This window comes from Anser brachyrhynchus, assembly GCF_964034855.1.
Source record: "Anser brachyrhynchus genome assembly, chromosome: 14".
Classification (NCBI taxonomy): domain Eukaryota; kingdom Metazoa; phylum Chordata; class Aves; order Anseriformes; family Anatidae; genus Anser; species Anser brachyrhynchus.
In genome coordinates, this window is record NC_137709.1 from 968509 (window position 1) to 1078932 (window position 110424).

The window sequence follows — 110424 nt, forward strand, 5'->3', positions numbered from 1 at the left end:
GCCCCATGGGTGTCTGTCCTGCAGCTGCGTGCCCTGTGGGTGTCTGTCCTGCAGCTGCATGCCCCATGGGTGTCTGTCCTGCAGCTGCGTGCCCCATGGGTGTCTGTCCTGCAGCTGCGTGCCGGGCCTGCTGCCCTCGGGCTGGGGCAGCGCACGCAGCGGGTGCGAGGCTCAGTTTGCTGGGCTGCTGGAGCACTTTATGTCAAGGCCATTGCCTGGAGGTTATTTTTCAGTTTGTAGAACTTAATTCAATTAATGGAAAGTCTGCGAAAGTGGAAACATTCTTTTTGTGATGCTTCTTCAAATGAATTAATTTTGGCAATAGATAGCTTTAATACTGTCGTTTATTTTTCTCAATTTGCAGAAGACTCAGAGGGATGCCTGTATAGGAGACAGACATCTAGACAAAACAGTTTAAAATATTGCTTTTTTTTTTTTTTAAATAAAAGAATAATCTCAAATCTACCACCCCATCTTTCTGAGAGTTTGCTGTGTGATACATGAAAACTGGGGTGCCAGTAGGAGTACGTTTGTATGGAATCAGGTTAAAGACGAGCCTGAAAAGAAGAGCTGCCTGGGAACGAAGGCTGTTGCTGGAAAATGTTTATGAGGACGTTTTAATGCATTGAATAGGTACAACTGGAAAAGCTGAAATAAAGAAAATGAGTATTGTTATTGTTCCATCATCCAGTTTAACAACTTCTCCCCACATTTTTTGTAAAACCTGGATCATATTAAAGAATTCACTAAAACAGCAGAAAGGAGAATTGCTCACTGATAATGAGCACTCCCCAGTTACACTTCCTGGGCAAGGCACACATTTGGACAAAGGCAACCACCTTCACGGAAATGGTCAGAGAAGTGAATAAAGGTGTGGCTTTAGCTAAACTGGCACTAAATCTTCTTTTGACACCCCAAATGAAGGTAAATTGAACCAAAGTCCCTTTGATTCTGAAACCATTTGAGAGATTTAATGACTAAGCTAATTGTTTTTCCTAACTGATGATGCATAATTCATTGCGAATTTTAATTCTGCAGTGTTCGGGTGGGTTCTGGTGCAACATTTTCCTTTACTTTGTATGGAGGCAATCATCTCTTGGATGCAGGGAGGTAGAGAGCCAGAGGGAAATCAGCCTGCTGGAGGATTTGCTGCAGACCTGGAGTCAGAAGGCTTTTCAAACCTGTACTGGTGCAATACTTTCCTGTTGCCCTGAACTGTGGGGAATATTGAAGGCAGCTGGCAGCTGGAAGGGTATCACGCTGCCAGTGGTGACTGCAGAGCTGGGATGGGTCGGGTTCATCCTGAGCCCAGCCTGTAGCACTGGGGAGAGGACCCCTGTGCTGGGTGCACCCTGGGGCCCCGACATGCAGTGTGAACCCGCTGTGCCCCGGCACGGCACGCTGGCACTGCTCGCAGCACGCTGGAGGTGCCACCAAGAAGGGAGCTGCTGCTGCTGAGCAGCCTCTGCTTAGCACCAGGACAAGGCAAGGGCTCATGCTGCTGAAGAACTCACTCTGTTATGCTCAGATAGTTGTATCTTGGAAATACTAGCTCTCTGTCCACCTTAGGTTTTTACCTCGGAGCATTAATTGCTATCAGTGAGGAGCATTGTGCTTAAGGGAGCGTGAATTTTGTTTCCACTTGGTTTGCTCTTCTAGGCTTTTACCTGGTTCTGGTATGTGTGGTAGTGTGTGCTGTTACTGGCTCGGATCAAATATACAAGAGCAGGCTGGGACACAAGTGCACTTTTCTCCCAGAGATGCCTACTGGCAGCGACAGTAAGAAAGATTTCTCCCTGCATAAAACAAAAGTGGAGGTGAGGAGATTAACTGAGCAAGAGACCGAGCTAAGCGGATCTCCGCAAGCTTCACATCCGAAGCAGAGGCCGGCAGCGCTGCTGCACGATGTGGGCAGGAAGGAGACAGGGATACGTTTCCCGGCATGGAGAGAACAATTCTAGTCCTTTCTCAGGCAATTTTTTAAGTATTAGCAACCATGGTAACTGAATAGAAATGTAACCCGTGTGCTGTGCATTCAGCTTGACACAATTATCTCTGCAGAACAGTCACGTTAAAAATAAACATGGCTTGCACCAGATTCCTCAGCCACCTCGCTCCGTGCTGTGTGGGAGACCTGCCTGATGCCGGGTTCAGGCTGGGCAAATGCATCGCACGCCGAGGCCTGTGCAGTGGCCTCTTGCTCTTTGAATGGCATCTGGGGCAGTGGGGGCCTTTGTGGGTCCCCCTCGCCCAGGAGCGTGGGGGCGGCAGCAGGGGCAGCGCATGGCTGGGGAGGGGGCCCCGGGGACCTGCCCTTCCCCACTCTGCGGACGGACGATGAGGGCAGCGGGCAGCTCCAGGTGCCCGGGGAGCTGTGGAGCTCTGCAGGCATGGGGGGGCTGCCCCTGGGGGGCTGCCCCTGGGGGGGATTCGTGGCACTGCAGCCTTGGTCTAAGCCAGGCCCGGTGTAACAGCGGGGGCAGGCATGGTCTCTTCAGTATTGGCACCGCAGCCTGAGCTCTGTGCTCCCGCGCTGGAGCAGGGGTCCTTGCTGGTAACCTCTGTGCAGGCAGAAACACGCCACGGTCTTCCTTTTAAGGGCTGTTACTGGTTTTATTTCATTCTTACGTCATTTAGAGACATCCTTAACGTTCTCTGGATTTACTGGTATGTCAGCGCATTTGCCTACTAAGCACAGCTATTGTTCCACTCCAGACAGCTTTTGAAGAAAGTAGCTGGTGTTTTAGCAGTACTTACTGCATCTAACGTGGCACATGTGCAGCCATGCAAAAACAGCTAGAATCAATGTTTGCTCTCATAACCATTGGCCTAGATCAGTAATAATTCAGATTTGATTGATAACAGTGCATCATCCATTTACAGTAGGGCAAACCTTGGATAGCAAATCTCTTGCTTTTAGCAATCCTACATAAGATCAGTCGAGGGTGCACTTAGCCCAAATACAGATTGCAAGCTGTGACTTAATATAATTGCTAGAAATAAGTTTAGGAAGAAAAAGGGATATGGGTCTTTCATTTTGTCAACAAACATACTGTGATTTAAAATTCGGAATAGTTTGGATCTGACATTTCTGCCTCACATCAGTATAGCAGCTACAAGACAGAGCAGCATGTGAGGAAAAATTGTTATCGAGTTGGTCTTGTTTGAAACCAGCTGTTCTTCGTTGGTCTGTGCATTTCAAACCGCATTCACACTCAGTGGTGGGCATGCAATACAAGCCTGACATGCTTTTCTCATTTGTAAACTTGTGATGAATTCTTCCACCAGCTTCAGCAGATGAGTAGGATTGAAAAGAGATGTGTCAAATACTCCTCCGTTTTTTTGGTGAGCAGATTGCCCAGCACCTTGGGCTCCTGTGTTTGCTTAGGAATAGGTCACCGATAAATCCACAGAGGCAAATATTTCAGAACACAGACTAATGCAGCCTAAATCACTGCTAAGCTGTGTGGTCTTATTTCTAAGCTTGTGGGAGAGGTTCCCTGCACTTGCACCAGAGTGGGTGCGGGCGTGCAGGTTCACTGCAGAGGGGTGGAGGGAAGCGTACCTTGTGCACCACATGGCTCTGGATCAGAGCAGCAGCTAAATCATCAAGAAAAAGCATGTCAAAGTGGAGCAGAGAGTTTGAGCATAAGGAAGCACGAAAATGATCTTTTTTTTTTTTCTTTTTCTTTTTCTTCTCCTTTTTTTTTTTTTTTTTTTAATAGTAAATGCTGTGGAAATCAAGGGAAAGGCTTAGACTGCAAGCTCTTAACCACTAAAGATTTTTGCAAGAGTCATTTCCGCAAATGTCTTACCTTCCATATATAGATCTTGAGTCTATGCTGTTAATGGACTGACAAATGTACAATAACCCCAGATGACTGTTGCTTCATTGCTTGGCTATACAGATAAGAGGAATGCTTCCTTTTGATTGAGATCTTAAATCAATTGTTCCCTTACCAAATGTCTAGTGGTTATTATCCAAGCAGAAGATAAAGTTCAGATGGTAAATTGTTAATATTGTAAGAAAAATGTCTGTTGTGTCCTACTTAAAGTTTCCTGTCTAGATGAAATACATTCTCCTATAATATTTAAGATTGCGTGTAATCCATCAGAGCGCATGTTTGATCAGCGGCCATACTCGCCCTGCCACTGCCGCCCGGTTTAAAGCACGGCTCTGCAGAGTCTGCAGGGGCAGCGAACGCGGCCTCGCCCCCCGGCTGCCCGGCGCTCCTGCTCCTGGGCGAGGAGCAAACGGCTGGGGAGCTGCCTGGGAAGGGCGCAATGCACGCCACCACGCATCTCCACACCCGCACCGAGCTGCTGGGACAGAGCTGCTGCCAGCACGGGGCCCGGGCAGAGCCCAGAAGGGACAGCAGCACAGAGCCACTGCCCCGTCCGCTTCCCCTCAGCGGGGTGCAGGAGGGCAGGAGCTGTCGGTGAGCCTTCAGACAAGGCCACGGGATGGGGCAGGGGGCGTTTGGCCGAGGCCGTGCCTAACCAGCGCTTGTGAGGACAGTGCTTGTTGTCAGACCCTGTCATTGCCTCTTCAAGTTCTGGGACTATAGTAATAAATGGCAACCATTCGGATGATCTTCCTTTGTATCTCTGTATCTGTGTTACCAAAGATACCAAATTTCCTCTCAAGCACTCAAAATACATCGTCTCGCATTTGCTTCCCAAATGAGCAACTACTGTAATTCTTCATCTACTCATCTCTGATTTAGCAGAGGTCATTATATTTCCTACCAATTTGTTACTGGATTTTCACCCTGTGTCACCGAGAGAAATAGTTCTGTTATTTTCTAATGGTGACTCATGTTGCACCTTATGAACTTAACTAGTCCCAGGGTCATTTTCATTGACAAATTGCTGTAGGCTGCTCAAGTAATTATTTGTCCTTGGGAAGATGTATGTCCTTTATTGAAGTTATCCTACGAGTAAAACAATCTTAACTATTAAAATGTCTGCTCTATCATTGGAAGATTAAATGCTTATCCTTTTGACCAGCTCAGGCTAGTCCTTGAGAAGCAGAAATCTTGCAAGAAGTGCTAAAATCTACCGCAAGAAAGGCTAGCTGTTAGAGAAGGCATATAACTAATCCGAAAGCATAGAACTAATTCTGATACATTTCTGCTTTCACTTCATTGTGATGTTTTAGGTCTGACGGCGATCACCAAGGATCACACAACGCCGGTGGCTCCCCGTGTCTCCAGCGGCCGGGCTGGCGGCAGTGTGCTGTGCCGGGCCCAGGCCGAGAGGCGCCCAGCGCTGCCAGGCCGCGGCGCTCCCTCCGCTTTCTCTCTGGGGTTCGAAGGCAAGAAGAGGCCTCTCCGCGGCCAGCTGGGCTCTGCAGGAGGCAGAGCGGCTCCCATGAGCTGCCCCCGGCCTGGGGCGCTGGTGGAGACGCAAGCCCTTTCACCGCTGTGCTCTCACGTTTGTGTGGCTTCTTCAGCAACGTGCTCTGAATGATCCTTTCCAAGATGCCACTGAATAATCCAGGAGATATGCACAGGTACAGAGTGCGTACAGAATTGGGGGCGCACCTTGAACCTGAAAGGCGTCAGCTAAGAGTCTGGTAAATCAAAGCAAACCCTAGTTCCATTGAAACCAAAGGGAAAGCTGCAGGAAAGTTGGCACAATGGGCTTTGCTCCCGAATTTGGTAAGGAAGAAGCAGAGGGTGAAGAAGCTCTGCCCCTGCAGAGCCCGGTTACCACAGCCCCAGAGGCCAATGCTGCAGCAAGCTCTGAGACCTGTGTACACGGGCTGGATCCTCCCCCCCTCCCTGCTGGGTCTGCGTGATGTTCAAGGACCTGACATAAAAGAGAAACCCAGTTCCCACATTGCCCTCTCAGACACTTTTATATTGCTTGTCTCCTTAACCCAGAATTTGTGGTAGTGGTGGCGGCTGCTGCTGTGACAGATGCTGGAAGAGGCTGGCAATATTTCTGGTGCTAAAAACAGCACTTCTTTGTTGACAAACTGTTAAAAAAAAAGATTTACTGTTATGGGGCTGTTTCCCCTCAGGGTCATTTTCTGCAGGGAATGACTTTGGCTCTGTCAGCTAAGGACATGGGAGCACAGCACCGGGGACGTGCAGATAGCAGCCCCTGGGGAAGGGACAGTGATGTCCCGCGTTGTTGCACAAGCCATTCGGAGCAGCGGTTTGCCCAGCGGTGGATGTTCATGCCAAGTTCCTTTGCAGTTGCTTTGGGGTCAGGTGAGAGGCGAGCTGGCTGGGCTGTGTGGTTGCTGCTGCTGCCATGGGCTCGGTGCCCAGCCCGAGCAAGGGGGCAGCCCCACACGGCCCCCGTACAGCCAGGGTGGGAAGGGACCGGCCACCGGAGCCCTCCTTGGAGCTGTGGTGCTCCTTTGGGCAAGGCCTCTGCTCCAGAGAGGGTTTGAACGCACACCAGGAACGCTTCACATCTTCAAAGGCTCTGGAGCACATCCATGAGCCCAAAGGTGTTTTCTGCATGGGTTCTGGCATGGTTTCACACCTCTGCTCCAGCTGCACGACCCCAGCACTGCCCCATGCCATGCCTGCCCACCAAGGTGCGAGGGCTCCGCGTTGGGCTTCCCAGAAGCAAGCAGTGACTTCTGCCACCGGTCTGCCTGACGTGCTCGTGATGACCTGCAGATGGTTCATGTGCAGCCAGTGTAAACTTCAAAGTTAATGCAACTTTATGGGCATCAGTCTGTGGTATCCTATCCCCTGCGCCCTCCCCCAGATAGTCTCTCTCTCTTTTTTTTTTTTTTTTTCCCCCAGTTCATTGCTTGGAGAGCTTGCACTGAGCAGTTTGTGCTTTTCTTGCCGTGGGAATAAACAGAAGACAGTTGTCAATCTAGGACATTTCACCAACATTGAATGCAATGCCTTTTTTTTTTCTTCAAAGACACTTTGGGGATTTTAAATGATCTTTTTGACTGTTAACAGCAACCATGTAGCTGTGCATCTCCATTAACGTCTTTGCAAATATTCATCTACAGTAAGTGCCTCCCGGCTCTATTGCATTCCTGATTTTTTTTCTATTGACAGGAATCAATAGCGGCATATATGAGGAAACAGATAAATATATATCTAGCTAATGAGGGGTAAATGGCTCTTCAGAGCACGTTGGTCTCACAGATTTCCATTTGTCTCTGCCTTTTTCTATTTTTTGGCTAAATACTCCGCTATGCATGTTATCTCACTCACCTTGAATGTGTCTGAAATCTCCAGTCTCTCTCCAACATGTTTTCAGCATTTTGCAATGTCAGATGTTGCTTCCAGCTGTAAGAGAAATTATCTTTTATATTTCTTTAAAGGAAAAGCAATTTAGAGCATTTACATCTGCGGAAACAGTAGCTCCTTGTGGAGTCCAACACCCAAGAGGTGCTTGTTTTTTATACGCTATCGGACTATATCAAAGGCAGCATTGTAGAGTAGTTAATGATTGCCTTTTCATGTCAGTTTTTAAATTCTTGTGTAGTGTCTTTATTATTCACACCAATCTGTCTTTTAGATCATCTTCCATAGACACTCCAGATTAAATTTTCTTCATTATCATTATAGAACAAGATGAATAAGTGGCACATCTGTTCATGAAGTAGTTTATTATCTGTTCTGATGAGGTTTTGGATGAATAACGGAATGACTTAAATATGGAACAGACAAATGCGTACAGGTTTATGCATAATCTTAAATTTGTAACCAGTAATGCTAACTTGAGGAATCTGATTTTATACTGAAGAGTTAATTATTAACTAATGATCTGGGTCAACTTATTATGAGGGCAAGCTTAATGAAGGGACAAGATGAGGCAGAAAACAAACCTGCATGTGAAATAGCACTAATGAAGACCCACACATTGTTTAATTGGTTCTCATTCCATCACTGCAGAGGAAAACTCTATAAATATTTTATAAACACACCATTCTAGCCATGTAAAACCAAATTGCACCAATAAATCTATTTATCCAGAAGTTATTTCCTAATTTCTTACAGCTGCATCATTTACAAAGGCGGACGCTGATTGTTTGTCTTTCACGGAGACAAAAAGGCTACGTTTTCAGCACCCGCGTGGCAGTGGTGGTTTCCACAAGCACCCCCAGACCGCCACATGCACCCCGTCCCGCTCGCCCGGGCTGTGGTGGTCCCACGGGGACACGAGCCCAGGAGCTGGCTCAGGATGGACGTGGGCAGCTGAGGTTTCCCAGCTGCGGGTCAGGCTCCTTTTTGAAGGGCCCGTTCTTCTCTTCTGTGCCTCAAGGTTTTCCTGACTTCCCCAGGGTGCCTCAGTCCCAGCCGGGTGCCAGGGTGGGGAAGGAGCAGAGGGAGCAGTGGGGAGCAGGGTGACGGCCTCCTGCTGCCCGTGCGGCAGGGGCACTGCTCGGTGCCCTTATTGACCCGCCGCAGATGTGGTAAAATGAAGCGTCAGAGTTCTGTGTGATCTTTACATTTTTATTTTGGGGAAGGGAAATGTCAGTGGTTTATATGTAAAATATGAGCCCGCGTAAGACAGAAGAGTTGAATCTTGAGATCCAAGTGACAAATCACTCGAGCTACGGGAGCTGTCACAGTATACAAGGTTGCCAGGAACAATCAATGAAATTATAGCCTTGTACTACATGGTTGTTTATCTGCTGTTATGGAAATAAGGTACCATCAAAACTGTTGAAAAAACTTGAAGATTACAGTAGGCACAATTTTGGGATATGACAGCAGCATTTAATCATGTTATTCTGACAGGTCCTGTTAAAAAAAATTGCAAACTTCTACTGTCATTGCCTGCATATGGCTGAAAGTAAAACAATTAAGGTTATTTGTCAGCTGTTGTGCAATAACAAATTTGGAATACTGTACGGTGTCTCAGGAGGCCAAAATCCCTTGAGTAGAACAGGTAATACAACAAGCAGAAGGGTGTGCATTGCTAGGAGTGCTTTTCTTCTACCAAGCCAAAGCAACAGTGCCCTGCATGCCTCAACTCCCGGCATGTGCTGATGTATTTCTCAACCATAAACTGTATTTACATATACATGAACCAGCACAGGATCTTCTGAAATAACCAAGAGAACTTTTAGTACTCAAAACAGAAAATGATAAAATTATGAATCTACACCTCATTTTGTCATATGTTTGGAGCTGCAGCTAATGGAGTTATTTCAGGAGCTAAACACGAAATGGGTATTGACAATATCTTCAGAGTAAAATTTCATGCTTCTTCTGTAATGGAAAAGAGCTCCTTCAGGAGGACATTGGGATCTCAGCTTTGCCACTACTCTGAAGTGCTTTCTAAAAGATCCTGGCGCTCCTGGTGCCACAGGGAGAACCAGCTGCACCAAGGCTGGCGGAACAGGGCCAAGTGCTGGCCCCTTCCTGCCTTCCCCCGCCGCGAGCAGCATTTACCGGGAGGGAAGGAAGAGCCCAAACCAGGCCCGGCCCTGCGGTGCCCCTTTGTCCACACGTCGGGCTGCACCTGCTCCCCTGCCAAGTTCTCGTTTCCCCGGCTCATCTCTGGCTCAGAGGACCCCACGTGCCCCTCGGACGAGCGGTTCTCCCGGGCGCCAATGGAGCTGCGAGGTGGAAGCGAAGGGCGGTGGATGAGGAGGGCAGAGCCCAGCGCGGGGCAGCACCGGGGCCTGGGGTGCTGCTGCGAGGCTCCGGCACCACTCGCGCCCTGGGCTTCTTCACTCGGTGAAGAAAAAGTTGTTCAGCTAATCCTACCAGACAGTCATCGGCTGTCTAGAGTTATGCAGAAATATTTAACTTCCACATGAAACTACAGAAGGAAAGTTAATTTAATATATCATTTGAAGACTAGAGCGTTTTGCAGTCAACTCTCTGTTGGTAATAAGGCATTATGAGCTTAACTTCAGGCTTGAGCTTGCATGTGGGACGGAAGAGGCATCCCCAGTCTCCAGGCTCAGCATGAGGGGATCTCTCAATTAAAACGTTAGCATTTTCAGTAAATAGCAGTAACTGTATATTGACATTTTCAAAAGCAATGCAGAAAAGTTGTTTGCCCCAAGACTGTATTCACACCATAATTTTGCCTACACACTTTGAGATATTTTTGCTTGTTTTCTTTATTTTCCAGATTTTATGAGTTAAAAGTCTTTACTATGGCTTTCATGAAGAGTTATGATTTACACCTGAATTGCTGCTGTAGGAATTTTAAATATATAAAAAAAAAGTTTAGTCCAGATTAGCTTTACGCCATTATTCATACTTGGAGATGCTGTACTGAACATTTTTGTCTACTTCTGAGCACAGTATCAATCACCTCTGTTCTTGACAAGCCCTAAGGAAAAGAACATTTATCAGTCTCTATTAGAATGGTCAAAAAAAATAATAATTCTAGAAATGACATTTTATAAGAGAACATGCTCTGGTTGGAAAATATCAGTAGCTCAATGTTTTTCCTCAAAAGTTCCTCCTCATATATATATATAAATATATATATATATATCCTCCCTATATACTTGCTGTCATCACAGCATCCATACCCCTCACTATTCTTATTTTAGTAGATGCTTTTTATATATTTTCCTGTCAGCCCCATGGGGGAAGATTCCAAAAAAGGACAGCAGGAAACCAGAGCATATTCGGCTAGCGTGAAACCCACCCAGAACCCCGAGCCCACAATTTTCTGTTGGCTCTGCTCCACGCCCACGGTCCCCAGAGCCAAGCGTTAAGCAGCCCCGGCCGCAGGGAGGGGGGATCGCAGTACTGGGGCAGGCCACCCCCCCTCCGGGACAAAACAGGCTGACTTTCTTTCCAGCAGGCACAGTATTTGTCCAAGAACTGTCCAGAACTTTAGATGATTAACTTTGACACCACATACATTTAGCTATAATAGTAAAATCAGTGGGACTATTAAAGTAGATTATGCACTAATAATTATGCAAATATTCCTTCAGTGAAACTATAAAAATCTCATGAAGATTTAGCACATGGCTATTATAAGGAGAGAAACGTGGAAAATGAAAATGAAGATCATTACCTTTAAGGAGTTAGGGGAATTTTTTTGCTATCATTTAAATACACGGTTTGGGATGCCTTTGAAGGTTTAACCTGGAGGAGGATATTTGTTATAATACTGCTAAGTACGGCTGCAGGATGAAAATCTGGTCTGCCTGGAGAAATGATCACTGGAAAACAACTCACCTGTTCCGTCATTTCGGGAAGGACTTAACTGCAGCATTACAGCATTATAAAAAGCAGAATAACATTTGTATCCCTAGCAGGTAGGTTTAAAGTGAATATCCATTTTCCTGTTTCAGGGCATAGATGAGTAACTGGAAGAAATTAGAAGGTGCTTTGGCTGCCCCCCGCCCAATTTGCTTGTTTGCAGCCGCAGCTCTGGGTGCAGAGCAAAGCCAGGAACTTGTTGCCCCACAAGCTGTAACAGCTTGATATTTCGCTGTGTTTGATGTTATGAAATGATTTAATATTTGATAAAGAGGCCACTCAAAGGAGCAAATTCAGTTTAATTTATTGAAACTGGGTTCAGCATCCAGGTCCTGATGTAGCATTTAATACCTAATTAACTTTAAAAATACAGGAACCTCTGGAAGTGTAGATACCAAACTGATAGGTGATGCTTTAAGGCTGATGGCATTATACTGTTAAAAAAAATAAAAAATAAAAAAGCTTTTTTAATGCTTAAATGTCAGCTTGTGCACGCTGAAGTCAGAAACCTGAAGTGCATTTTACTATTTGGCCCTGGCGTGGTATCCAGCACAGATCCAGCTCCTGCCAGCCGTGCTGGTCTAAGTGGTTTGCTTCTCCAGGGTGCTTGGGGCGTCTGCTTAGTCAGAGATCAGCAGGAGGGGCAACAACAGCTGCTGTCCGGTTGTTTAATTCTGAGCGCGTCAGGGACTTTGGCACCACGAGCGCTCAGTGCGGGAGGCTCAGGAAGGGCGAGCCTTAGCTCTGCAGGACCCCCCCGACCCAGAGCAGCCCGCGAGCTGTGCCTGAGCACAAAGAGCCTGGTCCAGAGCTGGGGACATCCTCGCCCCTCCTGCTGACGCGAGGACACGCTGTAGTAAACCTAGGCCAGAGTTACTGATGAAGGGAAAGTAATGCTGTTTATAAGCTTTATTCATTCATTAATAACTAGAAAATGCACAGGCAGTTCCTGAGGCGGAATCAGAGACCAGAAATAATGCTTCTACTTGCTCACTTAGTTGGACTCTTTTTGAATATTTAAACTTTCTGGCCCAGTGAGTCTCATTTCCCTGCAGAGCTCCAGTGCATAACGAAACCTCCCCGTTCCTGCTGTAACATCTCGGGGAGTCTGCGCCCGCGGCGAGCTGGGCGCTGGGGTTGAGCCCTGAAGGCTGCTGAGCTTCCCCTTTCTAACTGCACGCGCCTCTACTTCAGATGTGGATTTTTAGCTGAATACAGCCCATCGCAGGGATTTCAGCACACTTGGTCTGTGCTTTAGGATCTGGGCCTTGCCATGGACTTCAACATTAGGATAGCTGCCACCAGTGCTAGCAAGGCGGTGGGCTCCTGCCCGTCTGCTCGGCCAAGAACATCTTTGCCATACCCAGGCTCTGCACAGGCTTACAGAAAACCAAATTCTCCAAAACAGATTCAGTTGGGGGTTTTTAAAGCATCTCTGGTACTCGAGAGCTGTCCTCTGAGACTTAGACGTCCAAATGCCAGCTTATATTGTCTTTAGGAAAAAATGAAAGCAAAGCTCCAACTCTGCTGGAGCTCTTCCAGATAGCACTGAAAATGGCTTATGAAGAAAGCATGCAAACTGCAGCTCTCACCAGAAAAAAAAAAAAAAAAAAAAAGAAGGCTGGGGGAAGCCTTGAGAAATCTCTGAATAATTGAAATTAGCAACAAGCTGCATGGTAAAATTGTCCTTAGTGCTCAGTGTAGGTATTAGCTCTATATTCCAGCACAGTAAACTGATGTTAGACAGCAGGGATGTTCTCCTGGTGAGGTGTTAGCCCAGTGATATTGGTTTACTAAACTGCTAAATATCCCTCTCTGGAAATACCTAAAACCAGGCTATTCAGACCTCAGCAGGGCTGGGTGCAGCTGTCCGGTGGCAGGAGGCCAGGCCAGGTACCTTTCAAGATCACTTCCAACACTGTTCCATTCTTCTCTTTGATATACCCAGTCAGTTATCTCCAGCTGGTGACCAAGCTATCTGTTCTTCATTGTAGGTAAGCAAAGTAAGTAAGAGCTTGGAGCAGGCGGGGAGCTGGCAGCAGCCTGTGCTTCGGGTCTCTGCGGCACAGGGGAAGCAGTCGCAGTGACAAGTACCTGCTGCACCAGGGAGGTGGAGAAAGATATGTTCTCACTCGTATTTTCCTTGCTGGGGAGGCATACTGAACAACCGCAATTAAACTGCCAGGTTTTAGTTCTGCATTGTTAGCTGGATTTACTTCTCATCCCTACTGCTGAAAAAATAAACCTGCTTGTGACTGAGAGATAAGTATGAATACTGCAGCGCAACATCGGGCATGACAAGCAGCTTGAAGCAGTAGCAGAGGTAAAGAGGTGAAGAATTTTCTGTGTTCAGGGAAGCTTGCCCTAGACAAAAAGAAAGGTATTAGATATGACATGAAGGTGTGAGTGATTAAAAATATATGACATTATGAGGGAAAATCTTCAGTCTTCTGTTTTGGCTAAAAGCTGCACAAGTGCATGAAGAGGCTGGCACAGGATGGAATGATTTCTGTAGATAATTAGGTCAATATATTAGATCTGTGGACATCTTGAAAAGCTAAGCTGTCATGTAGTGACAAATGTGGCAGTAACTGTGTGGGGGATAAGTCAGGTAAGAAGACCAGTCCTAAGCAGGATACAAAGCTGCAGGGCAAAGTGAAGACCTCAGGGCAGAGGGAGAAGTGTGGCTGAAGGCATCCAGACTTCTGGAGTGTAGGGGGCTAAGTCTTGCTGCCACTGCAGTCAGGGACAATTTTTCAAACAATGCCTTTACCAAAAAAGAAAGGAAGGATTTTTATTTTTTTATTTTTTTTATTTTTTTTTCCTTCCTGCAACCACAGACAACAATGACAACTCGAGGAGAATCCTGCAGGGGCCGGGGGACCTGCTGGATGGTGTCAGGCTGCCCATGGTGATGGCTGGGGACTGCCGTGGCTCTCCTGCAGGAGCTGCAAGCACCCAGGAGACGCAGGACCCAGTTCTGGCCCCTGCTGTCCGAGCCAGCGGCTGTGCGGCCTCGGGGGCTCCTCCCAGGGGCACCCCCCCAGCTGCCTTTCCCCTTCAGCTGGAGAGTAAAAGTCTGTGGGTGTTGACGGCACTCACAGTAGGACAGAGTGTCTAATAGAAGAGGTAAGAAGGGCTCAGATGTAATGTCCTAATAAATAACTATAAACAGATCAAGACCAGTTATTTCAGCTAATGGTGAAAATTAAAGTGCACATCTACATGAGTAGCACCATTTATTTTAGCACTGCTAATATCACTAAACTACATACTATTCCCAATACTTTATATTAACGTTGCACATATTAGATGTCTTTATTGGATTTTTAAAAATAATTAGAGTAGCTTAATAATGACTTCGACTAACATGGACAGGATCACAGAGAAAGCAGAAATTACATTTCAGATAATACATGTCTTTCAGCCAGCCTGGGAAGGGACGGTGCCAGAGCAGGCTGCCAGTGTGCCTGGGGCTAACGTGGCAGCCTTCCTCCTCTGGAAGAAACCTCCCGGGGATGCTGCCTTGTAGCACAGGGCAGCGGGTACCTGATGCGCTAATATCTGGGTTCCAGGATTTTAGATGAGGTCTAAGATGACAGAGCAAACATGGAAATAATCTCGTCATTTGATGTTCAGAAGGTCAACAAACTGATATGCAAAAATATGTTTATATTAAAATATGCTAAATAATTTTTGACACTGCAACAGTGCCTACAGAGAGAAGACCTCTGTAAATGCTCCCCAGGTGCTTAAAGGGGTTAAATCTGAAACAGGATTTCTTGCTGCACTCTTTCTATGTGCCCAGCTCTATTTCATGGGTAAATGGACAGTCGCAGGATCCCAGGTATTGGCTTCCCGGCACCGTCAGCACTAAATCTTGAAGCTGGTGAATGTTTTGCTTCAGTAAAGACTAAATAAAATCTGATAAAGGGTTTAGATTTGGCAGCCTGGTGCGGCACAGGCACACCTGACTGGGAGTTAGACAAGATGAGATGCTTTTAGTACCTCTGGCTAGTGCTTGCTGTGATCTCTAAGGCAAAATAATTCTAACAGCCGTGCCTCAGTTTCCCCTCACAAAATATGGGCATAATAATAAAACTACATCTGCAAAGGTGCAAAGTTTATGTCACATGAAGCATGTTTGTATTGCTAATATTTTTAGTGATTTTAATGAGCCTCTGATGAAACCATTACTCTCAAGCTTTTCTTTGGGATGCAGCTAATTTATATGCGGTTACATCGCTTCAAGTTTTGTGTGTCTTGATGTGCCTTAAAATCCTGAACATTTGGGGATAATTTGTCAGCCATTAGCGATATTTTTGTCGTCACAGTCCCGCTCCGTGACTCAGTATTGCACCAACAATCCCGCACCATCCTGCTGTGGTGGCACTGACGTCCATCCACCATGTGCTCAGCCTGCCCGCCAGGTGCTGGTTACACATTGTGTGCCAGCAAAGACCCGTGCAGAGTTACCGGCAAGGGTCTCATGGCCCCATGCCAGAGCCGGGGCAGCGCTCAGCCCGCAGACAAACTGCCCTCCGGCCGAGCGAGCTTTGTCCTTCCCCTTGGAGGACCTTCCATGGGGCTTCCATGTCCAACAACACGGAGCAAATAACACGATTCCAAGGTTAGAAAGCCTGTGCCAAGGCGTTTGCAGGAGCTGGCCACGAGGCTGATGGTTCTGGTGTCGTTCACAATGGGGCTCGCTCCCCCGACACCTCTCGGGCCCCAGGGAGCCCCCCCTGCTCCCCTGCCACCACCCCGCACCCCGGCTCACCCCGCCGCAGGGCCGCTCTTGTCGCCCCCTTCCCCGTGCTCCTGCTCCGGTTCCCTCCCACCTCGTAGCGACTGACCTGCTCTGCCTTCCTCTGCTCCCCGTCCCACGCGGCATGTCGGGTTGGAAGATGCCTCTGGAGGTCATCAGCTCCAGCCTGCCGCCCGCAGCATCTGATCCCCCCGCTTCACACCCACCTCCACAAGCATCTGAGCTGCCGCTTTGTCATTCTCCCGTCAGGCACGCAAATGTTGCTCTGCGGAGACGAGGCAGCAGCAGCAGGCTATTTTTCAGTACAAATGATGCAGTGTTCCTCTCAGGTTGGGAATGGACGTGATCAAAACTGCACTTTGATTCTTCCTCTCCAAATTTTGAGGGACTAAACTGCTAATTCCAGGTATTTTCTTCCCTTGTCAAAATTCTGCTAAGCAGCAGGATCAGGCCCGTGTCCTGCTTTTCTCTCGTTTTTGCATGGGAAGCTGCGTGGGGCTGACCATGCTGGCTCCGCGTCAGGCCCATGAGGAGCAGCAGCCGCACCGCCTGGTTGCAGCGCTCTCAGCAGCACCCTTGGGACCACCGCCGCCCCCCAGGGTGCCGCCAGCAGCCGAGGAGGGGCCCCCATGGCCACCCCCGCCCCGGTCCCGCAGCAGGGGCTGGCGCTGCGCAGCTGCTCGGGCGGCACCGGGCGGCCCCTCGCCACGAGCGGGTCCAGGCGAGCAGCTTGGCCCAGGTCACACACACAATGCCAAATGCCTTTTTGTCTTTGGTCGATTTTTATTTATCAATAAAACGATACTACAAAACATGGGAAACATCTGCTTTAAATACAGATCCGCAGTTACTTTGCCAGTTTTTAACCTGCTGTATTTACAGATTTCTCCCCTACACTCTTTCTGACTGGAGGAGCCTAAGGGGCGGCTGCTGCCAGCACCGGTCCCTCAGCTCTCAGGAGCAGGAGAAGCAGTGCAAGCAGCGAGGATCTGCTGCTCCCTGCTCGGCCTGGCGGCAGCCCCGCCGCCCCAGCTCCCTGCAGGAGGGCTCGTCTTTGCCCTGCGGCCCCCCAGGCTCTGCCTGCCTGTGGGGAGGCTCTTCCTCCTCCACCAGGCACGCTGCTGAGCTCAATTCACTCTGGTTTTGGGGCACAGCCATAATTCATCCCCATTTCTGCCAAGCCCATGGCCTGCTCGGTTACTCCCTGCCCAGCCTGCCCGCTGGTCTGGTGGAACTGCTGAGGTCAGCGGGCAGAAAGGAAGCAGACGGGCAGCGGAGCCCTCCCCGAGACCTTCCTCCCCATATGAGAACTGCTTGGATGGCATGTCATGTTGGGTGACGGTCCATCCAGGAGAGGTGTCGTCCCCTCCAAAGTGTGTGCACAGGGGGGCTGGTGCCGGTCTCCCCACGGCACCCAGCACCGTGCAGAGCCAGCCGCGCCTGGCCTGCTGCTGCCGGCCCTGCTGGCTCTCACAGGCCCGAACCGCTGTGAATCGATCAGCAAGAAACAGAAATATATACGTGTGTGTGTGTATATATATATATTTCTCTATATAAGATCCTTTAATTATATAGTTGTAAGGCAGATTAAAATTATTTTCTGATACCACCTGGTATCAAAACGTATCACTCCTACTTTCCATGCACACTGCGCAGTGTGCAGGGGAGGTAATTAAACCTGCAGTAATTATCATACAGGTACTCTAATTTGAATATCCACTGCTCTTTCACACCCTCTCTTACAGAAGAAGAAGACAAGACAGTACTCAGAAGTGCTAGGAATAGCAAAAATTCAGCTTCCTGCCCTAGAAACCTGTGGGCACCTGAGGAGCTGAGCGCCCCGCTGCTCGGGCGCGGGGCAGCACAGAGCTGTGCCCTGCGGGCAGGAGGCCTCCACCAGCTGTGGCGGCTGCATCGGTGCCTTCTCCTCCTTTGCAGACGGAAAGGGCTGGGCAAGATGAAAAGGGAGATGAGACACCACAGCGCTCCTTCTGCGTGCTGGAGAGGGGCAAGCAGGGGAGGCCTGGGCTGAGCCGTGACAGACGCCTCTGAACAGGGCCTTTTCCTCGTGACTGCTGGAATTTGGCTGCACCTCAGCTATCAGTAAAGAGCAAGCTTTTTGATTTCTTTGCACATGAAAAGAAATGAAGACAATAATATATTCCAGAACAGTTCAGCTTCTCTTAAGATTTATTACCAGGGAGATGGAGCCTTGCTAATTGGCTTTTGTTATGCAGCACGAAGCATGCTGGTGCTGAAGAGCTGTCTGCTGGCACCTGGTACCTGAGGCATGCTCTTAGAGCTCAGCTTCCCCGTGGCTACCCCCAGCACTGCCTTGACATAATGAAGTATTAGCATAATTAAATGAAGTTGAAAGAAGTGAAAGAACAGGTAGAGTGCTACTGCTCTGCTTGTGATCTCTTGAGCCAGCAAAGGAAAGCAAATAATTTTTACAAAACAAACTTTGATCTTGAATTGATTTCTTTCTTCTTTTCCTTGTGTCTTTCTGGGCAATGGAAACAGTCCAGAACACCTCACTATTGCTCCCAGAAGCTTGGGCAGTTTTACAGGACTTTTTCCTGGGACAAATGAGTATGCTCCGCCTGCGGCATCGCAGGCAAGATGTCTGTGTGCATCCCTGATACGCGAAACCTCAGAGCATGGCTTACATTGGCACAGGCAAACAAGTAGAGCTGCTTAAAATATTTTCAGAAAAATGGGCTGTTTCGAAAAAGCCACAGTGCATTATGAAGAGACACAGTTGTTGGAAGGCGCAGAGCTGTCATGGTTGCTGGTGAGGGGCATCTAGCAGAAGTGGCTGTGGGTGCAGGGGAGCCAGCCCCCAGGAGCGCTGCCCTGCTCTGGGAGCAGCAGTGGTGCTCGCTAGGGGCTCGCAGCCAGAGGGCACGAGGCGGTGGCCAGGCTGGGGGGGCAAAGGCCAACCCCTCCAGGGAATGCACAGTGGGTCTGGGAGGAAGCTCAGTCTGGGAAAAAGGGCCCAAGGGGACATGGTGTAATGTGCAAAAAATGAGTAACTTGTCATTTTAGAAGTGAAAGATTTCAACTTCTGTACTCAGAAGACCAACAGTTCAAAACTGGTCTAACTAAAACAAAACAAAACAAAAGAACAAAGAGGGGTGTAACAAATTGTTATTAATTTTTTTGTCATTTGAAGTGAAACATTGCTGTCATTTCAGGTCAGCCAAAATGAGATTTGTAGTTTCACATTAAAAAAAAAAGGAACAAAAAAAAAATACTTTTTTGTTTATTCCAAACTGTCTGTAAAAAAAAAAAAAATTGTTCTGCAAAGTCAAAGTCCATTAGTCACAAAGATCTCATCCATACCACACGCTGGTGCAGCACCTCCACAGATACTTGGAGCCCAGCTATTTGCTGTTACTGGTTGCTGTTACCAGCTCTGAACACTTGCAATAATTTGGATATATGTCAGTAGGACAGAAAAGCCTACCTGGAAAAGTAATGTGCATCTGCAGGCTGCTGGCGGCTGTGGCTGCTCACACACGCCTTGCCATCCGAGGAGATGAGCTTCCAGAAGGGCTTTGCCTCCCATATGCTTGTGCAGACACTGCAGCACCCAAATCCCTGCTCAGCAAGGCACCAGATGGGACGAGCTCCGCAAATCCAGGGTCTGCTCGCCTGCTCCCAGGAAGAGGCCGATAGAAAGGGCTCCACTGGAGATCAGCCAAGTACCAAAGATTAAAAATAATTAAAAAAAAAAATCATCCGAGGATATTCAGCCACACAAGTGAGCAATTGCCTGCTTTTCTGGCTCTTCCAGCCCCAGCTTGCCTACAGCTATGCTTCCCTATTTGAGTCGTGTTAACGTGGAGGAGCGATGAGAGTGCAGAGACCAGCAGCGCCATGCCGCAACTACCCCAAGAAGGGTGGAAGGAAACGTGACAGTGAACCCAAGTTACAAGTCTGTCATTCCGAGAATGCACAATTGCATTCCTTCCCTTCATGGGGCATCCTTAAAAGCACAATAAAGTATTTCAAAGTATTCTTGGAAATACTCCGGTAGGTAACCCCTGATGCAACGATGGCTCTTCCAGAGGTATTGCTGCTGGTGACAGTACTTTCCAATCACAGCATCAGAAAATCCCTGTTCAAGGTGGGGAGGAAGAAGGATGCCAGCCTGCGATCACTGAACTGGTGCTTTCAGCCTCTCACAGACATAAATGAGGAAAATAAAAACCCCAAAATTTCATCGGAGAATTATCCCCAATCTGTAAGGAACTGGTTAACATGAAGCAATGCTAAATCACAGTGGGCAAGAAAGCATGTATGTATCTCTATATATATCTGTGTGTGTGTATATATGACAGGCAAAGGATACCAACTTATTTATTCTTGTCTGTGCCCTTGCAGTGTATACTCACAGATCTGGATGGCAGACACAAATTAGCTGCGGATTTCAGCCACCCAGCACCACAGTGCTGATGGCTGTACATTTCCGCAGCATATCGTGTAACACCTGACCTACTTATGAGAGCCATGAATATATAATTCCTCTCTTCATTTACCGGGATCCTAAACAAAAGGTCGGCTCTTCTGCCAGCAGTGACGCTGGAGCAGAAGGGCAACAGCAACACGTGGTTTACCACCTCAGAGCCTCTGCATGCAGGCTTTTTTGGCAGCGGGACCAAAGCCACCTGGCAGGAGCCACGGGGCAAGTGACTCTGCCCAGGTCACGGATGTGACTGCTTTGGTTTTTCCCAGCTTGTCTCTTTCTGTCTCGGTGTTATTTCTACCAGGGAAATACAGCAGGCTAAAAGCTACAGGTTGATTTTTTTTTTTTTCACATACCACAGTAGAAACAGTTACTGAGTTATATTTGTCAGAGTCACAGTAGTTTATGCATATTTGCTATTCACAGACTGCAGAATATTGCCAATAACCTCACTGGTGGGGACTGACAACACGGAGATACATGCATTCATGTGAGACCATAATCAATGATGTCTATACTGTATTAAGCACATTCATTTTTTTTTAACACCTTCCAGTAAAATCAATTCCTTTAAATTTGTAGTTAAAATTTTTGTTTCCACAATTACGCACAAAATAACCTGTAAACAATTTGACATTACAGTTATGTACAAGTGAACCACGTCGGAAAGTAGAAGAGGTAATTCAGTGGGTGCCACTTAATCTACATCAATGTGCAACAGACTGACTCAGCCTCGGCAAAGTCATTAAGTGCTTGTATGAGGTCCGAAAATGTAACATGAGCAAGGCCCCGTAGAGATCACAAAGTCACAAGTCACCAAACCCCCATCTACATCCTGCGTTGGCCGTGAGAGTATTGCACTGGCGGCATTTGCTCCCCGAGTGCACGTGTGGCTGCGCGACCTGGGCGGGAGGGGAGCCGCCGGCGGGCCCCGTGCTCCCGCTGCCTCGCGCCGGGAGGTTTGGCCTCTGCTCAGTTCTGAACTCCGCTTTTTCGTGTTTGCTTTATCATTGCTATAGTTTAAAATCTGTAATAGCATTCTTATAAACTGATTTTTAGCTAAGTGATATCGATGCCAAGAAAAATAATGTCTTTTTATAATATAAATAATTTAAAAGTGCTTTTTTGTTCTTTTACTATTAATCTACAAAACCCCGCTGGGGCATAAACTATCCATAAGACTGGACAATTATTTTGTACCATGATATACATGGGGCCTTATGCATAAAGTACTCTGAATGTCAAGTCCACGTGCATACTTGCAACGATGGAAAGGGCTTCACGGCCGGGTAGGAAGTTGGAAAGGTTTCTTCAGCCTTCCTAGGGCTAGGAGAGCAATGGGAGATGGCTGAAGCTCTCGCTTACATGGAGGTCTCTGCCAATAGAGACCTAGTTTTCTCCTTCAGCCCACAGCTTTGCAGAGAGAAGAAACAAACTACCTCACAAAATTAGAATTAACCCAGAACATTTCCATCAGAGTACTGTGAAGCATCTATATGGGGCATGCGTGACCTAGGGGAAAGAAATAATTTGGTCCACATGGGTCTATGTAAACTCACACGTTCTGCCTCTGTCTCCCTCTGATGTCTGAGTCCTCGAGGTGGCTGGGTTTGCAGCAGCGGCCCTGCAAACACCGCTAATTGTGGCGGAGAGCGGCCCGACCTGCCGTGGCTGGCGGGGCTGCGTGGGGCTGCACCAGGAGTGGCCCAAGCCGGGGGTGCCGCCACGCACCGGCCCCATGCCCCCCCGGCCACACGCAGCTGCCCCCTGCCAGCGTCCTCAGCAGGCCCCCCGGGCACACCGAGGCAGCCAAAAATTGGCTCCACAACCCCTCCGCTGAACGGCAAGGCCTGCTTGCTGCACGTAGATGTAGTGAACGGTGAGTGGATGTGAATGTTATTACAGTTTAATGGCTTTCTCTCATCTTCACCGACACAATTGCCTGTTTTTTGTGAGAAAAGGCATTTTAGGAGTCTCAGTCCCACTGAAGTCAATGTATGTTTTCAAATTAATTTCAACAGAATTCATATTTGGTCTTAGTTATGCATGGGAAGTAGCTCAAAGACCACTTTGCTCCCCAGATGTTTAAGAAAGAATAAAGTCCTCTGTTAACTGAGTGTCATTTTGGCTTGCTACCAGTAAGTGACCAAAAATGTCCTACGGATCAGCAGAGGTTCTTCCACTGAAACAAATTAGAATTGAGCCGAATATTTTTACAGTCAAAAGCCAGCTATGTTTTAGACAATTTTGTTATTCCAGTCCCATTTCCCCACTGCATCACCTCCGTCTCCCCTCTCGCCCTCATCGCCTTGGCTCAGCCACAAGCGGGAGCAGGGCCGCATCCTGCCCGCTGCCACCCGCCTGCGCAGACCCCGGGAGGAGCCCAGCGGGAGGACGGTGCCCCGGGGGCTGAGCAGTGACCCCACCTCACTGCTGCGTCCCGGCGGGGGCTCAGCAAGCCGCTCGGTACCCCTGCTGCAGGTGCCTCGCGCCCCCACGGTCGGTGAGCAGTGCCAGCTCCTGCAGGCGGAGAACGAACCTTGCCACCGAGGCAGGAATTCACGCCTTGCATCCCAAGGTGCACGTACAAATCTCTCCAGCTTTATATACGTGTATATGTTTGTATATATGTGTATATGCATGTGTACGTATGTATGAGGTTATTTTAGGGAAGAGGTCTTCCCAAGTAATGCTCCATGCCTGGGGGGACCCTGCAGCTGGTGACAGTGCAGAGGGACGTGCCCAAAGCCTGGCTCTGGAAAAGCAGCTGTGGCAGGGGGACAGGGAAGGGGACATCTGGGACAAGGGCGGGCGGCAGGAGCGGATGCTCTGCAGCATCCCACGTGTCGCCTAACTCCCATCCAGGGCAGGCAGACGGCTCCTGCCATCTGCACAAGGGCTCGGGTGAGCTTGCCAGTCAGCCTGAAACAAAAAGCCTCGAAGCACAACCCCCATTGCTAAACTACCCTGTACTACTACTGCAACCTAAGTTACAGTGGGGTTAGAGCCCTGCAGAAACGCAGACGTGTGTAGGGACGCACACACATACACGTGTGCACCCACGTGTGCCCAGGCACCCCCCGCTCCTCGCACACCCATCCAACGGGTGACACAGCTCTGTGCTTCCTTGCGGGCTGGGCCTGCCCATGGTTACTGAGGTTTAAGACCTTTATTTCTGTAGTGCTGGAGAGTAATAACCATTTCATCTAAAACTGAAGACATGAAGGTCACATAAATCAAGCCCATTTGGGTGTATTTCATTGGGTCTAATTTTTCCACGGTTATTAATCATCCTGCAGCCCTGTGCACCCCCAGCGTCTCTCTGGGAAGGCACACACGTTCACACCCAGCACCATTCTTTCACCCTGTCACTTGTATTTTATAGCCCAAATACTTATGATGTGAAAAGCAGCCAGGGAATGCCCTGGAGTGAGAGAAGCTGCAAGGTTTCAGCTGCATGATCCACCCTGAACTGCGCACATGCCTGGAAATCCTGTGGGAGAGCCCCATTTGCTCCCCAGTCCTGTTAAAACTGTGCCTTGGTGCCTGGGCAGGGGGGAAATGTTATAAACCAACAAACTGCTAAGAGGAGGCAGATATGAGCATCTCACACGTCAAATCTTGGTAAAAACCACAGCAGAGATGATGCCAAGCTGCCACTTCCAAACTGTGCTCTCCAATGACTTGGAGAGGTATTGCTGGGAGGTTTTGTTCCCCTCCTTGCAGCCAGCTTGTGCTTCAGGATCGCTCTGGACACGTATTGCTTCCTTTATTTGCTGGTAAAATTTGCATCCTCACCAATAAACTCCTGCTTGACATCTGCAGCCAAGCGATGAGTATGAAGCTCTGCTCATGTGGACCTTAGGACTCTTCTGGCAAAACAAAAACTCCCTTGCCCGTTGTGTGGCAACAACAGAGCCTTACGAGCACAAAAGAACCACCTCACTGAAACTGCATTAAGATCAGCAGAAATAATTTGTGCACACTTGACATCATCTCCCATAGCAGTCTGAAATTCAAGAGCTCTGGAACCTGGAGGATGCTAAATAAGTCAGAACCAAAGTGGTGTGTTACCAGCACTATCAGTTCCCATATATATGTATCCTTCCTTTTCTGCCTTTAGAAAATGAATAATTTCTCTCAAGTACTCTAACGGCTCGTTCCCAGCCAAAGCCAGTTGTCTGGAGCAGTTCACTCTTCCGCAGCCCCCCGGCCAGCCCCAGCACCCTGGGCTCCCCATGGAGCTCAGACCCCGGTCGCAGGGCTCTCTGCTCCCCAGCCCCTGCTGCTGGCGCCCTGCACATGCACCCACTGCCCTTCCGTGGGCTCCCACGTCCCTGTGGGCCCTGGGGCATGCTCAGCGCACTTGCTGGCTCATGCCACGGGCCATGAACAGGACCCGAATGCAGACAGCACCTCTGTCACGGAATATGGCTACGTCCTTCTTGATTTTCAATTTTCTCTTGAAATGCACGTAGCTGCAACAGCGCTGCTCCTGTCCTCTAGCAATTGATTCCCTGCCAGTCAAAGCATTAAACGTATCTTGTTAGGCTGATAATTTCTTGTATTTGCTTCTGTGCTGGATGGGACCGAGCGTCTGCTCGCCCTGCAGGCTCGAGCCAAGCACTGCTGGCAAACGTGCCTGGCAGGCGGGCAGAGACCCGCCATCCTCACCGCGCTGCTGCTTCACCTGCCCTCGCTCCGCCTGGAAACGTTCCTCTGTCTTTCCAGTGGAATCATTACAGGTTCAGCCCACTGTCACCAGAAAGCCTTGAGGAACACAACAAGAGGCGTGGGGAGGACACAGATGGAATGAGCTCACCAGAAACAAATGGGATATTTTGCTGATGGCAACAAAGACCCACACGCTTGTCCCTGGTCTCCACTGAAATGCATTTACAGTGTCTCAGAGAAGGGGAAAAAGAAAAAGAGAGTGAGAGGCAGCGTGATGGAGTTTCTCCTGGGGTTTCTTTACTATTCAACCCTCAAAGACCTGAAGAAGAACTGGAACATCTACAGCTGCTAAAAAAATGCTCTTTTCTGAGAAAGTGCAGTTACAAGGAGAGAGCCAGAAAATCTTTAAGCAATATATATTGATATATATATATACATATATATATACACAGAGATATATATACACACATATATATATATGCACATATATATATACACACGTGCTTAAGGTAAACTGCCATGGCATAACTTGCTTCTTTGAGCAGTGCACATCCCTCTAAACCACCGAGCTAGCAGGAGGATGCAGAAGGCATGCAGCCACGTGCCGCCCGGCCGCTGCCTGCTAGGTTCCCACTGGCACCAGCAGCATCTGCACACGAGCATCTTGTGTTGTCGGTATTGTTGTGCCCTTAAGGTATTCAGCTTGTGTAAGACTCAGAGTTTGCAAATAAAAGCGTTTGTCATTGTGCTTCCACGACTGGAAAAATATCGTTACCCTATGACTATAAATGTTAAGGTGAAATAGGCAAATTAGGCAGTACTAGAGATGGATTTCTTTTTTTTTTTGTGACCTAACAAATAATTATTGTTGGGAATTATTTTTGTATCACTTAGTATCTCGCTCTAATGGCAATAAGGCTCCACGCCTTCCTGCCCAGAGCCTATAGGTGGTACTTCCGCAGCAGTTCCGATTGCCAGGGATGCTTTCTTTCCGGAAACCTGTCTGGGATTTTGATTTTGAGGAAATCCTGGATGCATTTCTCTAGCTCCTCCTCGATGGAGAGCTTCTCCTTCACCGCCTTCTTCTTGCTGGAGTTGGACTCCCTGGAGCCCGAGGTGAGAGTCCGCAGCAGGTCGCTCTTCCGCCGGCTCTCGGACTGCTGCAGCAGCTGCACCGGGCCCTTCTTGGCCGGCCGGTCCAGAGTCTGTATGTTGGGCTGGCGCGTGACAGGGCCGCAGATGACGGTCTCCTGCGGGGAGCTGGCCTCCGACTGGCTGTCACAGCTGGATGTCGACAGCTCGTTGCAGGACGTGCCGCTCTCGCCCTCCTTGTCGCCTTTGCCGTTCTTGCAGCAGCAGTCGCAGTGGGACGAGGACCAGCGGGATGGCTCACCTGCGAGATGGATAGAGAGCGGGGTTAGACTGCTGCGAGCCCTGCCAGCTGCCAGCCTCACCCCCCGCTCCCCACAGCCACGTTCACCCACGGCGGGCTGCTCGACTGGACCAGAGCAAAGCCCTCGGGGCCCCACCGTCACCAGGGCTCGAGCTCCTGCAGCCGTCCCAGCCTCCTGGCAGTAACATTCAGGAAATTTACTCTTCAATTACTGTCAATAAAAAAAATTAGCAGCGCTAATTTCTCCAGACATCTTTTCTTCACTGGGGCTCAATAATACCTTTGCCCACAGGACTGTGCAACCGGAGCAGCCCCTGTCCTGCGGGCACCGGGCCAGCAGAGCCCCCCGGCCCCTGCCCTCGCTGCTCCTGCTGCCGCCCGCGCGGGAGGGCTCGTCCCGCTCAGAAGGGAGGCTTCTGGGAACCTTGCTCCTTCGTTTGCATAATCCATCGGTGATGGGAACCCCTGAACAGAATTTAATTTATTTCCTGATTCATATAGCACACGGCTCGATTTTTTTTTCAGCTGGAGACTTGCCTGAATGCAATAATCCAGGGTAAAGGGAAGAGCTGGCATTGATAAAAACAGTTCCCTGACCAAACTGCTGTGATAATGATGGATTTAAACGTCATTTGGAAGCATCCATCTTCCCACTAAAATGTAATTATCATTTCCAGCTCGTGCAGATTGGTAATATTATCCAGATCAAGAAAAGCATAATGTAGCCGAGCAACTTCCCACGAGCCACACAGGCCCTGCTCTCTCCCATAAAGTGGAAACGTGGGTGCTGCGGCCGGTCCTGCTCACCTAGAACTCCACTGCTTTCATGAGCCCCGGCAGCTCTCTGTCAGCCACGGCACCGTGACCAGGCCGGGGGGATGCACAGCACCGGGACCACGAGGCGGCTCTGTCCTCGGCCCCCTGAGACCCCAGGAACAGGGGGAAGTGTCGCTGCCACCCCCAAAACCCCGCGCCTTGGGAGAGCAGACCCTGGGGAGAGGGGTTCTGCATGCCCATGGAGGCACGTTGTTACAAAGCTGCCCTGCTCTCCCGTTTCTCCAACTTTTTTGTAGCCGTGAATACAATGCACATAATTTACAGAAACAGGGGAAAGCCCCTCCCCAACTGTTCCTTGCTCTTCTTCCACAACGATGACGGAGTCTTTCAGTCTGCGAGCTGTGTGGCTAAATTAAATTTAAGACCTGTTCTGTATGTTGTCTGAAAAAAAAAAAGTCAATAATGGCTAAATTGAAATTACTTATAATTTGCTTTGCCTTGACAAAGGCATTATGCACCGAGCCTTTCTAAAAACCTGAGGCGTGTGCTTCGGACACGCGCCTGCCAGCCGTGCCGCACGGCAGCTTGGCCAGGGTTTCCTGCAAAAGCCGCCGGAGGGCCTGGCCCCACCGGGCGCTGCCGCTTCTGCTCCTGCACAGAGCTGGCTCCCTCCGGCCAGGCTCTGTCGGCATCCCCGCTGCTGTCTCCTGCTCTCCCGAAAAGCCAGACGTTTTCCCCTGATGCTTGCGTGTGCTTAAGGACAGCAGCGGATCCCGGAGGAGACGCATCTGGTGAGCACCACCGCTGCCACCGCCCAGCCGAGGAGCACATCTCCCGCGTGCACCTGGAGCGTCAACGCTGCCCGGACAGCGAACACCAGACACCAACCACCAGGCCGCTGCCGTGGCACAGGACATCGCTACAGCCACCTGATGAAATTGTCTAGTTAATTAGTAGCTATTGTACCCAATGCCGAGGCTCAAGAAAAGAGAGGAACCATGGGCAATAGTTGAGTGTGAACAAGAGGCAGACCTCACCAACAAGCTGGGTTACACAGCCCAGGTGCTTTGCCACCGCTTCCACTGAGGGCTGATCCCCAGGTTCCCCTCAGGCCTAAGGCGCAGGACGGGCGCTCGCCCACACCAGCCGCACGGGCAGCGCGGCCGGGGCAGCCTCTGCCGACCAGAAGCGGCTGGGCTGGCCCCGCGTGGGCCCGAGGCACGCTCCTTGCAGCTCTGCAGCATGAAACATGACGAGCTCCCGGCCACGCTGCCCACGTCTCCCCAGGAAGCGCGTTTCACACCCGCGAATCGCGGGGATTTCTGCACGACGTGCTTCACTCTTCTGGTTGTGGTCCTGTGGGGACCCTGGGGCCCGCAGCGCGCTCGGCAGCCCCGCCAGGCTCGGCCCCCAGCCGCCTCCCCCCGCAGCAGTGGGGAGGAGATGGGGTGCGGGCAGGGACCCACCTGCTGCCATTCGGCACCTCTGGAGTGCACGCTTCATTACCACAGAATAAACCTCTTATAACTTAATTAAGGCCTAATAAATGCTAATTTCACTTAATGAATATTCAGCAACTGTGGGCATACTGCATGCGAGCTGGGAGGCAGAAAAGCATCTCTTCGTGAGGCAAACCAGCAAAAACTAGGCCAGACCCAGGTGCTGGAAACAGATCTCTTCTCCATATATACATTTTGACACCTTTTTAAAGGTGGGGAAGTCTGCAGACGCAGATAAAGGACCTCCAAAACCATCCGGCCACTCCTGAGCACGGCCGCACCGCAGCCTTCACACCAGCACCGCTGCAGCCAGCACTGCTGCCCAGCCCATGCTGCTCCTGGCCTTTAGCTACCGAAGGGGCAGAGCTTTTGTTGTGTGCAGAAAAGGCCTACATATTTTCATCACCAGAACAACATACCAGGCTAGCCAGAGCAGTCCGTCAGGAAATCCTAAAGACAGTGTGAATGCTATGGAGAAAATTGAATTGCCCTTTAGCTCTTACAAAGTCGGGAGAAAAAAAATCATTAGGCTATCTTCAGATTACAGGGGAAGAAAAAAAATAAATGTTCCAGTATTAAGCAACAATACATGAAAAATGCATCTGTGCCAACCCGGATCAAAGTAATTGCTACACCAGTAAGTTGTTTCTGTTAGTTAAAGCTCAAATTATCTGATCACAAGTCAAGCAAGCTGGGCTCCGCCATGCTGCAGGTGTACAATGCAAATCACAGGCATAGCTGTCGAGTTTCCTGCTTCGCCAACTCCCTTTGCCTAATTTTGCCTTAGCCAGACCCAGGCTGTGAAAGCCTTTGCTCCCGCCACGCTCTGACAAAACAACTGCAGGCACAGGCTCAGCGAAGCAGCGGTTTCCCCTCTCAGGAGCCAGGGGACGCGGGGCGTTTCAGAGGCAGTCTTGCCAAAACAAATTTGAGAGCCTAAATCCAAAGCCAGCTATCAGTCAAACGAATTCACCAGCTAAATGAACTCACTGAAGGATGCATTTGTGCTGCCAAAAGAGTTTCAGAGACTATGAAGCAAGGAAATAAAACAGAGAAATTCTGACAAGGAAAGGAAGTTTGAGATTTTAGACATATCACACAAGACACAATTTTATAATTTTAAATAACTAAATTACCCTCGGTGTTACATCAAGTAGTTGACATCAAAGCTAGGGAGAACGATCGGTCAGCCTGACAGAGATGCGGACCAGAGCTGTGGATAACCGCGTGCATGGTCGTAACGCAGTCTGCTAGGAACAGCCCCTCAACACGATCATTAGCAAGGGCCTGGGGACTTGGCGTGGTGAGTTGGTTGCAGACCAGCAGCACAGCACGCTCAGTCCCACTCACTGGTTCTGCGGAGGGACTTGGTGCTCCCCGAGAATTAGTACAAAATGAAACAGAAGGCATTTCTGCTGAACCCAAATGGAGAGGCAAAAAGGGGGGAGAAAAAGAGCAGAGATGGACTTCAGCAGGGAACAAGAGACAAATTATAAGGATTTTGTATAGAGGGCATCAGTCAAGAAAATAATCTTGTTCCAAGAATCGCCTCCTAGAAATGAGTAAAAGGAATGAAAAACTGCACTATCTGTATGCTCAAAGGTAAGAAGAAGCTGATGTGCATCAGTGAGTAAGCCAGGTCAGTCACTGCACGGGCAGGTCACATGGCAAAGGGGAATGCAAAAGATCTCAGGATGTGAGAAAACAAAAAATCAGTGCTGTTGGCCTCCCCCTGGAAATCTTCTATTGGAAGAGTTCAGCCACCCCTCTACCAAAGGAATAAAAAAAAAAAAAAAAAAAAGAAGTCACTTTTTAGGACATATTGGAGCATGGCCAGGGGAATGGAAGGCAAAGGGCTCCTGACTCTAGGCTGTGCCCTGTGTCACCACCAGGTAGCCCCCCGCACCTGGGCACACCCGAAGCTGGACAAACCTCGGCTGGCTCCTTGCACCGCGCTGTGCTGAGTGGAGCAGTGCACTGCACGCCTTCCACGTGCCTCTGCATGTGCTGGAGCAGCCAGGAGAAAGGAAATGTGTACCTGTGTACAGCCCCACAACGCAGACTGATGCTAGAGAACCGACCTGAAATCAGCTAAAAAGTGAGAGGCACCACAGGCTCGGACAAGGACTAAGACAAGTGATTGTCCCCTGTGCAAGGACAGCACGGGTGGTTTTCATGTGCTTTGCCAAACATTTTCCAGATTACTCTTACAGGGTGTTGCACCCACCTATTCGCTTCTTGGAGTGGGATTTTGGGCCCCAGCGGTGTGAACCTGCCCAGCCACAATGCTGTGGGGGGGACAGGTCTCCTCATCCTGGCTTTGGGAGTTGTCAGGATGACAGGGATAGAAGAGAGGAAAAAAAATATTTCTCTGCATTTTGCAGCAACACCATTCTGCACAGGACTCACGGCCAAGCAGGGCAGTCACTGAGCCCCCAGACCGTGCATTGCACTGATGTAACCACAGGCTTCATTAATTAATGTCTAAATGCTTTGAGATTCTTGGATAAAAGGGGCTAATTAATTCTGGCCCGGCTCTCCTGCCTTTCTCCCTGATCTCAGCACATTTCTCTTCCACTACCCTAGTTGTAATTATTATTATTAGAAGCTTCTGAAGAAGCAGTAAAGCTTCTGATGTATAATTGACACACACACCATCAGCCACTGGTTTTCTCTTCTCCGCTCCAGCTTTTACAACAAATACACTGCAAGCAGGGAATGGGAAATCCTGTGAAGTGGGACAGCAAGCGTGCAAAAACCCCATGAGGAGAGAGAGGTTATGGCATAAAATAAGCTTAGCATGGGACCTTCAGACCAAAATTAATGAAAGGGCTGGTTTGTTTGTTTTTTGTTGTTGGAAGTGGTGCATAGACCCTAACACTAGCTGTCATTAAGTCCATCTCAGACGCAAAGGTGCACCAAAGTGCTGACCATGGGGAAAGTGACCTCAGGTGCCGCAGGGCAGCACTGCCCTTCCTCCCTTTCCCTCAGCAAGCTCCAACGCCAGCCGTGATGCTCCAACAGTGGAGATTTCGCAGAAACACTCTGAAGTGCCTAAAACTGCCCCAAAACCCACTGCTGCAGCAGGTCGGACATCCCCCGCTCCCCTACTTCCAGCCACATTGCGAAGTAGGTTTTGGCATTAGCTCACCCAGTAACTTCGAACAAGAGCTTTCTCCACGCAGGGGCATCCCCTGCTGGGGCTGGCGTGGGGCATTTCAGCCCGGGGCTCGGGCAGCCACGGATGTAATTCCTGCACCGGTACCCGGCTGCTGCTCTGGGAGCCAACCTTCACCCCGGCTCTCCGAGCCCGCCTGGGAGAGGCAGAGGGAGCAGAATCAGATGTGTGGAAACCTCTGACAGATCCCTGGAGAACCAGATGAACACTTTTCAGGTAATTATTCACAGATAAATGCTGTTTTCTTGAAATTGAAATATTCTAAAAGCAGTTGGTGAGTTTGATGACATTTGCACTGGGAAAGCGCTCAGCTAGATCACTTCAACACCTCCTTTCATTTTGACATCCATATTATAATGATTTTAATATCACACTGCATACAGCTAATTTTCTTTTATAACGTATCAGATTTATAAAAAACACAATGTTGTGATATTTCAGAACAAGACTCTCACAAATTACTGTTCTACAAGAAATTTCAATATATTTTTTTTCCTTCCAAAATAGCGAAGGCACTCTCTCTGCTCTCCCTTTCTGCTGCCTTCTCCCCACTCTCTCTTCAGCTGGGGATCACCGCAGCGGCCAGCCCCCCTCGAGCAGAAATCAGCAGCGCAGCCCCGGAGCCACCCCACGCCCAGCTCCCACCACCTCCGTCACCTCCGTCCCACCGGGGTCCCATCGCCTGAGCATCCGAGGGGCCCGTGCCCTCTCCTCCACCCTCACTTTCGTTCCAACCTCATGAAGCAAGTGTTCTCCTTTCAACACCACAAAAACAGAGTGTTGAGGCATTTAAATATATCACACATTATTCATTGGGTAAATAAAAAATTGATTGCCGCTACGTCTGCAGATAAGGTAATGCCGGTGAAGTGACAATTTGATTTAGATCACTCATTCATGCGTGCACAACGCCTCAAACAGTTTTTTCATCCATGCATGAATTAAAGGTGTTGTGATTGATGAGAGACTAAGGTCTAATTGGTGTTTTAATAAATACACTCTGACTTGGTAATCTAGCCAGATTTATCAGCAGAAAATGCCCCTGTCTAAATAAAATTACCAAGGTAAAGCTTAGGAACAATGACAAATGCCATGCAAGTAATTGGCTCTGGTACCAGCGCTGGCAGCAGGATGGACATGCAATAGGTTTATTTGCTTTCAGGATCAAGGATCTCGAGTAAAATTTCAGCAGGCAAACAAACCCAGGGAAGGACTTGACAGTAACGTTATTGGTTTGAACTCTCCCATGTGTGCAAAGACAGCAGTGACGGGGGAGGACGGGACTCAGCCGAGGGCACGGCTGCTGCCAGGCCCTGCCCAAAGGCAACACCATTTTTTACCCTTCTGGGAGCAGCTGCAGACACCTGGTGCTGCTGTGGCTGCGCCAGCAGCCCAGGAGCCCCTCCATTTGCTCCTCTCTGCATCTTGCTCTGGGCTGAGCTCACTGCCAGGATTTGAGCTGCTCTCTGCAGACACCTGGTTCCTTCCCAGTCCCCTTTTTTTTTTTTTTTAAACCATCTAAAATTTCTGAACCAGTGTAAAAACCAGCAATGTCTGTCCGAGGAAGTCTACCATTTGTGCAAGACAATTTCAGCCAGTCCCTAGCCAGCACGTACAATTTTATCAGGAGTCTCCCAGCATTTTGTCATTTTATCAGTACTGCTGTGATCTTTCCTAAGACACTCAGTTCTTGAAATGGACTTCTCTAAGAATATAAGGTTTGTTTGAAAAAAAAAAAAGTTCCCCAAATGGTGGAGAAAACATATAAGAGATGATGTTAAAATTGCAGAGGGCCTATAAAGGAGACAAAATATTTTTCTATGGATCTTTTTCAAATTCATATGTGATGAAGTTAAAATTCGGAGTGGAAAGTTGTGAAAAATATGAGCAACAATATGGTGAGAAGCAGAAAAAGCGTTTGGAGGACTCGGTCCCATGTGGTCACTGACGTCAAGCTGTTTCTGAAAGTTGTGACATACCTCAAGACTCCTTGCACTTCACAGCCAAAGCCTTTTTGTCAGAGGAAAACTGCCTCCATGGTCAATTTATTCTTTGGTGCACCCCTGGGCCGTGCGATGAACGTTTCGGCCTCCTCCCGGAGCCCCCGCGCTGGCTTCCCGGAGACGCAGTGCAGCTGCTCTCACCTCAGCCAGCAAGCACAGTCAGGTCAGCTGGCTGCCTTTAGCTGTTTCTCTTCAAATCAACCCCTTTTTAAAACCTCCTTATCAGCCTAACCGCGCTGCCTGCTTAACCCACCCCTTCTCTGGCAGCACTGGAGAAATCATTCAGGCTGGTGCAACTCAGATTTATCTGCTTCTACCTTTTATTTCTCATCCACAACATAAAGTCTTTGGCCAGACCACGGCAAGAGCACACCTAAGCAATACTCTTTCAAGACTCGCCTGTATTTTTCATCGACAGTTTAGCAAGCAGTCGGCTTGAAAAAGAAAAGTACAACGAACCGTCTGGGGGGAAGAGCTGCAGAGGCCTGACTGTTCAGCATTTCCAGTACGGCAAGGGGTAGGTTAGCGCTGCTGGCTTCTATGCTCTGTATTTTCCTTTCCAAATACTGGGATTGAAAACAATATTTGGCCATCAGGACTATGGCATTTATCTTCCTCTAGGAAAATTACATTGAAATGAAAAAAATGATGCAAAAGTCTTCCGCCAATAGTATTTGCTCTTTCTGTCCTTTGTCAAACATCTCCAGCTTGTTTAAGTTTGGTGCACCTAGAATTAATAGCTGCCACTACCAACATCACCTTCCTTCATCGAGTCCAGCCTTAACTCCTCAAATTTAAGACTGTTCTGTGTCTTTATTACTGCTGTTTTAATACTTAATCTTTATATAATCTTTCCTTTTACCTTCTGTGACTTTAAATTCATACTCAAGTTCTTGAAAATGAAGTTCGATTGCATGGCGGCTCAGAAGATGTGAACTCCCCCGGCAGCACATGAGCTGACCAGGCCGGACACCAGCGAAGTAATGCAGACGGGTCATGGGTTCAACCCTCACAGGCATTTGGCACCGACATACTCAAGATATTAATGAAGAAAGAAGTTCAAACCCTCCTTTAATTAAAGCACAGGTACAACAGGACTAGGCTGAGTAATCGGAAAGCACGTCCCCTTCCAGCACCCTAATTTTGGAGTTACCCACCTGAGGGTGACTGCTGACTCCTCAGGTGCCAACGCAAAGACTTCAGGATTAGACCGGTGTCACCAAGCCTTAACGCCAGCGGCAGGGCCCCAGAGCAGCACTGCGTGCCCTCTGCTTGCCTCGCAGCCATGGCAGCACCCGGCTCGGAGCCAGCACAAAACACCTTGGGGTGCATGCATATAAAACCACACGTCTTTACATACATATAGGTAAAACCCACCACTATTAGGTTTTACTTTGTTAAACCCTTCACAGTTTACATTCAAACCTGAGCTGCCTTTTGGAAACCTGTTTTAATTAGCAAAGACAAAGTGTGCAGTACTCCTGCTTCTTCAAAATATACATTATAAATTGCCGACAGATGGTTATGATAATACGGGAGCCACAGTTTTTGAGTTTTTAAAAATTAGGACTCGTGAACTGATGAATGCTCTAGAGATATGAAAACATCATGTCAGTCTATGTTGTTCCAATTAATTGCAATCAATTGCTAATTGAGAGCTATTTTAAGACTTGCCATTACTCTGAACATAATGTGGAATAATTTGCGTGGTCCTCTTTACCCCCACCACAAATGACATGGGTGCAAAGAACTCCCGGGAAACAGAATCAAAAAGAGCCACAGGAGCCTGCTTTTCGGTTTCCTCCTGCTTTTTTTTTTTGGCAGACAGGGCAAAAATTTGGAGCTCAGGATTTAAAAACCTAGGAGACAAGGGATCTCAGGCACTTGCTGGACCTCTCCCTTCAAAACTTCCCAAAATGTCGGCTCTGATATTACTGAATAAATACATTCACCCACTCTTTGGATTTCCAGGCAGCACAAGTATCTCGGACGGAGCTCGGACGGAGACCAGACCCGCGGCGGCACCGCGCGGGCAGGAGGACGCTGGGCGGGCATTTGGCAGCAGGAACGCAGGCACAGGCTTCCTCCTGCTGCCCGTGCTGGCAACAAGAAAGGCACATTTCTGGGCAACCAACGTATTCAACAAGTGCGTTATTAACCATTTTGTGATTTCCCAGCGCAAAGGTGAAGCAGAGCGTGGGAGCTGTGAGCGGTGCCGCCGTAGGGCCGGCAGCGGAGGAGACGCGTCAGCCCCGTGGTGCTCCCCAAAAGCAGGTGCATGGAGGAAGGGGCCCCACAGCCCTGCCCTGGGCCTGCCCGAGCTGCACACAGGCTCTGCGTTGCTTTCACAGCCAAGTGCACGTACCCAGAAAAGGAAGGAAAGGAAGTACCGCTTGGAGTCGGGTCCTGGGCAACACAGCGGTTTGGTTTACGTCTTTAACTTGCCTGGCTTTGCACCAAAGGCAGGAAAATCCTGACAGAGTTATTTTGACATAAAAATCAAATGACCTAAATAGCTGTACAGCGCTGAGCAACAGGCTGGATGCTTCCTGCAGCAGCTGGTGGCGCGGGCAGGTCCAGCAGGACACAACTCCTGGAGGCAAGAGGCAGCTACAGCAGGAGCAGCGTGCTGCAGTCCGGTGTGCCCGCCGCCCGCTCGGGCTGGACAGGCCGAGCACTGCCAGGCCAGGCACGGGGTCGGCTGCAGCAGCAGCATGCAGTTATCACCCCAGAGCGAGCGCATGAACGGCATTTCTTTCCTGCCCAGTTCAGCCCCATTTGCTGGAGCTGCGCCCCGAGCCCAGGCGGCCCTGGCAGAGCGGGGAGGAACAACGAGCGCCCTGCGAGCTGAGCAGCGCTGCGGTGCACGGCCCTGCTGCGGAGCGGGACGCACCGCGGCTCCTGCGCCAGGTGGCAGGGCGAGGGCAGGGGAGCAGCTCCGTGGCCAGAAATGGTTCTCCTCCAGCGAGATACCGCTGAAAAAGTTGCTTATTGAAAACAACTATTTTGGAAAACACTTTTTTCTTCCCTGCTCAAAGTCATGGCTAATCTCCTAATTGCCATGAGACGGTTTTCTCACCCTAGACTTATTTTAAGCAATCTAGCATCCTTTACTCATTGTTCAGCGCTTCACAAAGGAAGGAGCTGGCCCCGCGGGACACCGGCTGCATGGGCAGGGGCTGCCCAGTGGCTGTGGCACCTCCTGACCGAGCAGGCTGCACCCGGGCTGGTGGCACCGGCTGATGCCAGCACCGTTCTTGCCCTGTAAGGATGCATCCCTAATTGAAGTCACAAATTACGTTTCTAGTTACCAGGAATCAATGTTACAAGAGGAGCAGAGCGTGACCAGGGGTGTTTGCAATGCACTCCCTGCTTATTTATTGCTTAGAATCACAGAAAACTCTTTGTGGTATTTCACTCTGACAACGGGCGCTAATAAATAACTCATGTTCTTTGCTGTAGCAGTGCATTTTCGATAGCATCGAACCAAGCCTCATTTTTCATAAATGGCTTCTCAAGAACAACATCGTGTGGCTCTGGCACATCTGCCCATCGATCGCCGGGGCGGGCAGGGGCTGTCACCCCCGAGCTGGCCCCGCAGCTCAGCCCTTGCTTCAAGGCAAGCGTTGCGGCTACGGGGAAAATCAGAGTGTGAGAGGATGCTAGGCAAGGAAGTAGCCCTGCAGGGCTGTTGTTTATTAATTATTTGGAGCATGACTCTGACAAATGCATTCAAAGGCCGGCAGAACAAAGGAGAAAAGCCTGAATCCACAGCCAGGGGATGGTGGTACCCAGCGCCTGGCTGCTGTGTTTGTAGGAGAATCAGAGAGCCCTTTCCAGAGGGGCAGATGCTAGGTTTTTATGAGCTATTTAAGAAACTCTCTCTGGAAGCTTTTATTTTTTTTTTCTTGTCTGAACCTCATAAAATAGCCTTCTGCTCTATAGAGATAAATTTGGTTTATGTGAGAGAAACATTCCTAGCCACAGTGGGCTTTGCCTTAAATCCCATATCTTGCAGTTTAATCTTGCTGTGGGTTAGCTTGGTTTATTTTCTATCCTGTAAGTGGTGAATTGAACTTTAAGAAATGAATGGTTTGGTTTATCAGTTTTAGCATCTAGACCAAAGCACTTTTGCATCAAATAAATGCATGCAGTGGGAGATCCTCCAGATACTGCTTTAAAAAATCCAGCAGTTTACTCAAAACATTTTCAGCACCAGCTTCAAGACCAATTAAATTACCCACGTCTGGGCAATCCTACCTGCTCCGAAATCCAGAGCTCTTCTCTTGCGTGAGGCAGGGGCCTGAGGGGCGAGGAGATGCTGAGCCCCGGCAGCAGCCCAGCAGGGGCTCGCCTCGCCCCGCACGCCAGGTCTCTGTGTAGGTCACTGACACTCCCCAGCGCGCAGCACGGACACGACTGAAACACCTGGCTGGCTCTACGTCTCCAGCGTGTGAAAAATAAAGGTAGAAACCAGCCAAAGCCTAAACTGACCCATTGCTTCTGACTTAAAGGAAGGCGCGGCACGGAAGAGAAGGGGGCCTTCAGACCGGTATTTCCACAAAATGAATCAGTACCATTTGGGAACCTGCTCCGTGGGAGTAAATCCACGTGAAATCTGGAGTAAGTGACATTTAGAGATGGAAAACAACAGAAAACAGAGCACCCGTGCGCAGGTGACGGAGGTGCTGGAACAAAGTGAACCAGAGAAATTTCTTACCGGGAAGGGAGGCAGAGACAGGCACAAAGAGAAGGTGCGGGGGTACAGCATCCTCTGGAGCTGCCCCACCGATCCTGTAGCAGCGATTCCACGTTGGGTGCACATGGGCAGCCAGGTATGCATCCAAGGGAGAGGTTTTTCTAATGGATGCTGTAGGGTTTTTCTTTAATTTGTGCAGAGGAAGTTTTTATTGTTTTGAGGTGGCACACTGGGCTGGATCAGTTTTGGGATACTAAACTAGTTTGGTTAACTACTATACCACCTCTGCTCTGCATTTGTAGAAGAAAATAATATATATATATATATATTTTTCTCCTGCAGAATCTAACAGATTCTTTCTTCCATATATTTCTACAGGAGTATGCAAGAACTCTTTAGGGATGCCATTGGTTCCTATTAAATTCTGTAGGGTTTTTAGTGCCATTTACAGATAGTCTACCGCCATCAGCATTATTAAATTCCATATAAATTCTCCATAAGAAAGCAGAAAATCTCAATGATTATGAGTCCAGTATCTCTGTGGATGAAAAATGTATTCACAGGAAATCTCAGAGCATTACAAATGTATTCAAAATAATTATACTGGAAGGATTTTTCTACAAGCTGTAATGTGGAAATGCATCAAACATGGGAAAATTGGACTAACTGTCCTTTGACCTAGAAGAAATGTTGAAAATTTAAGTAAGTTCTCAGCTATGTAAGGGCCTGATCCTAATCCCTCTGGAAATAATGTGAGCATTTCTACTGACTGAAAGACTTCAAAAGAGCACAGCAGCTGCACTTGCAGCACCGCGATGTACTTCTGTGCCTCATAGTCACTAGTTCTTTAGGAATCACTACGCCTCGCAGCTATCCTAAAGCTAGTAAGGGAGATCGTGAAGGCAGGCAGAGTCTAAAAAAATCTTCAGAGGAAATCAAAAATACATACAGAGTGAAGGTCAGGGCCGCTATGCCAGGCCCCCCAGGCTTAGTACCGGCACCTCAGAGCGGCACCAAGTAGGTTGGCCACGGAGCAGGAGCAGGTCCCGGGGAGCAGCAACCTGGCTACGGCCAGGGGGACACTGCTCTGCTTGCACAAGGAGACCTGCAGATGCTGCAAAGGAAACTTCCCCGGGCAGGAAGCGAGACCTAGACAGCAATATACACCAGCCAGGTTTGCTGTCGTCGTGTTAAAGGACAGAGGTGTTGAAGAAGCCCTGGAATCAGCCAGCGTCACCTCCATCTGCTCCCAGTGGTGGAGCTGAGGGGCGGCTGAAGATGCAGCTTGTGTTTTCTTCATTTCCATCGTTCTTTTTAGGTTTGGTCAGAAGTGCCTGTGAGGCATCTCTGGAGCGACTGCAAGCTGCGCTTCCAGCAGGCTGGATGGGCAAACAGCAAGGCCAAGAACCCTTCCCATGCCGGGAGCACAGCCCCGTGGGGCACGGCATGGCACAGCCCCAGCACAGCCTAACCCCGGTACAGCCCGACCCCGGTACGGTCCCAGACTGGCCGCACCTGCCCACACCCAGCACCATTCGTGGAGGGGACTGCGTGCGCTGCAGCACTCAGACACCTCACGCGGGTTGAGGGGAGCAGCCCTCCCTCCTGCCAGCACCCAAAGCCACATCCTCCCAATGCGATGCCAGGGCAGGGACGCACGGGTGACCCCCCCGTCCCCAAGGACCACGGCTGAGAGGAGCCCCAGCTCCCCCCTGTCCCCGCACTGCCACCCCGTCCGTGCTGCCCGCAGGATGCGGCCTGGCAGCCGGTGTGACGACGGCACGGACCAGGTCGCTGTCAGCCCGCAGGAGCCATCGGAAACAGGATGGCCGGCGGTGCTCGCCCCCGGGGCTGGCTGCACTTACCCGTGCCACAGCTGTCACCGCCCTGGTGGAAAGCTGCACAGGAGTTTGCAGGTCAGTCTGTAACCTACGTGCTGGCACCCAGAGCTGCTGCCTGAGCAGCAGGGAGTGGAGTGTCCGTGGAACAGATAACTGAAAACTGAATACGGAATGCGGCTTTACTTAGCATTTACACGGGAGTCACTTGCTCAGCATTGCTGACATCTCCCAGAGCCTGCCCGGAGAGGTGCCCTGCCGCGGTCACGGGGGCTGTCACCCCTCTGCCCAGCACCCTGCTGGGCCCTGGGCACGGGGAAGTCCCGCTCCCCCTGGCACGAGCTGTGCCACCGGCCACGGCACGTCTGTGACCTGCATCAGCCACTGGTGCCAGCACACAAAACCAGACGCTGCGGTCTACAGGCTTTCTTCAGGAAAGATAAATTATATTCTAAAGGCATCCGTGACCCGCTGTTCAAGATACTTGTTTGGGCGTTTTATGGTCTTTACTGATTGATCGGCTGGGAGACTCAGATCTGGTTCTCCGAGCGATCCGAGCCGGGTTCAGAGCTGACGGGAGCTGCGGCAGCGCCCTGCGTGGCCGGGGACGTGCAGCTCTGCTCCCCAGGGCACGGCTCCAGCCTCACCCTGTGCTGCTCGGCCAAAATCAGGATGAGGCAAGCAGTGAGCCCAGTTTTTGAGTGCTGCAGAGGAATAGAAATATCACGGGTATATTGGAAAAAAAAAAAAAGCCTAAACTGCAGTTTAAAGACTCTAACTGTTTCAGCTTGATCTCAGCATGTCACAGTGTAAGGAAAGCTGCTTCTCACACCGTTCTCATCTTCCCCGCGAGCTGCTGGGGCCTGACTCAGCCCAGCTCCACTCTTACCCATCTCTGGAAGCCGGTGGCCTTGCCCCCTCGTAAAGCTGCTGTCAGCCAGATGCGAATCCAGCCAAAAGCACCTCCTGCTTCCAGGGGACTCTGTTTCTGACAGCTCTGCAGCGATCACAAGAAGCTGCAAACCCAGCGAGTAACCTCTAAATGGAGGTGTTGGACCCACGTAACGCGGCACAGGGCACACACATCGCGGTGCACCGCTCGCACAGCTCCTCCCAGCCCTCAGCCACAGGCCAGAAATAGAGCAAGCTAGTATTTACCATGGGAGATTAATGCCTAATGCAAAATATTTAATTAATACAGTGAAGTTTTATTTCATGGGTACTTGCGTTTGTGCTATGACAAGCACTGGAGATATACGGGTCCGCAACTAAATGCTGCCCAAGATAAAGCAATTGTTCATCTGTGCTAGTCAAGCATAACAAATAGCCGACTTGTATTTTGGCGTAGCTCCGTAATGTTTTCTGCATTAGCCCTTTGCATGAATAATTTACTGCCAAAGGTCTGCTCCATCGCCGTGACCAGATCCCAAGCCATTCGCGCTAGTTACGATATCCCAGTGACACCATGGGTGAAAGAGTTCTCACTTCGCCCACCCGCCAAATCTTGCTGGATTTCTCTCACCCATTAAATGAAAATAAGATTAGAACAAATGCTACCTGCATTTGGGAAAGACGCACGCGTTTCGTTACAGTCATTTAGCCTTACAAAGGACGGGCTGTATGTGAAGGGAAGGAGCCTCCCGGCGTACACCATGAGGCAGAGGGGCAGGGGCAGCAGGGCCCAGCCCCGCAGCAGGGCATGGAGCACATGAGATGGAGCACGGCGTCTTTGGGATGAAGAGCGGCCCTGGGGCAGCGTTTGGCTTGTTTGAGCCTGTTCTATACAGCAGATGCTTGGTCCTCAAGAAGGGGGTGAAAAGGGCTCTAAGGAGCGCAGGCTAATGACTTGCCAAGCCTAAAAAATACTCCAGGTTTGACACACATCGAAGACAAGGTCTGAGGACTGCAGATGAGCTGCCCCGAGCCATCGCAGCCCTGCGAGAGCTGCCCCAGCCCCAGCCTGGCCCCTGGAGCGGGGTCACCCTGTGCTGCTGGGACCCGCGGGGAGCCAGAGCTATGGGGCAGGCGCTGAGCCCCATGCCGGCCCCGCTGCCCACGTGCACGGCACAGCCCCGTGTTGCCGCGGGGAGCCTGCCATTTGGGAAGCTCCACCGAGCCCAAAACAGCCCAGCCAGGTTCTCGCGCACGCATTATGCCTTTTTATGCCTCTCTTACTGCGTATGAGGGCCATAAAATAAGCACCAAAGTAATTTACTTCTGCTTCAAGGCCTCTTTTATAGAGTCAAAATGATTTATGGGGCCTCAGTGCACATGACCGACAGGCCCTTAATATTTAACAGCCGTAAAAGAAATATTGAACAAACACTATGTATTACTGAGTCGCTTTTGGTCTACAAACATATTAAGATAACTCTGCATACATTGCAACTGGTCAAATATTAATCACTGAATAATTTAGCCTGTGAATTTACTTTGTTTAAAAAAATAATTCAGCAGATGTATTTGTCCACTCCAGTGCAAATACATATTTATGATATGGCTATTGGTCTAATATATGTTTTCTGGTATCCTCATTTCAGGACATACATACAAAGAGCCAAATCCAGCCCTGGAAAAAGAAAGGGAGGAGGGCCCAGCACAAGTTTTATGTGCAGGGCGGCAGCATATGCTTGGCAAAATGCTGCTGCCTGCGTACAGGGAGCTCTGGAAATGAGCAGTTGCAGCCTCCTTAAATATTGATGGCTTCGCTGGAGCAGTTATGAAAGCGCTGGAGACAGCGCCGGGGCTGAGGCAAGGAACTCGGTGCGTGAAGCAGCGCACACAGGACTGCCCCGCGCTCCCGTCCTGTCCCCAGGCGCAGCCCGGCGCTCAGGGTGGCAGCGGGCGGCCCCCCTGCCCCTCACCTCCGCCCCAGCACGGGCCCAGAGCAGTGGAGCGGGACCACACCAGGGAGGAGGTGCACGCAGAAGCAGCAGCAGGCATTTCTCTCCCAGCGCCTTCCGGTCTCCAAAGCGCGCGCCTCTGCACAGGATGTGCCCCTGTGGGCACCGGGGGCTCCTGGGGTGGACAGCACGTCCCAGACTGCGGCCGAACCAGCCTTGGGATCGTCCCCAGCCTCTGCTCGGGGACAACTGCTCCGAGGTGCTATCAGGCACTTCTCCTCCGGGCACCATGTAGGGCTCGAGGGTGCCTTCGGCCAGCACAGCCAGCACAAGCTTAGCGCCTGGCGAGCTCCAGCCCCAGAGCGATTTTCAGCCCGCACATTTGCACGGCACAGCTCAGAGCTCCCGGGGGCTGCAGGGAGCACAGCTCGCAGCAGGAGCCCACCACCAGCCGTTAGCCCACGCCTGGCAGCCCCCTGCCTGAAACGTTCTGACTGAGGGCGCAAGGAAAAGCTGCGTGCTGCAGGCAGCCGTTAACGCCCAGGGAAGAGCCAGCAGAGCTGAGCCGCTGTCCTGGTGATGCTCTCAGAGCCTGCGTGGCGCTAGCAGAACTCGTGGCACGACTGATCTGTCACGTAGACGGGACCAAAGGGACCAGCGTCCAGCCCTGTGCTGGTGACAGGTTGTGCAAGCAGCTGAACACGGGCAACGTCCCTGTGCCTACCATTACACGTGTGTACCTCCATACCGGAAAGCACACAGTGGGAACCCCCCAGGGAAACAAAGCTCCTATGGGAGGCAAGCCCTCGGCTCAGGCTGGGCACCCTCCTCCTCCCGTCCCAGCACCACCACCCGCCCTGCAGTCAGCAGCTGCGGAGCCACGCTTGGCAGCTTCGTGAGAGGCAGAAAAGAGGATTCGGAGGCAGCCACCCCGCTGACATTGCCCAATTAACCTGAGCCTGGAGTTGAATCCGGGTCATCAGAAGCACCGTGCTAACGAGCAGGCGGGCTGCGTTACCGGCCCTCCCTCTGAAGCCTACCGCTAACGGCTTAACTGAAGGCTCCGGCACGCGAAGGCAGGGCGGGCAGGGCAGCCCTGCTGCGTGCTCTCTGCCGCTGCTATGCTCACAAATCCTGTAGTTTACCCCTCATGCGCTGGGTCTAACGCCATCAGTAATGAACCTCGGAGCAGGATGGCTGAGCGCCGCCTGCTCCCCTGGAGCAGAACTGAAGGGCCATCCGAGCAGCCCTCCAGGCGCGCACCTTGGCTACGCGCCCGCTCGAAGCCGGCTGGCACGGCCACGCTGCACCCATCTCCCGAAAATCTGTCCGAATTCTGACGCCTTGTCTATGCACTATCACGTTTTGAGGCGATCACAGCCAACAGGCAACTTCCAAACAAATCGAAGCACTGTGATTATTGAATTGAAAGCCACCAGGCCCGGTTGTTGTGGCTGACCCGCTCTCTCGCGGTACGTGGCAGCCTGCAGCACGACGCACCAGCCTCCTGGGGCCGCCGCTCCGCTCCGTCCCCGCTGTGCCCGGCCCTGGCACTGCTACCAGGCAGCAGCTGGGCGCTGCCTTCACCTGCACCGCTCTGCACACCACGAAGCTGAGTTCAACAAAATGAAAACCAGCAAGAACTGCCTCGCCGCGGTCCCACGGCACCAAAACGCTCGCAGGAGTGTTTATTTCATTTATTTTTATTTCTTCATTATGAATCTGCTAAGAGCATTGAGATTTTCACTCGGAGTGAGATTTTTCTCTCTCAGGTTCGCATGTTAATGATCGAACATGTTTCTAAAACCACCCCAAAGACTCTTCAGAAGACAACCGAAGTACTGCTGACATTCTGCACATCGCTGCTCTGCGGGAACAGGAGATGTCAGCCATGTTCCAACTCGACGGGTCAAAGGAGAGATCTCTCCCCAGAGCAAAAACTACCCTGCAAGTGGGTCCTAACTCTGCACTAGCACTCTGTGCTGCTTTGAAATGCAAATCGGGGACGATCTGAGCAGGGAGCATCACGAGCTGGCCACAGGCACCGGCCACCAGCACCGCACATAGCTTGGCAAGACCTGGCCCGGCCCCACGCCAAAACGCTCAGCAGGAGCTGGGCTGGGGGCTGCAGGGAGGAGCCTGAACTGCTGGGAAAGCGTGAGGGGTCCTCGAGCCCCCTCCCATCACAGCAGCGAGACTGGCAATCTTTTAGGAAAATACAAACTTAATTTTAAGCCATCTGGGAAATTCTGCTAAATGATTTATCATGCAACTGATGAAACTGCAATTTAACTTCAAAGCCCTAAACAGCATTAAAGAAAGCCTTGTGCTCAAATTAACAGTAAAATATTTGACACTGAAAATTATTGTAACAGCAAATAGCATTGTTCTCCAATTAGCCTAATGCAATAGATCACTGTATGGGCAAGCATCCCAGCAGGCGCTCATTGGGATGTGCATATTCAGGTTAATTTATATTGCCTTTATGCAGACAGCAGAGCGCTACACGTGCGGCTGGGGGCCCAGGTGACCCAGCCCTGCCGGGCTGCATTCAGCCAGCTCTCACCTCTCCGCAGCTGTCCACAGGCAAGGATCTAAATGCAGCACCCGGCAGGCTGCAGCCCGACCACCTCCCGCATCTCACCGCTGCAGCACCGCAGGCAGCACGAGCATTTCGCAGGAATTGAGCTTGCAGAAAGCAACCACCCTCCTGCAGAAAGTGGCCTGTGCTGCCAGCCAAGCCTGCAGCAACCCGGGGCAACTCTTGCACACAGGAGATGCAGGGGCCCGAGAGGAAGCACGTCTGCTCAGCGAGTGCATCCTAATTAGTTTACAACCGTCTCTCTCAATAACTGGTGAATAAGATCCCTATTGATCTAATTAGCAGTAAGAGAAGAAAATTCTGTGTTTTTTTTTTTCTTTTTCCTGTGGCTGTTGGCAGCTTCCTGGTTACAGACAGAGAGCCCTGCCAGCCCCACGCCGCCGTGCACAGGCAGTGGGAGAGCCGGCCCCGGGGGCTGAGCGTCGGCACCCTGGGGACCAGGCGACTTGGGGAGCGCAGGGCCTCACTCTGCCAGGGGCCCTGGAAGAGCACACGCTGGTGTGCCCAGGGAGGGCAGCTTTAAGCCGGGTTCACAGGAGTCTGCAAGCTGGCTCCTCTGGGGTCTGCCTTTTTTAATGACCTTGACCCTGATTTCAGGCTGTAACTGGGCTGAGCGCAGCCAGCAGAGGAGCCAGAAGTGTTCATGCCCACAGCCGTGTTTCTTCACAGAGCACATCCTCTGATAACACCTCGGTGCTGTGGTTCAGCCGCTAGGAGCAATGCCCCACAGAGCCCAGCAGCGGCCCCGAGGAAGGCGAGTCCCAGCCCTGCGCCCTCCGGAGCTGCCGGGCCCCCAGCGCCCCCAGTCCCTGTGCCACCGACCCACGGCCACCGGGCACGGCCAGCAGGGAGCGTGGAACAACTGCCTGCGTGTCCTGAGCGTTATAGGGATGAAGGGAAGGGGAGCGGTGGTAGTGGGGATTTATCTTCTGAAAAGGAAAAGGTGACTTCCCAGGACTGCATAGCTCAATTAAGCATTTGCTGGAAAGCCAACACTCACTGCTCGCTCAACAGCTACCTTTCAAAGCAGAAGTAAAACTAGAAGGAGGAAATTAACTGGGAGATAAGGGGAGCATCAGATAACACAGGTGAGAACCCACCAGGCCAGCCTGGTCTTCTCAGCGCTCTCTGTCCCTCGGGGCAGGAAGGGCCCCAAGTCGGGGCTGCCCCAGTCCCTGTCCCACTGGGCGGCCACGAGGTTTGCTCTGCCGAATTAACAGCTCGGCTCTGTCTCCAGCTGCTCTTGTCGAGACAGCTGTTTCCACAAATAATTACGGAGCAGTTACCTGCTGGTTTTCTTTTCCTGGTGGCTGCCGTTACTCGAGGCACGCAGCGCACGGTGCCACGGGCACCCCGACCTGCTGCGCCCAACGCCCCGCGCCCGCCGGCGGCACTCCCGCTGCGTGCCGGGCACAACACAGCCCCGCTGCAGCTCCTGCCTGTGCACCGATAAACACCCCGGCATTTACTGAAACCGCAAAAATTAGGCGCAAGTCCTTCAATTTAATCCTGTCTCCGCTGGGGTCACAGGGAGTGCTGCGTTTCGTGCCTCTCCGGGAGCAGCAAGAAGCGTACTTTTTGTTACGCGTACTCTGCTGAATAACAATTTCCAGCTCCATTGAAGAGATTTTTGATTAAAGCAGACAGAGGATAGCCTAAATTAGTTAAGGTAAAACTGTTTACAGCCAAGCTATCTGGCAAGCATTTTTTATTTTAGCAAACCAGCAGCGATGGCAGGAATTCAAGATTTGCAGGTGCCCAGATAGAAGCTCAAATCCTCCTATTGCTAAACCTCCATGCAATTATGGCATACAAATTGCTATCCTTTCCTCATCACTCAGATTTAGAAAGGATTCATGTTTTTTCCATTTCGGGCAGATTTTGAAAGACACAAAAGACTGTTGTGTGTAAAACTCCCAGTGATAATCAATGACATTTGGGTCCTTGTGAATCATTATGTCCTTCAGAATCTTCACCTTTATGATTAATATGTTGTTTCTTTGGCTCTTCTCTTGATTAACAAGAATCAGAGGAACAATTATGCATCCTATCATTACTTTCTAAGGAAGCTCCACAATTACAGATTTTAATTAATATTCTTGTTCGTTTCAGAGAAACTATGGTTTTAAAACTGCTTTTTTGGCAATCAAATGGCATCCATACCACAGTTTGAGAGCTTTCCTGCTACAGCTTGGGAAGAAGTACAAATGACAAAGTCCATCATTTAAGAATTATTTTTTCCCCCACGTTAAAATTTTGAATTTAAGCCAAGACAAGCAGCAATCTACTTTTCACACCCGTGTTTGTGAAAGGCTCCCTCTTGGCAGCCTAAGGCCAGGCCCCCGTTGTGCCACCAAGCTCCCGCATCTGCAAGGGGGCTTCAGCTGTGACCAGTTCCCTCCATTCGTACGGCACGAACAGCACGGCTGCACGGCACCCCTGCGAGTCAGACACGCTCCGGAGGGAGCCCTGCGTGTGCTACAAGCGGGGGCAATGCTCCCTGAGCGCCCCGGGGGCAGCTCAGCACCTGGGCTCCGACGGGGCAGGAACCAGGGACGAGCAGAGCTCTCTCGCCCCCACCACCCCCGTTCAGACCACGCCATTTCCTTCTTATCCTTTCTTTCCATCTCTCCTCCCGCAGCTCGTGGTTCTCCTTGCCTCACGAGGGCAGGCAGGGACACGCGGGATGGATCCCCTGGCACCCCGCCTCGGCTCCCCCAGCACCCCGAGGGCACCAGCAGTGCCGGGAAGGAGCAGTGGCACCAAGTCTGTCAAATACCATCACATGAGTCGGAAATAGGAACTTTCCCTAAAATGAGAAACAAGCTGGTGCTCTAACTTGCCTTGAGAGAGGGCCACACATTGAGGAGCAAGGCAAGAAGGGAACAAATTTATTTTTAAAATACGGGAACATTTCAGTGGGGAAATATAAAATGCTTTCAATTCTGAAATGACTTTTTTCTTTTTGCACGAGGTCTTCCTATGTGAAGGGTTATGGTCAGTCTTATCTCTGCTCAGCCTCCTTTTCCTAGTAAAAGTGACCCAGTGCCCATTGCCGAATTCCAACCTGAGGGTCCCTAATGCTTGGATTTAGGATCCAGTTTGCCCTGCTGGAAAGCAGGAGCCATGGAAGTTGCATTTCAGACACCCCAAGATTCAGAGGCTTTGTGCTAAACGAGAAGAGAGCGAAGCAGCTGAGCCGCGAGAGACTTCCCGCAGGAGCATCCCCTTACCTGCAGCCCTCGGGCGTTTTCCCCTAGCTCTACGCTTCCATCTCTGAACACAAGGCCTGCTGCAGAGGGCAGCCCCGTTCGCCCTCCGGCTCCTGCGCACCCAGCGAGCCCATCCCAGGCCCTGGGGAGCTGCTCGGCGTGACGGCCGCGTCCCCGGCAGTGGTGTGAGCACTGCGTGCTGCCACTCAGAGCCCCAGCCAAAATGCCAAGAGCAATTACTTAATTGCTTTGATCTGTGCTCTTGTGAGATCTGCAGAGCATAATTATATTCTTGCTTTAAGAAGAGCGAAGGAGAAAAAAGCTTTATTTTGATGTTTTAGTGTTTGCTTCTCAGCAATATGTGCTTAAAGGGAACTACAGTGATTTATCTTTCCAAAGCCTGCTCTCTACATCTGAAAAAAACAGGAATAGCTGCTATGCGTTTGCATCTCAATTTTAGCTCAAGCAACTTGACAAGGATTCAGCTAAATGAATCGGCACAGTTTGCAAAGAAAGCAGCTGAAGTAAATAAAACCTCCAGGGATGCTGATAAAAAAAGGCATTAAAATCAAGATCTGTTCTTCCATAGTGAAAGAAACCCGGCACCTGGGGCAGGATCCCACGTTCACTGAAGTCCTCCACCAGCACCTGCAGGCTTTGCACTGCACCCTGAGGCTTGGTGATCACTGCCCGTGGGGCTGACGCCTGCTCGGGCTGAGCTCAAGAGACCCAAGACCTGCTCTGACTCCTCCCTGCCATGGCGAGGGGAGGAGGGGAGCACGAGGCCCTGCCCGACAGTTTGGGGTAAATGGTTCAAAGAACAGGAAAAGCCGAGGGAATCCCACAACCAGCACCAGTGCAGCCAAGCTTGCGCAGAGCCCCAAGGTTTTATTTCAAGATGTTCTCTTTCAAAGTTTCACATGAGAGTGAGAAAAATGCCCTCATTTGCAATTCATGCAAGTAAAAAATATTGTCCATCTGCAATTTTTATGGGAAAGCTATGAGCACTGATCTTCGAGAGCTGAAAAATATTGGACCACTTCTGCATAACAATTAACATTTATGTTTTTCAGGAGGGCTGTTCCCTTTACTGCCTCCTCACCCCGGGCCAGGTTCCCTCCTGGTCTGAACTGCCACAGCTCTGCTGCTACTGCAAATCGCCCAAACCAGGGCTTTCACCCTTTGTTTTAACCCTGCCATTGCGTGATGCTCCGGACTGCTCAGAGGGAGACTTTTCTAAGGCACCAAGGACTTGGCTCGCTCTAATCCCTGCCTTCAAGGGAAGCAGCGCAAGTTAATGCAGCATGCTTTCAAAAACCCTTCCCGGAGCCTGTATTATCTTGTGGTGCAGCCTGGCAGAGAGGCTAAAGGCAGAGGCTGGGCTGATCCAGCTGCCGCTCTGGGAGCTGCAGACCAGTTTAATTAGTAAGCCTGAACGGAGACAGGAGGCTTTCATCTTTTGATGCAGCAGAGGACACAGAAGAGACACGATTTAAGAGGTGCCCACAGCCTCCGGCTGCCTTTCGCTGGGTACCGCTCCCCTTTGTTATGCCGTTCCTTTTGCTCCACTGAATTCAGTCACTTGCAATGGTTTGCTTATTTTAGTTGAAAGAGTGGGAGGAAAAACTACTCTGCGTACACATCTGTGGTTCGGTTACATCAGAGCGAGCAGCAGCTCCCAGCTTCCCAGCGCTTTAATCAAGGCAGCCCGAAATTGCCGTCTCGGGACCGACGTGGCCAGCAATGCTGTAAGTTACAGCCAGGGCAGCTTGAGGCTCGGTGGGAAGAGTCGTCACCACAGATTTTATTCCAGGGCAGAACAAAAATGGGCATCATTTTTAGGTCCCCACTTGCCATCCTCGTATCTAGGTCATGTACAGTATTACTCCAGCACAGACCGCCTATAAAACCCGCTACCACAGCACTCGCCGTCCCAGCTACTATTTACAGGTTCAGACACCCATTGTCATTTTCCAAAGTACAGACACTTACATATGAACTCAGGTGTTGCCCTCTTGGGAGCACAGTCTGAGCGTGCTTTACAGGGCTGTCGTCATCACAGCACTTTGAGGTGCCCACAAGGAAAAGAGCACGCTGCGGGCACACCACTACCGCGCGGTGCTTCCCGGCCGCAGGGAGCGTTGTGTGTGCCCGAACGCCGCCCGGGCTCGTGGCACTACTGGCCCACGAGCCCCAGCAGCGTACAGGCGGGTGTCCGCAGGGCAATTGCAGCGTAATTTCTCCTGCAGACCATCGCAGATGTACTTAAAGCTTTCGATGCAAACCTGCTCAGAACAGCTTATTTTTCACAGAATCATTTAGGTCAGAAAAGGCCTCTGAGATCATCCAGTCCAGCCTTTAACCTAGTACGAAAGTCCACCGCTAAACCATGCTGCTAAGTTCTAAATCTACACGTTTCTTGAAAACCTCCAGGGATGGTGACCCAACCGCTTCCTGGGCAGCCTGTTCCAACGCAGCACAACGCTTTCAGTAAGAAATTGCTCCTAATACCTAACCTAAACTTCCCCTGGTGCAACTTGAGGCCATTTCCCCTCATCTCATCACTTGGATTATCACAACTTTTATATTGCCACACAACAAAATCTAGACCACGTTCAGGGAAGGTGCTTGAGGATGCTCACAACGTGAAGAGCTAATCCGGGCCACGTAGGGGCTGCACCTCAGCATCACCCCAAGTTCCCTTTCCTGCAGTACCAGGTGAGAGGTGACCCCAGTTTGCAGCAGGCTGGGAATACAGTTCAGTCCTAAGAACTTCAAACTTTCCTCGTGTCCCCCCAGCACAGACTGAAACAAACAGCCAGGAGAATGGCCCCAGGCCAAACTGCCCACCGTCATCATCCTCTCAGTCGCAACAAAAACCTTAGCGCTGGTTGCAAACAGCACGGATCTGATCTTATTGCACCGCGGGGTATATTACACCTGTCAGAAAGAATCTAAGAAAAAAATTGCCCTTTTCTGAACAGAAAGATAAAGCAATCCAAGCATTTAGTTTTAAAAAGAAAAGCTTCATACAAAAATCTGGTTTTCCCCAGAACCATCTCAGAACAGATGTTTCTCCAGAGCAAGAATGGGAAGTGACACAAGAAGCTATGAATTGCTCTTTTCAGAGCGCACCTGTATGGTCATTTTTATCTCAGGCATAAGGAAGGAAAGGCCTTAGACACACTGGATTTTCTGTGAAATATCTCAGGAGTACATTGAGCTAGAAATGAATACACAAGCTTCCCTCTAGCAACAGATTGCTTTCTAATTCACAGAACGCAAATGCAGATGCTGTTCTTGGCTCTCGACCAAATTATTGCACAACACATTTGTTTCTACAGTAGCAGCATTTAATACAATAACAATAAAATGGAAAATAATACCCAACATCCACCCGTATGTGTCTAGTTTTGTCATTTCTGCCTATGACGCTCCCAAGATCCCAAACTCAAGGGAAAAGCCAGCCCTGCAGAGATCTCAGGCTGCCCAACCTAGCAAAGGGCAAACAATTTAACAAGCACTGCTGCAGTGTGCACGCCTCCCAGCACCGCAGGAGGCCATTCTTGGGAGCCATTTTGCCTAAGGGGTTACCTAGAATAAAGGCCGCCTGCCTCCCACATCTCTTTCCTGTACCAACATTCAGAAAAACAGACCCCACCAACACGGGGAGCGAGTGCTGGACGTACAGCACGAAGGCACGATAGGTGGATGGGATTTCGGTACGGCAGCTTGGCAGCAGGGCGTTCGCAGCCCTTTGCTCTGCTGCAAGCCACGAGCCCAGGGGCAGTGGCAGGGAGCCCTCCATACGTTTGCTAAGAACCAGGAGTGTCTAAAAATAAAAATAACCAAATAAAAAAATTTAGAAGGAGGAAAGACTAATAAAAAGCACGTTTCCTTTTCCAGAACGACTCTGACAGTTTTCTGAGGCTAAAACCCACTTGGAAACAAGAAATAGTAAGTGAGGTTCAGCGTCTCGCCTTTCAATAACAAGCAAGGGGAGTTGCTTTCACTTTCCACAGCACTTCCTACTTCTGTCCCTGCCCATTTCCTGAAAGTTTATATACAACATGCAACGCACGGGACATCCTCGCAACCGCACTGGCAGAAACACCACGGGTCTTTCAATTTGCACCAGATAACATTTCCTTTATGCACATTTTATCACATATTATTTAAAAATAAAGTCCATTTGGTGCTTGTGTTCCAAATCAACCCAGTATCTTGAATCTTTGAGGTCCATCCCACGAGCACTCCCGGAGCTGAACCCGGAGCCTTCCAGGTGAAGCACGGCGCTGCCTCCCTGGCCCGCAGGCAGCCGGCCGCGGCTCAGCACCGTCGCAGCTCTTCTTGCAGCCGCGCCTTCCACAACGCACCTTTGGCTAAATACAAAGGTCACGTCCACATTTGTGTCCGCTTTCCTAGATTTATATACACGCAATAACCGGCTTTACCTAGAAAGACTGTTGTGCAGACTAGTAAGCAAACATTTGATGGGTACTGTCTGAACCCTACAAATAATTACCAATAAATATATCAGCTCAAAAAGAAATTAAGTCCCATCTAACCAGTCTCTCGGAAGAGATGAATCGGCTTATTTCTGCTGAAGTCAATGAAGATACACTAATTTACACAGCTGCTAATGGCATTCAGATTTCTGAATAGCAATAAATAGTCTATTCTTTCCTTTATTTAAACAAAAATGCATTACTTGTTGAAATAGAAAAAGACCTTGCTGCATTAGCTACTGAGTTTTTTGCCTACATGAGAGGCTGCCTTACTTCTAAGCCAATCAGCCAGAACTGTTTTCTGAATTCTTCGCCTTACATAATACCAGCTCCACTTGATACAGCCTTAGCGAAATCAATATCAAAAAGGCAAAACGCCTCCTATTTTGGTCTCTGATCAATTCCCCTTTGTTCTCAAGCTCCCTCTCACACCTTGTTGTTCAGATCCTACCACAACCCTCCGGCACTCGCTCCGTCCTCGCAGGACCATGTTCCAGCAGGACGAAGGCAGCGCTGCGCTGCCGGCGCTCGGCCCCGTCCCGCGGGGCCGTCCTGCTTCACCGGGACCAGGCTACGATCCGCTTTTGCCAAGCATCCCCTTCCCCAGCGCATTCGCACACCCTGAGCCAGCCTCAGCAAAATCAGCCTCTGCTCCGAGGACGGCATCGCCTCGGCGAGCGTGGCAAGGGAGGCAGCTGGTGAACTGCGAGGAAGGAGTCCGACGGGGACCATTGCACGTTATTAATTAAATCTAACGAAACCTCCCACATTTTATGGCCCTGTGAGGTCTACCACGGAAGATTTCACATCTATTTTACTAGCTTGAATTACAAACACTGACAACGTGATTTAGGAGGGCAAATGCTAAATGCTCCGCCGCTCGTGATAAACTAGCGCATATCCCAACAGAAGACATTAACTAAAAACAAAAACCAGCATAGCGCAGGCGGACACGCTTGCTGCTGTGTCAAACAGCCCTGGCTTGCCCTTCCTTGCGGCTGCATTTTGTGTTTTTAGCTCTCCTGACCGCTCGGTCCCGGCCCGGTCACAAGCGCTGGATGCAGCAGCACCGGCGGTGCCGACCATCGGCACCCGCTGGGCCCCGCGGGGCACAGCCAGCCCAGGGCTGCGCCGAGCTCTGCGCCTCTTCCCTCACTGCTTCCTGAGGACCGATCTCCTCCCCATATTCAAGTTTTACAGAAATGGGAACATACTATACCACAAGATTATTCAATTACAGGTAGTTAATGAAAACTGAAATTAATACAAATCTCAAGGTAGCATGCGCAAATACAACAAGGAACATTTCCACGTAGAAGAAATAAGACAGCATATACTCTGAGTAAAATGTTTAATGTCTGCTTAACTAAATTTATCCAGATTAATTAATCCCTTCCCAATTATTAACAGCTTTTTCTTTTGTTTCCTATTTCTGGTGCTACATATTCAGTAATTATACATACATTTTGGTAATTGTTTTCTGTCTTATACATCGTATTTTTAGTCTTTCTAAGCTTGTGAAATTCAGGAGAGAGAATTTAAGTGCATTTGCATCTGTCAGAAGCTGAGATACTGATCTTGGTTTAAACGACAGAGTGCAAGTATGCTGTAAGTTCAGGGAGAGACCAAAGCAGCTTCCTGGGCAGGTCCGTGCTCTCCTGGGCAGTCACGGTTTAAGAAGAAACTAACCTTAAATAGTGACACTGCCTTTTTTTTATTTTTTTAACCCAAACTTAGAGAAATTCAGAAGTTTAGCTATGAGAATTAAATGTGGAAGGTAAATGGGATAGTGCAATTTTCCTCTGCTCCATTTTTGACAGTCAAAGAAGCCATCAGAAAATGTTTGGCAAGGTCTTCTCACCGATTGCTGTGATGACGTTTGTGAGGACACGTTTCATTCTCTCGTACCAGGGACCCACTTCTGCAGACCACCGAGGCTGTGCTGCAGCGAAAGCACAAGCTGCGAGGCCCCAGCGGGTGCCCACGGCTCCCGGGGCGAGGCGGGGAAGCCGAGCACCCCCGGGCACAGCGTCAGGACGGGGGCGGCAGCAGCATCCCCGGCCCCGCCACGCTCCTCCCGCGCCTGGCCCCAGCACCCCCGGATGGGTCACTGCCGTCCTTTTTAAAACAGCGTAATAGACTGGCTTTTTATTGCAGAGCGAGCAAGATCAGAGTGGGTCTAGTTGTGGAGAGGAATAATTAGGCATTTGCAGAGAAATCTGAAGGGGCATGGAGATGAGGATTTTATCGCATTTATCACAGCTACAACATTATCTCTACGCAGGCAATGGGAGCTTTAAACTGAGTTTAAAGTCTTCAGTGGGCTACAGAACAAGTTAATAACGGCTCGTAAGATGAGGTGCTATGTGTAATTTGTGATCTTTAACCTATTATCATAATACGAAGTAATTATCAACACAGAGGCAGAGTAATTAGCACACCATAACTAATAAAACAGGGTCATCAAATGAAAATACAAGATAATTACATTATGTAACTCCACAGTTGAAAAAGCACGGAAAGTAAGGAAAATGAGTTATGGCCATGGACTCGTTAGGCTGACTGGAACCACGGTCACACGCTTGCAGTAAAACGAAGCAAGTTCTTCCCCAGCAGCAGCAGGAAGGTCGCTATTTGTGGCTGACCGGGCGTTACGAGGGGGCCTGGGGGCTGCACCGCCCGCTGCCCGGCCCAGCCTGCTCTGACCAGAGCCCACCCTACAGAGCCCGTAATTACCAGCTGGAGACCCAGAGCAATGGGCACTGACACAGAGGTGCTGACGGAGCTGTGCTGTATAAATAACATTGGTATCTTTTGCTAGCCATGCTGGCTTTGTGGGTTTTCCACCGGGCACCCAAATTTGCACAGCTGTGAAATAAAGAGTGCCTTGGCTCTGCGTGCCAGATTGGCACCGTGCAGGCTGGGTGTACGGACCCCACGTGTGGGGCTACGGACCAGCTGCGAGACATCTATACAAGCTGCACACAGCCACAGTGCTGTCAGGGCGACCCAAAAAGCAGGCGGCACGGACACACAGACAGGCAGTGCCCTGCCCCGGAGCTGCTCCCAGCTCCCACGGCTCCGACGCCCAGCCCAGCTCCCTCCACGGTCAGCACCTCCCCACTGGCGGCAGCAGATCTTGAAATTATAACCTAAAACTGCGATCCAAACAAATTGACTTGGAGCATCTATTCAAAAGGAAAAATATTTACTGATGTGTATCCAAACACAAACAGAAACTAAACCTACGAATCCCCGCTTGCAGCTCCGCAGGCAGAGGCGGCGCAGCCCGGGCACGCCGCTGTCACTGAGATGGAAACCGGGTGAAAAACTCCCGTAACGTGCCAGGGCTGCACAGGTCTGCGCTTACCCAGTGCTGCTTCTCCCACGCCCTGCACCGGTCCCTGTGCTGGTTATTTCCTACGGTCTCATTGAGAAAGGGCTTGCATGTACACAAACGTACCATTTTGGAGCAGTTCCATAGGAACCGGACTGTCTTGCTTTCCCCCAAAAGCAGCAGGAGCAAAAGCAGGCGGCGATGGCAGCGCTGCTGGGGAGCTCCCCCGCCGCCAGCAGCACTCACCGCGGGGCCAGACCCCCTCGGCGTACCCCGGGTGCAGCTGTTAAAGCGCTCCAGGCCTCCTGCTTCAAGCCTAAATCCGTGCCAACACTTCTCTACAAGCAAAAGCAAGCACCTCACTGCTATAAAGCAGGTGGGTGGATGAAATCAATAAATGAGCGCAGAGCACAAACAAGGTACCCAGCTCTCCCTACAAGGCCGCTTTTACCTGCTGTTGCCTGCGGAGCCACTTGTACATCTCCGCCCTCGCCCATGGCCTCCTGCTGCAGCCCGCGCAGGAGAGCTGCCCTCCCGCCCACCGAACGCCTCCAGCAGCACGCTGCAGCCCCTCGCCGCGTCCTGCTCCCTGTGCCGAGAGGGGAGACAAAGCTGAACCAGGAGGCACGGGCAGGGTGCCCTCCGCTCCGCACTACGGACCCGTGTGCTTGTCGAGGTCACTCGTGGAGATTCAAGGCCTGGTGCTGCCAACTGCCCCGGCAGGAGGCATTCTGAGAACTACAAAGCCACTCTTGTACTCGGCAGGTTATAAATGAAGAACACTGGCTTATGGAGGGATCTTTTGCCTCCAAACAACAGTGGTGTAGAAAAGGAGCAATCACATCCCCGAGTGCAAGCTGCTGCCCCACAGCCCTCCACCCGCCTTTCCCCAGAAGGCACTTTTTCCCTGTGAGCAGGGAGGTATCAGCGTTCATAAAAATGGAAACACTAAAAGGCTGGTGGGAACCAGGAGATACACAGAGATATACAGATATACTGCAGACTGCCTTGAAACATCTGCCCGTGCAGAGCCGCAGCGCCCAAAGCCCCCAGCCCCCGAGCCAGGTGCCACAGGCTGAGAGATGATCTCAGGGCAGGGACTTTATGGAGGAGAGGCAGCCCAAAAAGCTGGCACGGCCCTGGTGCAGCAGGCGTGATGAGCAAGGAAACAGCAGCACAATAATGCAACCATCGTCCTGTAACAAAGGTGTCCAACAGAGAATCCCATTAGGCGCACATACCCACCTCATCCTGGGATGAATTGCACTTGATGGAGCACATTTTTACATCTCTGCAGCTTCTTTCAGCTCTCACACATACATCCTAGCATCACCATTCCCTACAATGTTTCCCATGGGCAATATATGCATATATTGTTCATGCTCATCATGTATATAGTACCAATTTCTGCAAGCAGGGACAAGAATTAAATCAACTCTTTTAAACAGAAAAGAGGTTTAAGAAAACCTGCTCTCATTTTAGTGCTTGATGATCAATGCTATGGGAACAGATAGCTTGTGCATGTAATTATGGCAGTCATAAACATAACTGCACCGACCGCAGATGGAAATAAGCTCATCAGCCTAATTGGGCATCCCCGCAGACCGCCAGGGGCTGGCCGGGGCGTGCGAGCCACCGGAGCACTCAGGGCCTTGCAGCAGCCCCGCAGAGCTGCCGGATGCTCGCGTACACCCCGCACACCCCGCGGGGCGCAGCGCCCCGGCCCGGGACAGGTTCAGTTTCAGTTACACAGGTACAGACACAAAGTGACCCCAGATAAGCCATTGGTGTGATTTGTGCAGGAGCTGCTTCCAGGCCTTGGAACAAACCTACTGCCTGCTGCCGGCACAACCCAGGCGTTCAGCCCTGCTAAAGGCAAGGGCTTGCCCCAGGGCCAAGCACAACGTCCAACACCAGAACTGTTGCCCCAGTGCTGACTCAGGGCCAAGGAATCTTGCCTCTGTTCCACTGTTTTCCCCGGCTTGTACATTACACCCACACCCGTACAGCTTTTCACTGGCAACATCAGTTTTCCTGATTAGTTTGCTCTGAACTTTATGTCCAAACGAGTGATAAAATAACTTTACACTATCACTACTACCCTGTAAGAGAAGAATTTATGTACACAGATATGAATTATAGGCTATTTATATCATTCGATTTAAAATCTCACCAGTAAACCAAGTCTAGAGAGTGCTGGGGATGGGCAAGCAGGGGGCACACACGGCTCCCCCCTGCCGGGGGGAAGCCTGGAGGTGCCGCAGCAGCGGTTTGGTGGGATGAAGGCAGGGGCAGCGCCCACCCGGGGCGCTGGGCTTTGCTGCTCCCACGGGTGTCTGCAGCAGCACCGCGGCACCAGGTCTGCGCTTCCCAAAACCCGACCTCGGTGCTCACCTGGCACAGCGCTTGCAGGGCACGGGGACCGCAGAGGCCAGTGCAGGCTGCGCATCCTGGCCTCGCTCCTGGCTGAGAGCTGGGATGTCGGATAGCGGGAGCCAAGGAGGGAACCGAAGGGCTGAACGGCGTGGTATGCATGCAGAAAACATGTAAGAAATTTAAGAGACCTTATCACAAGTCTGCTGAGATCCTCAAAGACTTTATAAGCATAAGGTCTACTGCGATGCCTGTGGCCTTTCTACAATAACAGCTTACAGGCATTGATTTTTTTTTAGATCCATTTGTCCTGAACACTTGCTAGGGTTATAAATGCAAATAAAAACAGAAAGAAACGGAAAAACATTTCCCCGGCTGTTAACCAGAGGACATGTTCACCTTGATGGTATCGACCTGGACTGCCCGGCACGCCATCTGTGGAGCGAGAGAACCGCGCATCCCAGCCTCTCCCTGCCGGCCCAGGGCAGCCCCAGCCCCGCAGCACCCACGCAGCCGCCCCCAGCCCCACCGCGGGGCCCCAGCCCCCCAAACACCCTGCCCCAGCCGGCACATTTAAAACGTGGGTGGCAAAGCGACCTGCACCGGGAGCATGCGGGTCCCCAGGCAGTGCCGCAGAAGGAAGCTTCGCTTCCACCCCAGACCATCGCCAGCCTCAGCCCCAGCCCCCAGGCTGCCCCCCGGAGCCTCCTGACCCACCGCAGGAGCGGACGCCCGGCCGGCAGCCCTGCTGACACAGGGATGCAGGCGGCTTCTCGCCGCTCCCCTGAACGCCACACATTTACACGAGATCTCGCCTGGCATTTGAAGAATCCTCTTCAACACCTTCATTAATTTTCTGTGCAGTTCTCAGCAAACTGCCTGGCTTGCCTTTGCTTCTCGTTTGCCTCTGCATAATTTCCTCCACCAACACATCTTTAATTAAGAATTCTGTGTTGATGATTCACGGATGCACCTTCCAGCTCCAGACACTTTCCCTTCAGTTCAAACGAAAACCTCACCTCCCTCCGTCCCCGCGGAGGTCAGCGCCTCAGGGCCAGCTGAGAACTGAACTTGTCCTCTCGCTGCGTTCACCATGCACTTTTCCCCATCGTCGTAGTCACCATCACGATCATACTTGAGTTCTCGCTCTGGGATCTTCCTCTTCTTGGGTATCCCTGCGGCCCCCCACCCCGGCTATATCTACGCCTTGCCAGTCCTTTATCCCGGTAATGGAAGAGGAAATCTCATCTGTTTCCATGCAAGCAAAATTCTCCTCCCCGTAACTGCAGGACTTTCTGGCTATTTTACCGTCCTACTGTTCTGACAGGGCCCTGGGGGAGGTGACACCCACAGGTGTCACTTGCTGTGCCACCCTGCAAGCCCTGTCTCCAGGAACATAAGCTGCTGCCTGACCTCGCTCCTCCTGCCTGTGACAGAGTTTGTGGCTCAGAGCCACAGCGCATGGAGGGGTGACCCCATGGAGAGCCGGGGAGCAGCCTCTCGTCCTGACACCTGCGGGCAGGGACCGATTTGGGAAGCCAGCTCCGCAGCCCCCATTTATCCCTATGAACACCCAGCCTGCCAGCCTTCAGTAGTTTTGCTCTGGGGACCATCAGCCAAGTTATCTGCTAATTCTGGCTGTCACTATTCATAGGAAGCAACAAAGAGAATGGCAGGCTGTAAGATAACTCACTTAGGACTCATCAAAAATTGGGGGGGGGTTGTCTTCGCATTTATCCCATGCAAGTAAAAGGAAAACTAAGCTTTGGCACCTTTAGCATTCAGAGGCCAGCATCCAAAGAAAAGGATGTTCTTCGTGCAGCACAGAAATCTGACACAGAATGAAAGGAGACGTCAAAAAACAAAGAGGAGATCATACGCTGCACTGGGTGGCCAAGGAGAGGGGGAAGGAGAAGGAAAGCAAAATGAGAATTGCAAAAGGGATTCACAAATGGCATCGGTTTCTGTTTCTTAAAAAAAAAAAAAAAAGGAAAGAAAATCATTTTTAAGACTGAATGTTTTGGGGCTTTGTGCCGTAAACATGCTCACAGATGTGCCAGGTGCCTTTTCTCTGCTGTCCCCGCTCATTAGGAAGGCTGCAGCCCCCTGGGACCAGCAGTGCCGCAAGCAAGTGATGGGAGAACATACTGCCTGGTGCACCGGGTTCACCTTTTCCAAGATGGAAACAGTCATGGAACTTTTGATTGTTAGGGTGAGAAAATTGTTAATGATGTGTTGATGAACATGAAGTTAATTTTCCAATACATTTCCTACAAACTGTTTCTTTAGGACTTTTCCCCAGAGCCCAGAAAGCAGCTTTAAAGAGCTCCTGTTAGATATTGGCTACTGCTCTGGGCCCAGTAAAGGTGTGTTCGGGCCGTGTTTCTGGGGCAGTTGGAGTGGGCTGGGTGATCTCTGTCTGAGAGATGCCTGCCCTGTCCCGGGACGAAGGCGGGCTGGAGGCTGGGGGTCAGATCCAGGGCCCGTAGCAGAGCAGAGGGGCTGTGAGCAGCCCTGCTCCCTGGGATGAGCTCCGAAAACAAGACCCACCCCGAGAGGTGACCGCTCCCGGGACCTGTCTGTGACCTCCCAACACCAACAAAACGCATCTCCAGTACTGAACCAGAACATGGGGATCTGAGCTGGGAGAAGAACAAGGTTAAGGGATGGGCTCAGGATAAAGCAGATGCTTTCCACACAGATGTGAGCACAGCAAAGGACAGGCACTTCCACATTCCTGATTTTTTCTGAATGGGAAAGCACCAACTTAGCCATGAAACCCATGGATAAACGGCTCAAAAATAATATCGTTTTTCCAACATAATTTGTACTGCGTGCTGCAGCTCACATGTATTATGCTGAGGGATTGCCGATTCCCCGATTTTCCAGGCTCCGTAAGCCCACAACAAAGAGCACACGTCAGGGATTTCAGCGCCCGCGGTCAGCAGCAGAAGCTCTTCCCCCTCGGCTCAGAAGAACCCCGCTCTGCCTTTTTGCCACCCGTCACCGGCTCCCCGCCACGCAGCCACGAGGCACCGGGGATGGGCGCACGGCCCCCGGGGCCCGGGGAGGGTGCCGGGGCCAGGGCACAAGGCAGACGGCGTGCACCACGATGACGATGATGATGATGATGACGGTGACACCTGCAGTGCCCGTGCCCCTCTGTGTGGAGATGCGGGGCTGCGGGCCCCTGTGAAGCCCGCCCAGCCCCGCTGCCCGTCCTCCCCCAGCCCCACACCCAAACGGGGCATCGCAGTGTGGTTCCACACGAGAGAAACAAGGATTTCTCTCTGAACACTGATTTCACCCCCCTCCGTTGAGGCACCCACCCACCTGCACACGAACAGTGACAGAAGAAGGTTTTTATCCGATTTTCAGTTTTTCCCAACAAAAAGTAACCCCAATGCAGGACGGGGCAGAGATGAGTAACAGAGGAATAGCACGACCCGAAGGGCTTCCCGTTCTTTCCTTTCAAACACAGATACCAGCTACAGCACATTTTGTCCTCGTGTGTCACTCAGAATTATTTGGGCATGACGTTTATTCCCACGCAACACAAACAGTGCATGGAGGAGTGGGGGAACAGCGACATTTGTTTTTCTACTTTGGATTCAATTTTGCTTATAAGACAGTCCAATATCACGATCCTGTTGTTTTTTTTTTCTTTTAAATAATCGTACTTAAGACATGAAAAAACCACTTTTTCCCTTACAATTAAAATTCACTGATGATCCACACTCAGCAGTTAAACTGCTTGGTTTTGCTCATCATCATCAAGAAGTATTTGACTGATAGAGCTGAGTTTAAAAGCCCTGATTAGCACATGAAATAACATAAAAGAGCCAAAGAAAAGCAGAGCTTCAGATCTCTCAAATACAAACACCCCAAATAAATAAACCCTGGGTGTTGGCAAAGCTTGTTTGTGGGGTACTCAACTCAAGATAAGAATCCCCCCCCAAAAATGGGGGGTGCAGGGATAAGCTTCCAAGTGCCAGCAGTACACCAGCCACTAATGAAAACGGACCTGACAAATTCAGGTGGGAGCAATCCTGTGCTGACTTCTCTCCCAGTGAAAGCTCAGCCCAAGGGGAAGCAGCTAAATAAATTCAGGGGGCAGCGACAGAAAAGCACCTTTTGCTCCTCTCAAGTCTTTCTGAAGGATCTTAATAAGCACAGCAGAGCAAAAGCAAAAAAAGACCTCATTCAGTTTTAAAGATATTTAAAGCATGTTGTTCCTAATGGATTATCATACTTTAAAATAAAACCAGCTCCGACGTATTCAGCTGAGCTGCATCCCATAACACCAGGCGCTTTTAGAGCTGGCCTTAGAGTACTCCCATTAAAACTCCATCAAATCATTACCATCAATTTGGCTGGGGGCAGGGTTTTAACCTCAGAGTGCATAATTTGGGGGAGAATTCAGAAATCTAGATACAGCTTCTTACTTACTAAGGGTAAGTTATTCATGCGTTCTGCTGTCTCCCACTCCCAGATCTATTTCTGGGATATTCAAGAGTCTGAGTGTCCGTGGGCTGGGTTCGAGACCTCTGCCCTTGCTCCCCATGTGCACATTTGTGTTGGTGACATCTGGGTCCAAACTGGATGCGAGGAGGACTTGATGCCCTCTGGGACACCATTATAGCTTCCAGCCAGGCTTTGTCATTCCACCAGTCCCGATCTGTACCAGGTGCCCGCACCAAGTGAGCCCGGCCCTGTGCATCCCTGCGGGCCCCTCGCAGGGACAGGGTGGCGGGCACGGGGCTGCAGTGGCGATGACATGCCCAGCCCCCCCGGCACCCCCAAACACCACGCTGCCCCATCCAGAGCTGCCTCCGCGGCCCTGGTTCTGCAGAGATATACAACAGGGTCCCATTTTAATTTCATCCTGTGGATCAAATAATTGTTTGGATTTTAATATTGAGTCTACGTTTCAGTGATTTGCATTTAAATGTGTTGTCAGAGAACTTCCAGAAATCTTTAATAAGAAGAGCGATTTGCATTTTAATGTGCACTTAAAGAATTTCAAGAAATCTTTTCATGTGAATTGTGTTATCTGAGCAATGCTTACATTTGAGGGGAATGAGAGCTGCCAGTTTGCTAAGTCAAAGTCAAAACTACTTTTTGGAGCTAGATGAGATTTGCTGGACTTTGCTTGAAAGAGCCTCACTGAAGACGAGCCTAGCAGGGAAAGCCGGGAGCTGGGCGGGCAGTGGTGAGACGTGGGATGGCGCAGGGGAGGCTGTGGAGCCCAGCCTGTGCTGCTCGTACCTCCCATCCCGTCCTGTCCCATCCCATCCCATCCCATCCCATCCCATCCCATCCCGTCCCGTCCCGTCCCGTCCCGTCCCGTCCCGTCCCGTCCCATCCCATCCCATCCCATCCCATCCCATCCCATCCCCATCCCATCCCATCCCATCCCATCCCATCCCATCCCGTCCCGTCCCGTCCCGTCCCATCCCATCCCATCCCATCCCATCCCATCCCATCCCGTCCCGTCCCGTCCCATCCTATCCCGTCCCGTCCCGTCCCGTCCCACCCTCTGCACCCTGGGCCGGGGGAGCAGGACAGCAGCACGTCTTCTTGCATCCATCAGCACCAGCAGCACAGCTTGAAAAGCCAGGGAAAGAGTTTGCTTTTCTGATCATCAGTCTGAGCTCACTCTTAAGTATAAAAACCCCTCCAAGCTGATGTTGAAACAAGCTCTTTCTTCTTCTTGCAATAGCAGCAAAGAAACCACAGCTTTGATTAGATTTTCTTATTGAAAAAATAAATTTGTACATGGCTCTGGACTACCTTAACAGAAAGTCAAATTTCTACTCTGTTCAGACTCATTATGTTCTTACTTAAGCACTGTCGCTTATTTCCTCCACTGAAATTTCATCCACCGAAATTTAAGAGTTACATGAAGTTAACTCGCACTTCTAGGTTATGGGAACACAGACAGCAGATCTAGTCCCTACCACAACACTGCAACTGAGCTTACATTTAGAGCAGACGAGCCCCGATCGCACGTACAACACGTGAAGCCCTGGGGCAGCCCGGCCTGGCCCCGCAGCCCGCCTGCCCCCTGCGCGCCCCCACCGAGCCGCGGGGCTGCCCCACGCGGCGGCCGGCCGGGCTCCCCGGGCCACAGCCACGGCACAGAGAACACACGGAGCTACCAGTGGCAATAGAGCCTGATTTCAATAAAAAGATGAAAACAGACTCATTACTAGCAGCAGGTGGAGGGCCTCCAACGCTTGTGGATGACTGTGTCCAGAGAAGGGCTCCGAAGCTGGTGAAGGGCCTGGAGCACAAGTCCTGTGAGGAGCGGCTGAGGGAACGGGGGGGTTTGGGCTGGGGAAGAGGAGGCTCAGGGCAGAGCTCGCTGCTCTCTGCAATGAGCAGAGGTCGGCCTCTCCTCGCAGATAACCAGCGATAGGACCAGAGGGAATGGCCTCAAGTTGTGCCAGGGGAGGTTCAGGCTGGGAAATGAGGAGACATTTCTGCTCAGAAAGAGCGGTCAGGCGTTGGGCCGGGTTGCCCAGGGAGGTGGTGGCGTCACCGTCCCTGGGGGTGTTCAAGGAGAGGTTGGATGTGGTGCTTGGGGACAGTGTTTAGTGGGTGATGTAGGTGGTAGGGGGACGGTTGGACCAGATGATCTTGGAGGGCTTTTCCAACCTCAATGATTCTGTGGTTAAAGTCGGCTCTTTCTAGGTACCCGGAGTAACTTGCAACTAAGACAACGCCGGTGGAGTGCAGGAACACTGTCCTGGTACTAAACAAATGCAAGGCTGAGGCATTTATCAAAAATAAATGACTTTAGGAAAACAAGATGCTTATTTTTAGAAGACGACTCGCTGCCGACAATGTTCCAATCAGTTCACACAACTTCACCGGCTCCCAGTGACTCACGCCGCTTTTACCCTCTCCAGGGGATGCCAGCACACACCCGTGACAGCCGCTCACTGCGCACCGCTGCTGGCCCCCTGCACTGCAACCGCTGCGAATGCAGACTTCTTTTGAGCTGAAAGACAAACTAAAGAGCTCAGGTTCAGCCCCTTGGCTGTCCTCTCCCAGCCTGAGGTTTGCTAAAACATGAAACATTCTCATCCTATGCACGACAGAGAGATTTGTAAGCCAAATATATACACGTGTGTGTGTACTGCTTTCGAACAAGCGTGCTTTCCCAGCAGAGCTTGCAGCCCACAGCCCTGCAAACCTGCAGATATTTTACAGTGCAATCAAAAGTTTAAAAAAACTTCAATTAGCCAAGTGCAGACATATGCAAGGAGACAGCACATAATTAGTGAAAAGCAAACTAGATAGTTTGGAACTTAAATGATCTAACACATAATTGGTACATAAGTAAGAATATTTGTTTGTTTATTCTACATGGGGTCACCTACTGCTTCCACCGAACAAAGCTGTCAGTGGTTTTAAAAGGAGTAGGCTTCTGTTTCTTCAGCCAATTATTTTCTCACCAGAGATCAGAGCATCAATAAAAATGAACAAATAAACCAGTTTTTGATCAGCTGAAATATTGGTTATGTGGGATTTTTATCATCTTCTTTATTGCAATAAACATAAACAAAGAATCGCATATGTACCAACACTGCCAACTCTTGTAATTTTTCTTAGCACTTTGTGACAGCTGATGTTTATGCTCATCCACCTGTCTAGAGATAGGGTAGTTGTCGGTTTGGAGGATTCAGGATTTATTTTTAAGAACAAGTGTTGACCCCGGGGTTGCAGGAAACACCTGTGAGCTTCCATCTGGGGGCTAGGTTACTAGTAAGGGCTCTTTAATCATGGCAAAGACAATACAGCTGCTTCACGAGGCACCAGTTTTATAAGCACAGGCTCCGAGGGCTCTGGCTTTTTGGAGGAGGTCAGCTAGCAGGAGGAAGCTGTTGTCCCTGGTGATGGAGGTCCTCTGCTTGCTCTTGTAAGTAAATCCCATGGGGTATCAAATGAAAGCGGCTGTTCTGTGTCCTTTCAAAGATCCATCTAACTTGTTTCTGTATTTCCTATTATCAGTAACCACTGATGCACCAGAGAAAGTGCATGGGGTGGTCTTTAATGCTTGATGGTAACTTGTTAAGGAGAAAGCAGGGAGCCAACGCAGGGTCTGTGTTATTCTGCACTGAAGTAATGGCTCTAAGCACAGGGAAACCCTTCTTCTCCTCTCCTTTGTAGAAGCTAGCTCTGTATTTCTGGTAAGCTTGTAAGATATAAGCGAGTACAGACCTTGTTTGGCACTTCTGAGACTGTCACGAGCACAGATAGTGTAGTGCTGCCCTGGGCCTGAGCCCAAAGCCTCCCGGGGGGGTGAGCAGCACCACAGCCGCTGCCCTGGGCACCCTCCTGCCTGTCCCTGCGGCTGCCTCAGCCCTTGCCTGTGTAGCTGCGGCAGCAAGCGCTGGGCTCTGGGTCAGGAGTGCAAGAGAAGCTCTGAGTGCTCCCAGGGTCTGCAATGCACACAAAATAAAGCTTCAGGTATTCAGGCTAAAAATAATTGAAGGACACTGAAATGCAGCTAAACTCTCAATTTCCCAGTACTAGTGAATGGACACAGCAATCTCTCTGACTCTAAATCTATTAAGAGATTTCTGTGCTCTTACTGAGGGCCTTGAGATTAGTAGATGCCAGCAGCCACTGAGCAAGGATCAGTCAGGTGGAAGCGGCTTCCTTTGGGAGAGTACGGGATGTGTTCCTGCCCTACAGAAGGGCGTTGCTTTGTACGAGGCTGGATCCAGGTGGATGTGGTCAGGACAGTTCAGTAAGGGTGTGAATGCTGTACATCCAAACAGCTCTTGGCAAGCTGTGTCTTTGTGCATTTGTCAAAGCTGACGTGTCCTTCAGAAGTGGCTGTGTCACTGTACGCCAAGTCAGTGCTGAACACGATGGAGCGTACGATGACAGGCAAAAATATGGATGAGTACTCTGACATACATACAGGCATCTCCTGGTTTGCATTTTCAGCTAGGAGTACAGGAAAATGCTTCAGATTAAAAATGCAATGTCTGGAAAGGTCTATAGCCTCCAGGCTACCTCCTCGCAGCCCTGGAGGTGATGAACTGGCTTCCCCAGAGCCCCACAGGGAAAGGGAGGAGATGGGCAGGGCTCAGGCACCTGCCCTTCCTGCACTGTCTCCTGCCTCGGTCCCACAGCTCCCCAGGAGGAAAGGACACAGAAGGGAACAGCCTTTCTGGAAAGGCTGTTGAAATATCCCTGACTTTAGTCATGCATATTTATGAATTTGGACTTAGGGTATCGCAGCCGGAAAATTGATAACAATGTTCTAGCAATGAACACTGTTTACATAAACAGTTAGAAACACAAATGATCAAATATCCAATAACCTTATGCAAAGCAGTTTTAAAGGAAATATTTTTTCCTAACAAAACATTTTTTAAGGTTTAACTTAATCTGTTCTCTTCAGTTACTTCATCTCTCGGGAATAAGCACATTAAAACAATGACAATCTGAACAAGCAAGAAAAGGCATTATAGTGTCATTATCAATACAAACCAATTTAAAATGCTTCCCATATTTAGAGGAGGGCTACAGCGTGATTGCAAACAAAACCTCTGATCACTTTTTCAAACAATGCTTAATCTGTTCTATAGCCATGGCTCTGTAGAAGCTGCATCTGCAAACAAAAATTACAGTATGTAACCAAACTTGTCACCACAGCTGAACAAATACATTCTAGGTAATATTTTACTTATTTCACTGTTTTGGAATATATTCAAAGCCAGGACACACAACTTTCAAATGTCTTAATCACTGGTTCTTTTTCTGGGTTCCTCCATGCAGCATTTCCCTGTGCCAGTTGCTCATGAGCAGCACAGGATGGAAACACAGCCCTGGAAGACCATAATTCAGACTGATGAAATCCAGGTGCAGGAAAATCCTTCTCCCCGAGGTGATGGTTTGTTATAAAAAGCAGTATAGTGGACACCCAGAATATGATACCTGAATTCAGTTGTGGGATGTCTCCTGTTTGTTTTTTTTTAATTCATGGCTATAGAGTGTAAGCAGTTGTGCTGACACGGATCTCAGGGAGCAGTTTGATTTTTGAGCCCTCAAGATGTAGGTGGAGTGGAGCATGGGAAGATCTGCGTGTGGATTGCTCACTGCTTGTCCTAGGCTTGAAGAATAAATGTGCCAGGAGCATCTGTGTTAGGGGTGGACTGTTGGACATGCTCAGTTTTGTAGCCTGAGCACTGCCATTGCCTATGGGGCCCCTGCCAAGCAGCAGTCAGGGTCAAGTGATGGCTTTTCCCCCAGACAGAAGGACCCTAAATACAGAGGCAGGAGCCTCAGTGGCCCGAGGGAAAGCTAGGAGATGGCTCCTGCCTGTGAAATGAGCGCTGCAAGGAGCACATGAAGCTGCCTGGCAGCTTCACGAAGAGCAGGTCTCTGTAGTGTGAAAAGGAAACAGTGTGAGGAGGCTCCTGGGGGTCTGGGGCTGTGGCTGCCAGCACCAGCTGGGACCACGCAGCTCCCAAAGGGCCTCATCCTGCTGCAAGACCTGAGCCGAAGCCAGGCTTGGTGGGAAGGGGGAGGCATCCTTCACATCCCACAGCAGTTTGGTCTCTGAAGGCAATGTTTCAAATGTGATGTGAAGAGCAAGATGTTAGCAGTCCCGAGCTCCTTAATCTCCCCACTCAGAAGCAGCAACACAAACTTTCAAACATTTCCCCTTCTGGGGGAGAAGGTGGCCAGGTGTGTCACTGCACGGTGTCCTCACTCTGCTGCTGGCCCTCTCCAGACCCCGTCACAAGGGGAAAAACATGCTGGCTACAGTAAGGAAGCAGCTGTGAGGCTGCAGTGATGTCAAGTTGCTCTCATATACAGTCTTGTAATGGTTTTTCATGAAATATTCATAACTCATCCCATCCCCGTTAGTACTTCAGCACCTGCCGGAGCTGTGGAGCAGGAGTGGTGCCGTGTGCCCTTGCCTGCTCTAACGGTGCTGCACAGCCGCTCCTCCCCAGTGCTCCCAGAAAACACAAATTAGCTTAAACACCCCTGGCTACTGCGCAGGCTGCTCAGTCAATGTCATCTTAACCGGGATAATTATGGAAAATACTAATTATCAGTAATGGGTGGGAGGTTATGATTTTTTTGTGCTCTGGGAGATCCCGAGAGCCCTCTGCACGTCAGCATGGCTGCCCTGCAGGGATGAGCCTGGGCACTCCCCCCTGCAGCACCCCGGGAGCAGGATGAAGGGGAAGGGACCCCACACCCTGGGCAGTGCCACTGCCTTTTGGGATGGGAACAGCATCTTCTGAACACTGTGGGCCCTAACGAGTGCCTGGGGCTCGTTTGCATGCAAGAGGAATGAGCAATGGCAGCAGGCATGAGGGAGGATAAATGAACCTGATTATACCTACACCTGCAACTATCGTCTTTGCCCTTATGCCATATGTTTGCGTTGTCTTTTGTGGAAACCTTCTCTGCAGCTGTTATTGCCAGGATGTAAATGTGAAATGCATCAAGGACAGGTAATAGACCAAGATTTATTTTTGCTGGTCCAGTCACTTGGCCACAGCCAGACCTCAGAAATGCATTCTCTTGTTAGCAGTAAGCCTGCAGATGTTTGCTCACCGAGTTAACCCTTGGGATGTGTTGCTTTCCTCAGCTGAGAGATCTCACCTGCCTGCAGCTCATTTCAAAACCAGGAGGTGCTGGGACTCTCCTGCTTTGTGGATTGGGCTCTACATGAAACTCCAACACCACAGACCAGTGCCAACTTCCCAGTGACCAGCCTGAGGACAGGGCATGGGTTAGATGGGGCAGTTGAAGCTGTCCCCAGCTCAAAAGTCAGCCAGAGCAACAGCTTTGTTTCATGCTGGGGATGAGAATACTGCACAAATGATCCCGAGGAGGGAAGAGGCTGAGGAATAATAAGTTGGGGTGGGAAGAGGAATGTAAACATGGACTCTGTCAGGAGAGCATTTGGGGGCTGAGAAGACCCTGTGCAGCAGAGCCTCTGCCCCGTTCCTCGTTGCCATCCCACAGCTGGCACCCGTGCCCGCCTGTGGGGACCAGGCGGCAGCACGATGCCCTGAGCCCGACAGGGAAGGGTCAGGCAGGAGGGAGCTGTCAGCAGCGCACAACAAACCCCCGCTGAGCAGGGAAATCAGGGAGCTGTGTCAAACCTCGCCCTGCTGAGAATGTGCTGCCAGCATTGGTCCCCAGCAGACGTGAAGCCAAAGCAGAATAAAGGCTGGCACACCGGGGGCTGGCCTTCAACATGTGCAGAAGCCCTTCCCCGGATTATGGGACACGAGGCCAGAGAAATTGTATGGAAAATGCACACAGGTGCTTCATGCAAAGCACTGATATCTTTGCATGAAAATCAGTGCTGCGTGGTAGGTGTAAAGTGGTTTGCTGAGGGGCAGAGGCTGAGCAGAGCCAGGGCACCAGCTGTGCTCGGAGCCGCGCTCCTTCCCCTTCCCGCGGGTCGCAGGGAGCGCAGCACCAGGCCCAGGGGGAATCAGAAGGGCCACTGGGAAGGAAACGGCCAGTACACAGAGGAGTTTCAGGCAGAAGTAGATGTTTTTGATCTAAAGTTACAAGGAAAAGAGATGAGAACATGGGCACGTGTGCATGCACACACAGAAAAGAAAAAAATGACAAGGAGAGCAATAATAATAGCCAGAAGTAATTTGTTCTTAACCTGTTAAAAATAAAAATAGCTAGTGAACAAGTTCACTACGTGGACCATCTGCATTTCATAAGCATAAGTTAAAATCCTGACACCATCTGTTCAGTTGGAGTTTTAATACTGTACCAATATGCCAAACCACAATTACGTTAGCAAGGACAGCAGCCTCCTCATTTACCAACAACTCGCTGCCATGCTTTAATGAGACAGGGGACCTAAAAGCAGCCAACTGGGAGCAAAACGAAATGGGTTGCTTGCTGCTGCCCCTGGCACGGGGTGGGCAGGCACGGGTGGGCGGTGGGACCCGGGGAGCCGCCACCGCAGCGTAACCAGGTGATTTGGGCAGGAATTGAAGGCTAAAAAGCAAACAGAAAAAAGCCTCTGGATTCTCACGGAATGTAATTTGTTCGCAGTGCCAGCAGTGCATTTGCCATCCTGCGGAGCTTGCTGCCTCGGTGAAGCCCTTCCAGGGGAGAGATCCATCACCGCCCTGAGAGGGTCCAAGCCAGCCGGCGCCGCGCAGCGCCGCTCGTCGTGGCTCGGAGCTCGCTACCAGCCAGGCATCCGCCGCAGCCACCTCTCGTACCTGTGTCTGCCTCTGTGATGCACCAAAGGGATCCCAGCAAGACCCAGATCGGCTGGCGCTGCGAATGCAGGTTGAGTTTGAATTTGATGTCAAATGTACATTTTGTGAAGTGTCTAAAAAAAACCTTCTTTTGACAAATGAGCCAAGCAAGATTTACACCATCTTTTAACTAATTAGTCCTAGGGAGGCTGGTGAAAGCCTTTGCATAATTTTTATTGGTTCTAGTGGGGAAAAAATCCACTGAAAAGTGGAAATTAATATAGTATCTGTCAAGCCTTCTTCAGTGATTTTTTTTTTTTTGCTTAGCAGTATTCTATAGTTACAAGCCATACATCATGTTCTGTACGTCCTAGGATCAATTTCTTCAAGCAAGAGAACTGGAAATGTGTTCATTTTCCACTCTAAATGATGTAAAATGAAAGAAACTGAGGCAGGAGAGGGAAGGAAGGCAAAATACTGACAAGTGAATAAATCTTAAAGACATAACACGCAAACATTTTTTCCTGATCAATGGCACTATATAAGCATGTTCATGAAATTTAATTAAGTTCTGTGCCTCAAAGAAATCCATGTGCAATAGTTCAGTGTAATTATTTATTTACTGTCTGACATGTAGCTTTTAGCTTTCATCCAGAAAACGATCGGTTTCCGCTGCATTTTCGTGAGCAGGTGCGCAGCAAGGAGGCAGCAACTCAAATGGTTTGTGGGAAGGCTTCCTCTCCTCTCCTCTCCCAGCCTGCAAGTCGACTGCCTGCTCACGAAGAAAACCTACGGCCGTGTTTAGGTGTGCTTCGAGTACGATGTGGTTTGTATCGAAGCCACCAGCACAGGTTTCTACAGGTGGACTCCTGCAGCTTTAGGCCCCAGGCTGTGCCAGCATGAAGCACCATGCGCAGCCCCTGCTCCCTTCCCTGTGGCGCTCAGCCCGCAGGGGGACGTTCCCTGCTCACAGAGGACCAGGACGCATCCTGCACCGCATCCTACAGCGGGAGCCCCCGGGGATGTGCAGGCGCTGCCACCGGCCGCATGCGGCAGCCCAGGAGGCAGCCGACCTCTCGGCACATCGCGCAGACAGGTGGGTGAGCTGACCCCATCCAGCCACTGCTTCGTGCCCTTCTGCCCCATTCCCCCAGGCAAGTTTCACTATTTTCCTTGAAGGCTGAGATTTTCAGAATCTAAAGAGATAGGGATGTCACGTTTCTTGAGACAAAGCAGATGACTTTTTTTATCTTGTTTTTATCTTTCTGTTTTTGAATTGCCATGTTTTCGTGCAGCAATTTTTCCCAAAGGAGAAGATATTTAGATCCAGGATTTGGCTTCAAAACCCACAGGGGTTTGAATCTGTCAGCTTGGATTGAGTTTCCACAAACTCATCTCTTTGCAGGATGTGGATGTGTAGCATTGCATCCGTTCAGCTTGTTTCATCTGTAATGCTAAGCCCAAAAGAAGAAATAGCTGAACAGTATGGGGTCCTGGTTGGAAAGAAAAGGAACAAAATCCAGTTCTGCTGCAGCAGATGTGGATGCTATGGGAGCTGTGGCTTCTGCCTGTTTACATCCAGACCTTAATGACTCCATGATCTTTGTCTGGGCTGGCAGAGGTGCCATGGCCTTGGCAGAAGCCCCCTGGGGGAATCAGCAAGGAGCACAGTGAGCAGGAGCCTGGCCTCTTCCCGGTGGTGGGGATCTCGCCAAGGTGCGGCAGCTCTGCCCACAGGCCCAACGGGCACTGACCTTTCAAACCCTTTGCAACAGACTGTGGCTTCTGCCTCCACCTGGGGGACTCTTCAAAGCAACTGACTCTTTAATCAAATCTTTACTTGTGGAAGCATTTTCATCAGCCTCCTTATTTAAATATTCTTTGTCTACTTAAAATAAGGGAGACCAGCTTTCTATCTGCAGACTCTGCCTTGGAAGAAGGGAATGAATTATTCCTCAGGTAATATAAGTGCATTGACTTGAGAGAATACAGGATTTGTTCTCCTGAATGCTCACAAATGAATGAAATCAAGCACACCCAGGAACAACTCCCTCCCAGCTAGGAAACACATGCCTTTACACCTTGATAACTGTGACTTCACCTGGGCAAGTAACAGCACCTGGGGCCTGCACATGGTTTAGGTTAAACATCTAAAAGAATGAAAAAGTTTAATCAAGCTATGGGTGCAGAACCTCTAACCTTTCAAGGGTTTAAGAGACAATGGCAGGATCGAGAGAAAGTCATTCTATCCCAAAATGCCAGGGATGGCAGAGGTAAATCAGACAAAAAAGCTTTCAGGCTACAGTATGTCCTGATAAAATTAATGAGACTAAAGCAACCCACCTTCAAGAAGTTGTCAGTGATATCTTTCAGATACTGACCTATCAAGAAAGCACAGCTGTACTTAAGTACACTGAATAAATTTACTGTGTGAAACAATGAGATATCTCCCATAACAAGCCTTCAAATTAGCCAAGCTGCATGGGAGCAACCACTTTTGTCAGTGGAAAGGAGCCAGACAGGGATAATGCCCTGCAGAAATGCTTGGTCCTTCAGCTGTTGCACCTGCTGCATCCTTACTGAGCTCATCAAAGCTTTTGCAATTAACCTGAGGTCTTTGTATTTACTCTTCTATCTATCAATATATCAAATAACACTACATATTAAAAATAATGGAAAAAATCTTATATAGTACTACTCATGCATAAAAATATTACAACTGATCTGTATTGGGCCATTAATTCAGAAATACAATTCCCCCCCTTAATTCTGCAAGAAGGTACTCATTTTTAAGGAAGATTTGCTTATAAACTAGGGGTAAACCTTTTTTCCACATTTATACTGCAATGTTGTGCTAAACAACAACAACCAGGCACCCACTTGATGACCAGTCCCCTGCATGGGCTTTGATGATGACCTAATAACTAAGAGAGAAACCCAAAGAAAGCTATTCATCAAATTCCTCCTTACTGATGTCTGCGTGTTAGAAGCACGGAGACTTTAGGTTTTCAATGAAGCATCCCAATTTTTTCAGCAGCCCCCGCCTTCTGCTTTGATGCCCAGCCTACGCTCGGTTGCCATATGACACCACACTAAGGCAAAGACTGCAAGAGAAAATTCTCATTCGATATGAAAGCATCCATTACCAATACAGGTGTTACATTTAGTTTAACTGAAGATCAGTAGTCGAATTCTCATACGAGTATGCAAACAGTAAATTTGTAAAAGGCCTTCTTTTTCCAGGCTTGAGCTTAGCCTCTGTAATCCTTCTGTTCCTATATGGAACAAAATGTTCAACTTCCCCATGCTACAAGTGAAAAACCTGAGCTGAGAAAAAATCAGCTCTTCGTAGGAGCATAAATAAACATATTTTCAAGCTCTCTGATGGCATGCTCCCTCAAGCTTTGCTCTGAGTTTTTGGCCTTGAGAATATTTAAAGTGCAAAATTCAGCCAAAATCAGCATGTTCCACTGGGTTCTATTTCAGCCTGATTTAATTCTGGTGTAAAAATATATTCTGATTCAGTTTGATGGAAATTCAGTCTGAAGTTCTTAAAATAAGATTCCTCCAAAATATGCAGAGACAGAGAACTTTTTCTTTCGGTTTGGCTCTCAGGCCCTGGACGAAGACGGGTGCAGGAGCAGAAGCGCTGCAGCCCCATCCCCACGCGCAGTCGGAGCTCAGGCCGGGGGCAGCGCCTTCGTGCAGCTCTTCCCTCTGGAGTACTTCTGGGCTGGGAACGCAGAGCAAAACTCGGATTCACGCTCGTGTTTGAAATGAAAGATTTGGGGCTGCTGTACTTTTTTTTTTCCCAACCAACTCCAGACCCCCGTGTCTGGAGCAGGCCTGGAGGGGTTTTCAGATGCGGGCTTAAAGCAGGCGGTGCTCTGCAGGCTGGCAGCGGCTGCGACTCCCCACCGCGAGGCCAGGCAGGTGCCAGGCTGCGGTCAGAGCCGGGGCAGTCAGGGGGTGCATGAGGCCGATGTGCCTGGGAATGGTTTCACATCATAAAGGGAACAAGGGTCCTAAGAAAGGGGAGGACTCGAACAGCAATTTTCCAGGCGCCCCAACTGCTCTCTGGAGAAATACGCACTCACTGCAGGGGAATTGCCTCCCTGGGGGCTCGGCGCTGCGGTGAGCTCAGGGCTCTCCGTAGGGGCCCCGAGGAGGCAGCGGGGATGTCGAGGCGCCAGGACACCCAGCCCCTCGAGGCACAGGCCAGTGATCACAACTCCCGGTAGCCAGCCAGACCCAGCACTTGTTCAACCAAGTCATTTCTACGTGAGGTTTTCACAGTGGATTACAAACCAAGGCAGCCAGGGGTTTCTTCACTGCATTTTGGGTAAGGGAATATTTTAGCTGCCTTAGCAGCTAATCAATGAGCTCCTATAAATTGCTAATCACTGTTAGTAGATTCAGAACAAGTACTAAAAAAATTTTAACGCCAGTAATTTATGAACCAGCTTCCTAAGCCCATCCAGTTATTACAGCTGTAGAGTGCTCGCACCAACACTCGGCTTACGGACGGGAAGGTATTTTACATGACTGGTAGTCGATACAAAGCGGTCAATGGGATCACACTCTAATTGAACAGTTCATATTTATGGCTATTTCAACAATGCTCATAACCAGCTATCGAAATGTAAAAAGTATTATCACAATTCCAGGCTTCTCACTTAAAAAAAAATATTATTAGAAAACTAATGTAACAAGATAATTTGAGAAAATTAAGGAAAACAGCCTACACAGTACTCTGATGTCCAGTATGCTGCTCACTCCCTATTTCATTTGCCACTACTAGCAGAGATAAAACCAAAGGCCATTCACTCCAAAAGAGAAGTCCAAAGTTCTTAGGAAGGCTTTAGTAAGGGCCAATAGCACCAAAATAAAAAACAGCCTCCCACATGACTAGTACAGGGAGATGTTATCTTCTGTACTGAGCTTTGATATCACATATTGGTCATCATACCTGAATTTTTACCGACTCCAGAGGCATTGCAGATGTTCAGCCCTCCTCGAATCATCAAAATTATAAGCTCAATTACATCATCAAGTTTAAAGCTCGATGTCCATTGTTCCTTAAGATTTACCCTAACCTAGTGCACCTGAAGCACTGGGTTAAAATCAGGCTGCGTAACAGTGGCAGAAATGTTTTATGTTGTTCCAGCATTAACTTGAGCGTGCCTTCTGAAAGTAATGGGCTGAAATCGCTCACAGAAAATTCATCGGAATGTCCAGTTCATTCGCCGTTACATTTTGGACACAACTTAAGAAATTCCATCAAGTCTAACTCCTATTTTCTTCCTTTATAAAAAAATGGTTTTGAGTTAGATTCATAAAAGGTTACTGTTACTCTTTTCAAAGATGTAATTTAGATCTTGCTTCTTGTCTCTATATTTACTGTATGTTAGACTTGAACTTGAAAAGCCGAAAAAAAGGAGAAGAAACTGAGAAAATGTTGTGGTTACAAATTTAAACAAATCCAGGATGACTTGAAAAAAAAACCTGCTGCAAGGAAGTGTTTGTCTGTATATACAATATGTTGCTGATATTCATTGAATGGCAAATATCTGTGTTATGTTTTCTTATTTACACTCCTTGCTCTTTCTGATTTCTTTTTTCCTTAGAACCACCACTACATTTCAGCAAGTTTTAAAAAAGGCCTGAGCCCATCAGATGGAGCAAAGCCCTGGAAGACTGGCTGCTGGGAGCGATTCCTCCCTGCTGCGCAGACACCAGCCCAGCGAGACCGGAATATTTTCTCCTCTAAGTCACCACCCCACGTGCCCAGCTGTCCTCCCTCCGAACCCGGCGGGCGCAGGCTGGCGGTGCCCTTTCCTTATCTGCCCCGACGGCAGCTCAGGGACGTCTCGCAGGGACATCTCTGGGTGTGTTACGGTAAGGGGACCAGCCGGTCCATGGAAACGTACTGCGGGATCTCATGCACACCATTCCTGGAATCCAGCTCCAGAGGGGTTGGGCTGCAGTTTAAAATACAGTGATAGTTTTCCTAAATGCCAGCCCTGCTTCGTTAATCCTTTAGTCGTCACAGTCGCTCTCTGGATTACGGAGCAGCAGCAGCAGCAGCAGCAGCAGGACAGCCTTCGCAGCGGAGGCTCTGCCTCCAGGTGACCGCCAGCCCTGCAGCAGCGGGCCATGAAAGCCTGCCCGCAGCCCGCCATGGGCCTCCCAGTGCAGAGCCAGTACTCCCAGCATCTCCCCATACCGCACTAGGCCTGCACAGCCCTTCTGGTGGTTTGAAACGACGGGGGAGTCCCAAACGTCAGGCAGCTGAGCAGACCAAAGGCCAGGCCCCTGCCTCCTCCAGCAGGGCTCGCCCTGCCGCAGGAGCTCCCCGGCCCGCTCCCGGCACGGAGGCCCTGTGAGCACGGGCGGGCAGGTTTGTGTTTTCCTGGCAGGAATCCTGCCTTGCTGCCGAGCAGGGCTTGCAGCAGAGGGAGGATTTGCACCATTAAGTTGTACGTTAGAGCGGCAAGGTAACAGATCTATATATTCATGTTAAACATCTATATTGAACGTTCGGGTCGATGAAGATCCTACCAAAGGCATACGGAACGCCAGCCAGGCCGTGAACGCTGGGCAGCGACAAAGGCCGGTACGCAACGGCCACCCGAGCTGGTTCCCAAACGTCGCTATTCATACATCACTACAATGAAGCCTGAGTCCTGTACCCACCCAGTACACTTTTTCACCAAGCTTTGCTTCAGTTATCCCTGAGCTGAAGATTTTTAGACTAATCTAACAACCGGATTCGATATTATTGGTTTCCAATAAATAATAGCATTTTTCATCTATGGAACAACTCTAATCAAACTGACAGTCTCTGCAGGCTTCTCAGTCTGCCATGACAAAGTGGGAAAACATCACCCATCACTCAAGTATGACCAGAAAGCTGGGAGCAAGGTCCTTGTGACTCCCGTGAATACGCTAACAGACTTGGCTGACTGCGCTACACCCCCACCACGTGCAGACGAGCATCCTTGTGAGCGCTCAGAGAGTTTTGGTCAGCGAGATGGACCAGGCTCACTGACAATGACAATAATTACCTGGAAACAAACATCTCCTGTCTACAGGAAAGGAAGACTGCATTATTCATCGGATTAGATTTTATTTTGTTATCTTTTAGGTCATTTTTATCTTCACTGATATAAAACCAGACAAAACAAACTACTAGAACATACAGGTCTATCAGTTTAAAGGTAAAGGAAAATAGGTGGTTTATCTTCTTCATCTAAGCCTTTGGCAGCAGAGCTGTAGCTGTCACTGCACAAGAGGGTTCATCTTGTTAGGCAAATTTCTACCACACAGTTCATTTATGAGTCAGCGATACGCACATCAGCGTGCGATCTTTTAGCTCTGCTCACACGTACAAAGGGGCTGGCCGTGGGCGGCTGCGTTATTCCCAGGGGATCGTGTTGGACGGACGACACCGGGATCGCCCCAAGGATGCGTGTCCAGTGAACAGCCATCAGAGCACCCTTGCAGAGGGTATCGCAGAATCACGGAATCATAGAATATCCGAGTTGGAAGGGACCCACAAGGCTCATCGAGTCCAACTCCTGGGTCCCCAAAGGACCACCCAAAAAAATCAGACCACGTGTCTGCTCAGCTTTCCTTCTGCACAGCCCCAGCCAAGAGGTCTCATCTGTTTAACCCAGAATCTGACATCTACTTCAGAAATACCTCAGCCTCCTACCAGCAAGTGACAACAACACCCAGCCAGCATCCTTGTGAAAGAGGGAGGCGAGGAGGCCGGAATTGAGAACCGCCGCTAGAGCCAGCGGAGGCAGCGCCCATCCTTCAGCAGCGAGAGCCTTGTCAGCTAACGGCTGGCTGTCGGAGCTGCAGGGCCAGGAGTGCCCCACGGTTTCCTTGGGGCATTTGCAGATGCCTGAGCTGCAACCTGCGCACAGATGTGAAGTGCCCAGTGCAAGGCGAGGCTTAAGCCAACCAGGCCGGTTGTTCGGATTGCCTCACATTTGCTCAGATTTTGCAAATGGCCTCAGGAAGGGCAGGGACAGGCATCTATCTCAACCTCCATATTCTTTTCTGCCAGTGAACTTGAAGGAGCTTTTCTCAAGCCCTCTCCACCTGCCTGTTGTGGGGAAACATTTGGGATAAATTGAAGGCTTGACGTCTCTAACAAATTATCTTGGTGTAGCTGTCAGTACCCCCATCTTTTCCCTAGTTCTTTCCCTCCAGATTGTGTGTGAATTTTCTCACCCTTTCCTCCATCTGTACTTCTATATTTGCTCCTTTTTGCCTAGTGTCTCTCCTCTCCCCCTCCTTTGCTGCTCCAGCTGAGCAGAGGGCAGCCGGTGCCTCGTGCTGCGGGCCGTGCCCCTGGCCGGGGAGCCACGCGAGCAGAGGCAGGGGCTGCCATGATGCACTGCAGTCAAGACCTCCCCCCTGCACCAGGGACTGTTCTGAGAGCCTGTTACAATCCCTGCCGCTGAAAAGCAGAGAGAAGGGACGTGCCACAGGGTCCTGGGGGGCACAGCGATACCCCAAGGGGCCGAGATGCCACTTCTCCCCACCCTAGCCCGCCCCACAGCCACGTCACGCTGCTCCCAGCTGCTCTGCAGACACACACACGCGGTGCCGTGTCGCTGACCCGCTGCCCGAAGCTAAGGCCTCCTCCTCCTCCTCCATCTCCAACCTGTCGTGTTGCACTTCTGGCACTCACAGCGTGCACGTGCAGGACGGTCACCCACAGTCCTGGCAGCTCTGCGCGCCTGCATCCAAGCAAAAAGGGCTGGTGTGTAGGTTACGGGACGTGGTGAGAAGGAGCCTGCTTCTGGCACTGCGAAGCCAGGAATGGGGCCAGGCTACAGAAGGCTGAGCCAGCCCATATGCTTTAACACCACCACCACCGCCACCCCCCAGCACGCACCAGATGTTCCCGTGTGTATCTGTGATTCATCCCATTGTAGAGGTTGGAAACAGCTTAAAATGAAGATCTAAGCAGAGGCTATCACGCTCTTCAAAGATTTGATTGTTTGGAGATGGGGTTTTACTTCAAGATCATTGACAAAACAGGAGAGAAAACCACCAAAGTGTTCAATTCAGAAATCCAACTGTAGGTAGTATTTTTTTTTTTAATTTCATTGACATAACAGAAACTGGAGGGAAAGAAGATGCACGAGCGGAACCCCCATCCCTTCCTCCACTCGTGCTCCACCTGTGAGCAGGAACGCAGGCTGCAGCTCCTGCCCACCCACCACACAGCGACTGCGTTTCAAAGAACTGCTTAATTATGGGCCTAATGGATCAGCACAGCCTGTCTCCAAACCCTGCTTCGCCTTGGCCTACTTGAAGCTGGAGCGGAGCCCAGCTGCGCTCCCAGGATTGCACTGTCATCCTGTGTGCGGGCTTTGCAGCCCATCTCACCACCCACTCAGCAAAACAGCTGCAGGTTTGCTGTTCTGGACGCTTTCTGCGTGCCCTGCATTTCGGGAAAAGCTCCTCCACAGAGAACACGAATCTCCCATTAGCCTTAATAGCACCTAAACTTGAGCGAGGGGATAAACTATCATACAATATTAATCACGCAGTGCTGTTAACAGCACACACTGTACCCATGTGAATAGCTGCACGGTTTACACCCCCATCAGCCCATCTGATCTACTTCCAGAAGGATTTGTGTATGAAGAATGTTCTTTATCTTCATGCCAACCACAGCTATTTTACCTTTTGAGGAGTATTTGGCGCACGCTGTGTGTTTGGTGCATCAAAACACTGTTTCCCCCTCTATTCTTCTTCCTTTGGAAACAGTCGTCCCTTCTCAGCTCTGGACCCCCTCAGCTGTGCATTTCACAGGAGCTACTGAGCTGCTCTGCGACGACCACCTTTGCATCTCTCTAACCAGTTGTTTTAGACACCACCCATGTTTAGGACCATTAACCTGACTGCAACAGCTTGATGAATTAATGCTAATATAGACACAGTTGGCAGCTTCTAATTAAATAATTATGGCTAAACAGCTGCAGAGAAGTTGTAATATTCCACTAGAACGCCAGATGTCAATTTTATTGGTCCTCAAAGTTTAAAATGAAAGCCTTTGGGAGGTTTGGAAAGGGGCTCCTTTTGCTCCAGGTGAATTCTGCAGGCACCGTGCTGCTCCCCGCGCCCGGCTGCGGCCAGAGCCCACGCACACCGCTGGGAACCTCTGCAGCCCCCAGCAGCTCTAGCACAGCAAGCAGCAACCAGCACGAAGCATAACAGAGAGATTTGGATTGAGATAAAAGAGTGGTTCGGCATCACAGTCATTGCTTTGCCTAGGGAAGGACCCTTGGAAAAATCCATCTCTGAAACTGCACCAGTGTCAAAAATAGACAAAACTGGTATGAGCCAAATGCAAAACCTGTTGACTGGATACATCTTTCCAAGAACTTTAATTGAATTGGGCATTCTGTGTATTGGTGGGAGAAGATTTTGTGATGCCTGCTATAAAATTTCACTCTCCAAAATTCGTAAGGTACCTCTCATCTTGGTAGCCTAACTGTAACAATGTGGAAGCAAAAGGCAACCTTTGAAGGTAAAAATTCAAGTAATATGGAAGTCAGTAGTCTGTGTTTGTTAATTTGTGTAGAACCTACTTTCATCCTCTCTTCAATTAGCAAAACATTGAGCTTATAGAGAACTTTTTTTCCCAATTCTAAATTTAAATACAATTTATTCTAATCCATTCATTTAACTACATGAATTGTTCTCCTCTAACTTGTACAAGACACTATAATTTTCAAACACGAGAAGCCTAATAATAGAAATCATCTATCCTTGTTAGCATATGAGCCGATCCAAGACCTTTGAACCATTTTGCTACGAAATCCAGCTAGAAAACTAATTTTACGTAAATCTATGCATGTCAAAAATACAGATGGCTCTTCAGGATGCTAACTTAAGCATCATTACATAAGCAGACTAGGGTTGCCTGTTGAGCTGAGACACAAGAGTAGATGGCGCTGAACCCAGTATTACACACCAACTATTCACTTCCTGATACATCTTTCATCTAAAACTTTTGTCAGCTCCCCACATTACCAAGCCTGCCAACTGTAAGCATTGCACACGGCGTGGCAGGTCTGCAGGCAAAGCAATTTTTATCCTTCTTTAAATCCCTCTGCCCAAAGCAGCAGCTGGCTAAAGCCCATTTGTACAAATGGACTGGGAAAATGTTCCATCCTTCACCCTCTTTAGATGAAAATGGAAGAAAACATCCTCACGAACCTCTTGCACATTTAAGCACAGCAGTTGGGGAACGATTTTCTGATACAGAATTATAGAATCAAAATCACCCTCGTGTTACCATTGGTAACAGTACCTCTACCTGAATATCAACTTAGAAAGTTAATGAGCCTGCTAGAGCTATCAGCTAAAATTACCACAACAGTATGTGATCCGATGTGATTGCAGTAAGCAGGGCAGATACTTCTCATTACGAGGACTGTTTTTCATAGGCATGTTGCATAACAAGGCACAGCTACTCGCCTCTCTCTGCTCTGAGCCCTCATTTCAGAGCACATCAGTTGGCTCTGAGAAGGCTCCCCGTTGAAAAGCAGCCAGGGGGACGGGATTTTGTTTTCCCTTCCCTGCATGTAAGTGTGTCGGGTTTGCTGACAGATGGTTTGGCCGACTACGCTTGACTATTATCAAGCAGCTTTTACCTTTGCAAACTGAATCCCATTTGCAGATTTTCTGTAATTAAATCTGCAGCGCGTTTGCAAGGCTCGCATCGCATCGCGCTCGCAGGCAGAAGCGTGCAAGGCCCGCGGGCGGCTGAGCCGCACAGCCAGGGGCACGGAGCCTTCGCCGCGGGGATGGGCGCTTTCGGCAGTCTGTGCTGCCACCTAGCCAAGACCAAGGCACCGAGTTCAGCCCTGCTTTACCTTTTGCAAGCTTAAACTGAAGCGTATCACCCCAGAGCAAAATAAAGCTTCGGTCCGCAGCAGACCCAAGGAAATGTGCACTTTCTGGGCTTTGAGAACCGTACGGTCAGAGACGGGCTTCGAACAGGCAGTTACGCTTCCCTTAGAAATGCCTCGTACTTACGGTAGAAGACATATTCAGTGTAGCTGGACCAGACCTTGTCGTCAGTGTACTGATTGACAAAGGAAGCCGTCACAGAGGAGTTGCAGGCCACCATGTGGAATCCACACTCAGATAACATGTCGAAAGCCCTCTCCAGATGCTTGAACTTGAGATAAAACCTGGAGGTGTACCTTTCTGGAGCTCTGTCTGGGTCTCTGCTTTCATTCAAACTTTCTCCAAAGACCTCTTTGACCAGAGCAATCCTTCCACAAACCAAAATCCTTGGGACCCTCCTGAATTTGGCGTCTGCTTGGCTCTCCCTGCCAATAGTGCACGACCCCCGGTACCCAATGGTAATGAATCCCCACTTCCGATCCGATGGTAAGAGCGACGAGGGTGGGCATATTCTCGTGTCACTGCCTTGGGAGACCTCTTCATAGTCACTGTGGCAATAATCGTCGGGGCTTTGCTTGCTGTCATCGGGAGTCAGCAGTTTGACCAGGTCCGGGAGCTGGAAGTACTCAGCCTCCCTCTTGAGCCTTCCCTTCTCCGGGAAGTGGTCGGGCAGAACCACTTGCTTGTCCCTGAGATAGTCCAGAATATAGCGGAAAAGAAAGCCATCTCTGTCGATGAAGAATCTTCCCTTAGAGTCCTTAGCCAGATCGTTGGCTGTCTCTCTTTTTGGGGTGAACATTTTCCACAGCAGGGAGTGAGGGGTGCCAACCAAGGTGGAGTGGCGAGTGAAGTAAACCTGGCCACCCACGTTTAGCTCCACGACCTCCGGGAAGGAGTGCAGCCCGGTCCCTTGCTCCCGAGCAGGAAGGTAAGTCCTGCAGTTGCCACTTAGAGCCATTGTATTTTAAAAAGGAAACCAACAGCAAGGAGCAGCAGGACGGTCGATCACGGCAAAGTGTAGAATAAGGCTCCCAACATTAAGGAGAAATGGGGTGAAAGGAAAGTGAGGAAACAAAAAAAAAGAGAAAAGAAAAAAAAGGTTTGTCTAAAAAAACTGGGAATTGTCCATGAGTAACTGTGTGGCAGAAGTGGCTTGTATCCTAAGCCATAGGGGCTGGAGAGCAATCACTTCACGAAATGCAATCACATCATCAGATCTTCCAACAAAGCCATCAAAATCAAGGTCAAGCCAAGCCTACGATCCTTCACGGATCTGTTAAAAGGGAAAACAAAATAAGACACAAATTATTCTCTTAAGCAACCCAGAAATTGCAACAGAGAGAAGCCGATGGTTTTTGAAAGCCGTTAGCTCTCCTGCTAAACAGATCTATTTTTGCCAAGTTCTACGTTCCTTTTCGCAAGTACTAACCAAGGGAAGGACTCCGTGTGACCCCACGGTTTAAAGACAACACACGGCTCATCTTTAAACGAGCATCTGATTCAGACATGCAGCTGAGGCAGGGGGAACGGCAGCTCTTACCTTGGTTACAGGTAACGCACAGCTCTGTACAGGAAAGCAACATCTCAGGACACTCAGAACACACACACAGGCACACGGAGCCCGGTTAGTACCAAATCCGGTCCCGGCAAGGGGCAGCAAAGGCGAGAAAAGTGCTCTTAGCAACATCCACGGAGACCTCAAGAGTTAAACCGAGTCACAGGAAAGTTAACCACGGCAGGTGACGAGAGGAACCGGTACACACAGCACGGCGGGGAGGGCAGGAAGAAGCAAGGAGCAAAAAGCACAAAACCCCAATAAATCCGACCGGGGTCCTCGGAGCGGGGTCGGGGCAGGGCGGCGGTGGGCGGATGACTTGCAGAAACCCCGCGCTACGGGCGGCCGGGCTCCGGCGGCTCCCGCGGCGGCAGCGGCCCCGGGCCGGGGGGCGGCGGGGACATGGCCGGGGCGCCGCGGGGCTGCCCGGGGCGCTCCGCTCCGCTCCGCTCCGGTGCGGTGCGGTACGGTCGGGTCCGCTGCCCCGGGCTGGCCGCCGCTCCCGCTGCTCGGCTCGGCTCGGCTCGGCTCAGCCCGGTTCGGCGCGGCTCTGCCCGGCTCAGCTCGGCTCGGTGCGGCTCCGCTCAGCGGCGCGGGGCCGTGCCGGCGGCGGGCGCTGCCGATTGCATCATCCCGGCGGAGCGGGGCCGGGACCGCGCCAGCACCGGGGACAGCGCCGGGGCCGCCCCGCCCCGCCCGCCCCGCCCCGCCGCCCGGTGCCGGCCAAGTTCCCCGCGGCCACCCCCCCCGGTGCCCCCCCGGTGCCCCCCCCCCGCCGCTCCCGGTGCGCCCCCGCCCCTCGCACGTGCCTGGCCACCGGGGGGCGGCGGAGGGGGGACCGGGACCGGCGGGGCCGCGGCTCTGCCCCGCCGCTCGCGCCCCTCGTGCCCCGCCGGGGGGCGGCGCGGGGGGGCGGGGGCAGGCGCCGGGGCCGCGCTCCCCGCGGCCGTGCCCGTGTCCGTGCCGGCACCGCCACCTCGCGGCAGCCGCCCCGGGCCCCGGCTCGCTGCGGGCGGAGCGCCCGGCGCCCCCCGGCCCCGCGGCCCTGCAGCGGGCAGCGCTCCTGGCGCACGTCGGGCCTGGCGCTGCTCGGGGTGACGGCGGGGGGCACAGCAAGGCTCCCGTGCGGCCGGTGCGCAGACCCAGCGGGAGGCTTCGGGGTGGAATCGCCGTGTGCGCAAGCTGCCCGCCCAGCCGGCTTCTGCCGACGCCTCCGGCAGGTCCTGAGAGCAGGGCCAGGAGCACGACCCAACGCCACGGCACGCTGACTGTCAGCGGCACCGCTCTAAGGGCTCGGGGGGAAACCACAACTTGGGTACCTGCAGATTTTTCAAATTCGTGCCAGAATCAAACCCTCGCTTTTTACCCCAATTAATTCACTAAGCGAGAAGCAACGGCCAAGGTCCCGACCACGGACCTGTCCCTCACCTCCGGGTCTCACTCCTCATTCCCAAACCAGCACCTGGGGCCGCGGCAGGGGCCGCGCGTCGCAGCCCAGGAGCAGGCGAGGCCCCGCGCACCTTCACGCGCGGCTCCCGCAGGCCGGCTGCAGGAGGGCTTGTCAGGCGCTCTCGTCCTTGCAACGGAAACGTAGAGGTGTGATGCGAGGACATGTTAACTCAGATGTACCCATCGCTTTTTTAAGAGTTTGGCATAGTCAAGGCATGCAGGCTTTAACATCTGCACGACCAGGCAGATGAAATGATAAGCTTCCTTTGGGATTTACGCTCATTAGTGCTGCCCCGGCTCAAAGCAAGGAGCGTTGCATCAGCTTTTTCAAATACTTTAGTTATTAATGTTAGTTAATATGCTTTAATAATATTTAAATCAATTTTCATAAAGCCGGTGGGGTCCTGTTGGCAGGGCTTGGAGAATCAATTCACTGTGCCCCGTAAAAATTGACCTTGTTCAGACCAGCACCAGGGACACCTGTGATCGCACAGCGGTCCGAGTCACAGGCGGGGTGACGGAGATCCCCTGGGCAAAAGTGGGAACCACACAGCAAGTCTGATGTGCAGGCACTCCGGCAATGGAGTGAGCATAAGGTGCTGTGAAGGATTCTCACATCGATACCGTGTGATTAGTGAACACAGAGGTATTTAAGCTCTAAGTCTTTTGGAAAAATTATAATCAGAATTGCCCTTTGGATGGAACAAAAACTGCAGAATTTTAATCACAACAGCTTTAGAAATGTATCTGCTTCTGCACCTTTCAAATAATAAACAAAAGAAATTAAACTCCTACTTTTATTTCTTTACACAGGATGCTGCAATCATTTTACTGTAATACAACGTAATATCATTTCCTTTGATGCAGTGACTTCAATAGTAGAAGCATCACATAATGCTTCCTTGCTAAATACAAGCCACTGGCCAAATCCATCAAAATGCTGCCGGACAAGAGTGAAACTTGAAAATCTGGGCCAAATGCACCGGTGACCTAAATGTAAAATATGTGTCAGGACCACACCACACTAAGGACCTTACCTATTCAGCTGCAAAACTAAAGCAGCTCATTTAAGCACAGCTACAGTTCTCTGATGGAAAAGAAAAGCAGCATCTATCAAAAGGAGGAGGATGAAGCATGTCCCACTTTTAACAGATGCCTACATAACCTTCAATATAGCTAGGGAAAAATTTAGCCCAAGCTTAGAGCGTATGTTCCAGAAGTCACAGCACAGCTATGCTTAAACCCGATACACCAACGATATGACATCATTCACAGGTTTGAGGCCACTCCTTGTGACAAAGTGCTATGTTAGCATCCAAGCTTTCACAAAATCATGGGACAACTGACTTCATCAAGTTCTGTGGGTGCTAAAAAAGGGTAGGTGTCTTAAAAGAAGCAGCAATGGATGTTAGAAAGGGTAGTATTCAGCTAAGTCTATAGTAGCAATGGTACGTACACACACCACCTTACAGCTCGCAGTGCGAACACACAGCTATAAATACGAATCAAGCCGCCCACGCATAACGAGAAATGTAGAAGCTGTTTATCAGCATTTAGCAACACCACACTGAACTTCAAGGCACTCACAGAAGTAGCAATAATTTCTAGCAGAAATTGAGGGAGTCATTCTGGGAAGAAAAAAAAATATCTAAGTTGGATTTTGGACATAAGATTTCAGCTAAAAAGCCACATGGGAACTTTCATCACTCTGGGTGATTTTTAAACACAATAGCTAAAATTAAAAAATAAAAAATAAAAAGGAAGAAAGTAAAGCTGTACTTTCAGTTCTAGACTTACGCTCTGATTTAGAAGTGACTTCATGGTGCACCAAAGGAGCCTCCAGCCGCTTGTTGTGTAACTCCCACTGCAGCAGGACAGGACTCTCCTGAGCCTCAGAGAACAGCACAGTTGCTGAGGAGGGTGGCGTGGCGAAGAGAAAAAGGAAGGTCTGGCCCCAGCAGATGCTTTGGGCCCAGCTGTGGCCTATTGTCAGAGCAGTGTGAAGGGACACGGGTTCCAGGGAGAACCAGCCACCACGTCCTGCAGGCAGATGCCAGCGCTTCCAGACAGACTTCCAGTCCAAACTCAGTCCATAGCAAAGGACAGTAACACAGTCCCGGCAGGAAGAAACCCCAGGCTGTTGCACAGTAACAGACCTTTAACCCAGGCAATTTAGAAAAGATGTATAGCATTCCTAGAGCAGAGTGGTCTTCCCATCCCTCAGGTAGCTCTGGAAACTGAGTTCCCAAGAACTGAGCCAGGCAAGAAAAAGTATGGTACTGAGATAAACTAACACATTGTCCACTGATCCAGCAGTGTGAATTACATACAGTGAAAATCTCATCCACTGAAATTTCGCAGTAGGTGTGAATAAGGCAACCTAACAAATATTTCGCTTTGGAGAAAAAGCATAAAGGAACTCTAAATGGCAGGATCTCCCCAAGAAAAGGATCTGCTAGCAGAAGTGTGAGTGCCATAAAGCAGGGTTTATTACGAAGTACACAGTAGAGCATTATACAGTTTTGCCCTTGATCTTTTATTCATAACTCAAGTGCATAATGTATTTTCATCAAAAAAGGCAAAGAGGAAGAATAGCTTTCACAGGCACTCAGCATGTAAGCACAGGCGTTGTGTAAGGCAGATAATTCAAGCAGGAAACATGAGATATTATTTTTTCCCCGTCATGTAACATACAGAATGTGGGCACAACTCCTGCAAAGAAAACTGTGGGCTCCTTTCATCACACACCAAATCCAAAGCAAATTCATTGCACAAGGCGCGAGATTTACAAAAACTGACACTGAGGAGGAATCACATTCTACTGATTTGTGTAGCAGTCATTGTACATCAGGTAACATTTTGACCAGGAATTGATATATCGAATGCTGAAAAATCCTGTACAATTTCATGGACGGTGTTCAACAAAGCAATCTGCTACACAAACAATCCCGTGTGTGTCGGACACGTCAATACACCCAGCACCTACAAGCAGACAGAGACCTCATATGCACTCACATCAGCAACCTTGTTGAACTCAAAGAAAAACTGTTGTTTTCAGTCACCCTTTGCTAAGGGACTTTCTCTCTTACAACTTTTGCCACAGCAAAGCTTTCTTCAGCAGACTTCTTGTTCCTTTTTCCCTTCCTCCCACATTACCAAAGTGCTTTGTTAATAGCTTTATCTTCAGTCTGGTTCAGATTACCCTGTTATTTACACTAGTGTGAATATAGTGTGGTTTTTAATGTCGCAGCCAATACAAACTTTTTCCTCGCTGGGTAGCATTATTTTGATATTGCCACTGTGTAACCCATGCACTAATTTTATGAGTATTTTTATACTTCCCATCTTCCCATTTCAACGTGTCTCACAAAACCAGGCATCTGCTCCCTGTCCACATAACCTCGGGTGCAGGCAGGACTGCCCCTCAGGAAAGGGGCTGCGTTTGGTGCCTTACCAGGCAACGAGGCTGCGCCAGCGGGCAGGGTGAGAGCTGCTGCTTGCAGGCAGCCTGCAGAGACGTTTTGCGGGTTCTTGTTCTAATAAGAATTGTCAGGCATATACTGGCAGAAACTGATGCATTTCCACATCTGTTTAGAGTCTTCATTTTCATACAAGCCCTCATAAAATCATCTCTATTTTGCTTCACCAGAAAAGGAAGGGGTTTCTGATGCAGCTCCAGAAAGAACATGCTGGTGGAGAAGGTATAAAAAGGATGAACTTCCCCCTGTTTCCATTAGCGCTGGCTAGCACAATGCACTTTCCAAGTCATGCAAGAAGACAATAGCTGTGCAGCTGCAAGATATTGCTTTCCCTTATACCTACAGCCCTGTACCAAACAACACACTGCTACAGGCAATTGTGAATTTGTCCCACAAAACTGAAGCAGACAACTGATACCCTCAAGTCATGTTAAGAAGCCCAATGCAAACAGAGAGCTAATTAATGAAAGCTCGAGCCTAAGCTGTGAGCAAATTCTAATAATCTAAACAAATCCAAACAGATTTCTAGCCAAAGAGCATTTCACCAGCAAATCACAATTAAACAGCCCACTGCCTGAAATTTGGGTCTAATTTCACTGTCTAGTGAAGTGCAACCAAGTCACACGGTTCATCAAGGCGGCACTAAGCCATCAACATCAGCTGGATCCTGCACACTCTACAGGTCTTCCATGAAAGCATGGATCTTCTCAGCCTTCAAACTCTAGTTTACATAAACTATAAATTTGCAGGAATCAGCTTATACCGTAGTTACTGATCTCTGTGTTATCTGTGACTATAATTCCTACATCGTTATTCCATTCAGTTCTACAAACATGCATATTTTCTGGAAGGCTGTTCCCAGGAGATACTGGATATCCTGCACCACAAGGTACGTTCTGCAGGAGAGGCTTATAACAGGACTATTATTCAAATACAGTAATCTCAGTAGAAGAAGATTATATCCATGAGAGCTTGTAACAAAATAACTGTAATTGTGTCCTAAGCCACAGTGATTTATTTTTTTTTTAAAAAACTGCTTCAAAAAGGGTCTTATATTTGCAGAAGCTCGTGTGCCCGAGTGGCAAGCATTCGGTTCTAGCATGCATGTAAGTTCAGCTACATCACGCATGGGATTGCAACTGTTTATGCATGCACAACTAAACATTTCTGAATCTCATTACTGCGCACCTATTCGGCAACAACAATAAAGTGGCAATTATGATTCAGCTCATTCTGAAGTTTCAGCTAAGCTGCCTCAGCTGGGTTTTCCCCGGCTCTGTCCACAACAAGCCCATCTGAGTCAGCAGCACACTCACTTCTTCCTGCGCTCTACAGGAGTACCTGAGGTAGTTAACAAAAACAAATTCTAATTAGCAGTCAGAGGGCAGCTTTTCCCCTGGCCCTGAGTGAAAAAAAGGAGCAAAATGATGGAACTGGAAGGAAAAACAGAGTGACTGGCTTCCGCTAGCCCCTCATGTCCCCCAGGGGATCGACCCACTTCGCCCGTTTGTCACACCTGCAGATCTTGTCCTCAGGCCTCCCCTAGGCCACGGCTATCTCACAGCCATCCTAGGCTGTCCCAGGCATTATTATTTTTTCTCAGTTCGTCATTCCCCGCTCCTGCAGCTATTTGTAAAGCACAGATTAACAGCTGCCTTTAACAAGGACCAGCGGATCAATAGCTCCTGCACACATTTTATCAGGCGTCAGGAAAACACTCATTTTATTTAATGTGGTGACATGAAGGGTACGAAGGCCTGGCACTGAGTGACCGCAGTTCCTTCTCACCCGGCCGCGCCATCGCGCAGCCCCCGCCAGGCCTCCTGCCCGGCCTGCCCCCGGGGAGCGCTGTGGGGATCGCGGGGGGAGACTGAGCCCGCGGGCAACGCCACTCGTGGCCTTAAGCAAGAAGAGAAACCACACAAGAGCTCAAAACGTCATTTATTTCGGTGGTTAGCAGGTAAAAAAACCCGCAAAGAAAGAGAAGCGCGAGGCAGCTCCGTCACAGGCTCCGGGTCACGCCGCAGACCGCGCCCCAGGCCCTGCCACCGCCCCGCCGCGCGCCCCACGTGACCCCACGCCCCCCCCCCCCCGCCAGGCCTCGCCCCCCTTGGCGCCGCGGCGGCGCCACGCAGGCAGGGCGCGGGGCGGGCGGCGCATGCTCGCTGGGGGCGCCCCGTTGCGCGTCTCGCACGCATGCGCGGCGGCCCCGGAAGCGGCGGGCGGCAGGGTGACACGTCGCAGCGCCGCGCCGGGGGGGCCGGGCCGGGCCGGGCCGTGGTGGGTGCGGGCGGGGACGGGGGGAGACCGGGGGGGTGCCGGGGGGGCTGAGGGGGCGCTGAGGGGGCGCTGAGGGGGCTTGGGGGGCCTGGGGGGCCGCGCACCCACTCGCCCGGTGTTCCCCGCAGGCAGGGTGCGGGAGATGTCCGGCTTTGACAGCTTCACCACGGACTTCTTCCAGACCGGCTACAGCATCGACGAGCAGGCCCAGCACTACGAGTACGGCGGCGGCGGCCGGCCCTACGGCAGGTAACCGCGGCCCCGGGGCGCTGAGGGAGGCACCGGGCGGGCCGCCCGGGGCTGCGGGTGTCCCGGCCCCCAGGGGCCCGGGCCCGGCCTGACCCAGCGGAGGGGGCCCGGCCACGGCTGGGGCTGGGCTGCGAGGCCCCCTCCGCCCGTGAGGGGCTCGGCGCCTTCGGCACGGGGCCGGCACCGCAGGCAGCCGGTGCTGCCCGTACCGAGCCCTGCTGCAGTGTCACCGTGTAGCTTATGTCCTGTAAATGGGGGTGTATGGCAGTTACACGCTAAATACCCCGTGGTCTGCGTTTTGAGGTAAAGGCAGGACTCTCAAGATATTACATGAGAAATTTTAATAATATAAACAGTCCTTTGGAAGGCCGCTATCAGTGTTTCCTAAGGACATATGCGGTTACTCAGGGAATGAAAATTAGTCACGCTGTCAGATAAATGAGCCTGCAGTGTCCATGGTGTTTTCTAGGCTTTAGCAGAAAACTGTGGCAGACTTTTCTAGGTCACAGGGGCTCTTGTGAGTCCTTTGTACATCCGTAGTCCCAGGCTGAGGATTTTTGTCAGGTACGTGACCCGAGTTTGATCGCTGTGATAGGTGGAACAGGTTGATGCGTGTTTGCATCCCAACAAGGTCTGCTGTGCTGTGATGAGGCTGGGCTGTACTGGCACAAGAAAAGAAAGGAGAGTGAGTGCTGGGTTTTCCTTCTTTATGTTCATGTTGGAGACATCTACTGAAGCCTTTGTAGTCAGAGACCGTTAGCGGCAAGAATAACTTAAGAGTTTGTTTACGAAGAGAAGATAGCTCTGATGAGGCTTATTTTCTTTTAAGATGTCTATTGCCACATATATTTTTATACGTGTGAAATCTGTAATAGTATTGTAAAAACAGTATAAATTTGTTAGCAAATATCTGAGAACGTGTCAAATAGAAACTGAGAAATTGCTCCCCCCGTGCCCCCAGCATCATGTCCTCTAGGTAGATGTCACCATGTTTAGAATCTGCATCATAATTCCTTCTTATGTGTCATAACACTACCTGATGCTCATGGTGCGTAAGTGAAGAGGAAGATGGTTTTTTTTTTTCTGTTTTTTTTTTCCCTAGGCTGATTTTTTTAAATATGGAGGGCAATGAAGGTGATAGTATGAGCTACTTTGTTCTCTAACATGGAGTTTGCAAGTAAGCGTTCTCAATTGTAAATTAATGCTAGCATCAAGTGAGTTGTCAGTAGTAATTAAGGGACAGTTGGATTAGTTTGTGACTTAAATTTTTCCTACTCTTTTACATGTCTGCGAGTTGTGGAAGTAATTCAGTCAGTGGATAACGCTCATTTGTGCAGGCCTCTGACTTCAAAGCAAAAAGCAATACAAAAGCACATGTAACGATAATTATTGTGTTCAGCTTATAGCAGTGCGTCGTCTTTAGCTCGTCAGTATTGTTATTAACGGTTTGAACAGATGAATGTGGCTAAGCACCTAGAACGCTTGAATTTGGGTAGGGGAGCATTGAATGTGACTGCTCAAAAGAGGAGGAAAGACAGATCTGTTTGCTGTGGTTTATTTGCTGAAAAAAAGCTGTGATTTTTGCAGGGAAATGTTTAAAATGAAATTCTGTATCTGTCCATAACGTGCTGTCGTTCTTCACAGGCAGTATGGAGGCTATGACTACTCTCAGCAAAGTGGATTCGTCCCTCCCGAGATGATGCAGCAGCAGCCGTACACAGGGCAGATTTACCAGCCAACACAGACGTATACTCCAACTTCAGCACAGTCTTTTTATGGAAGTAACTTTGAGGATGAGCCTCCTCTATTAGAAGGTATAATTTGAGCTTTGTGGCTGAGATCCAAAACTCCTCCCAGCTTGGGGATAAGTTGAGTGGTAGAGTGTGTATTCTCCCATTTCTGGAAGTACACAATTGACTTGAAATTCTCATTATTTTTTTGTTATTTACGTGTATTTCAGTATATAATTTGCATGTTCTTGCGTGAACTTTTGGACACGGTTTTAGCGTTATGCTTTATTACTTCATACTGTCTGTTCAGTGGAAGGCATAATGATTAAACGGACAGCCCGACTTCATACAAGACTTAAGACAAAACACCTAATAATTTTGTTGTTGCAAATAACACTCGTTGCAAATTGTACTTATTTTTGTGCAAATAAGTTGATGCTGTTAGTTGCAGCCGATCCTGTGATTAGGACTGAAATCTTGCATTGCTGAAGAGGAGTGCTGTACGCTGCAGAAATTCCTATGCAGAATAAAGAGTGTGCCAAATGCCAGAATGGTTAGGTAGTTAGTGTCCGTAGTTGAGTTGCCAGCTCATACACATCACTGTTCAGTACCAAACAGCTGAAGAAGCCCTTTCTGTTGCTGGTCAGAGAGGCAGGTATTCGTGTTTTCTTCCCACCCAGCTGTGCTTGTTTATGTTATTCCCAAAATTAATCTGTTTACGTAGATGCTTCCCAGGGCCTGGGGTGGGCAAATAGGTTTTGGCACAGCTGTGATCAGATTGGATGGATGGAGCCTTGAAATCCTGTCTAGCTGCAATAAGCTGTAAAATGTGTCAAGCGTTAAAAGGGATGGTTGCGTTTTTCTCAGTGGATTCAATAACAGGGTAGGAGGTTTGTGAAAGAGAAATCCACTGAGGATAACTAAGTGCAGAGAAACTATTTGAATTTGAAATCCTTGAGCCATCAGTCACCGGAGACTTGGGAAGTGTTTGGGGAATCTGTGTATTTTGTTCTGATACTCCTCCATGCATATCTGCCTTTGGCCACTTACAGAGACAGTATGCTGGGCTAAATGAACTTTGGTCTGGCGCAGAACACTGTTCTTAGGCCTTATCTGGTTCTTTAGAAACCAGCCTGTCACTGCAGAACATTTGAGACGTGGAATCTGTGGAAGCAGCACACTCAGCAGCTTGAGGACAGAGGGAATGACGCAATTCTCTGGTCCCCGTAGGATAGTTCCTGGAGGAGATTTAAGAGGGTAGGGGCAGGGAAAACATGTCAGTGAAGCAAGCAGGGGCAAGAAGAAAAAATACATAAATATGCATCGTTTGTTTCATGTAACTTGCAGAATTGGGGATCAATTTCGACCACATCTGGCAGAAGACACTAACAGTGCTGCACCCATTAAAAGTAGCAGATGGCAGCATCATGAATGAGACGGATTTGGCTGGACCAATGGTCTTCTGCTTAGCTTTTGGAGCCACGTTATTACTGGTAAGACTTTGATTGCCAAATAGAATTATTTGTGCTTTGATATGCCTGGAGACACTGGAGGAAAAAGGCAAGTTACCTATAGGTTTATTGGAACTGATTCCTTAGCATAGAGGCCACAAAAACCATATCATGACCAGGAGTTTGTAGCTCGGTGGGAGAGGAGCTGCGGCTTCGTGCAGCACTCGCTGAGGTTAGCGACTTTGCTACCCCTTTTCTTCTGTGGATTTTAAGTCAAAGCTTTAGAAGTTTTTTTTTTGTTTGTTTGGTTGTTGTTTTTTTTTTTGCATGCCATTGGTTTCACTGGAATGCCTGTTTCTTTCCGTAGTCTACTTTTGAGGAATATGGTTCCCTTTTTCACAGAAATGGGCATGTGACACATTCCCAGATTTTTAACTGCTTTTTTTAAAGAGGTTGAGGTGTTTTACTTTCAGAATCATGCGTTTTATTTTTGAGTTGTCTGTCATCTTCTGGTTTAATATTTGCTTCTTATAATTTACATTGTTCTACAACACTATGGAGTTTATCGCAAGGCATTTTAGCTCTAGATTTGTAGAGAAGTTCCAAACTTTTCTAATCTTAAACATTATTCCTGTAAAGATTATTATTGCAAGACATCTTCAGAGAAATAATAATCATAGAAAAAGATCACCATGGGAAGTTAGTTGCCTAAGCCAGGAGTTGGACTTGATGATCCTCGTTGGGTCCCTTCCAGCTGGGGACATTGTATGGTTCTGTGATATTCTATGATTCTGTAACCCCTGGGGAATTCATAGACTTTTGCAGCCCAGATCAGCAAATAAGTTTGATTAAAATCTATTTATTGAAATATGTAAACTTCAGATAAATGTGCCTCTTGGGTGTCTAAAATGTACAGGTGTCCTGGAATTCGGGTTGTGGGAAAATATGGCATGTTGAATTTGAATATAGGAATTGGTGGTTGGAGGGACGATGGAGAAAATGAAGATATTCTGTAAATATTAATTCTTCTTGCCTTTGTTTGTGGGAAGTGTTACTTGTTCTGTTAATTAATGTGTACCGTTATGCTTAACTTTCAGGCTGGTAAAATTCAGTTTGGTTACGTGTATGGAATAAGTGCAATCGGATGCTTAGGGATGTTTTGTCTCCTGAACTTAATGAGCATGACAGGCGTCTCATTTGGCTGCGTTGCCAGTGTCCTTGGATACTGTCTTCTTCCTATGATCCTACTTTCCACTTTCGCAATTGTATTTTCATTGCAGTAAGTACATAAACTATAAGTTGATAATAGATTTCTCTACTGTGAGATAAAGTTATTAAAAGAAAACTTCATAGTGATGAACGTGATTATAATTTCAGTATGACAGGAATTTGTAGTAAGTGTAAAAATACAAGTCTCAACTTTCTTACTGGAAAAAAAGGTGTGAATACTGCTTTTCTTTAAGTCAGTCAACAGCTTTTAAATACATGGACTCTTTCAGTATCGAGTTTGTTTTCAGTTAGGGTTGAATCTGATAAATACTATTACCTGCAAAGTCAAAAAGATAGCTTGTAAGTTAAGATACAAAATTGAATGTCAAACAAAGAAAATCCATGTGATTCTTCATAACTGTATGAAATTAGGAACTGAAAAGCAACAAGAAACAACACGATATAGTTTATTTAATACCTACGTTTCATATGTACAAAGGTGCTTTTTAATGTTGTGACAATTGAATAATGTGGCTCTGAAATCTTTACTGGAACTCCATCATTTAAAAATGTGGAAGATAAAAGATAAAATTCTTAGAATTTGTAGAAGGTATTAGGAGTCTAGTTACGACTCCTAAGTACAAGAGTCTTAAATGAATTCTGTTTTTATCTTTACAGGGGAGTGATGGGAATTATTCTCACGGCTGGAATCATTGGCTGGTGCAGCTTTTCTGCTTCCAAAATCTTCATTTCTGCCTTAGCAATGGAAGGACAGCAACTTCTAGTAGCGTACCCCTGTGCTTTATTGTATGGAGTCTTTGCTCTCATTTCTGTGTTTTGAAGAGACTGTCCAAATTGTTGGACTCCAGTGGGCCAAAATGAAGACATCAACTTGGAATATTTAGTTGGACCAGACACGGCTGCAAACACCTGTATAGTGTTGCTATCACAAAAGTTAGACCAGTTTTAAATCATCTGGAACAAATGTCTTGTGTTCACTTTTTTAGGACTTTGAATACTGTTCTCAATTGACCTGAGGTGTCTATAGCTTTAATAAGTGTTCATGCTTATCAAGTTAATGTAATTTCTTTCCCATTCCTGTATCTTTAGAAAAGTAACTTTTAGTTGTTTGTTTGAGCTGGTGGGGGGGGGTAAGGGGGAGGGTTTGTGGTTTTTTTTTTTTCAGGGGAGGGAGGGAGGAGGGATGCAGTTACAGATTGAAAGATTGTTATCACTAGAAGTTAACAAAACCACAGATGATGTGGATTTGGAAATTCTCTTTGAATAAATCTGCAGTAATAACCCATTTCCTCTCCCCTCTTGCCAAAAGGAAAATGCACAGAAGAACGCAAACAATTATTTCTATATTTTAACAAACACACTCTTAAGCCGTTTGGTCTCATTTACTTGTTCATTCGATGTGATAGTATTTCAGGATTTAAGATACTGAAGTTATGAATTAGGCAACAGATGCTTTAAAAATTAAGAGGATCTGTAATTCTGTCACATTTGAAATATGAATACATTTGGATGTCTAAGTAGCTACATGTTAACTTGAATTTCTGAAGATTACTTCAACTAGAGGATTTTCCCCTAATGGTGCACATATTAGTAGACAAAGAGTAATCTCTTTTGCAGAACTTCCAAGAAAAACACCATTTTGAAAATGTTATGCTTGTCAGTATTGTAGTTACTGTAAAAGTAAGGAATATTGATTAAATTTTCCTTAAGTTTTGAGAATGGTGTTTGATTTTTCCAATCTTTACTTTTGAATGGACTTTGGTTATTAAAATAGGAGCTTTCATATGGAAGCAAAATCATATTTAAAAGTGTATTCAGTTAGTGGATTTGATATTTGCTTCAGCCATACATACTTAATTTTACATGACAAATATAATCTAGTTTGTGATATTAGATGCTTACAAGAAGTCTTACAAGTGTAGGAAGTAGGAAAGCAAAAATGCTTGGTCTTCACATAAGCACTTGCTAATTCTCGAAAGCAAGAAAATGATACAAACATTTTTAACTCGTAATGGAAAGGGAAGATAGTCATTTTTTTCCCTTGGAAATAAAGAAGCTCTATCAAAGCGCTAGATTATCACTACCATTTTTTCAGCAATTTAATCCAAGGGATTTCATTTCATTGAATTTGCTGAAGGTGTTAGTCTGGTGCTCATCTGTCAGGTCTGTGGAATGATCTGTTCATAGACTTCTGGAGTTGAATCAGTGGTCAAATGCGTTGTTAACACCTGGTAAGACACAGTCTGTGAACGAGTCTTACATCAAAGGAAAGCTCTGCGGGAAAACTACCATGAGTGAATAATTTCACAGACCAGTGCATGTTATTGGTCGCTCTTCCCTTAGTTCTTCTCATTCTCATTAAAAAAATAATCTTCCTAGTCCCACTAGAAATTACTGATGAGGTTGTCCCCCTCCTTTGGCTGGAGCTAACCATGTTGTGTTCCTGAGAGCTGTGGGAAGTGCTGAATGAGTGTGAAAGCATTAAGAACCAAACACTGATGCAGAAAACTGTTTTAACTCTTGTACTGTATCTGGCTGTTGTAATGAATTTTAAAACTCACAAAAAAATTCAATTTCCTTCGAGAATTGGATTCAAGAGCCCAGATAATTTTATACTTTGATACCTTATTACAAGTTATCATCCTAAATAAAACAGTTGAGTTTTTTTTATTTACCGGAATGTTTTACTCTGCATGTTTTAGTTCTGATTTTCTTTGGATTAGCAGGCCTGGCGCACAAAGTTCTCTTTTCGATGAAGAACGTTATCTGCTGATAGAGCATGATGTCCTGTGTTTCTGCAAATAAGATACAGTGATTGCCTTTACTAATGAGACCTAATTAAATACAGAATGCTTCTAGGAAGTGTAAAAAGTGGCATACTTCCTTGAGCATGTCAGGTTCTAAATACTCAAATATTGTTTTGTTGTTGTTGTTGGCTAATTAAGCTTACCTTGCGTGTATGAATGTGGTTCGTTTCTTAAAGCTTGCACTGATTTTGTAGATTTCTCATACTGTAGTGACAGAAGTTATTTATAACAACACATAAGTAATTATCCTACAAGTTAAGTGCAAAGGCAAAATGTTAAAATCTACCTGTCTCAGTGTAGCACTAATTATGTAACTACTGAGTTTGGAAAGACCGTATCAAAACTTATTTCTGTATATGCTTGTCACAAAGTCTTTACTCTGACAGTGGAGGATGCTACACGTTCTACTTGAGCAGTGGGGTTTGACCTGACAGTTTCAGGAGCATTTTGTGTTCTTCAGACCACGTTGTGGCGAATTCAGCCATGAATTTCCACCTGGGCTCCTGGGAGCAGGAGTGGATGGGAGTAGAAGGTCAAAGACTTTAATTCAGAGGGCTTCGCAAAAATGTAATGTATCTAAATGTATTAAATATCCCCAGATTCTGGTAGGTTAGTTAATGTGATTCCATTGACCCTGTTTATTGCCTTTCCAAAATCAATTCTATTGATTTCCTACTACAGCCTACTATAATGCTATTTTGTCCTAGAACTTGCTTCAATTTTAGTTACGTTTCAGACTATTTAATCTTACTGTCACATGGAATGAGAAGATTATGTGCTGTAATTCTTCACTCCCACATCTGCCTTTAGTTTTACTTAGACCCTTTTTTTTCCTACTTTCCTAAATCTGAATTCTCCCCCACTGTCTGTTAACATCAGTATTCTCATCTAGTTTTCTGATGAAGTGTTAATGCTACCTGCTTCACACTGCATTGTCTCTTGACATTTTCATGTTGCTCAGCTTAAAGCGTTCATATATGAATGCTGGCATTGCTTTTTGAAAGCTAATTGCTTTATCACACCCACTCTTCAAATTACTTCCTATTGTACAAAGTTATATTAAAAGTTGTTTTTCCCAGTTTGTCCATTCAAAAGCAAAGTTTTGACAGCACCTCTATGCTTCAGGTCATTTGTTTTGCTACGAGGCAACTGCTGACTGCTGTTCAATTTCAATAAGCAAAATTTCTGTAAGCATCAACAAATCTTATGGCATTAAAGCTCGTTATTGAGGGCACTGTGCAAACCTCTCTCGAACACTGACAGGTGTGGGCATCAGGCACCTCTCCAGGAAGCCTGTTCCAACGTTTGACCACTTTTACGGTAAAGAAATTTTTCCTTAAGTGTAGTCGGAGCTTCCCCTGGCACAGCTTCGCGCCACTCCCACGCTGGCTTCTCTCGGAAACGGTCACCTGATTTCCACGAACTTGAATGGTTCAGACTTGGTTACTGCACAGAACATCTCTTTGGGTTTGTAATGAGAAGCTGGGGTGCTCTTACACTTGTCTCCAAGTATCGGCACGGGGACGTCTTCACTGCACGATTTGTGTGCGAGGGCCCTGGGACCCCCCGTCCCGGGGGGGTCAGTGGGTGCAGCAGGGCGCCGTGCGTCGGGGGGCGAGGGGCGGGCTGGGGCACAGCCTGGCAGCAGCCGCGGGCGGCCACGCACTGACGGTGTGCTGGTTCCTACCAGAGCTGCTGTTAAGTTTGCTAACGTGCTTTAGGAACCACGCGAGCTAAAAGAGCAGCCGGCAGTTTGTGGTACTGTGTCGCGTGTTATGGCACAGGAGCAGGTTTGCAGAAGAGAGAACATCTTTGTTACACAAGTTGTTTAACCGGACAAGCGTTCACATGCAGCAACTTCAACTAAAAAATAAAATAAAACAAAATAATAAAATAAAATAAAATAGGAGTGGAATAACTGGGGCTTGCTGTTTCCTGCATCTCCACTGGGTGGGCCTGCAACATATCTGATGTGCGACACCACAGGCAGCATCGCTGCTGTGCTGTAAGGCAGGGCTTGGGGCTGGCGCAGCTCAGCATCAGGAAGGCTTCCTCCTCTGCTTGCCCTCTTCCTTTGCCTCCTGTGACATCAGAAGCAGTTGCACCCCCAGGCAGCCAAACCGCTGATGTCTGGTTGGATTTCTGCTTCATGTAACGGGCAAGGCCCTCGGTTCAGTCACGGCCTGTGGAATCGGCGGAGGTGCGGTGCTGTGCTTGCTGGGAAGCCCTCCTGGCAGCGGGAAAGCTTTGCTACATCCCTTCCTTTCTATACAGCTCTACTTTTTCTGACCGGGTTTTCTCTTCACATTACCAAGAAGTCTCTTCGTTTTCTTTATGCAGTCCAAAAGCATGAGAAATGATTTTTCACCGGATAATCCACTGCCCTCCCAGCTGCTGGGAGATCCAGGCAGGCAGGCTCTTCCCTACGTGGCCCATGCTGAGTTGTAGCACTCTCGTGGGCACCTTTTTTTCCGTGTAAGATGCTGCATCCTCCCACTGATACACTTTTTAATTCAGTTAAATAGCACCTCTCCAGAACTAAAACAATTGATTTACACAACCTATGGGAAAAAAACTAAAAGTGTTTTAAAATATTTTATTGTTACTTTAGGAGTTACAAACACTAATGTCTCGAGATGTGAGGACCTCAGTTATTTACTGTGATTATCCTTGAGCATCCTGCAAGACAGGGAAGCTCCTCATCCTGTCCTGTTGGTGAGGACTGACCTAAGGAGCTGTATGCAGCTTTTCCAGGGCCTGCTGCGTTTGGTCATCTTTATCCCAGCAAAACATAATGAGGTTGCTCTCCAGGGGTGGATTCCCAGGCCAGTTCTCCAGGACACAGCTTGAAAGTGGGAGGAGATTTTATAATTGGAAAGTCTGTCAGCCGCATTTGCCAGCTTTGTGCTTTCCCAACCAAAGCCAGCAGGCCATTAGCCAAACAGCAGTCCCTGCTTTGAGAACTGCAGGCATTGTGCTCGTATGGGTTGGTTTTTTTTTTCCCTCCTATTATTTTTGCTTTATTGCAGGAAGCACTGACATTAAAAAACAGGGATTCTCTGCTCCTCATCAGGAATGGTAAAGTGGAAGATTGTCTAAAATTAGACGCTAGTCCTGGAATAGGCCTCTTTCAAAAATTGTTCTGCAATTACACGTCTCTAGGAAGAAGGGCGTTGCTCTATTTCTTTACACACTAAGCTCCACCACATCATTCTTGGAATTACAATGCTCTTACCATATACATTTCTATTATGTTTTTCCCAATATTCTTGCTTTTCTGTTGCTGGCAGAGAAATATTCCTCTTGGATGCCAACATTATCTACTGATCCACCAGGCCTATTTGCTGTTCAGTCATGGAATTTGCGCCCGCTTCCATGCAGCAGCTGCAGCCAAAGGCAAGCAGCATTGCGTGCTCCCATCGGAAAGATGCCCCCGCCGCCGGTGAGCCTGCCCCTCCGAGTGCCCACCACCGCTGCAGCAACGTGAAGCTGCCCTCAGGCTCTGAACCAGGCTCTGCCGAAGGTGCTCTTTACCTGGCCGTGTTTGCTCAAGTCTGGAGAACAATGCTAGAGAGAAGTCAGGCGAGTGCCCCTCTCTGCCTGTTCCTCTGCACAAAGTGCTCGCTAGCTCCTGAGGCACGGGACGTGTTTTCCCCTGTTTAGCCGTGTGGTTTGCAGCTCACCTTGCCAAGTATGCTGCTAGTGTTCAAGGCCAGGTTGGACGGGGCTTTGAGCAACCCAGTCTAGCGGGAGGTGTCCCTGCCCATGGCAACAGTTTGGAATTAGACGGTCTTTAAGGCCCCTTCCAACCCAAACCCTTCTGTGATTCAAGGAAATATTTGAAAGGAGCAGATTTCACCTCCAGGACCTGCACAAGGTTTCCTCCTGCACGGCTTGCCCACCGGTAAGCCTCGCAGTGAGGCCGCTAGCGATGTGCAGTGTAATGGTTCAGATGAGTGCTGGTGCTAAAAAGTTTTTGGCAGAGCTGTTCCAGGCCTTTTGGCAGCAAGCACCAGCAAAGGCTTATCTTCAGCAGTTTTTATGAATTCAAAGTCAAGGCCATTTGGGCCTCGGGGTAAAATCCTGAGGTTCTTACTTAGGGTGTGATTTATCCCTCTCACCCCGCTAGGTGCCAGCTTCTCAGTTCTTTTTCAGGCAAAATTCCCATTTAGCTCAACAGGAGACTGAGCTGACTCAACAACATGAATATTTGGCCAATAATCGTCAGGCAAATCAGGACAAATATCCTCATTTACAAGTAAACCTGCCAGGCTAGGACATTTGGCTAGTGCCTATACACCAGCCAGTGTCAGAGCCGAGCAACGGCAGCCTCCCGAGTCTGCCCTCGGACTGCCTGCATCTACAGGGAGAAGAATTTCACTATTGATAGGTTGATGCCAGCTCCTCAGAAATGTACAGAGTCCAAAACATGTGTTCAGAGAGGACTTTTATTTTAGTAAATGATATGATCTGCAGAAATGAACGCCCCATGTAAAAACTTATTGTATTAACCTGTTCGTGTTCAATTACCCAAAAATGTGGAAGCTCGTGTTGTCATAATGACATCAAGATACACGCTAAAGACCCATGACAGGCTATAGACACTTTCAATGTTTAGTGCCTTTTGCTTTATTTATTTAATCTTTATTAATATGAGTCAATCTTCTGATTGTTTTAGTGGCTGGTTCAAATGTTAATTGTCAGTAGGAAAAGATAATCTAGCATCTTGGCAAGGCTCTGCTGGTAGTGTGGCTGCTTTATTGAATCGCAGATGGAAACATTTAAATTCAGGATGATTTTGTCATTCCAGTGTTTTGTCCGAATTAAAAATTATTGCTTCAGACAAGGTTAGGAGATCTAAAAAAGGCAGTGTCTGCACTTAACTAATGCCAACAGCAGATGTCCCATTACTTGCCACTCTGCCTCCTTACAGATTCATTGAACCACATTCTGCCAAATACCCATTTGGTTTATTTCAAAGGCCCCGAACCTGCAAGGTACAGAATTAACTTTAATCATTTTATATGAGATCTGAGAATTTTTAACATTCCCCTTGAGGAAACGGAGCATGTTTTCTATCTTTTGGAATAGACTGTTCCAGGAAAGTCAAACGGGGCTCTCTGCAGAGCGGATACACCGTGAAAACCACAAACTTCTGGCCAGCTCATCACCATCCCGTCACACTCAGCGAAGATCAGTCTGGTGGCCGTGCTCGGTGGAACTGGATCCAAATTTTCCGAAGCGAGGCCTCAGCTCGCTCTCTGGCAGCTGCCTGGGTGCCAGCCTCACCACCCTCCACCAGCGCCCCGCTTGGTTCCCGGTCAGCCCCGCTGCGGGCAGGCAGCGGGCAGCCCCATTTCTCCAGCATGGGAGAGCAGCTGTGGGGCTGGACACGGCCCCCTCGGGTCTACACCAACTCCCCACTTCTGCCCGCCGCACGAAGGGCTGCGTTTTACTCCCCGGGCCACCTCCGCTGATGCCTCCCGGCTCCCGGAGGGCTGCCTGCCCCCTGCCCTGCCCCTGCGCCAGCCGGGGAGGCAGCCGGCCAGGAGCGGTGGGTTTCTGGCAGGTGGGTCTGACCCACCCGTCAAAGCTCCAGCTGGAGGGAAATGACACGATCTCCCTCGAACACCTTGTCACTGCTTTGCTAACTTTATGATTAGAAAATGGTCCGTGATGTCAGGCTTATTTCTTCGTATTTCTTCCTTCCTTTAATGTACGTTATTATTACTACTCTATCCACAATAGAGATGAAAGACAGCTTATTCTCTTCCCTTTGGCAGCAGCCTCTTACATAAAGGTGAGCTCATTCTAATTCCCCCTGTCATTCTTCTCTTTTCTTAAAAAAAAAAAAAAAAAACAAAAAAAACTGGCTATCCATTGCAATCCCCAAATCCTCCTCTACAGAAATATCATGGTTAAACATCTCGTTTACATGCATTGATACTTCTTTAAAATGGGATTGTGCACTTTACTGAATGCCCTCCTAGCAGTTCTGATCATTTCTCTGATTTATGCAGATCAATTTGAAGTCTAATCCTGTCTCCAATGTGATTGCAATGCCTTCCATTTTGTTGTCATCCCTTACAACCCCATATTGCTCTTTCTTATCACCTCATTTTCTTCTATGTATTTATGGACTGATTCTTTTAATTATTTCCCAGCCTTCCTATGGGCATTAACAGTTGCTCCTTAGGTCTCCCTTTTTAAAAGTGTTTTATTTGTTCCTCTCTAACTACAGTGTTTATGGCTCCATCCCTGTACTTGCTGCACGTGTTCTCAAGATGACTGCAGGTGGCTGAGGAATTGTTCTGTCCAGTTGCCTGAGAGTCTTCTAGTGTCATTTAATAAACCTCCATGGACACACAATTTACAGAAATAGACTTCATCTTTTACAGGTTTAAGCATTTGGTCACAGCTAGTGTTATGATGAGGACTGACGTTAGGAGGGCATGTTAACCTCCCGATCACAGTGCAGCACTTGCTTTCTTTCCCTGTTAAGAAATAGTCTCACACTTTACTTTCACTTTTCCTTCTAATGTATCCATAAACAATTAGTCTTGCTTCCAGCTTTGTTTATTGTTGACTTAATCCTCTTCCTTTTACCTTAGTATAGGCCGCTCTTTTTTCATCATCTTTACTAGAAGAACAGGCATCAAATTTTCTTTGGCTCATTTACTGTCACCAACCATTGAGATGCTATTTACAGAAAAAGCTGAAATAATCAGACTAAAGTATTATAAATGATACTCCATATTTTAACCTCCTCAGTGCCTCTCAGACGTACAATTTCACCACTGAGTATTTGGTGTCTACTTCAGTCTCTAAGTACGTACGAAATGGTGGCTCTAAGTGCTTGTGGACTATACAACATACGAGAAGAGGGTTCTTGTTTTGCTTTGAATATTGGGGACCATTTACTCAATGCTCTGCAAATGGGGTGTCTGATTTTACCAGCCAACCTTGAGTTAAGCAAATCTGGGAATTAACTGGCCCAAGTTCAGTTAATCAATTACTAAATGGGTTTGCTATTTCTGGAACTAGCACAGTCTGTGGAGGAATATGGGGGATTTGTTTGAAGGCAGACCAAAACAGCAGAAGCAAAACAGAGCAACACCATTTTTAACAATGCAAGGCTAAAGGTAAGAACTGCAGTATGAATGGAGCCTGCTTGTGCAAGTTACAGTTCAGATGCTTTTCACATAAAAAAACGTGCATCTCAGTAAAATAATTAAGTCATTTGATTACATTTTATTTGAATAAAAGGCCACAACAATTATAGTGTTTAAAAGTTAAAGAATGAGAAGGGATTTATGAATATAATCTTATGCGGAAAAAGGATGCCCCAAGTAGGGATTTCAGTAGCAATGATTCAATAACAAGAACATCTACTTGATTAGCTACAGTTGGCTTTAACATTATCTCTATCTATTTTGTACTCCCCTGGAATTCTTATAATCTAAATCCTTTTATCTAAACTAGTTAACTATCATGTAATAGCAGGTTTGATCTAGTGGTTAAGAATTTACAATTTTATATGTCAGTACCCAATTTCTGAGCGATGCAGATATTTCATGTTAACTTAATTTCATTACCTTTTAGATTACATTCATTAGTTTATTCAGATGTTTACACAATCAAGATAACAGTATTGAAGCCATAGGGTAGTCTATTTCTATTCATTTATCTAACAATGTTTAAATAACGTTATCTGCTTTAAATATTAAGATTTGTGGGAGATTTTTTTTAATTGAACAGGCCTCTCTTTCTTATTTCAGTCCTTAATCTCTGGCGATTTCACTGTCATATCTGAATAAAGCACTAGAATTAGGTTTTAAATATGCATATTGACAAAAGACAAGATCATAATTCCAAATGATTGATTGGTGCAAGCCCACATCATTGGATTCTTCACTCCTTCGCACCACCGTTAATTTGGAATAAATTTGCAGCAATCAAGTGATTTTAACTCGTGTGATAAGTATGAAGATCTTAATGTTCTGCCTGAGCTTTATTTGAGCTTAAAAGGCCTAATTCTGCCTCAAATCTATTCTTATTTTTGTTTCAGATCTGGAGTGAATGTACAGCTTAAATTTGAAAATGAGCCTCCTGTCTACATATTAGCTAGTGATAGTTTTCCCACCCAGTCAATTCTTCCATTAACAGGCTCAAACTTTCATACAAGGATTTAGGACATAGTGCAGCTATTCCACTGCGCTGCTTTAGCTGCTAAGTCTGTTTTATAGCAGATCATTTAAACATATGCATGTATGGAATGAGATTATATTTTCCGCATGTTACTCCTATCTCTTCTTGTAAGATCTGTTGCAAATATACGGTGATTCATTTAGAGAATTCCAGGAGGGAATAAGACACAAAAGGCCTCAGAGCTACAGAGTGAGGTAAATAGCAGGTCATAATATATTTAACAAATGATCACAAAAAACACAGCAAGAGAGAGAGGAAAAATACATTCCCTGGCAATAAGTTGTTTCAGTGTGAGCATCAGGAACACTGTTCAGTCGGGACCATTTTCTTGGCTTTCCCTGTGTAAATAAATCCTTGCAGTGAGCACAGTGAGGATGAGGATGCCCAGAGCCTCCCAGCCCAGAGCAGTGCTGGTGCCACTGCTGGTACCCAGCCCGGGGGCTGGGGGCTGGTCCTGCTGCGTGGCGGGAGCGGTGCAAATGCTGCCGTACCGCTGCTGGGCCTGCTGGGTTTGCACACCAAATACTCCTTCCTTCTCGCCCTCTAGTAATGAATGTTATTGAATCCTCTCTCTCCATCATGAAGTATATGTGAATGTGGCAAGAATTCACAATCTGTTAAAATAATCCCATTTTGAGTAGCATGAAACTATTCAAATTAGATTATTTCGGATTGTGTGTTTAAACGCAAAGACTTTCTTATTTTGTCATTAAATATATATCTTAGCAACATCATATAGCACATGCAACTCAGCCAAAAAGATGCATCAAGCAGATATGAAAAAAACCTGTTTTGCACTAGTACAGTAATTCTGCAGCACAATACCTTTTTCTTACCCTGGAGTCCAGCTCTAGTGAGAAAAAAAAAAAAAATCTGACCTGGAGAATCTCTGTGAATTGAAACTTAGCAGAGTTTTATATACTGGGAATCCTGAAGGACTTTAAATACTTAAGGCACAAAAAAAGTCTTTAAAATCATATGGTCCGTTTCCTTGCCAATGCAGAGCTATTCCTTCCTATGCATAACCCAGGCTACTTTTAAACATGCTAATGACTTGCCACTGCATTGCTGAAAGGAGGCAATGCATCCCTAAATAGAGAGGGTATCTTCCTTATGTAACAGTGAATTCCCCTTTAACCAGAAACTGGAAACATACATTAGAGAAATAAAACAATAGTTCTTGTCTTTCTCCCACAATCCTTAAGTTAATTTGAAGGGATTCTTGCTCCTGTTTCTCTCTGATTAATTCTGACTGTCTGTATGAAGAGTGGGTATATTCTTTGTGTGCACGGCATTTTTGCAGAGATGCTAATGTTCTCATGCCGTAAGTAGCCCTGAAGTATTCACATTCAGCTCTTAGTTTCTACCTCCAGAACATTTGTTTGCCTGTTTTCACTCTGGATTGCTCAGCAGATGATTGAATAATCGCAGAGGCCATTTCTTGTTCCTTCATTATTTTTGAAAG

At 48.9% G+C, this 110424-nt stretch overlaps 2 protein-coding genes and 1 long non-coding RNA gene across 10 annotated transcripts; 2 read left to right on the forward strand and 1 right to left on the reverse strand.

The window, feature by feature from the left end:
* Nucleotides 1-25588: 25588 nt before the first annotated feature.
* Nucleotides 25589-86715, reverse strand: KCTD16 (potassium channel tetramerization domain containing 16). 3 transcript variants are annotated; one of them, XM_080554853.1, is made up of 3 exons: nt 86062-86709; nt 84648-85794; nt 25589-26480 (listed from the first exon to the last, which is right to left on the reverse strand). In XM_080554853.1, the coding sequence occupies exons 2-3, from the start codon at nt 85477-85479 to the stop codon at nt 26029-26031; spliced, it is 1284 nt and encodes a 427-aa protein (XP_080410979.1). In that variant the 5' UTR covers nt 85480-85794; nt 86062-86709; the 3' UTR covers nt 25589-26028. The 3 variants fall into 3 exon arrangements, with proteins under 3 accessions (XP_080410979.1, XP_080410981.1, XP_080410980.1); XM_080554855.1 differs by lacking the exon at nt 25589-26480 and adding an exon at nt 67291-68313 and having other exon boundaries at nt 86062-86713; XM_080554854.1 differs by lacking the exon at nt 25589-26480 and adding an exon at nt 68990-71909 and having other exon boundaries at nt 86062-86715.
* LOC308177490 lies at nt 66383-78149 on the forward strand. 5 transcript variants are annotated; one of them, XR_013939164.1, is made up of 4 exons: nt 66385-67276; nt 72424-72666; nt 72903-73671; nt 73981-78149. It is a non-coding gene; the product is annotated as an uncharacterized lncRNA (long non-coding RNA). The 5 variants fall into 5 exon arrangements; XR_013939165.1 differs by having other exon boundaries at nt 72906-73671; XR_013939166.1 differs by having other exon boundaries at nt 66386-67276; nt 72950-73671.
* A 6433-nt stretch (nt 86716-93148) lies between the features above and the next one.
* YIPF5 (Yip1 domain family member 5) lies at nt 93149-100624 on the forward strand. 2 transcript variants are annotated; one of them, XM_080554923.1, is made up of 6 exons: nt 93149-93284; nt 93413-93533; nt 95178-95347; nt 96611-96756; nt 97812-97993; nt 98602-100624. In XM_080554923.1, the coding sequence occupies exons 2-6, from the start codon at nt 93427-93429 to the stop codon at nt 98762-98764; spliced, it is 768 nt and encodes a 255-aa protein (XP_080411049.1). In that variant the 5' UTR covers nt 93149-93284; nt 93413-93426; the 3' UTR covers nt 98765-100624. The 2 variants fall into 2 exon arrangements, with proteins under 2 accessions (XP_080411049.1, XP_080411048.1); XM_080554922.1 differs by having other exon boundaries at nt 93202-93284; nt 93417-93533.
* The last annotated feature ends 9800 nt before the right edge of the window (nt 100625-110424 follow it).

Bases quoted from the DNA above. Each gene is read 5' to 3' on its own strand.
- KCTD16 (XM_080554853.1), bottom strand. From the start codon at position 85,479: ATGGCTCTAAGTGGCAACTGCAGGACTTACCTTCCTGCTCGGGAGCAA. The intron at 26,481-84,647 runs GTAAGTACGAGG...TCCATCTCGCAG, and splicing joins CACTGAATATGTCTTCTACC to GTGAGCCATCCCGCTGGTCC.
- YIPF5 (XM_080554923.1), top strand. From the start codon at position 93,427: ATGTCCGGCTTTGACAGCTTCACCACGGACTTCTTCCAGACCGGCTAC. The intron at 95,348-96,610 runs GTATAATTTGAG...TGTAACTTGCAG, and splicing joins TGAGCCTCCTCTATTAGAAG to AATTGGGGATCAATTTCGAC. The intron at 97,994-98,601 runs GTAAGTACATAA...TTATCTTTACAG, and splicing joins GCAATTGTATTTTCATTGCA to GGGAGTGATGGGAATTATTC.